General features: G+C 38.0%; 16 protein-coding genes and 1 pseudogene across 22 annotated transcripts in view; 5 read left to right on the top strand and 12 right to left on the bottom strand.

The window, feature by feature from the left end:
* The first annotated feature begins 28238 nt into the window (after positions 1 to 28238).
* On the top strand, positions 28239 to 34824 carry LOC137729478 (wall-associated receptor kinase 2-like). The gene is made up of 3 exons (XM_068468439.1): positions 28239 to 29432; positions 32513 to 32686; positions 33108 to 34824. Exons 1-3 carry the CDS (start codon positions 28523 to 28525, stop codon positions 34331 to 34333), a joined length of 2310 nt encoding a protein of 769 aa, XP_068324540.1. The 5' UTR covers positions 28239 to 28522; the 3' UTR covers positions 34334 to 34824.
* A 1127-nt stretch (positions 34825 to 35951) lies between these two features.
* On the bottom strand, positions 35952 to 41721 carry LOC137727645 (coatomer subunit alpha-1-like). Its single transcript, XM_068466469.1, has 4 exons — positions 41423 to 41721; positions 41004 to 41234; positions 40092 to 40586; positions 35952 to 39247 (listed from the first exon to the last, which is right to left on the bottom strand). Exons 2-4 carry the CDS (start codon positions 41209 to 41211, stop codon positions 36297 to 36299), a joined length of 3654 nt encoding a protein of 1217 aa, XP_068322570.1. The 5' UTR covers positions 41212 to 41234; positions 41423 to 41721; the 3' UTR covers positions 35952 to 36296.
* Positions 41722 to 42444: 723 nt separating this feature from the next.
* LOC137729001 (histidinol dehydrogenase, chloroplastic-like) lies at positions 42445 to 47544 on the bottom strand. 2 transcript variants are annotated; one of them, XM_068467817.1, is made up of 15 exons: positions 47418 to 47544; positions 47127 to 47232; positions 46466 to 46587; positions 46281 to 46333; positions 46069 to 46141; positions 45890 to 45991; positions 45721 to 45822; positions 45525 to 45596; positions 45391 to 45453; positions 45275 to 45316; positions 44963 to 45022; positions 44727 to 44837; positions 44215 to 44385; positions 43370 to 43460; positions 42445 to 43100 (listed from the first exon to the last, which is right to left on the bottom strand). In XM_068467817.1, exons 1-15 carry the CDS (start codon positions 47502 to 47504, stop codon positions 42823 to 42825), a joined length of 1533 nt encoding a protein of 510 aa, XP_068323918.1. In that variant the 5' UTR covers positions 47505 to 47544; the 3' UTR covers positions 42445 to 42822. The 2 variants fall into 2 exon arrangements, with proteins under 2 accessions (XP_068323918.1, XP_068323919.1); XM_068467818.1 differs by having other exon boundaries at positions 47127 to 47266; positions 47418 to 47531.
* Positions 47545 to 48552: 1008 nt separating this feature from the next.
* Positions 48553 to 52435, bottom strand: LOC137730242 (uncharacterized). The gene is made up of 5 exons (XM_068469306.1): positions 51908 to 52435; positions 51263 to 51475; positions 50575 to 50723; positions 50418 to 50486; positions 48553 to 50327 (listed from the first exon to the last, which is right to left on the bottom strand). The coding sequence occupies exons 1-5, from the start codon at positions 52106 to 52108 to the stop codon at positions 48692 to 48694; spliced, it is 2268 nt and encodes a 755-aa protein (XP_068325407.1). The 5' UTR covers positions 52109 to 52435; the 3' UTR covers positions 48553 to 48691.
* Positions 52436 to 54004: 1569 nt separating this feature from the next.
* Positions 54005 to 54508, bottom strand: LOC137728491 (putative germin-like protein 2-1). The gene has a single exon (XM_068467266.1). The coding sequence runs from the start codon at positions 54506 to 54508 to the stop codon at positions 54005 to 54007; it is 504 nt and encodes a 167-aa protein (XP_068323367.1).
* Positions 54509 to 59291: 4783 nt separating this feature from the next.
* On the bottom strand, positions 59292 to 60446 carry LOC137730124 (putative germin-like protein 2-3). Its single transcript, XM_068469188.1, has 2 exons — positions 60004 to 60446; positions 59292 to 59916 (listed from the first exon to the last, which is right to left on the bottom strand). Exons 1-2 carry the CDS (start codon positions 60116 to 60118, stop codon positions 59378 to 59380), a joined length of 654 nt encoding a protein of 217 aa, XP_068325289.1. The 5' UTR covers positions 60119 to 60446; the 3' UTR covers positions 59292 to 59377.
* A 126-nt stretch (positions 60447 to 60572) lies between these two features.
* On the bottom strand, positions 60573 to 64696 carry LOC137728492 (small RNA 2'-O-methyltransferase-like; annotated as a pseudogene).
* Positions 64697 to 65563: 867 nt separating this feature from the next.
* LOC137729047 (LRR receptor-like serine/threonine-protein kinase GHR1) lies at positions 65564 to 69778 on the bottom strand. The gene is made up of 3 exons (XM_068467870.1): positions 68119 to 69778; positions 66475 to 67998; positions 65564 to 66301 (listed from the first exon to the last, which is right to left on the bottom strand). The coding sequence occupies exons 1-3, from the start codon at positions 69176 to 69178 to the stop codon at positions 65718 to 65720; spliced, it is 3168 nt and encodes a 1055-aa protein (XP_068323971.1). The 5' UTR covers positions 69179 to 69778; the 3' UTR covers positions 65564 to 65717.
* A 3032-nt stretch (positions 69779 to 72810) lies between these two features.
* On the bottom strand, positions 72811 to 78478 carry LOC137727953 (obg-like ATPase 1). Its single transcript, XM_068466815.1, has 12 exons — positions 78249 to 78478; positions 77753 to 77920; positions 77482 to 77605; positions 77067 to 77158; positions 76791 to 76889; positions 76243 to 76356; positions 75575 to 75639; positions 75057 to 75173; positions 74577 to 74652; positions 74345 to 74437; positions 73454 to 73504; positions 72811 to 73164 (listed from the first exon to the last, which is right to left on the bottom strand). The coding sequence occupies exons 1-12, from the start codon at positions 78333 to 78335 to the stop codon at positions 73066 to 73068; spliced, it is 1185 nt and encodes a 394-aa protein (XP_068322916.1). The 5' UTR covers positions 78336 to 78478; the 3' UTR covers positions 72811 to 73065.
* Positions 78479 to 79927: 1449 nt separating this feature from the next.
* On the top strand, positions 79928 to 82552 carry LOC137729337 (GDP-L-galactose phosphorylase 2-like). Of its 2 annotated transcripts, none has more exons than XM_068468262.1 (7): positions 79928 to 80392; positions 80609 to 80751; positions 80838 to 80897; positions 80989 to 81219; positions 81521 to 81697; positions 81800 to 82048; positions 82208 to 82552. In XM_068468262.1, exons 1-7 carry the CDS (start codon positions 80326 to 80328, stop codon positions 82403 to 82405), a joined length of 1125 nt encoding a protein of 374 aa, XP_068324363.1. In that variant the 5' UTR covers positions 79928 to 80325; the 3' UTR covers positions 82406 to 82552. The 2 variants fall into 2 exon arrangements, with proteins under 2 accessions (XP_068324363.1, XP_068324364.1); XM_068468263.1 differs by having other exon boundaries at positions 79929 to 80392; positions 80514 to 80751.
* A 700-nt stretch (positions 82553 to 83252) lies between these two features.
* LOC137728785 (probable receptor-like protein kinase At1g30570) lies at positions 83253 to 86701 on the bottom strand. The gene has a single exon (XM_068467550.1). It carries the CDS (start codon positions 85934 to 85936, stop codon positions 83372 to 83374), a length of 2565 nt encoding a protein of 854 aa, XP_068323651.1. The 5' UTR covers positions 85937 to 86701; the 3' UTR covers positions 83253 to 83371.
* A 5706-nt stretch (positions 86702 to 92407) lies between these two features.
* Positions 92408 to 97431, top strand: LOC137729184 (WPP domain-associated protein). Its single transcript, XM_068468038.1, has 6 exons — positions 92408 to 92614; positions 93142 to 95712; positions 95895 to 96021; positions 96377 to 96478; positions 96859 to 96936; positions 97085 to 97431. The coding sequence occupies exons 2-5, from the start codon at positions 93284 to 93286 to the stop codon at positions 96916 to 96918; spliced, it is 2718 nt and encodes a 905-aa protein (XP_068324139.1). The 5' UTR covers positions 92408 to 92614; positions 93142 to 93283; the 3' UTR covers positions 96919 to 96936; positions 97085 to 97431.
* An 18-nt stretch (positions 97432 to 97449) lies between these two features.
* LOC137729185 (2-succinylbenzoate--CoA ligase, chloroplastic/peroxisomal) lies at positions 97450 to 101165 on the bottom strand. 2 transcript variants are annotated; one of them, XM_068468039.1, is made up of 10 exons: positions 100849 to 101165; positions 100433 to 100505; positions 100164 to 100335; positions 99968 to 100069; positions 99753 to 99850; positions 99416 to 99609; positions 99126 to 99253; positions 98549 to 98937; positions 98216 to 98430; positions 97450 to 98103 (listed from the first exon to the last, which is right to left on the bottom strand). In XM_068468039.1, the coding sequence occupies exons 1-10, from the start codon at positions 101046 to 101048 to the stop codon at positions 97974 to 97976; spliced, it is 1701 nt and encodes a 566-aa protein (XP_068324140.1). In that variant the 5' UTR covers positions 101049 to 101165; the 3' UTR covers positions 97450 to 97973. The 2 variants fall into 2 exon arrangements, with proteins under 2 accessions (XP_068324140.1, XP_068324141.1); XM_068468040.1 differs by having other exon boundaries at positions 100835 to 100968.
* A 1921-nt stretch (positions 101166 to 103086) lies between these two features.
* On the top strand, positions 103087 to 103830 carry LOC137730013 (uncharacterized). Its single transcript, XM_068469075.1, has one exon. The coding sequence runs from the start codon at positions 103260 to 103262 to the stop codon at positions 103695 to 103697; it is 438 nt and encodes a 145-aa protein (XP_068325176.1). The 5' UTR covers positions 103087 to 103259; the 3' UTR covers positions 103698 to 103830.
* Positions 103831 to 105647: 1817 nt separating this feature from the next.
* LOC137729515 (ADP-ribosylation factor GTPase-activating protein AGD12-like) lies at positions 105648 to 109973 on the bottom strand. Of its 3 annotated transcripts, none has more exons than XM_068468480.1 (9): positions 109837 to 109973; positions 109025 to 109135; positions 108662 to 108743; positions 108331 to 108406; positions 107636 to 107799; positions 107390 to 107540; positions 107153 to 107269; positions 106589 to 106684; positions 105648 to 106104 (listed from the first exon to the last, which is right to left on the bottom strand). In XM_068468480.1, exons 2-9 carry the CDS (start codon positions 109062 to 109064, stop codon positions 105823 to 105825), a joined length of 1008 nt encoding a protein of 335 aa, XP_068324581.1. In that variant the 5' UTR covers positions 109065 to 109135; positions 109837 to 109973; the 3' UTR covers positions 105648 to 105822. The 3 variants fall into 3 exon arrangements, with proteins under 3 accessions (XP_068324581.1, XP_068324579.1, XP_068324580.1); XM_068468478.1 differs by having other exon boundaries at positions 107153 to 107272; XM_068468479.1 differs by having other exon boundaries at positions 107153 to 107272; positions 109778 to 109913.
* Positions 109974 to 112086: 2113 nt separating this feature from the next.
* LOC137728733 (ferredoxin--NADP reductase, root isozyme, chloroplastic-like) lies at positions 112087 to 114663 on the bottom strand. The gene is made up of 5 exons (XM_068467483.1): positions 114399 to 114663; positions 114177 to 114239; positions 113549 to 113878; positions 113019 to 113238; positions 112087 to 112886 (listed from the first exon to the last, which is right to left on the bottom strand). Exons 1-5 carry the CDS (start codon positions 114420 to 114422, stop codon positions 112387 to 112389), a joined length of 1137 nt encoding a protein of 378 aa, XP_068323584.1. The 5' UTR covers positions 114423 to 114663; the 3' UTR covers positions 112087 to 112386.
* A 21189-nt stretch (positions 114664 to 135852) lies between these two features.
* LOC137729177 (nuclear transcription factor Y subunit A-7-like) overlaps positions 135853 to 139799 on the top strand; it is a 4376-nt gene continuing 429 nt past the window's right edge. The window contains exons 1-6 of one of the 2 annotated variants that reach the window (XM_068468027.1): positions 135853 to 136009; positions 137213 to 137279; positions 137927 to 138072; positions 139041 to 139142; positions 139265 to 139429; positions 139525 to 139799. The exon at positions 139525 to 139799 is cut by the window's right edge and continues 429 nt beyond it. In XM_068468027.1, the coding sequence (XP_068324128.1) occupies positions 137252 to 137279; positions 137927 to 138072; positions 139041 to 139142; positions 139265 to 139429; positions 139525 to 139710 (627 nt within the window). In that variant the 5' untranslated portion in view covers positions 135853 to 136009; positions 137213 to 137251 and the 3' untranslated portion in view covers positions 139711 to 139799. The remainder of the gene's footprint in view (positions 136010 to 137212; positions 137280 to 137926; positions 138073 to 139040; positions 139143 to 139264; positions 139430 to 139524) is intronic. The other variant, XM_068468028.1, reaches the window with a different exon arrangement.

The raw sequence follows: 139799 nt of genomic DNA on the forward strand, positions 1-139799 counted from the left end.
AAGAAGGTTATGGAACACGATAATCCATCTGTAAGTTTACCAACTGATAAAAGGTCCACTCGGAAATTAGGGACACATAAAACATCTTTCAAAGTAACTGAGGAATTTAAAGGAAGAGTGCCGGTAAAAGTAATGGGAGCGGAAACACCACTAGGCAAAGAAACAGGCGGCAAATGTGAAGGAGAACGATTAACCAAACATGAAGCGGAAGAAGTAATATGATCCGTAGCACCACTGTCAAGAATCCATTGACCATGACGAGAGGTGACAGGTAACAAACCTTGGGCAAAATCAGTAGTGAGCACGGCATTGGCCTGAGGAGGGGTGGTGGTGTCACGTAGAGCAGCTAGAACACGGGAGTGCTGCTCGGCAGAGAGGTCAGGCATGGCAAGCTGTAAGTCATGCAAAGTGGGCTGGGTCCCGTGCACTTGGTGGGTCGCTGGAGTAGAAGAGGAGGCGGGGGCCTGGGTGCCTTGCACGTGATGGGCCTGGGTGAAATTATGGGGCCGGGAAGCAGAAAACCGTGGCTGCCGGGGAGGACTGGAAGGTGCATGGCTGCGGGAAGAACTGGAAGCAGTGGCACGGCGCGGTGGTGTTGGAAATGTGCCCTAAAACCAATCATATGATGATACTTTATGGACATTTCACATGTTAAACTAATCTAGTTTAATATTAAGGGCAAACATTATTGTTTGAGCCGTCTCATATAAATGTTATATGCTTAAACGATAAGTCCAAGGAATATGTGATTGGGAGAATACGATCTAAAGAAGTTAGATTCATGAGACCATTCTTTCGTAGACACATCCTAAACGTTCCTGATCATAGGATTGTCAATTGGGCATTGACAGTCCGTTAAGATCAGTACGTGCTGTGTCTTCTCTCAGGGAGAGTGACTAGTCTCGAGTCATTGGTGTGAGTGACACCAAGACAAGCACGTAGGTGCTCAATAGAGAATGAGTTCACTGAACACGATCAACGAAGAGTTCTCATATTCATGTCACATGAGAACTCATGGTTGGGATAATGCAAATTAGTCTTTTGACCTGAGGCATCACAGTTGTCTTGTGGTTAGGTCCTTAATCTTTGATTATGTCAAAGTCACTCCATCAGGAGGGTGTCCACGGCATCGTTGGGGTTAAGCCACTTAGCCATGGAGGCAAGTGAATGCGCAACAAGGGATCTCTAACCTTCAAACTGTTTGAGGGAGAATACTCTATGATATGATTAAGAATCTTTGGCCAAAGTATGAATGAGATTTAGGAATGTGTTCCAAATCACATTCAAGGTAATCATATAAGCACAAGACTCACATTGGATAGTAGACATGAATAAACTATCAAACCAAACAATGTGGTCAAGAGTATTGTATTAGAGAAAGACCGTATTGCATTTGTAATCCTAAAACTGAATAGGTTCTCCACCTCTTCTGATTAGCTTGGGTAACCATGACATGCTGCTAGGCGTCAACCATGGTTTGTGGAAGCCCTAAAAGTGTATTATCACTAACGGGAGAATTGAAAGTAAGTTCCAATTCACAATCAATTTGAAAGAGTTTGAATCGCCCACTGCCTCGCTAAAAGGAACCTAATGGATCGTACACCGTGTAAGGTAAAGATTGAAGATTCAACGGAGATGAGTAAGAATAATTAAATGGTTTAATTATTTATGGCAAGGATTAATTAATATGTTAATTAATCAAACGAATAAGTTCGTTAAAGACCTCGGGATAGTTTTGGACCTTAAGGCCCAATGGGCTTCGAACGTCAAGTCCATTGACTTAAGTTGTGTGAATAATGATTCACAAAGGCCCAAATAGCCCAATGAATACCCTAAGGCCGGCCATTTAGAGAAAGAGTGGGTTTTGGACTTATTTACAAGTTTGTCACTCAAATGAATTAAGGTATAAGTGTGACTTAATAGCCAAAATTCATTTAGGGTTTTTTTTGGGGAAATTGGAGAAACACAAACTCTCCTTTCTCTCTAGAAATGGCCGGCAACCCTTGAGGAAAACATCTAGCAATCTTACTTCCTCAAGGTCACTCATTTCTTCTCCAATCTTACCTTGGTGTGGAGACTTAGAGGTTCTCAATTTTAGGAACTTGGAGAAACATTTTCATCCATCCAAATCCATGGATCTAAGATGCAAGGAATGAAGGCCCTCTCTTTGGGTGATTAGCCTTTGCTTATGCAAAGAGGAATCTACAAAGGTATTGATTTCTCAACTCACTTTGTTTTGAGTTGAGTCTTGGTTCACCTATCTACTAGGCTTTGAAGTTCATGGGTTAAATTTTGTTTTTGAGTGCATATAAACATGATTCCGCCTTTTAATTGTTAATTGCATGTTGTTGATGTTGCTCAAATGAACTTGTTTTTCACAAATCTTCCTTCAAGTGGTATCAGAGCCTAAGTCTAGTAGTTGGTGAATCCTTTTGGGTTTTGTAGTTCATAGTTTGTGATTTGAATGTTGTAATTGTTACAAGCTTTATTCTTGCTTCTTTGAATGTAAATTTTGTTAGAAAATTTGCCATCTCAAATGTTGTAGATGTAGTTCATATGAGCATGAATTTTGGAGCTAAATTTTGGTGCCATGTTTTTGGGGAAATTCGGCCAAATCCAAATGGTGGATTTTTGGGTTCTTGTTTGACTTGTTAAAAGTGTTTTAAAGTGACTTTTGGAACCCCTATGTACCCTAGTATGATTGTATGTTATTTCCCTTAAGTTTGAGTGGTTTTGGTATGTTTTTGGGTGAAGAATGTTCATGGAGCTCTTATGGGTTTTCATGGATGTTCTTCATTGTTCTTGATATGTTCTTGCCAAGAACAAAAGGTTTGGTGTTTTGATTCAAAGTTTTGATTTATTTCATAAAATTTTTGTTTTGAAATATTTCTTATGTTTAAATATATTAGATATTTATTTTGAAAAATATAAAGAAATTTTAGTGGGTAGGTGTGTAATGATTTATTCCATTTCACACACCCCACTTACAAAAACTTTGAAATTTTTTATATACTTTGCTTCAATGGCCGACCACCCTACTCAATTAGGGTCCTTGTGGGGCTTTTATGCAATTACATAAAGTTTTGATACTTTTGTGTATTTGTAGTTTGACCCAAAAGTTTACGTTTTTACGTAAAGGTCCAAAATCACTAAAAGGACAAATTGTTTTGCTCCTTTAATGAAGTTTTAGCTTTTGTGGAAATTTTTGGGTTCTAGTTGTAATTACATGAAGTAGTGGACTTTTGTGTTTTTACAAAGTGACCCCAAAAGTTTAAGTTTTGCAAAATGGCCCAAAAGTTGAGGTCATAGCATTTTGGCCCAAATTAGGTAGAGAACAAAATTGTTTTGTCTCTTTAAATGAGAATTGGATTTTCATTTCATTTAGCTCCATTTAAATAAATTCTATGGATACAAAAACCAAATGAAAATGTTGCATTCAAGTTTAATTAGTTAAAGCGTTAATTAATTAAAGAAAGGGTGATTATGAACCTAAGCCTACTATAATTGAGCTATGTGAAAGGCCGTTTCAAATTTGTTTGAACCATGGGAATGTGTAGATTAAATTTTGGTTGTAATTTGATATGATCAATTGTTGTAAAAGAGCATAAGCTCTTCTTTACTTTAAAGTAATTTGATTTGATCAATTGTTGTAAAAGAGCATAAGCTCTTATTTACTTTGAAGTACTCCTTTCTTGTTTTATTCGATATGCATGAAATTGGAGTAGTTGGGTCCAACGCCCAATATGACAACACGCCTTAATGTGATTAAACGCGTAACTAAAATCAATCACCATCCTTAGACCGAGATTCAACACTAGGCTCGTGTTGAATCGAATCAAAGGTTCATAGTCATCCTAAGGCCCTAAGGCAACTATATAGTCCATCAATGAATGCAAACCTTATGTTAGTAGTATCATATACTCTTGCTTTAAAAAAACCGTTTTAAAAGCTTAGTGGGAGTATTATATACAACTAAATCAATCAAATGGACCAATAGTTGTAATAGGACCAAAATTGTTTTAATTAGATTAAAATGAATATGTATGTGATGAGACCTAAAACCCTCAACCAAACCAATATTAAGTTGATAAGCGAGAGATGCTTTGAATATCTCTTTGAGTTGAGTCTTGGTTCACCTATCTACTAGGCTTTGAAGTTCATGGGTTAAGTTTTGTTTTTGAGTGCATATAAACATGATTCCGCCTTTTAATTGCTAATTGCATGTTGTTGATGTTGCTCAAATGAACTTGTTTTTCACAAATCTTCCTTCAGGTGGTCGCCACGGTTGGCCATGGAGGGGATGGGCAACGGGATAGCCATGAAGTTTATGGCAGGTGTCTCGGGTATGATAATCAAAATTGCAGTAGGTGCAGTGGAGGGGAGGACGAGCAGAGGAGGGACGGGACGGGCCACGAACAGCCATGGGAACGGCAGAGAAAGCTGCCGAAAAAAAAAAATTAGGGCTAGGGTTATAAACCTGCTCTGTATACCATGTAGAAAAAGGTATGTAGGCTAAAAAATATATTTGTTATTGATACGTGAATGTGGAAAAATGGAAGAGAATGCTTATGGAAGAGAATGCAAATGGAAGAGAATGCTTAATTTTTTCATTATATTTCTCTACAAGATTACAAGGATATATATACATGATACAAATGTGTAGGTAGGACAAGGTAGCCGTCCTAGTGTGTAGGTAGGACAAGGTAGGACGGCTGTAGGACGGCTTGACGGCTGTAGGACGGCTTATTCTTCCAATAATAATATTATATACAATTACACAAGGATTCCAACCATATTCCTTATTTGTCTAACAGATTCGGCTTAGCTCCTGACGGTGCGGGTGAGGTTGGTCATGTTGCCAAACTCCACCGCCTTGCTCACCGCCGATCTCAGTCATGACATTTTCTCCTACTTTTTAACAGAATAGCAAAAAAAAAAACACACATCAAATATCCCAAATCGCAAATTCTGATGCAATCTCCTACCTACCTATTCAATTAAAACCCTAATAAAAAAATTAATCTCCAAATCCCCGATTTGTAAATCATATTCGAAACCTAATTCAAAAGCCTGTGATCCCAATTTAATTGGAATTTTGAAAGATTTTAATTTTTTTAATGAATCTAGAGTCTTTAATTAAGATTTGAAGTTATTAAATTCAAGTTATATACAATTAGATTTTAAGACAATTTATTAAAATCGTTAAAAATCTGAGTGTATTCAATTGGAATTTTAAAGAAGTTTATAACATTTGTGTATTTAATTAGAAATTGATTTTAAAGAATTTGATAAAGTTAAGGAATTAGAGGGAAATTGAGAAATTTCGTAGTGTATTTTAAATATCTATAAATCTCACCCTCCCCATGAGATTTCAAAAAAATTAAATCAAAATTTTATATGAAATCTATACCAATTAATTAAATTTCATAAAAATTCATGTATTTATAAATACATTAAAGATCTCTCAAATTCTCACACTCTGGAGATAAAACAGAGCGGATTGTGGTCGACGGCACGGTACACGGTGCGCCGGCATTTGTACAGAAATAGCTCGCTGGAATTGGAAGAACCAGACCCAGACCTTAACATTTTTACGGTACAAATATACTCAGATGCAAAGACAGAGCACCACCATTGAAGAGGAATCCTCCTGGAGCATCAGTTGCCGCATATTCAAATCTAAAACGTTTTTACTCTTCAGAAAGTCACTGAACATATATACTGTAAAATATTAGCAAAAGAATCTTTAGAAAAAAAATACATACTATCGGATCGGGGAAGACATAACCCAGCTTCCGGACCGAGTTCTGGTGGAAGCCTGCAAACAACCCGCCCTCTCTCTCCCCAAACCCTAGAACGCAGCCCCTCACTTTCTCGAAACCCACTCTCAAACCTTAGAACGCAGCACTCTCACTCTCTCAAAACCCACTCTGAATAACACGGATGCAACAACCCGCCCTCTCTCCCGCCGTCAGCTTCGGTTCGAAGCCGCTTTGTTTTCACCTAAACTCCAAATCGCGCTCTCCCTCTCTCTCCCCAAAGAGAGCATCATCGCTCAATCCCCTCTCTTTCTCTCCCTCGAACCGTACAGCCCCCTGTGATTCTGTCTACATGCAAACCCTCTCCTCAACCACTCGGAATGACACCAACACCAGCCACCCACCGCCCAAGCGCAATCGCAGAAATCCTCCCATAACGGACACCCTTGCCCCATCTCTCTCTGCAAATCCCTGAATCTCGTAGCCATCGAAATCCCGCCATATCTCTCTCTCTTCGGGTTTCAGTAAGAAATGAGGGTTTGAGAAGGAAATGGAAAAGGCCGGCTTTTCCATCCCTTCTTCCCCTTCCACGATTATCAACACGTGTGCATCAAGAGCAGCGGTAGAGAGAGTCCAAAACGCTGTCCATTCGCACAGTGCAATTTCATCCCCTTCCCTCTCTCTCAGCCAGCAGGGCCGCTGTCCATTCGCACAGTGCAATTTCATCCCCTACTCTCTCTCTCTCTCTCTCAGCAAGCAGGGCCGCTGTCCATTCGCAGCTCTCGTCTCTCTCCAATGTGTCAGTCCTTCTGTCCCCCTTCCCCAACAACAACAGGCCTACCGAAGCCGAAGCCGAAAGCCCAGATGCAGCCCAAACGTCGTCTCTCTCCAATCTGTCAGTGCTTCTATCCCCCTTCCCCAACAACAACAGGCCTACTGAAGCCGAAGCCGAAGCAAAAGCAACAGCCGAAAGCCGAAAGCCAAAAGCCCAGATGCAGCCCAAAAGCTCAAAATCGTTTTTAAGGTGATGGCAAAACCGTAAATGTAACGAAATTTACCCAACGGTATACACGTAAATATATCAAAAAGAACGGGCGGTGGCAATTTTGTAAATAAAGTGAAATCCGGCCAAATTCACTGTTCAGTTGAACAGTGCAATTGGATTTCTTACTTTAGACTTGAGTAATGATTTATTAAACTTCTTACTGCGAGGGGAAAATTTTCATTATCACGAGAACACGAGAGGTACATCAAGTGTTTTTATGCAAGTGGTGAAATTTTTTATTTTTTTAGTTATTAACTTTTTAATACACATATCATACCATTAGTATAGTTACAAGTGATGTATCATTCTGTGTTCCGATCACACTAAAACATCTCTATGAAGGCGGTGTAAGTATGTGTTTTAAGATTAAAAACAAGAAGGAAAAGTTAGATCGTAGTACAAAGACCTTATCAACCTTCTATACATTTCTAGAAACCAAGAAAACAATATCCACAATTTCATTTTTTCATAAACCAATAAAACTTTGATAAGTTCTTATCTTTTCTTTCTTGTTTTTACTCAAAATATAAAGACTATGTAGCCCTCACAAAAGTATTTCAAATAGGGAAATTTTATTTGAACTCATATTTTGTATTTTAACACCCAGCTTATTTTTTATGCTTACATTGTATTTGATTTATCTATCATTATCTCTTTACACCCAATGTTATTTTCGAAACCGCCCTTACTTATCAAAACTCAACTCAATCAAACTTCTTTTTACACCCAATTCAATCTACTTCAAAATAAAAAATAAAACCCTAACCAATCCATCATCTCCATGGAGCAAAGCCCCTTCTCTATCTTTAAAAAATCCTTCCATCTCCCATAGTTGTCATTCTGCACCCCCGTCTACTCCTCCGTGGTCGTCTAAACCTCTTCCTCTTCCTTTTCTTCATCATTTGACATCTCTAAATTTCTAGAGCACTAATTAGCTTAATAATTGGTATGTGTTCAATCGATTGGTTCAATTTTTACGTATTGATTCCTTTTTCTTTTCAATTAAATGAGCTTTTGGTTAAAGTGTTTAATGAGTTTGGTATATTTCAATTAAATGACGGTGTGGGTTCTTACACAATGGTGTAGGTTCGAATTCTATTGGTGACTAATCGAACATCTAACTTACTAATGCTATTGCTCGACTAAAAAAGAAATTTCGAAATGTATGTAGTGGATAAACACAATCTCAAAATTTAATTAAAATCACATAAGAATGATAAATAAGGGCATTATCACAACTTAGGGGTGGTGAGCAATCCCATTAAAATAGAACTTAATATATACATATTAAAAACAAAAACAAATTGATGCAAAATCTCCCGACGACTAATATTATTCCAAGTCATGCATGAAACATACACATTTGTCCCTTCTTGCCACTTGGTTATAATCAAACATCATGCATTTACTAATATTATTCCAAATCATGCATGAAACCAACACATTTGTCCCTTTATGCCACTTGGTTATACGCAAACATAATGCATTTACTAATAAGCAAACATCATGCATTTACTAATATTATTCCAAGTCATGCATGAAACCTATACATTTGTCCCTTCATCCCTTCATGCCACTTGGTTATACGCAAACATAATGCATTGACTAATACTATTCTAAGTCATGCATGGAACCTATACATTTGTCCCTTCATGCCATTTGGTTATAAGCAATCATCATGCACAAGTTGTTTACTAATTAGTATTACTACTATTTAGCTTGTATCATGACCGTTTTCTTTCTGTTGTTCATACACCAAGACATTGTAAGAAATAATATTGATTATTCAAAACGAATCAACAACTAGTTGCACAATGTCACAGTCAATGATACTTCCAACTTGATAAAGAAAAAAAAAAGAAAAAAAAGAAAAAAGGAAGTCGACTTCCAAACTAAAATAAAATGTATATAAATATAGAAAATTGTTATTAGCACTCCAAAAATCTCATTTGTCACTCCAAACTTTTTATAATTAGAAAGAAAAATACATTTGTGCGGAGTGTAAAATGAGATTTTTAGAGTGTTAATAATAGTTCCCTAAATATGTCTTAACAAATATTGTATGTGGCATCGACTCAGACTTTCACAAATAGACTTATAATTTCTGGTATCTAATAAATATTCAGATTGAAAATATTCATCGATCTACAAAATTTTCTCATGGAAGTACCCATTTTTTTGCTACAGATACCAATGTAGAGGCTAAAAGATGATACAATATTAAATTCATATGTGGTCGGGATATTTATGACTTTAATCATTAAAATGCATAAGCTCAATTATACATTCAAGTTAGATCAATTCTTGAAGTTTTGGTCAACAATAAAACTGCTTACCTATGAGTTCACCTATAAAATGTGCAAAGGCGATATACTTTTTAACCACAGTTCTATGTATTGCGAATTTTTGTCTGCAACTTTTCTAAAAGATACTACGATATTAAATCCATATATGGTTGAAATATTTATCAATTTAATTATTAAAATGCATAAACTCAATTACACATCCATGTTAGATCAATTCCCGAAGTTTTGCTCCACAATAAAAACTGCTTAGCTATTAGTTTGCCTATAAAATGTGCAAAGACAATATACTTTTTAGCCACAGTTCAATGGAAAGTGAATTGTCATCGGCAACTTTTGTATCTAATAAATATCCACGATTAAAAATATTCATTGATATACCAAAAGTTATCATGGACGTACCCATTTTTCTACCACAGATAGGAATATAGAGGCTAGAAGATTCTCATTTAATAAAAACACACCAAACTCATTAAACACTCTAACCAAAAGCTCATACCAATTATTAAGCTAATTAGTGCTCTAGAAATTTAGAGATGTCAAATGATGAAGAAAAGGAAGAGGAAGATGAAGAGGTTTGGATGACTACGAAGAGTAGATGGGGGTGCAAAATGACAACCATGGGAGATGGAAGGATTTTTTTAAAGAGAGAGAGAAGGGGATTTGCTCCATGGAGATGATGGACTGGTTAAGGTTTTATTTTTAAGTAGATTGAGTTGGGCGTAAAAAGAAGTTTGATTGAGTTGAGTTTTGATAAGTAAGGGCGGTTTCGGAAATAATGTTGAGATACAAAATATGTGTTAAAATAAAATTTCCTTTTCAACAACTAGTTTCTTAAAAAAAGAACAGTAATGCTTTTCTTACCATGTTTTTATACCACATTTATATGTCACCTTATGTGGCATTTAATGTAGACAACCACATCATTTAAATTAATCAAAATTTAATTTAAATTAATAATCAATAATTAAAATAAAAGCTGGAATTAAATGGTGATTGTGGCCTATAAGGAGTCTTCTTCTTCTTTCCCCATTCAATCATGTTTCTTCTCCCATGCCAGTTCTTTTATGCCATATTTTTTTCGCTCCCTTATCTGGATTATTAGTATGCATCTATCTTTCTTTTTTTCAATGAATTTAATTTTTTTTAGTCTGTTTATTTCTTCTTCTTTCTCTCAATCTCCATTGTGTAGCAAGATAAATTCTTCTTCGGGTCTTGATCAGAGTTGACGTTAATGGTGTTGTGGTGAGAGATGAAGGTTTCCTGACGATACGCGCTTGAGATTCCTTTAATTTGATTATAAGTAGGAACAAGATGGAGTCCTTAATGACTCATAGTGTTAAATCTTCAACCCCCAATGTCATTTTTCTATGAACAAAAAGGTTTAGGTAAATAGTCCAATGGAGATCGAAAGAAAGAAGAAGAATAAACAGACTAAAAAAATATAAATTCATTGAAAAATAATGGTAAATGCTTACCAATAATCCAAACAGGGGAGCGTCGATGAACCTTTGCTGTATGAGAATTAGTTGAGATTGTGGTAGTCCACACTAACGTGAAAAAAACTGGAGTGAAAAAATATGGCGTGAAAGAACTGGCGGAAGAAGAAACGGGAGAAGAAGCATGATTGAATGGGGAAGGAAGGAGAAGACTCCTCGTATGCCACAATTACCATTTAATTCCAGCTTTTATTTTAATTATTGATTTATTAAATGGTTTTTAATTTAAATTGAATTATGATTAATTTAAATGATGTGACTATCCATATCAAATGTCACATAAGGTGATATATAAATGTGGTATAAAAACTTGGTAAGAATAGCATAACTGAAAAAAGATAGAAAATAATCAATAAATTCACCTCAGGTGTAAATACATAGATTCACATCGCTTTATTTATTTATTTATTTGTATATTCCAAGTTGATTAAGGTAATTAAGTAATCTATCTTGACTTAGCTTTAAATAATTAAATAAACTTGGCTTGACTTTGCACACCCCCGTCGCTTATTGACTAATGACTCGGTACTAAGTCTTTTTTTTTTTAATTTGGTCAAAACTCTATCTCTTGGGGGATTGATCCAGATAATTGGTTACCGCGGAGTTAAAGTTTTTGTAGGCTGCTCAAGTTGCCAAACGACGAGGGAACGGTTCCGTTGAGCTGATTGTTGGTGAGCTCTAGAGACACAATACATTTCAACCTTCCAATCTCTTCAGGAATAGTGCCGGAAAGTTTATTATCGTAGAGGGAGAGATAAACAAGGTTTGTCAAATTGCAAAAAGAAGTTGGGATAGAACTAGAAAGGGTATTGTTGTACAACATCATTGTGGTTAGATTTTTCAAGTTTCCGAAACTCAGAGGGATTGGGCCTGATAAATAGTTGTCAAACAAGTAAACTTCAACCAACTTCGAAAGGTTTCCTATTTCGGGAGGGATAGGACCCGAAAGTTGGTTTCCGAAGAGAATCAAAGAAGTCAATTGGCTCAAATTACCGACAGAAGCTAGAATTGAACCCTCTGAATTGTTTAAGTTTAGAGCTAGCTCATAGAGAAATTTAAGTTGGCCTGTTTCTTGAGGAATTGAGCCGTTAAACTTATTTGCATTTAGGTGAAGAACCTAAAGATTTGTTAAGAGACCGATTTCGGGTGGGATTTTTCCAGACATTTGATTGTAGGATATATCGAAATAGATGAGTTTGGTGAGGGAACTGATCTCAGGTGGGATTTGATCAAAAAGTTCATTCAAGCTGAGGTCAACATATGCAAGATTAGGCAAGGACATGAATGGAAATTCGAGTAGAGTACCATGTATACCAGAATTGGTGAGGTTTAGACCTGGTTTGGTACTGAGGTGATTCTGAAAAAAACTGCTATAAAAAAAAGTTGGGAGCTGTTTTTGTGTTTGGTAAACACTCAGCTTCAGCTTTTTTTCACAGTTTTGGGTGAAAAAAAACCAAAAACAAGAAGCTGCAAAACCCAACTTTGAAAAACCGGTTTTTTTTCACATCTGTTTTACATAAAAGTTTACCAAATACTCTAATACTGCTTTTTTTTTTTTCAAAAGCACTTTTACAAAAAAGTTTACCAAACACTCTGCTGCTTTATTTCACAGCTGCTTATTCTCACAGCACAGCAAAAACAGCTTTTTTTCAAAGCACAGCAATACCAAACCAGTCCTTAATCTGTTGACACTTCCAGCAGAGTTGCATGAAACACCAACCCAAGTATTGCATGGGGCTTCATATGCATTAATCCATGAGGTCAGGTTGTTTTGGGTTTGGTTTTGAAAGCTAGCTTTCCATTTGAGGAGTGCTTCTGCTTCAGTGGAATTGGCAGAAGCAAAAGCACTTTTTGGTGATGAAGCTAGCTGAAGATACAAGATAAGGCAAGCTAGAAAGCATACTTTTTCACAATAAGTTGAAAATCTCACCATGGTTTTTGTGTGTACTTTTTTTAAGCAACTCAGGACTTTATTTATAGTGAGATGCATTATTAATTTGCATATCTTCTATTTGTTTTTGTTATCCCTCCTAAACTTGCTCTGATTTTGTGGGTAGACCGTCTCTTGTTTAGATGCTACTTGTGCCTCAGTAGACGGTGGATTCTAAACAACTAGCATTGGATTTTTGACCTATTTAAGTTTTTGCTATTAAACTTAAAGAAAATGGGAGAAACCTAGTGAATTTTAAATATTCTTTCTTAATTAATATATGTTGGAAATTATATATTATATATTGTAATATATAATTTTAATAATTGAATGAAAAATATTGTTAACCAATTTCTTAGAAAGGTTATGTTGTTTAGTTGTATTCCTTGATAAGTGATGTATACTTATAGATGAAAAGTTACATCTCTTTTGATAAGTAGAAATTGGATTCTATTTAAACCCATGAAACCATTGGTATTATAGATAGAAAATTAGAGTTAATTTTACTCTTGAGAAATAGGGTTTCCCCACTTTGTTTCTCTCATGTTTTGTGAGTCAAATTCCGAGTCGTGTCTTGAGAGTACGGAATATATAAAGTTCGTCAGAGTTCGAAGATTGAAGTGCTTTGACTTCGGATTATAGATTGTTGAATCCTGGGAGATGGACGCCTACCGAACTACAAGCACAAGAGTAGGGGCGAAATTCTATCTTTAGGACATTGCATTTATGCAAGCCTCAATCTCCAAGTTTGTCAGTTATTCTAACTTTTTCTCTAGTTGTTTATATTAATCTCATATATAATTGATGTCGTGAATTTCTTTATGATTATTATCATTGGAATTATATTGTTATTTTTCATATTTTCTAATATTGCTCCAACAATCTAAAGATAGAATTTTTTTCTCTTGCATTGTTAGAGAATATGACTCTAATTAATAGAAGTTAAAATGAATAAGATTGAATGTAGCTCTAAACACTAAGAAGAACAAACTCTGATCTTTCTTTGAAAGATTTGTGGGGCGGAGTTTTATATGCATATTGATATATATTAGTAGAATTATATCTGTATGTTGTCATACTAGTGTTAGTTGCATCATACGTTTTTGAACTTCTAATTTATATATACTAGAAGATGTCTTTCACTTTTCATGACAGTTATTTGTGTGTTTTCATTGTTTGCATATGTATGTTATGGCATACATGAGTATATGTATATCTCTTGGTCCTGGTTATTGTCAATATAAAATGAATATGCCATGCGTATGAGATTAATAACTAAAATAAAAAATAAAAAATAAAAAATATATCTGCATTTGATAGTGAAAGGGTATGATGTTTTTGACTAGTTCCCACCACATTAAAATTTGAATTTCTCATATGGAATGATGGCCAGAGTGTTCTTTACGGAGAAATTAACAAAAGAATGAGTATTTGTTGATGAGTCTGGCATCATATCATAATGCACGCTGCTTGTTGTATATTCAGTATACAAAATAGAGAAAGATCAAGTGCCAATGAAGGGACTGGTGGTGAATTGAAGAAACATTGGAATTGATACAATGATCAGTATGCAAACTAGTGGTGCTGTTTGGGGTAAAATGAAGTTCCAAATTTTTGGAAAACTATTTTTCCTTGTGTCGGTTATATGCTTGTTGTGTTTTGTCGTCTGCCGTATCTCTAGAGATGGCATCCTTTCATACCCAAAATGAATAAAGGGAAAGGGATACCCTCTTTGCTAAACGTTGGAAGGACATCATGACTTCCACCACCGTAGTTAAATTAAGAATGTTATGAGGCAATTTGGATATAGGTTTTCTTTCAGATTTTGCAATCTGAAAGTTACAACTCTATATGAAGGGGTGTAAATCATGATAAGTGTCAATGGAAATCAATTACATGGTATTTGTTCCAACCAATTGGTTAAGACTGACGATAGCATGAACGATGATTTTTCCCAAATATATTCATGAAACAAATGCAGAGCAATTCGATGTTTGGTTATGTATTTCCTAAAGAAATATTAGTGGATTAAAATGATATGCCTTGTGAACGTTAGCGTTGGATTTGAATGCAACCATGTTTTAAGGATTTCCTTTTATTACTACCAAAAGATGTATATCCTCTTTTACCGAATTGCGTCTTTGGGGTAGTTGAAACGATGCACCGCTTGGCATCATTTGATGAAAAGGCATTGGAATTTGGTTTAGAAGATAGATATACAAAAAGGCCATGATTCAGAGAAGATTAAGTCTTGAAATTATTTAAACGAGGAACAACATCAGTGTTTGGATAGTCAACGTGTGGACCTCAATAAAAGTGGACATACTTTCATGCTGCTCTAAAGAAGTGTGCATTTCCGAGAAGAGGGAAATGTCATGGCAACCAATCAGTTAAAGTGTGGGGGTCTTTCGTAAAAGGAATGATGAGACATTGAAAAAGAGGCTTATTGAGTAAGCATGCACAATTGAATTAGACAAGGTCATGCTTATTAAGTAAGCATATGAAATTGAATGTACATAGCCATTGGGTTCCGTTATTCATAGCTCAGAGCATCCACATGTACTAGATGAATTCAATGATGCTAACTAATTGAATTTTTTACAATATGAAGTCAAAGTACATAAATGGAAATATATGCGGTTACATAAGGAAATCAATCCTCAATTAGAGGTGTACTGGATACGAAGCATATTGACTTCATATATTGTGATGGTTTGTCGAATAGTATAAAGTAGAATGTCTAAATTGAAAAGAGTAATTTTAGATAAAAGAGATAATAAGCAATATATTTTATGATAAACAATTTTTAAGGTATGAAGAGGTTAGAGACCTTCTTACAAATACCTTAAATGTGGGGGAGTATGCCCAAGTGATAGCAAATTACTTACTTAAGTCCCAACATGTACAGTTGAGGACTTGACATAGTAAACAAACTATTCTCATATGAAATATAATTTCATAAGATGGATTGTGCACGCCATTAATGATAGTCAACCTAGTGGTGGATCCAATCATTAAAGGTTAGACTAGAGAGTAAGTTGTTCATCGAGGGGAATAAGGCTAAAGCCAACATAACTAATGAATTAGCCGAGCGGAAACCTAACTTAGTTGATTGGAGATTCCATGGTCTAAGTTCAATAGGCAAACTGGTTGGGCATGATTCAAAGAAGTTAACACACTATATGCCTCATTCCTATGGTGGAAGAAGTGTGTTGTCTGCAGAAGTTTTAGGATGTATATTTGTACTTAATGACAGTGATATCTTATAAATAAGAGGAATAAAGCAGATTATTCTTAATCAGTGGTCACCTATGTGAGAGTAGAAGTGGGTCGCTTCTATGAGTATGAGATTGCTAAATTCTCTAAAGCTCTCATGAATCCGGGATTTGTTCAGGACCAAAATGAACACAACCGTATGAACCATAATATATTAGGATTAGTGATGTGTGTTGCTTATTGTTTCGGTTTACTACTGCGGTGAACAGTTCAAGATTATATATTCACTGCGTCACCAAGTAAATCCGATAAGTATTCACTAGGGTAGGTTCAAGTCCAAAAGACACCTCTCCCGATGCATCTCTTGTCCGTCTGTACTCTCAAATTCTTCCTAATTTTTCATTCATGTGGGGGATTGTTGGAAATTATATATTATATATTATAGTATATAATTTTAATAATTGAATGAAAAATATTGTTAACCAATTTCTTAGAAAGGTTATGTTGTTTAGTTGTATTCCTTGATAAGTGATGTATACTTATAGATGAAAAGTTACATCTCTTTTGATAAGTAGAAATTGGATTCTATTTAAACCCATGAAACCATTGGTATTATAGATAGAAAATTAGAGTTAATTTTACTCTTGAGAAATAGGGTTTCCCCACTTTGTTTCTCTCATGTTTTGTGAGTCAAATTCCGAGTCGTGTCTTGAGAGTACGGAATATATAAAGTTCGTCAGAGTTCGAAGATTGAAGTGCTTTGACTTCGGATTATAGATTGTTGAATCCTGGGAGATGGACGCCTACCGAACTACAAGCACAAGAGTAGGGGCGAAATTCTATCTTTAGGACATTGCATTTATGCAAGCCTCAATCTCCAAGTTTGTCAGTTATTCTAACTTTTTCTCTAGTTGTTTATATTAATCTCATATATAATTGATGTCGTGAATTTCTTTATGATTATTATCATTGGAATTATATTGTTATTTTTCATATTTTCTAATATTGCTCCAACAATATATGAGATGCTATTTGTCTGAGAGGACTTTGAATTTTCTTACACTTTGTGTTGAAGTCTTTATCTCTTATCTTTAAAATAGAAGATTGGAAAGTTTTCAGTGTGAACATATATTCATATTGTCAACAAATTTGAACTTTAGCTAGGTATTGAAAGCAATCCGTAAGGTATATTGACAATTTCCCAAATCGATAACGGAGTATTTGGTATCAATGGTATATTTAATCAAGTTAGTTAGGTATTGAAAGCCATCGATAAGGTATATTGATAATTTCCTAGATTGATAATGGAGTATTTGGTGTCAATGGTATATTTAAAGAAAAACTAATGAAAATGGCTTGAAAACTTTGAGTTTTAACGATAAGGACAAAATAAAAGGTAAATTGAATAGTACTAGAATTGACTTTTAGTGTTAAAATATGATTTTTCGTTAAAGTGAACAGTACTGTGGACTTTTAAACTCCCTATATTTACTCACGCTAAATATAAAAAAATAACTTCAATAATTAATTCAATAAAGACTGGTATGCAAACTCAGTTTTAAAATGCACAATTTTGAAAATACAGTCGAGTTAACAACTTGATTCTTTCTCTCTAAGATAATTTATGCTCCATCATGGTGTTCATTGTTGATAAACGCTTGTTTCACATGATACAAAATTCACGTCTTTACTTATGAAAGGACTTCAAATCATAAGTAGCAATCATGATTGAGTTGAACTCTTTCAAAATGACTCACTGAATCTCTATATGAAAAGACTCACATGAAACTGTATGATTGGATTCAATTGAAGGAAAAAATTACTCTCTACGCTCATATTATTTTTAATTAAAGAATTACTATCTATTTAAACTCAAAATTACTACCTAAACTATCTTTCCAAACCCAATTCAAATTGTAAATTTATTTTTATACTTATTTAAGAAATAAATTTCAAATTGAATAATTTGGTGAAGTATCTACTTGTTTTATGAATCTTCCACATACCTAACTCTTCAATTTTTTTTGTTTTTTTTTTATATCGATGTCCCTGTGATTTAATTTGCATGTAGGAATGAATAGTTTTATTGAGCAGCAGAAGATACTTCAAAGGTTCTGTTTTCAAAGAACCTCAAGCTGCATAAGAGAAATAGGGAGGAGGAATTTCTCCCCTCCTAATTTCTCCTTCCTTCTCCTCCTATTTAAATGATTACAATTAAGTCACGTCAACATCTTGTATTGATTTTATTAGGGAGAGAGACAAAAAAAAAAAAGAAAAAAAAAATTTATAAGAGGAGGGGAGGGAATGGTATGAGAATAGGATGGGAGAAAATTTTACTCCAAGAAATAAAGATCTTCTCAATCCTTTGTCTCCCCTCCCACCCTGAGATCTTTACCTCCTTAATCAGAAGGACCTACCTCTCTCTTTCTCTCTCTTTCTCTCTCCTCTCTTTTTCTTCACCCCCACTATATATAATCCACTTCAAGTTCGATTATCGCCAAAGATGAATTTAAACCATATTATTGCTAACACATTGTGAGGCAAAGCGCACCCCTCCCTCTTAGTGTAAATAGTATCTCTTGTTCAAAAAAACAAAAATACGTATGTAATTGTGAAAACGAAAACAAACCTTTAGACCTCCCAAGTCATACTTTTTTTTGGAATATGAAATCTCGTCGTGGACAAATTTAATCTTTGTCGTTTGTAATGTTATTTGTCCCATGATTATGAATAAAAAAAATTAATAGTTTATCATTCAACTTTTAGCATTGTATTCGATCAAATATTTTAGGACTTTATATTAAGACCACCGGATGTTAAAATTCGAATCTTTCACTGGTCAAGAGGGTGCTTCATAAAGCTTATTTTTTAAAAGCATGCAAAGCAACAACGGATGGTATAGTAAATCTTTCCAAATTGCCATTAGCACTCTCATTTATCTCTCAAAATATATGACAGACTTTATTCTCGAGACTCACAGACACATCAAAATGAAAGAAATTTGAGGTTTCACTATCAAATATGGGGAGAAGTTCACATACTAATAAGCACACGTTCGTTCTTTCTTTCATTGATATAGGATTCATGCTCTCAACACGCTTATTGGGATTGACACTCTCAACACATTCTTTCGCGTGTAGCAAATTTTCAAGCCTAACATGATGTTGGATTCATACTCACAATACTCCCCCTAATGTATGGCAGATTTTTAAGCTTAACATGCGAACACACAAATCGGGTAAAGTGGCACATTGACTGTTGAGCTTCATAAATGAAACAATCTGCTTTGATACCATAAAAAAGTTGACCTTTCTTGCTAAAGTTAGAGAAAAGATTTTTTAAAAATCAATTAACAATAATCACGTACAAAGTCTCTATTAAAAACAATTAACAATAAGCATTAACAATAACCTGTGATTAGGTTGCCTACTTAGGAGGCAAGTTGGTCTGAAACGATGGGCTCATGGCCATCCCTTAATTATCACTTTCACATACATTCCCTTTAGGGGTGGAAGTTAGAATGGTATTTTCAATTCCATTAGTAAAGTTTTCAAATTTGAATCCGAGCTCAAAAATTCTGATCCAAAAATTGAAATGAAAACATAATGCAATTGGGAATTCTGATCCGTCCAAAAATCACCCCTAATCCCACTATTGCCAATTGCTTTTAAGATTTTTTTTTTTCATACCATATATAAATAAATTTTCACATATATCTATTATTTAAGAGAATTTTCTTGGTCAAAACTTTAGCAACCGAGAGAACTCTTTTTGTTAATCCAATTGTTAATTTTTTTTTCTTCAAAAGATTTAAATATTAATTATTACGTTATTTATCAATCAAGTTGGTTTAAAGAATTAAATGATTATGAATATAAAATTTGTTCGGAAAAGGTATATTATTTTTAAGTGAAGGGATGCGCTCATTCCCTTAAAAAGGAGCTGCAAGTATTATAGTTATGTAAAATGTTTAATCATCTATTGGTTTATTATCGTGGTTAATTTAGTAATTAACTTCGCTACCCACTATCATATTTGCTGTCTCCACCGCGTCATTTTATCCTTCTAATTTCAGATGTGTGATCCCTTCTACTATTTCAGATCGATATAAGCAATCCGCCTTCCCATAACTTCAACATTAATGTCCTTAGATAAAAACGTAGTTACTTGGTAGAATCATAAAACTTAGTTGCTGCTGTCCAAAAAGAGTTAAAAATACTTGAAGCACAAAAAGTTGAAAACATCTGAAATTTAACAAAATAATAAGTATTTATGAGCAAGGCTTTGGAGGTCTCTTCCTTGCCAGAACCATCTCCATTTGCAGATGCAACCTACTGATGACCATCTTCCCTGCATGCTCTGCAATAACCAGAAGAAACTTTCATTATTATAGATGACTAGCTAGATGTTAAGGGTCATTCAACAACCATTTCAATTTTTATTTTTCGTTTTTAGAAACTTGCTTGGTAAGTGTTTAATAAAAATTGAAAAGCAAAATCAAAGTGTATACTGAAAACACACGCACAAAAAAAATAGCTTTTAGCTTTTTGTTTTCATTTTGCATTTTTTGAAATTAAAAACAAAGTAGTTATCAAACAGCTTCTAAACAATAATTTAACATGCATGAGAGAGAGAGAGAGAGAGAGAGAGAGAGAGAGAGAGAGAGAGAGAGAGAGAGAGAGAGAGAGAGAGAGAGAGAGAGAGAGAGAGAGAGAGAGAGAGAGAGAGAGAGAGAGGGTAACTATGTATTGCATTTTCTGAAACGTTGGCAAAGACTAATTATGATGATATCAATAGCAATACAAGGAAGGGAACCCTTTTCATTAGTAGAGATATAAAGTTTGGCTCCTTCATTTCCCTAGCTAAGCTAAGCTATTCACACATCCTAAATTACTTCTTTCACACGCTTTTAATTTTTTTAATATTTTTTGAAACACCACTAACACTTGATAGAAAATATTAAAAAATAAAAAAGATGTAAAAAAAGTAATTTGGGATGTGTGAATATAAATATAAAAGCGGTCTAGGTTGCCAAATGTTATTGCTAGGTCAAGGTTTCTGTATACCCATTAAGTCATCCACAAAACTTCCACATAATTTCGAGATAATAAAATAAAACTTGTCAAAATCAAGTGTTGATGAAATTATGCAAAACGAAATTTCTTCTTGTTATTATTTATGAGGTTTTCAATGTCGAAAGTGATCGATATGTCAATGTCTGATATATTATGCAATTAAGCATGGAAGAAAATAAAAGCAAAGTCTGATTAGAGTAGAAAACATGAGTACGTCACTACTAGAAATACTATTTGCTCTACAAATTTATGCTCCATGAATCGAAATTTGTCAGGTAACAATCACGTTTATTAGAAGTGTGAAATTGGTAACAAACGGAATATCCTGTATATAAAAATTATAATCTGCTAAACTGACTAGTCAAGCCCACTAGTTAACTAAAATAGATTTGTTAGTCGATAAATCAAAGATTCAATAACCAATATCAAAAACTATTCTAGTTAGCAAGGTCTCAGTTCGTTCCAAGTTATTAATGTGTCAAGTGAGCATGATTGTGTCACATCCCGGCCCGGGGCGGATCACTTCCCGGGCCCGCTCCACCACCGTAGCACGATATTGTCCTCTTTGGGCTTACCATTCCCTCACGGTTTTGTTTTTGGGAACTCACGAGCAACTTCTCAGTGGGTCACCCATCATGGGATTGCTCTAGCCCACTTCTCGCTTAACTTCGGAGTTCCTACGGAACCCGAAGCCAGTGAGCTCCCAAAAGGCCTCGTGCTAGGTAGGGATGGGAATATACATTTAAGGATCACTCCCCTGGGCGATGTGGGATGTCACAATCCACCCCCCTTAGGGGCCCGACGTCCTCGTCGGCACATACGCGACCAGGGTTAGGCTCTGATACCAATTGTCACATCCCGGCCCGGGGCGGATCACTTCCCGGGCCCGCTCCACCACCGTAGCACGATATTGTCCGCTTTGGGCTTACCATTCCCTCACGGTTTTGTTTTTGGGAACTCACGAGCAACTTCCCAGTGGGTCACCCATCATGGGATTGCTCTAGCCCCCTTCTCGCTTAACTTCGGAGTTCCTACGGAACCCGAAGCCAGTGAGCTCCCAAAAGGCCTCGTGCTAGGTAGGGATGGGAATATACATTTAAGGATCACTCCCCTGGGCGATGTGGGATGTCACAATTGTGTGCACATTATAATTAAATATTCAAGTGATACATGTAGCATGTATATATATGTGAGATATGTGACACAATATAAATAACTTTGAACACAAGATGTTTTTGGTCGGAAAAACCCACATCTAGGTTAACAAAATCGAGGACTCTCCACTGAGTCCAATCCACTAGTATAATCAAGGTTCTTACAAAGTACCACGCAAAGCTCAATTCTTAGACCTAGTCTATAATAGCAATACAAGGGGCCATTTTCATTAGTAGAGATAAAAAGTTTGGCTCCTTCATTCCCCTAGCTAAGCTAAGCTACCCACATATACATATTTAAACGCGGATTAGGTAGCCAAATGTTATTGCTAGGTCAAGGTTTCTGCATACCCATTAAGTCATCCACAAAACTTCCACATAATTTCGAGATAATACAATAATACTTGTCAAAATCACGTGTTGATGAAATTATGCAAAACGAAATCTCTTCTTGTTATTATTTATGAGCTTTTCAATGTCGAAAGTGATCATTATGTCAATGGCTGATATATTATGCAATTAAGCATGGAAGAAAATAAAAAGCAAAGTCTGATTAGAACAGAAAATAGGAGTCTGTCACACTACCAGAAATTACTATTTGCTCTATAAATTTATGCTCCACAAATCAAAATTTGTCGGATAATGTAATTTTACCCGACGCAAATTTCAGTTGGTTGGGCAAAAATGGTCAACGATTAGGGTTTTGTCGGAGGCTATGCGCAAAAAAGTCATTTAGTTGGGCAAGTCAATTTTCGTTAGGCAAACATTTGGCGTCAAGGAAAAAATGGTGCGTAGGATGTGAAATCTTGTCCAACGAACCTCAAAATGTTTCATCACCTAAAGGCTTAGGTTTTATGATTTTGTTTCGTTGTGTGCGTATATTATCCTTTGTTGACATACTCTTTGATTATAACTAAACCTTATTCCAATATATGTGTCACAGATGTATTATAGAGTTATTAACAAATGTGTCAATTTTGTGTGTCCAAATAACATCACCAAATTATGAAGTCTTATATCAACACTATTGTTTGAGAAACTTATATGAGAAATCTAGACACATACACAAACGGGGACTCATTCATAGTGTCATCTGTTTCTTTCACACGCAATAGTTTTTTATACTATTGTTAGTCGTGATGAAGATAAAAATATCAGAGTCGCGAATTTATGAAATTAAGTAATCACTTTCTCAATGACTCATGCCCAGCTTGTAGCGGGGGATACATGCCTGATATGTATCATTCAGCATTGAAGACAAAGTTAGATTGGACCAGAAAATAGGAGTCTGTCTTACTTTGAATCTTCCAAACCCAACTGACTAATGCGTGCATGCTCCATGAGGATCTGAAGAATACAGTACAACTGGAATTTTACGATTTTGCATGTCAAATTCCATCTACTATATATTATTAATTAATTTTATGATGAAATCAATTTTTTTTTAGAGTGTCAGAGCAAATTAGTCAACATATTAAGTCATTTTCATCATGGTTGTATTCTTTTGTTGTGTGGGGCATTCCTCACATCCTCAGGCGTGGTCACTTTTTATGAAAATGACTTGTATACATAGAGAGATATAGTTGTTAATTACCATTGCATACATTGAATAAAAGAAATTTACTAACACATATTTTTTTTTTTTATTAAAGGGAAGAGAGAGAGTTTGAAATTATTACAATAATTTTAAAGATGGGGAGTTCCGAAATCGAACACATGTGTGGAAATCCAAAACCCTATTTACTATGATTTTAGACCACTTACAAGTTTCAGTCACACATGAAAACTTGAAGAGGAAAAAAAAAAGATATCGATCGAACATATTTTAGCCACCAATGGATACCTTATGGGTATTTGTATTCATGTTCCTCGTGTTGCTTTCGTCATCTTTGCGTACGTCTAACTACAAGTTGCTTTTTCTTCTTTATTTTTTCGTTTTTATATCAATGTAGTGCTAATACTCCGACGGTTATAAGGTTTGTAATTGTCTGTTTTTTCTTTCTAAAATATAGATTTTTTTATTTGGTAAAATTTGTTTCATTTCTAATTTAATTAAGAATGTAACTGTGTAAATCATAAGTAAATATTATGTAGAAATCTTATGAGATATAGAAGATTATGTAGAAATCTTATGAGATCTAAAAGAAGATTATGTAGAAATCTCATGAAATCTAAAATATCTTTCTTATTAATGTTTGATCTTTCCTCATGTAAATTCCTCAATGTCGTATCTCTCTTTTTACTCTATGACCACTCTCCCTTCACTCCCTGTAAATTTATACTACAGTTGAGTTTAAAGTGTTTTTCTTTATTCTGTGAACTTACTAAACATTTGTACGTGAAAAGCCGCATGAAATTTAGCTACAGCATGCCTAACATCACTGTTATAAAAATCTCCACTAGGAGGTCACCGTCCTGATTAATTTCTAGGAGTTTGAAAATTAAGAATGAGCCCCTAGATTTGACTAGCCCCCCCTAAACAAAAAATAGATAACTTTCATTTTATATTTTAATTTTTTAATAAATTATAAAAAATTTGTTGAATACTTAGATGAACACTCATTATATGCTTGTTCCCCATGTTTTCAAATACTTTTTGATCTATATGTCATTCTATTTTTTTCATTTATATATCCCATCACAATTATGTATTTTTTTAAGTATAAGTAAATATGTAACATAAAATTAAAACTATAAAATCGCCTAGGTGCTAGGTCACTCCCCGCCACTCGACTAGCGCCTAGTGCTTTTTAAAATCATGCCTAACATTGGTAACGAGAACAACATTTTTGCTTAACTTTTTTTAGCACCCCTTTTTCCCACAAAGATTATAGTAGGTAACAACTCTTATTTTGGATTTAACTTTTTCTTCCATTCATATTCGTTTTTCAACTTTTGAACTAGCATTAAGGATTTGTTTGAGGAACTATGATTCTCTTTCTTCCTCTTTCCATCCATTTCCATTCACTCCTCTCACATTTTTTATTTTGTCTTTACATTTTTATAAAAAAAAATATATATAAGATGTTGACGTGACTTAAACGTAACCATTCAAATAGGAGGGGAGAACATGAGAGGAAAAAAAGAGAGGAGAGAATGCAACAGCGACACATTATTATAGCTATTATCCCGATCCCGGTGGTTTAGAACCTATTGGTACTTCTATTGCACCTTTCCTGCCAAAATCATCTCCATTGCAGATGTGACCTACTGATGATCATCTTCCTTGCTGCATCCTCTGCAATAACAAAGAAGAAACTTTTCATCATTACAGATGACTAGATGTTTGTTAAGGGCTCGTTCAACAACCATTTAAATTTTAAATTTTTAGTTTTTCAATTTTATTTTTGTGAAACTTGTTTGGTAAGTGTTAAAAAAAAATTGAAAATTGAAACCGAAATCAAAGCATATATTAATAACGCCAAAAATTAAAAAAAAAAAAAAAACTTTCAGTATTTTGTTCTTTTAAAATTAAAAACAAAATAAGTATCAAACAGCCAAAACAATAATTTAATGTACATGAGAGATAAGAGAGAGGGAGGGTAACTATGTATTGGATCTTCTGAAACATCGGCAACAATTAATTTTGATGATAACAATAGCAATACAAGGAAGGGAACCATTTTCATTAGTAGAGATAAAGTTTGGCTCCTGCATTCCCCTAGCCAAGCTAGTAAGCTACCCATGTGTGTATATATAGAGGGTTTAAATAAAAAAAAATTACATGAGTTTAAATAAAATTTCACATATATAAATGCAACCTACACCAAAAACGTTTTATCTAACCAAATGTTATGGCTGTGGATTTGCTGTCCCGTAATGCATGCCCCGTTTGTGCCTCTTTGTCTATTTTTTTTTTACACATGTCTTTACACTTAACAAACCATTAGCACTGTTAATTCTTATTAAAAAAACAATAAAAAATCTGTCTCGTCTTCTGACCTAGTTGGCCGACGCCGCCGCCTTCTTCATACCACCAAAAAACAGAGTCTGGAAAGACGACTTCATGAATCTAAATGATATCGTCAAACATTAGATTCGATTTGAAATTGCAATTGATCATATTGCATAATCTGGGTTTGTGCGGTTTTGAATTGAATTTTTGTTGAAAAGATTAAAATTTTAGAAAGAAAGGCACTGCTTACGTCGGTTTTGTGCGTCTGTAGGGAAGATCTTTGCTGTAAAGTCTTCTATGATTCTGATATGCCATCTTTAGCGGTTGCTGTGTCGAAGAAAATGCTTGTTCCTGATAGCTAGAGTGACGGCTCTTCGTCTTTGACGGAGCAGTTATGTTCTATGGTATCAATTAAAATATTATGCTTTCAATTCAGGGAAGAGTGGATTTCTACTTGGAGCACCAAGAGGCCATGGCAGCAAACCAGCTTAACAGAATTAAAACGGAGAAGATTGCGATGAACTGGGACTAAGACGAGATTTTTTAATTTTTTATTATGTTTTAATAAAACTTAACAGTGTCAGTGTTTTTAAAATGTAAGGACAGATGTTAAAAAATTAGACAAGGAGACACACACGGAACATGCATTCCGGGACAGCAGACCCACAGCCAAATGTTATTGCCAGGTCAAGGTTTGCATCTGCATGCCCATTAAGTCATCCAAATTTATGTTCAAGTAAAATTCTTAACATTTTATAGATTTTTTGCCACCTCACGTAAATTTCTATTTTAACATTATAAATCATTGTTCCAAAAATATAAAGTGTAAAAAAAAGTCATAGAAATTCTCTTTTGAAAGAGTTTTTTTTTTTAGCATTTCTCTTATGTCCAAATGACTTGCAATTATGGCAAAACGAAATTTCTTGTTATTATGTTGGAGGTTTTCAATACCTAAAGTTTTCAATGTCAAATGTCAGTGCCTGATTTTTTTGTTAAGCATGGAAGAAAATAAAATAAAGGATTGGACCAGAATTAAGGAGCCTGTCAATGTCATAGTTTGAATCTTCCAAACCCCTGACTAACTCATGCTAATGCATGCTCCTCACTCTATATATGAGGATGTGAGGATTTCCTACTTATTTTCAAAGTATGGAGTATTTAAGCACTATTTTACATATCATATTATAAGTTGGAGAAAATTAACATATTTTTTTGTCTTTCTACTTATTTTATAATACGTGGAGTATCCGTTTGAACATGGAAAACTAGAAAAAAATTCTCCCTACCTAGAAGGTTCAAAGATTAATGTCATATACTAATTCGGAGTCGCACATCTCTCTTATAAGTAATACACTTGCAAGTGTTGTAGGTTAATTAGCAAGAAGTGATATTCGCATTCACTTTTTTCTCCCACATACGTAACTTCACAACGATATTGCAAAAATCTCTTTTTCCTAACGTCAAATATTCAGCGGCTGTCTTTGCTTCTCTCTCGCATGTCTGTTTGGTCATGTAAAGGTACAATCTATATTAGAAAGGAGAAGGAAAAAAAAGAAAGAAAAAAGAACTATGTGGTACGCAAATGAAACCGCATTATTTTACAATAATTCCTGATGAAAAGTTGTTTAGTTTCGTTGATCATTAAACTTGTAACAAACATAACTCAGACAAATTCTAATTAATCAGATGTCCCACCTAAAGTGCAGAGTCAAACAAATGCAGGCAGATATGGAAGCTCTCATGGCAACCAACAAAAAGACCAGAGAACCGTTTGAGACCAAAATTTTCGCTGCTCGGCAAGACTATGTTGGAGTTTTGAATGGAAAAAACCATGAGTTTATTTTAATCTGCACTCGTGGATTAGTTTTTTGCAGATTTCAAATTATAAGTCTTACACAAGTAGACTCAGCGTATTGAATTAAGTATAGATTAAAAGAGTTTGGTATGGATTAGGATGCAGTCCATGATTAGAGCAATTAAGACAAGGGCTCGGAGACCTTGGGATCTCAGAATTAATCCAATCCTTATGTGTGTGTGTGTGTGTGTGTGTGTGTGTGTGTATTTTCAGATAACAATGAGTTTGTATTCAAATCAAACGACACAACTGTAAAAGGCAGTTGTTTATTCTCGTCCAAAAGGCGTGAACAAGTCTATAAATTTAGTACCAAGTCAGATCGATATTTTCTTGTGCTCGTCCAGGAAATAAACCGGACAAAGCCTAATGGTGGACTAAAACAATAACAGACAAATTAATCAGCCAAGATGAGGAACACAAAATATACCACCATGCGTTTTAATCCCTTACATTTATATTAATTCCTACAGAAGGCCAACCATGCTCAAGGCAACGCGTATCGACTAATGACTAATACTAAGTCAGATGGATGTTTTCTTGTGCATTTCCTTGAAATAAATGGGACAAAGCCTAATTGTGGACTAAAACAATAACAGACAATTAAGAGTAGGGACACATTTTCCCCCAACCCAAAATATTCCACCACGCGTTTTAATCCCTTCCATATAAATATATTCCTACAGAAGGCCAACCTTCTTCATTAGCAGTTCCTTAATTTCTTGGATCCATCACCTGCTTGGATTTTCTCTGCTATTGCTAGGATCTGCTCGACCCTTTTTAGTTAATACTATATGGCGTTACATAGGAGGATGCATATTTTGCATCTCTCTTTAGTAATGGTGGTGGTAGTTACAATTTTACTAGGAACTCCAACTCCAACAACAGCTCGATCTCTCCTTCCGACTCAGCTGGCACGGCCTGACTGCCCTGACCATTGTGGTAATCTCACAATTCCATACCCATTTGGCATAGGCGATGGTTGCTACCTCGACCGCCCGTTTGAAATCACTTGTAACATTTCCACCCAACCGCCAACAGCATTTTTGATGCGGGGCAATGTCGAAATTACCAGCATATCTCTTTATGACGGTGAGGTCCAATTACGACAGTTCGCAGCCAGTGATTGTTATGATGCTGATGGCAACTCGGCCGGAACGAACAGTGAGCTCTCGGTGCCTCCTCCTTACACCATCTCCGAAACCAAAAACGTGTTCGTTGCAGTTGGATGCGACACGTATGCGTTTTTTAAAGGTTATCGGGGTGAAGAAAAGTACACAACTGGGTGTATGTCCATATGTGACAATCTTGGCAACGCTATCGATCAGCGGGATACTTGCTCTGGCGCTGGATGTTGCCAAACTAAAATCCCCGGTGGGCTGAGAAATCATACTGTGACCTTGGGAAGCTTTAACAATTATACACATGTGCGGGACTCCCACCGATGCAGCTACGCGTTCCTTGTGCAAGAAGGCGAGTTCAACTTTAACAGCACGAGTTTTCGAGAACTAGACGATACAACCGAGCTTCCGGCAATTATTGATTGGGTAATTGGGGATGAGTCATGTGATATTGCAGCTAAAAAAGAGAGCACTTTTGCATGCAAGGCAAATAGCTACTGCCATAATCGGTCTTCAGGGGGCTACATATGCCGGTGCCGGTCAGGTTACGAAGGGAACCCATACCTCCCGGATGGTTGCCAAGGTAAATAAATCTAGAGACCATTTGACCATTTGAATATTATTATTATAAACAATTTTGCGTATATCAAAACATATTATATGTATGTATGTATGCATGCACGTGTGTATGTGTGTATGCGTGTACATGTGTATGTGTGTATGCGTGTACGTGTGTGTGTACGTGTGTGTACATGTGTGTCTGTGTACGTGTGTATGTGTGTGTGTACGTGTGTACGTGTGTATGTATGTAGGTAGGTCTACTTATTTGATTATGGTTTAAACAAATAAATTTTCAATTTGCTTGACTTTCTTGCATATATGATTGTATTGTTAGGATTTGGACCCCATCTAGATTCAAATTGTGGGAATTCTATGAATTCTCATATCTTAACCATTTATTGTGCATCGTGCGGTCAGAAATAAATCTAGACACCATTTGACCATTGGATTATTATCAAAACAATTTTGCGTTTATCAAAACATCTTGTATGTATTTATGTATGTATGTATGTATGCATGCATGCATGGATGCATGTATGTATATATGTACATGTGTACGTATGTATGGATGTATGGATGTACGTACGTACGTAATGTATGTATGTATGTATGTATTTACGTATTGTATGTATGTCTACTTATTTTATTATGGTTAGACAACTACATTATCAATTTGCTTGACTTTCTTGCATATATGATTGTATTGTTAAGGTCGGTTGAGGGATTGAACACACTTTTGATCCTTTTATATCTTACTAGCATCTTGCCACACCCTCGTGTTGTGGCAATTTGCTCTTTTACACTTTTTATTATTTATTAATTTGAAAATTTTATTTTTGTTTAGTTTGAATTTTTTTTAAATTAAATTGTTTTATTTTAGAATCCTGATTAGGAAAGGATATTCTGAGAATATTAAAAGCTTCACCATTTTGGTCCACTCACTTTATATATAATAGGGTAAATATCAGTTTACTACCCTCATGTTTCGTGGTTTTCAACATTTAGTACATTAAGTTTTTTTCGTCCCAGAGTCATACGTAAAGTGTAAATTTTGGGACAGTCTCATACATTTATTAGTCTAGCTGTTAAGTCTTCCGTTAACTGGTGACGTGGCACCTACGTGGACAATGACTGGGCGCCACGTGTCAATAAGGGTCCCACGTGGATATTAAAAATTAAAAAATTACAAAAATTACAAAATTACAAAAAAAAAAAGTTGTTCTTCTCCTTTGAATATCTTCTTCTTCTCCCTTCCTTCTTTAACCCTCCTCTATCTCCTCCTATGCACACCTTCTCCGCACACCATCTCCACTTTCTCTCTCTCCTCCTCTGCATACCATCTCCACTTCACAGCTTCTGGGCCACTCTGCTTTGCCAAAGAGTTACTAAGTCGGAACCCTAAACTCGCCGCCGAGCTGGACTCCCGCGGCTCTTTGCCTCTTCATCTGGTGGAGTCAAAAGGGTGGATGGAAATAGTGAAAATCTGGTGCAGGTCAACCCAGATCTGGGTTTGGGGTTGGATCATGATGGGTTCACTCCCCTGCATCTGGTTGTGATCAAGGGGCAAGCTGGCCGAGTTGGCCCCAGTCAGATCGACGGCGAGAATGTGCGGAGGAGGGTGTTCGGATGAGAGAAGGGAAGGAGAGGGTCGAGGGTTGAGTAGGGTGACTAGAAACTTTTTTTTATTTTTTTTTTATTTTTATTTTTTTTAATTTTAAATTGAGTGGGTTGGGGGTTGAGGGGAGAGGGTTGGATTTGCACATATGGGTGGAGGCCGAGAAGGGAGGGATGGTCAGGGTTGAGGAAGAATTTTTTTTTTTTTTTTTTGTAATTTTGTATTTTTTTTTAATATCCATGTGGGACCCTTATTGACACGTGTTGCCCAGTCATTGTTCACGTGAACGCCACGTCATCAGTTAATGGAAGACTTAACAGTTTGACTAACGGATGTATGAGACTATCCCAAAATCTACACTTTAGGTATGACTTTGGGACGAAAAAAACTTAATGTACTAAATGTTGAAAACCAAGAAACATGAAGATAGTAAACTAATATTTACCCTATATACCCTATAATATATATATATATATATATACATACATACATACTAGCCTCTTCTCATATGCTTACGGGTGTGACAATTGGCTATTTATTATTGTTATTATTTTTTTTTAAGTTTACTTATTGTAAATATTATTTTTTATTAGTATATATTTTGAAAAATAATGAACTTACTAACAACTCTACACCATTTTTTTTTAAATCCTAATGGAGAAGGGCAATTTGGGTATTATGAAAACTTCACCATTTTTGCTTTCTCTCTTTATATGTAGGTAAATTATATTGCAAAGTACTAGTAGTAAAAAACAGCATTATTCGGCAAATAATTGCCACTTTTGTTGGGATGACTATAATATTAGTACAGAAAAGTTGCATAACGGTGTGGGTTCGAGCCTCATCAGTGGCAAATCTAATTTCTAACTTAATGACAATATTGCTCAACTCCAAAAAAAAAAAGAAAAAAAAAGTTCATGGTAATAGAAAATTAAAGTACGCACTACGGCACTAGCAGTAATCAGCTAAAAGAACATTTTCTGTTACAGTGGTTTTAAAACATTAAAACTAAAATAAATTAGATTCTCGTTCCTTATTTTTCTTTCTCATTAATTGATTTTTTTTTTTATCAAGGTGGGCTAGCAATAATGTAGTTCAAATTCGCTTTTGCATAGATGCAAAAGTTAAATCCCTTAAATGAGCTAGGAACCTCAATCAAAATATTCAAATAAATAAGGTTTCAATCTAATAATTAGGTTGACTAGACTAGAATCAAAATGATCCTTAAAATAATATGTAAGTTTAGCTGACCATGCCAAAGTAGCCACCAATTAGCCACAAGTGCTGTTGTTCAGTGAAGATAGCGCCCACAATCTAATAGTAATGGTGCTCAATTACTAAATTTGCCGTGGATTGTCAAATCTGTGGGTTCATGAACTGTTTCCTTTGGGCATTTTTTCGTAGCGAGTTGTTAACAAAAAGTCTCAAAATAGGGATTTAATTTTTACCTATTGTTCATGGATTTAATTCATTCTTTTTCTGTTCAGATATTGATGAATGCAGGGCTTCACACTCATGCAGTATTGGAACGTGCGTAAATACAGAGGGAAATTATTCTTGTAAATGTCCGAAAGGGTACAAAAATAACGATCTGGATAAAAAAAATTGCATCAAGGACAATGGTCGAGCAAAGCTCATTCTCCTGCTTATTATTTCACTAGGTATGCATATGTTAGTTTTATTGTATCGCCTTTGGGTTAAAAGATGAAAGCTCTTAACAAACTCAGCTGCAAATTTCTTACTTTAGGTTGTTAGTTTATTATTTACATGTCATATCATTAGTCCTAGTCTAAAATTCTAAACTTGCTATTTATCTTTGAGCAATTGCACTCAAATTTTATTTACTTTACCCACTTTTAGATCCAAAACTTTCACACGTACTTATATCAGAAGTGTTCTTTGGAAGACAGGTTTTTAATCAATATTGTCAATAATGTGCCAATCAAAATCGATATGTACACTTTGTTTTTGACATGATATCAAAATTAACATCGACACCATGTCAATAACATACGGAGAGTCTGTCTTACCCAAAGAATACTTACATATGTGTCAATAACACATGGAGAGTCATCTTTGCAGGTGCCAGTGTAGGCTTCTTGCTTTTACTAGGTGGATCTTCATGGATATATTGGGGAATGCAGAGAATAAAGTACCTCAAACTCAAAAAAAAGTACTTTAAAGAAAATGGTGGCTTATTGTTACAACAACAAATCGATAGTCAACGAGGCCCCGTGGAGACAACAAAAATTTTCACGGTAGAAGAACTTGAGAAGGCAACAAACAATTACCATGAAAGTACAATCCTTGGTCAAGGCGGCTATGGAATTGTTTACAAAGGAATATTAGCAGCAGATAACAATAAAGAGGTTGCTATAAAAAAGTCTAAAATTGGTGTCCCAACCCAAAAGGAGCAGTTTGTCAATGAGTTGATTGTTCTCTCTCAAATCAACCATAGAAATGTGGTGAGGTTATTGGGTTGTTGTTTGGAGTCAGAAGTTCCTCTACTAGTTTACGAGTTTGTCCCTCACGGCACTCTCTTTGAGCACATTCATGACAAAAAGAGGAAAGGATCATCATTTTCATTGGAATTACGACTCAAGATAGCAGCTGAAACTGCTGGAGCACTAGCATACTTACACTCCTCAGCTCTGATGCAAATCATACATCGAGATGTGAAAACGGCAAATATACTGTTAGATGAAAATTACACTGCAAAAGTGTCAGACTTTGGAGCTTCACGATTGAATCCTCTTGATCAAGCCCAACTTGCAACTTTAGTGCAGGGAACATTCGGATACTTAGACCCTGAATACTTCCTCATGAATCAACTAACGGATAAGAGTGACGTCTTTAGCTTTGGAGTAGTCCTTATGGAGCTACTAACAAGCAAACGGGCACTTGCTTTTGACAGGCCTGAGGCAGAGAGAAACCTAGCCAGCTTCTTTGTTTGTTTAATGAAGGAGGATCGCCTGAATGAAATTCTCGATGATGACATACTCAACGAGAGAAACATCGAGACACTAAAAACAGTGGCCAATCTGGCAAAAAGATGTGTAAGGTTAAAAGGGGAGGACAGACCAACAATGAAAGAAGTTGCCATGGAGCTGGAAGGGATGAGAATTACAGAAAAGCATGCATGGGGAAAAGCTGAAATTTTTTCAGAAGAGACTGAGTGCTTACTTGGGCCAGTTTACTCAGATGCTTATCCTGTGGATGTTAGAGCTGATTGTGGTCCTAGTACTGGTACAGCTATTGGGTATGGCAGCATGCAGATCCAGTTTACTCCATATGATGATGGACGATAATTCGTTGCTTCAAATAATCAACTCAACAATGTTTATCATTCTAGCCATAGTGAAGGATGTACAAACATCAAGCAGAAGCCGTTGCCAGTTGGAAATGACTCAACATCTACATAAAACTTTGTACAGTTTAAGTATGTTTCATCATAGTCGTCAGTGTGGCCACATTGGACAGAGCGGATGTGCTTTCTCTGTACACTTGAGTTTGAATTTTTCTTTTGCTGTAGTTTAAATTTAGTTGAAAGTAAAGTATCGCTTGTATAAAATAAAATCTCTTTTTCATCATTTTGAAAAAGTTTTTATTTAGGGTATGTATCAGAGCATTTGGTGGTAAAGATAGCAACCTTGCACTTAAGAAGTGGCCCAACACCAAAAATTATAGCTAATTTCTTCTTCAAAATAAGTAGAGTTTGGAAGATCCTGAGTTATATGTGCATTGGCATCCCGTACTCAATAAGTGTGTATGGTAATTAATTGTTAATATGTTAGTGAGAAATATTTCATAAATAAAGTTGTAGAAAGAAAAAAAAGATCCCCTTATATCAACTACTAAAGTCAGTAAAATAATAGGTAAGTGCAATAACAGTTGGGTGCAAAAGTGGTTTTTTTTTTTTCGTTTGAACAGCTTTTTAAGTTTTTTTTAATTATCTGATACCAAAGTATTTCAAGGGAAATGGTGGCTGCTTGTTAAAACGACTCGCTAGACAACAACAATCTTTACAGCAGAAGGACTTGAGGGGCCAGACACAACTACCATGAGAGCAGCAGAATTTAATGCAGTGGTTGCCATAGAAAAGTCGAAAATCGAAGCTTCAACCCAAATGTGGTGAAGCTATTGGGTTGCTGTTTAGAGACACCGGTGCCAGTACTAGTTTATGAGTTCATCACCAGGGGATCTGTTTGATCATCTTCATAGCATAAAGAGCAAAGAATCATCGCTTTCAAGGGAGTTACGACCAAAGGTCGCAGCAGACACTGCCGAAGCACTGGCGTACTTGCGCTCCTCCACCTCCATGCCAATCATACACCAAGATGTGAATGTAATACATTTATCTGTGTCATAATGTAAAATATATGACCACATCTATCATGCTGTTGCTGCTCACCGCAATACTCAGGTTTGATGTATATAAAGAATTGATGTTGGCGGGGCATTAGGGTCAAGCAAATTTGGTTACACTTTGAAGGCTCTAAGCTGTAAACTACATATGAAATTGTCAAGTATTTCTGATAATCATGTATCTAAATACATTGTTTGAAGTGTCATACAAATTTTAAAACTTTGGCTTCGCGTTGTAAGTTGTAAGGGGTGCTGAACCAATTTTGAATATGTATTAGAGTAGATAATTGCAACATGCACTATGCTTGATGTCTGTTGCACTAATTCAAAATTATGCTCTTGTTATGTTGCAGTGCATGAGTTGCTTGGGTTGAAAGGATCAAACTTCCAGAGATGATCAAACTTCCAGAAATGATTCTTTGCTCTTTATGCTTGATATCGGATGATTCTTTGCTCTTTATGTTATGAAGATGATCACAGAAAGTTACTCAGGCGCACAAGAAATGAAATACATTCCAAACACAACATATTCAAAATTCAGGCAGATTGACATTTCTCGGATGGAATTCAAAAACAAGTTTTAACACGAAAATGGTGTCTACAATATATGAGATTTCAAAGTCACAAATCTCTGGAAAGGCAAGTAATCTACCAACTCAATCTAATTTGTTTATTTTCAAAAGTCACAAGAATCGCCTAGACCAAAATGCTCAACCTGTTCATTACAGCGAAATCACGATCACGTACCTTGACATAAAATTTGAAATAGAAATACAAGAGAAGCACACAACCTAATCAAATTGCGTTCTTTAACATAGAAACCCTGCTCAAGGAGATGAGAAAACTAACATAACCGTTGTCGGATTTGAAGGTTGGAAAATTTGCTCCCACTTGAGCAGCAGGAGATCATCTTATCTGGGTAGGAGAACAGAGCAAACCAGATGCATCTGATCCAACCACTGAAAGATCACAAACAGTACAGAGCTTCCCTTCCTGGTCCGGAACAAACCGAGAACTGCAGTATGGGCATGACACATCCTTCTGTCCACGGTAAATAGGCACATATGTTGCCCCGCAAACCACAAATGGGTTTCTGAAATCATAGTTTAGCTGGGTTGCATCAGTCATGTTCTTTTCGGCAGCTTGCAGGATTTGTCTTGCAGTCTTTGCATGGTTTTCAATGGTGGGGTTGGTTTCCAAAAGTCGCCTGGCAAAGTTAGCTGCCGTGTTGAGATTACCAGCCTTGTAGCAAACACTCATGGCATTTAGTAATGCAAGTCTCAAGTGAGGCATCTGAAGGTTGCAGTGGGTGAAGTAAGCCGCTAGCTCCTGTTGGCGAACCGGATCGCCTTTAAGTTCCTTCCTCTTAATCTCCATCTTCAAACCCAGAACATACTCCTTTACAATGATAATTAATTCTTTTACTTCATCAACCTCTCTCCTTGAATCAACAACGATCAGAGGAATAGTATGCAGAATACCAAGGAGAAGACGTAAAGCATCAGCAAATTTCCCTTGGGTTGTGGCCTTGTAACCCGCCTTAAGCTTCTCTTCTAGCTCTGAGAATTTAAATACAAGAGCAGGAGGACCCCTAACATTAGGTGTAGCTGATTCACTCCATCCCCTCTCAATGGCCACAGTGAGCACAGGAGCTGCCGAGAAGGCACGTAGATACGTATGACTGCCCATGTGTAAATCGAGAAATAATTGTCTCAAGGGATCAAAGTTCTGTACACCCAGCTGCCTGCTCAACAAACGCATTGCAATATCGAAATTCCCAGCGGAAACATGTTCAGCAGCAAGAGATGATTTCTGGGACCAGATTTGGCTTACAGGCATACCCGGAGTTGGGGCAACAAACACAGAAGAACGGGCATTGCTGGCAGTTTTTGGAGTATCAATCTCAGGTGGAAGTTCAAGATCTTCAAGATCCCATCCTCCCTCCTCATTTTCCTCGCGTGCTTCCTCATCATCCAGCACTGCACTGATGTCTCCATTTGGAATATTGTCCACGTCAACAAGATCCAACTCCTCTCCCCAATCAGCATCTGCAGCCTCTTCATAATCTTCCTCAACATTCTTGCCCACATTATCAAGACCACCCTCAAATATTCCTCTCGTGACCCTCAACAAGGGCCAATCTCCTCCGCAGATGATTGGCGTTGGTGGTAACAAAAGAGACGGAGATTTCACCTTGGGTAAAACAGGAACATTATCTCCCAGTTCAGCCGCCAAACGTTCAGCAATATCATGGAGCCCATGAATTACAGCTGTGCTATAAGCAAGAGGTAAATGACCTGCATTCTCCAAGATCTTAACACGCTCTCTGATGTCACCTAAATATAAAGCATTGTGGAACTGGCCCATCACATCATTCTTGACTTCAGCAATTTTCAACATTTTGGACAATTTATCCAAGTTTCCAGTCACAAGATATAAGAATGATAGCCTCTCAAAATTCTTTGTCCTCTGATATGCGTATTCTACAATGCCTGCATTACCCTGACGAAGGGCCTCCACTCCCAATCGATACCAGTGATCTTTCTCATCAATTTCCTTGGCAGAAGCAACAGCAATCTGGATGTTCCCGCTCCCTAGTGCCAAGTTGAAGCGAGTCCTCTCATCCTTCACAAAATGAAGGGCAACCTCAGGGAAACCTTTCTGCTGTAGATATGCAATCATGGCCTGGCCACAGAGCTCAGAACTCCTTATCATGCTCATAACCTGGTCATACCTCTTCTTCAGTAAGGATAACTTGAAAACATATTCTGTTGCATCAACAACAATGGCACAGTTCTTCCCATCTCGATCCAAGCAATGTATGGTGTTTCCATACACTTTTGTTATATATACAGGAACGTCGAGGGTCCTGATGATTCCACTATCCCCATTAGGAAGGCAGTATTTGATGTGGTTCAAGGTTGTATATATGAAGACGCCATTGTCATCCCAAGCTCCACTCTTTACACGAATTGTCTCATGGAGAGTGCACTGATGCACTAGCTTCTTATTTGCTATGACAATTGAGTGTTTGCTCAGTAAGGCAATGCTCTCCATGTCATTTGACCAAACAATATACCTTACAAAAGGAGTTTGAAGCTCCCCAACAATAACTCTCTGCTGCAGGTCAAAAATAATGACTCTGTCCTCTGCCCTGCACAGCAAGTTTCCAGTTCCAGCATAAAATATTGCATCAGCAACAATAGGTAGGGCACTCTTCTTGACAATCTCATTTTTCAGATTTTTAACTATAACTTGGTTGGAGCTCTTTTCAAGCACTGCAAACCTATTTCGAGCCACGAACACAGCTGGGCCTCCAATTCCTCTTTTTGCCTCCTGCGCAGTATCACCCCGACCAAAGCTATCTTTGGGTATAACGTATAGTTCATAAGACCCCCCATCCACATCTGAACATATCAAAACAGCATTTTCTGTAGGGCTGTACGATAGTGTCTTTGCCCCTTGATTCAAGTTGGAAGAACCAGGCCTTCGAATAGGCATAACCTGAGTGTCTCTCTGGGTAGAGAACTCATAGAAGCGGAGAAAACGATCTTTAACATAGTATATTGAATCACCGCTAACATAAAAGGCAGGACGCTCCCTCTCCAATTTGAAGACAATCATGCCACTATCATGGCCAGCGGCCAAGAGGTTCATTTCAGGATGTGCTGAAAGAATCCAGAATCTGTCATGCTCCCTACGAAATGTCTGAAGACCAGTCCGTTTTGTTGCATCCCAGACTCGGATACTTCTATCCTCTGAATTGGACACAATAATATCCTGCCTTGAATGGAATAGAACACAGGATACATTGTTCATGTGCCCCCTTAGAGTGTCCACTTCCCAAGCCTTTGTATCTGAAATCAGAAAGATTAACAGGTTACCAATTGGTAGTTCAACCAAACATGATTATCTGAATCTATACATGCATACTATTTCACAAGAAATACATAGTACATCTAATTATCTGAATCTATACATGCATACTATTTCACAAGAAATACATAGTACATCTAGTGGGATAAGGCTTTGTTGTTGTTGTATCTCCAAAAGCAATTGTGTGGCTTTTTCAGTGGTAATGATATTATTTGTGAAACTGGCCATGAATTAATTTTACAAAAGTTAGCATACCTAATTTCTAGAAGCTAATGAGGTGAAACTAAACCCTATAAAAATTTCAGTTCTTCCTTTTTTTTCTTTTGGGTGCTGAGAAGGGGGAATGATATGTATAGATGTCTGGTATTTGACAGAATAATAATAGAAAAAATTTAAATGACAATTCGGTTGCTATATCATGTGCTTGGTTGCTACAGAAAGGCAGATACTAAGTATGACGATTAAAGACTAAAAGATCAGTCTTTAGGTATATATTTTCCCAACACATGTTGCGTTTGACATAACGACAACTGAATCTATTATCTAAAAAGGATATAATTAAATAATTAATTCGATTTAAATATTCCCAACTATTTAAATTTAAAGAAATTTTTTTTATAACAAACTGTCTTTCAATTATTCTCGTTTCTTCTTAAAAAAAATAAAAAATAAAAAATAAAAAAAAGAAGAGATTTTGGTACATGAAAGCAAGAAGCAGATGCAGAAATATTTTTTCGTTTCTTGTTAAAAACCAATCTAAGAGAGGTGCACAGTTAAAAATTGTTTATTTCACATGAAAACTGAAATAGAAGAAAAAAGACATACCATTCATCCGCCAAAGTTTCACTTGTCGATCGTCTGCTCCAGAGACGATTAGAGGGAGTGTAGGATGAAATGATGCCCAATTCACACCCCTATCATGACCTTCCAAAACATACTTCACAACAGCATCAACTCCACCAAAGAAATCTGCATTCATCTGACTCAAGCGTAGGATGTCATCTGCTGGGGCAACTGTCTTTTTCCTGAGGGCACCAATATCCCAAACACGAACTGTTTGATCCAACGATGCTGAGACAACAAGATCCTCCTTTGGATGGAATAAGGCACACATAACATAATGGTTGTGTCCAGTGAGCACAGAAATACAAGTTCGGGACTGCCAATTCCATATTCTGATTGTCTGGTCATCACTTGCACTGACAATCCAAGGGTACTCATGATGGAATTGAACAGTTCGGATGTAATCAAGGTGTCCAAGAAGTGTAAAAAAACATCTATGCAACTTGTAATTCCACACCTTGATCTTGTAATCATCCCCTGCCATTTAAGCATAAACAATCAATTACTTCTCTCTAGACTCTCTTCCAAATCGGCAGTGCCATCATAATAACTTAACACTTCACAAACAAGTAAATGCTTCTCAGGTTGATAGAGTAAGGAAAAACAGAGGTACTGATTTTCAGATTAATAATATAAGAGTAAATAGTTCAGATCTGATTGATTCTACATGGCATCAAGAAGAACCTAATGAACTACACTACCATTCTAATGGATGCATCGGGCGAGGTTCAGCAAGATGACCATACATTACACAATGTGACAAAATAACAAGGCAGTATAAACTACATTACTCCCATTTCATATCGAATCTATAACATCAAGTGCCTGAAATTTGCAGATTTCTACACATAGCAAACGAACAGACAAAAATAAGATTGAATTGTGACGTTATACCTCCAGAGACGAAAAGCGGCTGAGAGGAGTGGAAATGGACGCCACGCACAGGGCCATCATGCTCGTCAAAACGGTCGATGAGAGTGCCCATTCGGTAATCCCAGAGCTGGATCACACCGCTGTGGAGACTGGCCAAGATCCATGGCCGCTTGGGGTGAAAGCTCAGCCCTTTCACCCGATTACTCTTGGTCTCGAATTTCGTCAGCATCTCGAATCCCGATCGAAACGCCCCTAATTGAAATCAAAGATCAAACAAACAAGCACAATCTAATTGATTTAAACTCAATTCAAGAATACAAATCACCCCACAGATTTCCCCAATTTATAATGCTTTCGATCCAACTATCCATTTTTTTCCTAATCAATTTTCTCAGTAGCCAATCAGCATGTGAAAGTACAGAGAGAGAAAGCGAACATACCTCAGATCTGGGAATACGGATTCTTGATTAGCAAAGCAGAGATACGATACGGTGGATTGGATTAGCAAATCGCCTATGATCCAGACAAATCTTCTCGCGGCTTTTCTCGGAAACCAATCAGCAGGCGAAAGAAATTCGGGAAGAGAGAGAGAGAGAGAGAGAGAGATTCAGATCTGGGAATTCAGATGTGAAATTATTCAAAGGCTGGTGACATCGAAACGCAATGCATAGATAGATAGGTAGAGAGAGAGAGAGAGGAGGTCACTAGCAGCAGTGAATGACCTTGCCGCAGATCTGTTTTCGTTTTGGAATTCAAGCAAAAGCCTTTTTACTTTTTCTTTTTTTTTTTGGACAAGGTGACCAGTGGTCACGTTTAATTCCTTTTGATACTGATTTTTGGGGGTTTATTATTTCATTTTATGGGGGGCAAATGATGCACAAAAATTGGAATCTCTCTCAAAAGAAACTACTTTGAATTGAATCTTCTTTCAACTGTTAGAGCAAAGTTCGAGCAAATTAAGGAACTTGTAATTCAATCGATTCAAGGTGTTCAGTCATGCATAAGAAGTGTTTAAATTTCTCCTATCGAGACGGTCAAAGCAAGGCATAATATTGTGTTGTCTCAATTGTTTTTTTCACCAAAAGTCTTGCTAGAGTTACAAAGAAACCAACATGATTAAGTGGAAATGACATGTGAAACATTTTGTTCCCAATTTGTTGATATATGGAGTTTTACAAAATGTTACGTGTTTCTTTCAAATTAAAACTGTGCTTGCTAATTTAGAAGCTGTTTGATAACCATTTTATTTTCAACTTTGTTTTCACGTTTTCAAAAATTAAAAACTGAAATTTTGTTTCGTAGCTACTTTCAATTTTCAAAAACGAAGACTAAAACAAACAGGTAAAAAGGCCAAATTTGAAAACTAAAAACTGATAACGAAATAGTTATTCAAACAGCCCATTAACGATCGACAAAGAATCTAGACCATGACTAATTAGTTAAGGGTTCGATTTCTTCCAACTAACGAAAAAGAAAAGCGTTATAAACATTGAACAGCTTGCATCACGTCAACAGCAACAAGCCTTGTAAAACATTATTCCATCTATCAAAAGTCTTAATACCATTTATTGCAAATTTGGAACAAAAGAAAAGGGAATGGCTTCAAAAGGAAGAAAAGATAATTCAATTGTTTACATTACCAACCTACAACAAAGTTCGATGTTATATCCCTATTTTTTTGTCCCCCTCATTCCACCCACCAGTTTTCCTCTGTATGGTACAACAATCAAAATTCCACCATTGTAGAGTTTCGAATACTAGCTGGTACGTGTTTCCGAAAAAGGGCAATTTACCTGAAGGCGAGAACAAATTTGGTGAATGGTCTTCTGCGGAAATTGCCTTACGTTAGGACCTGCCTGGCTTCGATATCCTTAAGTCTAAGGGTTACGGCTCTCTTGTGCGCCTCTAGTCCCTCAACTTCGGCCATGGTTGCCACGTATGGGCCGAGCTTTAGCAAACCTTCCTCTGTCAAAGACTGCACTGTCATGTACTTGAGAAATGAGTCCAAAGACACACCACCATACATCCTCGCATAACCATATGTTGGAAGGACGTGGTTCGTCCCACTCGCATAATCTCCCACACTCTCCGGTGTCCACTGCCCTAAAAATACAGAACCTGCACGCGAAAGATATCAAAGTTCAGATATCTACTTATTTTATATTGGCCAGAAACAAAATCGAAATTTTGTAGTGGCGAGGGAAAAAAGGCTGAAGCTAGTGAGTTTCATCTGTACAACTACAAGTACAAATGAGTGATCAGTAATCACTCACGTAGACCAACGTTTGGAACCATCGGGAAAATGGCAGCAAAGATCAGCATTGTGATACACAATTGAAAGACAAAAAGGAGGACAACTGTCAAGTAACAGGCTAAGAGAACTATACCTGCATTTTCAATGAAACTCTCCCACTCTTCTGCATCCTGGACATTGATGATCAGATGCTCGGGTGCATACAAGTTTGAAAACGAGACTGCCTGAGACAGCCATCATCATGTCTAATTTCAGGATCACGCAGAACGTCTCAAACAACATGCAGGTAAACAAAAATGTTGCTTTGTAGACATGCAGATACAAAAATAGTTGTCATTTTTGTTTTACAAGAAGCGATAGCGAACAAAATAGTTGTCATAAAAATACTAAAAAGAAACACTTTTAATCAAATGCACCAATTGAGATAATAAAATATGGACAAAAATAATGAGGACCTTTAATGTTGAGAGCCGAATAAACTGAACCAATAGACAGCAACAAAGCAATTCTAATTTTCCATGGAAAGGGAATCCTGAAACAAACATTGCACTTTTGGACACCATTTCATAAATCACATAAAATTCAGCTCCAGTGACTAATATAAAGAGGCAACTTAAGGACTTAACCCTAGGCTGTTATTTCTCCTTTCACGTCCAAGATTAAAGTGTGAGTGTTCTAATCCTAGATCTAACGACCCAAAATTACCTTCTTAAGTTGCCACGTTACCAACTCCTTACTAGAGCAAGACTGTATCTAATTAGAAAGCAAGACTATCCATACTATGATATTTTCGTTGAGTTCTGTAGACTCTACAACCTCTCCAAGGTAATTTAACATTTGATGAGATGAATTGCATGCTACAAATACCGTGACACTAGTCACTATCCTCTACCGATTTCCACATGTGATTCCAGTGATGTACGTAAAGACTTCCTAAATTTGGTGATAGGGATATCATGTCAGGATGCAAGGACAAACCTCAACCATATCCCGAGCGAACACTGTGAAACTGTGGCTCAGTGCTTTTGAAGCAAACTCTGCCCTTGGTAGGCTGTGGCACTGTTTGCTGATTTCCTCTTCTATAGCTTTAACATCCACACCATCCCCAGCAACTACAAGAACAACTTGACTATCAGGACCATGCTCAGCCTGAAATTGCCTTAGTTAGTTATGCATCCCGTTGGCCACAAACATTCCAAAATACTATATCAAGCATCCATATTTCATATAATGCACTAAAAGTTCTGTAACAAATAACAATGTGCCTCGTTATACATCTTACAACATCCAGCTTGAAGTCACTTCAGTAGACTAAAGTTGAATCAAAGCCTAAATCTTTAAATCTGTAAGTGGCTAAATTGTATTCAGTTAAAATACCCAGTATGATTATGTAGCAAGTTGAAACTAAATACCTAGTTCTCCTACCAAATGTTAAATTATGAAAGCGATCAATCATAAACTAAGAGAGGCATTGCAGAAAAAGGAAGCACCTGAGAAAGCAAATCAGCAGCTATATGGACAGGACTGGCATGTTTGTCAGCAATGACCAAAACTTCCGAAGGGCCCGCAGGCATGTCAATTGAAACCATGGCTTCGCTGTTCTGTTAACAAAATCAGAAAGGGAAGTGGGGCAGTCAAATCAAGATGGTAAATGCAATGAATCTCCCTTAACTCCCATGTTTCAGCTTCTCTAGAAGTTATGCAAAGAACTTAGAAGTATTTGTACCTGGAGAATCATTTTTGCAGCGGTGACATATTGATTTCCAGGGCCAAATATTTTTTCAACCTGAAATTATTTGAAAACAAAAATTAAATAAAGAAGAGCAGAATATTACGACTTACAATTTTGAGAAAATTGAGAAGATAAGTGAAATTTCTAAGAAACATAACAACATAATAGCTAAGTTAACTTCAGTCCTCTGCTTTATAAATCATGCTCAGAATATATGAGCTAATAATTTGGTAACAAATATAAGGCACAGCACAAATATCTGGAGATGTTATGAACAACACAACAAGATAAAAGGGAAACTAACACCTTTGGGCAAGATTGCGTACCCCAAGCCATAGCAGATATCGCCTGTAAATCACAAGAATTATCAGATTACTGTATGTGATGAAATACATATAAGTAGGTTTTCGGTGTTTACAGACCTGAGCACCACCAGCTTTAAGGATGTGAGTCACACCAGCCTTCTTAGCACAATATAGTACTTCCTGGGGGGCAAAACATAAATGATCAGCTCTCGTTTTGGAATCCTTTCATTATGCATTCTGTAAAGAATCACCTTGCATATGGTGCCATCCTGACTTGGGGGAGTTGCGAGAACAACAGTTTTACACCCAGCAATCTGTGCAGGCTGATATGCATGATAAAGCATATGTCCATCAAATCCTTATGACTTGATAATAAAGAACCATGATAAAGATTAAAGGACGATACACGACCAAAAGCAACTTTTGCAACGAAAATGATAAACTTACAACAGAAAGCATCAGAGCTGTTGAAGGTAAAACTGCAGTTCCTCCTGGAACATAAACACCCACAGAACCGATGCTTCTTGCCACACGTTTACATTTGACACCCTGAATGGTTAAGGATGCTTAGAGACTCTGGGTATATAGAAAAAAGCAAGCTGCAATAAGGACTTACCTTCATGTTCTCGACACTTTTCTCAGCTGATTTCTGAGCAAAATGAAATGCATATATATTGTCATATGCCACATCAAATGCTTCTTTAATAACTGCATCAAGCTGCATAAGAAAAATATCAGAATTCAATACATAAAATGAATATCTTGTATCCAGAAAATATGTCTACACAGAGATACCTCAGGATCTGGAAGCTCGGATACTTCTACAACTATGTTATCCAGTACAACTTTGTCAAACTTTGCAGTATACCTGTGTGAGAGAAAAATAAATAAAGCATATTAAAACAACAAAAAAATCATTAGTCAAGTTGCTGAGTAGAAAGGCATGTTAATAAATATATAGTCATAATAAATCATAAAATAATAAAAAGGATTAATGAAGTACATACTCCTTAACTGCAGCATCGCCTCTTTTACGAACCTCATCAACTATAGGGTTGACCTGACCAAGAATAGCTACTACATTTTTTGAGTTCATGTACAAAGATAACCGGGAAAAAAAAAAAAAAAAAGATAAAAAATTTGTCAGGTTCTTAAACAACAGTCAGGATTTGGGAACAAAAGAAAGGCTCACCGTGCTGAAAATTGAAGAAAAATCTATTCGAGGACGAGCTTTCAGGCTTTCAACCTCAGGTGGGGATAGTTCAGATAACCTGTAAGACTTCATTGAGCAAGTTATCCCCTGACAAGCAAACCCTGAGCAAACAGTAAACTTTAGTAAATCAAGAAACGAAGTAGTAATTCCTCTTAAGTCTTACGTTTCGCAAATTTTATTTGCACTTATGCACATAAACAAATTTAAACTTTTTAGTTTTTAAACCACTGAATAGCTTTTAGTACGATTCGTATTTTCAATCCAGCTTTCAAAAATTCTCTAAAATCGTGCACAGCAGTTTTACCAAATTTCGAGTCAACTTGATATCAACAAGCACTATACTAACTCAAATACAATACAGATAGAAAAGTTACAGAAATCGAATCCACTCGATCAAGAAGGGTCAATCTCTACTACAAAAATGTATAAGAAAAAAAACCAACTTTGATACAATACAGACAGAACTCTCAGAGATATCGAATTGACTCGAAATTTGACATACATGGTGAAAATAACTACATAATCACATTCAATGTGAGTAAAAATGTCAATCTTTCAACTGACCATTATAATTTGACACCAAAATCAAAGGAACGAACCGCAATTCAGCGAAAGAAACCGAGCAATGATGGATTCATACCTTGTCGGAGAAAAAGATTTCGGGTTTTCGGGGCGGCAATGAGCGGATGAAATTGTCGTTTGATGAAACAGCTGCTGCTGCTGATGCTGATGCTGCGATTAAAACACTGAATCCGACTGTCCATCATAACCGCCTTCAAGCTAAATTAATACACAAATGTAAAAGCGAAAAGAAAATTCTCTCTTATTTTCTGTTTGGGTGGCGAGAAAATGCGAAGAAACGAAAAGAAAATTGACAGTTTTGAAATTATGCACGTGGTGGCAGAGGGAGAAGGAGAAGCTGAAGATTTACCTGCAAAATGGAAAGTAAGCGCGCGCGACGGCGGTGGGTGACTGACTGAGCGTACGGGCAGCCACTGGTTCTAGTAGCCAAGAGCATCCAATGGAGATGCCAAAATAGCTATGAAATGACAGTAAACTCCAGCTTTCAATTTCCTAGTGGCGCTGAGTCAATTAATGGTAAATTCTTTTACTGTCAAATTTGAAAGCAAATGTTAAATTTATTATATAGTTTTTTAATAAATTAATATAATATATAATAAATGTTGTTGTGTTTTTCAAGTTTTTGATTGATTGCGTTAATCATTGAACCTCACAAAAAATTAAAAAATTTAATAAATAACATTATTATTTGACATATCGGGTGGAATAAAATATTACATAAAATATCAAATTGTCATATAAGCTATTAAATATCATTTTGATGTTTAAAATTTGACACATCTTTTGAAGATGCTCTAATAATGCGGAGTTGGAGTGGGCTAGAACAAAACCGGGTTTTAGTTTTAATGGGCCACATGCCCAAACTTCCCTCACCAGAGACTGCGTTAAGAGTTCAGCCTATAACCAACCGGAACCAGACCGAAATTAAAGAAAACGGTTGTGTTATATTATTGGACCGTCAATTTAATTCAAGGGGGCTCAGATTAATGTCCGGACAAAATGACGGGAGAGCATCGCTGTTGGAATAATTGGGTTCAAACATAAAGGTATGTTTGATAACCATTTTTATTTTAGTTTTTCTGTTAGAGATAAATGGAAAGTATTGAGAAAATGAGGGATGACAAGAGTAGAGAAAGGGAAAAGAGAGAGATGGATGCGAATGTATAATGCAAAAACTTAAAAGTTTATTTTCAATTTTTGTATTTTCAATTTTCATTTTGTGTATATATATATATATATATTTTTTTTTTTTTAATTTTTTTTTTTTGTCAAATGATAAATTTTGTATATTATGCTATATGAATTTCTACTACTTTAACTCCAGTGTAGTTTTAAGAAGAAAAAAAAAAAAAACTAAAAACTAAAAACGAAATAATTATTAGCTGACTCAAAACAAATAATGAATGCAGTAAATCCATATCAAAATTTATAACCTCAAAGTAATTGAAGAAGCAACAAGTTATTGATACCTTCCTTCCTTTATACTTTGTATCATAAAAAAACCCTTTTACATATACAAATCTTGAAGCAAAAATATCACACTGAGATGGAAACAACAAGAAGAGACTGAAAAATTTTCCAAAAATCCTCCAAGTACTGCTATATAAGACTGGTTCTGATTCCTCATGGACTATCCTGAAATTCAGTTATGTCCTGGAAACTCTGCAACCTTCTTCTCCTGCCCGCCTTGGGAACTGGGGATGATAAACTGATGTAATCTACTGATTCTCGATCCTGCTGCTGATCAAATCGCAAAGAACGGCGCACTGCAGAATTCCTTGGTGAACCAGCATTTCCGGATATAACATTTTTGTCTTTAAGATCAACTGACTCAAGCTTTGAGCCCAGACTTTTCACTTGTGTTTGCAGACAAGGACTTTCAGAGGGTATGTTACAGTTGAGGTTTTCGTTGTTAAAGTCAAAGTATTCGGTGCTTCCGTTAAACAACTCTTGTTCTTCTTCTTCAGCCATATCTGCCCAACTTTTCTTACCACAACTGTACATTAAAAGATCAGGACCCTGCTTTTGATTTTCTGCTACGGGTTGCTGGACCTCATCTATTTCACCAGAACTGTTCTCTCGGAAGCAGCCTTCCACAACAATCGGTTCCATGCTGCCTAAAACAGTTGTATCAGAGCTCTGATTCTGACCTTCATCAATGACAATATCCAGTGCTTTTGCATTTTCACCTGCCATTTGTGGTTCTGCAGATTTCTTCATACCACCGTTTTCCCAGCTGCCCCTTCTCCAGTCTCCGTTCACAGTATTCTGGGAAGAACTGACCACAGTTGTTTTATCTTTCAGTTGGAAACAGCCATCACTCACCCAAGAGGTACCCTTCCAATTTCCACTTGACATAGGTTGCAGAACAGATCGTGCCGCTACACCTATTTGTGGTTCTGCAGATTTCTTGATACCGCCGTTTTCCCAGCTGCCCTTTCTCCAGTCTCCGTTCACAGTATTCTGGGCAGAACTGACCACAGTTTCTTTATCTTTCAGTTGGAAACAGCAATCACTCGCCCGAGAGGTACCCTTCCAATTTCCGCTTGACATAGGTTGCAGAACAGATCGTGCTGCTACACCTCCTTGGGGCCTCCTCAAATCTCTGCTAATTGGTGAAGACAACCTAGACACCGAGTTGTGAACTGCGACTTCTGACTTTCCAACAGTTGAAGCTGGCAAATCTTCATTGAGACTTTGAACAGCATGTGCTCGCACGTTTTCTGTTTTTAGACATCCGTCGAATGAGAGTTCCCTCCTCGGATGTCCACCATTAAATCCCCAAGGAGATCTTCTTGGTTGTGAAAATTGAACTTCTGGATCCCATATAGCAGGAGCTGGAGAAAAATATGTCTTAGCATTTGGAGTTGTTTCTGCTCCCACTGTACCACCCTGATTATCCTTCATTCTGCTGGAAAAACTAGACCTGCTCTCACACAGGTTTTTGAAATAACGATCTTTCTTCCATTGATCAACAGATAGATTCTCTTCTTCGCGTCCATCTGCCCGCCTTCTGGAGAACATGTAAGATCTTCCATCCTGTTGAATTGGTCTTAAAACTGATTGTGCCTCTAGTTCGGTCAGCATTTGATAAGCACGCTCAAAAGACTTGGCATAAGATTCATCCATTGGTTTATTTCCAGATGAATCTCTTACAACTTGAAGCAGATGTTTTGCTTCTGTAAACCTGTTCATGTGCATCAAGCAGATTGCTAAATTGCATTGCTTGTTCTTATCCGGTTCCAATGACAGAGCTTTCCTGAGATTTTTTACGGAACAGATCATATACATATATAAAAATACATCGTTTCACACGTAGGAATATAAAGCAGGATGTGCAGAAACTTACAAGTAATACTCTTCAGCAGTTTTGTAATCACCTTTCTGCAAGTAAGCCCAGGCCAAGTTCCCTAGTATTCTGCATTGATAGAGAACCGAAGTCATCTAATTATGCAGAACTTTGGGGACCAATTAGTAAGAAGAATGAGAAAAGCAGCGTATTTCACCTTGCTCTCTCTTGTTCAACAGTAATTTGAACCTTCCTCCCCTGAGCTCTTGCAGTCTTTGTCCTCCTTCCACAAAAAGCTATACCTTCGTCAATGTGTTTCAATTTGGCCTCGAGCAATTCAATCTCTTCTTCAATCCTTCCTGACCTCTGCAAAACCGATAAATGATAAACATACACAGACACGCACAAAGAGAAGCATATGCAATTGCGATAACCTTATTGCAACAGGTTGATATACCTCGAAATTATGATAGAATATTCAGCAGTACGATGTAGAAATAGATGCTAAGGCATTCTAGAAATAAATACATTGTTGATAAACTACCATACATATATTCTACCGATATAAAACAGGAGAGAAAAGTGAAAGGGAGCAAATAAAAGGGCCACGAGAGAGGAATTTCCGATGTTTAATTTACACTGCAAGTCTGCCTAGAAAAGTTACAAGAAGGCCTACTTTTAGCCTCTTAGTTGCCTCAACATATCACAAGAAAAATTGTAACCTAGTTCTAGACTTCTAAAGTTCCTACTATCAACTCACATTTGAGCACTAATCTTTCTTAAAGTCTTGCATATCATGTGTAAAATACGTTTGCATCTCCTACCATGATTGAGTTGCAACTGCGTATTCAAACAAGGAGATAACAAAATATAAGTAATTTGTCGTAGAAATGGAGGTGCTTTACCTTGTACAGTTCAACTAACACATTGTTAAGAGATTCCTGAGAATCATACGGGCAGAGATGACGAAAAGATTTGATAGCTTCAATAGCCTCCTCCGCTCGATCCAATTGTTTCATCACAACTGCCATGTCTTTCAAGGCACTATCAACTCGATCCCCGGCATTTATAGCTGCCCAGAAGAGGGATATGGCTTTGCCTGGATCCTTGTCTATCAACTGCATTCGAAGAAATGCAAGTCAATCAAATACATATAACAGTGAGGAAAAATAAAAGAACCTTGATCATGCAATTTATATCAACCAGAAAAAATCAAAACGGCTACCTTCTACTTTGTATACCCAAAACCTAGTAACTTTTGTCTGCAACTCTAAGGTAATCGCAGTAAGAAAACAACCAATTTCACAAGAACAAAAAACTTAATTATTCACTTCTTTTTTTTATCTTAACAAATTGCAAGAAAGATATTCCAATATAATTTCCACCAATTTAAGGAACAAAATTGGCATCTAAATTCTTACTTTCCAGGAAAAAAAATCATCAGGGGTAACCAATGAACAAGAAAGAAGAACAGTAGCTAATTTTGAAAAATAAAACCCATAAGAAAATTTATACCAAATTACCCATAATAAAAGTTCAAACTTTCTTACCTGAACTTGTTTGGCTCTGACGTAGGGAGAATCGCCGGCAGGTACTTTATGCACAACGCGAAAAAGATCATCTTTGTCCGAAGGCGACATTCTCTTCCTCTCTGACATCGGCAACGCCGGAGGGGTTGGCGGCGCCGTCTTCCATGTCGCAGGCGGCGTCGAGAAGCCTCTTGTGCCAAAGTTCTTGTCTCTGGTCCACATTGTCCTATTACAGTATTACTACGAAACAAAATCTATGAAATCACCCAGAAAAATATCACTTTCTCGGGAAAATCCTGAGACCCTTTTTGTGAATATCTCCAAGAAAGGGTTTTTTGGTAGCCGGAAGGACGCGTCACTTTCTTGGGAAAATTTTCAGACGCGTTTCTTGATAGAGCGAGAAATCGGTTTTGGAGAGAGAGAGAGAGGTGAGGAAAACCAGTTAGTTTGCCTTGCGGTGAACTGTTTATATTGTTATTGGTTACCTGGGGATCGATGGGAAAGTGAGAGAAAATCACAGAGAAAGTGGAAGAAAAAAGCAGAAAGGGAAGAAAAAAGCAGAAAGGTGAGAGAAGGTGGATTGAGAATTGAGAGAAAGAAAATTGGCCGTTTATTCGTTTTCAAAAAGAAAATAAAAAGGAAAATTAGCCGTTTAATTATAATTACTAGCCGTTGGGATTAGGGACGGTTCACACGTGTGTTTGGCGCACATATGAAAGTTGAGTAATGCCACCCTCAGTGGGTACAGTACGTACAGTACGGTTCGATGCGATTCCACATTTAAACTGGAATCGGAAACAGAAAATACTATCTGTTCGGTTTGATGCGGTTTCGCTTAAATTTATTATTAGAATTGTACGGTTCGATCTATAACGGTTCAGATTTGGTTCTTGTCAGTTTACGGTTTCGAGTACTAAATTATTGAACACCAACTCATCATGCATTCACATACGTCTTCTAAAACGATTATATAAAGTTGCATACAACACAAATCCTTTTTAATGCAAATGTCTTTGGCAGTGGCACCAAGTTAACAAAAAGAGACAATTAAAAGAAATATGCATTGGTTGGTCAGCAAACAAAAAAAAAATCAAGAACTTAAAGAGACAATTAAAAGAAATATGCATTGGTTGGTCAGCAAACAAAAAAAAAATCAAGAACTTAAGCATCCTTAGTCTCCTGATATTGGCAGTAGCAACAGCAACAACAGCAAGCAAAAACATTTGAGGGTGGGTGAGCTCTAATTATGATGGATTCACTGCTTTGTAACTTGGTGAAACTAATTTTTCAACCTACACACACGTAATTAATTAATTTATTATTAATGAAAGGTTTCCATTTGGTTTCGATCGGTTCTTGTTCCTTGGAAACCGAAACCAGAATCGGTCATGTTCGATTTTTGACTTAAAGTTGACTTTTCCATTCAACGCGGTACTTTTCGGTTTTTTTTTTCATATGGTTCGATGTGGTTTTGTGGTTTTTATGCCCACCCCTAACCCTCAATCTCTTACCACACACGTGCGTAGTATCATTTATATCATGTCTCTAATAATAAGAAATTTTACCCCGAAATATACATTTTGTGGAATATGACGATGATAATTTGATGCTATGGTAATAAAATAGAAATAAAACAAAAATCCAAAAAAAAGATTAAAGAAATGGAGGATTGGTGTTATGGCATCAATTTTTTCAGATAAGGATCGGTAATATGTACTCGAGTTACGAGTGAAAATTGATAGTGTCCCACCGATCCTCTCCTGATCCTTATTGTCAGTGGATTTTTATCTTCACACAACACTAAATTATCACCTTTCTATTCTACAAAATGTACTTTATCGTGCAAAATTTCTTATAACTCAATTTTAAACACAAAAGTAATGATACTAAACCTAAAATTAGAGAAATTAAATCTAAACAAATGATTTTTGTTCTGTTTTATTTTCTTGCTACGTTGTTTTGAGTTTATTTGGTTTTCGATTTTCTCTTGCAATTTGAATCACCTGCCTTCTCGATGCACTTTTACAAGGGTCACTAAACATGAATCAAAATATGAAAAAATTTCATATAAAACAATTCAATTTCACGGTGTCTGTAGTGCACATTTTCTTCTACAAATCACAAGATGCAAACACAAGGTACAAACTGAGGGATGATCGTTATTAGGGATTTGTCGACCTGAAAAGATTTGGCAAGAACATCCTCAGAAATGGCAGGTTTGGATCCAAACACAGCATGATGTTTAGGGTTTTGGCTGCTCAAATAAGATAGAGCAATGGCAGTTCCAGAACCCAGGTTTTGCTGATAGTGAACTAGCCCAGCAGGGAAAAACAACACATCACCCTTCTTAAGGACCTTCGAGATGAGCTTGTTCTCGGGGCTTGAGGTCACAAGGCCAACGTTGAGCTTGCCTTTTAAGACTGTCAAAATCTCGGTGGCACGAGGATGAGTGTGGGGTTGGATAACACCGATTGGTGCGTAGAGCGAGTGAGATGCCGAGGACAAACCTAGGCTAGTAGCGTTAGCAATGCAGAAATCCTGCAACGGGCTAGGCTCAAAAGCAACAACCAGAGAACATGTTATGGCTAGGAGAGTAGTCAATAGCAGTATTTGGCTTGCCATCTTAGTAATTCAACTTCTTGTATGAGATTATATTTACTTCTATATGAAGTTACTGCAAATGAGAGATTGAAAGGATTGGAAGAGAGGTGAGGGAATTGAACGTTTCCCTTTGGTTTCCAAAATACTAATCAACATGCATATATATAGTACGTGTTATATCAAGCCAAAGCTTTATGCTAAATTATCCGAGTCCTATCTGATTGACTTGGCTCCAAAGTAACATACGTTCCATGCTAAATATACATACTAAAGTTACAATTATATCAAATGGGAGGCGTCTCTGTCTAGGGTTTACAGACCATACGAGGCTGAGGCTGAAATGGTTAGATAGATTATCAGGTATATATATCGCCTTTTTTCTTTCTCCGTTTGCAAACACCGGCCAGATTTCCCTAAGTCAGTAAAAAGAAGGATATGGAAATTAATATACATTATTGTAGCATAGACGTGAGAAAAATATGTACTAACCAGTATAAGTTCGACACTCTGCCTGCAGTTTAAATTAATTTAACATAAAATATCGCTTGTTTCAAAACAAATATTTCATTAGTTAAACAAATCCTGATAATCATGATTCATTAACCATTTACAAATATATAACCCACATACAAAAAGAAAGACGAATAATAGTTAATGACTAACCCAAGATAGTGATCCATAATGCTAATATCAATCCATGATCCTAACAAAATCCTTGTCAGTCCATAGGATTTCCGGTCGGGTCTTAAAACCCTTCCATTTCGCTACTCTATGGGATTGTTGATATCTTGTTTCTGAATATTTTGCATCGGGTAATACTAAGGAAACTAAATTTGAAGATAAAATTTGCAAACTAAATGATGTATTACTAATAGGAATGAGCACGTTTATCAAGATTAAGTAATAAATCAATCATCAACTTCCATGTCATTTAATTTCTAAAATTTTGTCTACAAATTTAGTCTCTCTAGTACTACCCTTCTACATCAATCTACCAATAGCACAAAAATTGATATACACGATATGTTTACAATTTTACACTAAAAAATCGAGGAATACAACTAAACAAATTAACAATTTTTTATTATAACTGATACATTTACATTTAGGGTTGTCTTGTTACATTCAGTGGCGTATCCAAGGGGGTCCTCTGGGTCTCGAGACCCTACAAAAGTCAAGAAACATAGAGAGAAGGTCACCGGACTCTAACTATGTGGTATGGGACCTGAGAATACCCACAAACTTACATTATTGTGCAGAGGGAAATTTTATTTAAACTCATCCAACATATTTCTACACCCAACTTGTTCTTTGCACCCATTTGATTTTTAACTAAACTATTAATATATCTTTAAACCCAAATTTAATACCTAATATACCCCCATAAACCCAATTCAATATGTGGATTTATTTTTTTACACCCATTTCTTCAACAATTGCTTCATAAGTTAATATCTAAATAGGCTTGATCCTAATGATGGGCGTTCAGTGGTCCCATCATTCATGTGACTCAGTGGCTCCGAGACAACCTGAAGAGCAAGAAGGACCATGTTGAGATTCTTAATCCTAAACTTCAAGGTTACCCAGACACACAGGAACAATAAATGCTCCAAGCTCTTGGAATCTCACTCCTCTGCACCAGCAACCGGGCGGAGGACCGTCCCACGATGAAGGACGTGGCTGCATTGTTGAGAGAAATTCGACACGATCAGGTCCCGGTGGGAAGCGAGGTGCATAAGCCGGCTACCAATGCCTTGAAGAATTCATCGTCTTCTGTGAAGTCCAGAAATATGTAAAAAAAATTTACCCCAAATTTGGACAGAACTTAATTAACACTAAACTTTATTAATTACAGTAAATCATATTAGAGTCAAACTGCATTATAATTAAAGTGTGAAATCGTACATACTAGTTTAGTACATGAAATTTTAAGAGAATGTAGGAAGAGAGAACAATATTGCTGTTATGAACAGAACATCGAAAGGATAAAATCAAAACTGGAAAGATGCACGAGATCAAACTGCGAAGTATTGTGACTATCTTGTTGGCAAATCAGGATCACTGCAGTTTACAAGCCCGGTACTACCACACTGATATCCCCTCGAGCATTCGACAAAAGTAATTGGGCATCAACCGACATACATATTTACACTATTAAGACTAACTTAAATAAGGTCTGAGTTTCGTGCATGATACACAAATTGAGGTTCATGGGTGTCGAGAAATGCTTCGATGTTTTAATCATCTTCAAGATCCAGAATATCATTAGTGGCTACATTCTCTAACCCTCGAAATTGCTTAAATTGATCCACACGCCCTTGGTATTTTGAGTACAAGTTTTTCACTTTAATATCACTGCTTGTTTGACTCTTTTTGTGCCACATGGTAGAAAATGGTGGCATAGTGTGACCTCCACACAAATGTACCTACAATACAAAGTCATGAATCAATTTAGAGTTATCAAATAAGATAAAATCACAATCTTATCTTCACCTCCTAAATCAGACCTTTTAATAACAATTACCATATTATTCAGCTTTCCCTATTCACGAACCCATCTAATCAACGCAGATCCTTTGAATATCTGCACGTAACACATATTTTATTTAGAAGTAAAATTCTAAAATTAACTAACATGTCAACGACACTATAAATATATGATTAACTCATAAGTTGTAAATTGGTCAATATAATCCACTACACATTCTTGTCCAACCTCGTTGCCTCGATCAGAGTCATCATTGAATTCTTGTTGCTAAAAAAATAAATAACAAAAATATGATTACGGTAACGAGGAAACATGAATTCGCTTGAGTCTAGATAATGTTCAATATGTATATAGATGCAGAATTTGTGTTTGTGCAGAATTTGTGTTTGTTCAATATCTAACGAGGAAACATGATTACGGTAACAAGGAAACACGACACTATAAACATGAATTCGCTTGAGTCTAGATAAAGTAACTGGTCTATATTCAATATGTATATAGATGCAGAATTTGTGTTTGTGCTGGAGTCTAGATAATCTGTATTTTTTGCCTTGATTAGACTGGGCGTTAGCCGAGCAAGATATGCAAAAGAATCATGGTTTTCGCTTCAAGATGCTTTCGTTCTATTTGTTGAAAAAATTACAGTAAAGTAACTTTTACCCTCTAAAAATCAAAATCAAAGAACAAAAAATTCATAAATTGAGTCATACCTTGGTTGGAGGATTCAAAACTTCAAAGTCACCATCCATTAATAAAAAAACTTATTTTTCTCTATGAGAGTTATTAGGGTTTTAGCCAGAATAAACGTAGGATAAACAAAGATTGATCGTAGGGTTTAATTATAGTGTTTGGGTTTATTGATAAATTTGAGTTTTATTATTAATTTCATTTTGTACTTAATAGTAATTATGCAATAGGGTAAAATAGATAATTAACATTTAAAATTTAAATTAGGTGTAAAAAGTGGTTAAATAGGTTTAAATAAAATTTCTCTTGTGCAAATAATGAGAAAGCATGCATGTAGCGTGCATGATATTGATATGCCATGTCATTTTTATGGTAAGAGATATCATGTTTTTTATATGGTCAAAGAGATTGAATGTCTATTTCACTCCTAATTTTCATAAAGAAGATAGATTTCGAACAAGGAGCCGATCGAAGGAAAAAATTTCAATTATCTTAATTTCATATTTGATTGATCAAAATCATGTGGGAATGCTTAACCAAAATGAAATATTTTTTGAGGAATGCATGCTTCTATATTTGCGAATTGGATTCATATAAGATGTTGGAGCAATACCAAAGGTTACAGTTTTCTTATTAGATCTGCATCCTTAAATTTCAGTAGACAATTTTTAGTTTCTAAGATTCTTGATTTCCCTTGAAAGAAATTGCAAACTGATTCAAAAAATCAAATATTATTACAAGCAAATTTTTTCATTAGAAAAATGAATCAAAGTTGCAGAAATCACATGATCTATAGAAAAACGCTAGCATTTTTTACGATTGATACTATGATAATAATACCAAGAATCATGAGAGGATAGAGAAGTTTAGAGAATTGTTTGGAGAAAAGAACAACCGGAGCCACTTTTGAGGTTGCAGTGCAGGGTTTTGTTAACAGAGAGAATGTGGTATTGAGAAAATAACAGCACCAACTATCAAAAAAAAAAAAAAAAAATTATTCTCAACCACAATGTCACATGCTAAACCAAATAGTTCTAAATAATTTTAAGCATATGATTTATTATATTAAATCTTTACATAAACAAATGAGATTTTTGAAAGTTCATCCAAAATGTATGTTTAACTTTTTGTTACTGTTTCACTCCAACACATTCTTTGTCCATCTCAAACTAACATGCATATCAGCATTTTACAGTCTTATCATTCTGACAAAGTTTTTTTCTCCTGCTGGATAGCTGCCCCTTTCGCTTTTTACAGTATCGTAGATGGATGGAAGAAGGGAAGTTACAGATACCCCTTCCTCTCTTCACAGCCTCGTAAACAGATGGAAGAAGGAAGTTACAGAATGAGACAAGAAGTGGATAGCGAGCTGTTATTAAAATATTATGAACATGATAATTATCATAAAAATTTTCATGTTAATTACATACAAATCAGTACTATAGCACTGAAGATGAAATATAGAGTCGAAAACATTCATTTTCTTGCCATGTATATTGAAAAACCTCAGAAATATCACAATAAAGTAAACAATACTGATAAAAATTGAACAAAGCATAAGGAGCAATTGGATATAAATCAAGATTGATGTCAAAGAATTTCATACAAGACCACTCGATTTCATGGAGACTTTAGTATACACTTCTACAAATAAGTATAAACTGAGGAATGATATGAAATATCATAAGCCAATTTAATTCCACATGGAAAAACATCTAAAATTTTGCTTGAAGATCCCTAATTACGGATTGTTCCACTTGGAAAGACTTGGCCAAAACATCCTCGGAAATAGCAGGATTGGACCCAAAAACAACATTGGCAATGGTGTTGACTCCAGGGTTTTGGCTGCTCAAGGAAGATAGAGAAATGGCAGTTCCCGAACCCAGGTTTTGCTGATAGTGAACTAGTCCAACAGGGAAAACAAACACATCACCCTTCTTAAGGACCTTGGAGATGAGCTTGTTCTCGGGGTTCGAGGTCACAAACCCAACATTGAGCTTGCCTTTCAAGACCGTCAGAATCTCGGTGGCGCGAGGATGGGTGTGGGGAGGGATAGCACCCATTGGTGCGTAGTCAATGCGAGCGAGTGAGATGCCGAGGGTGTTGAGTCCTGGAATCTGAGCCACATTGACAGGGGTGACTTTTCCACCAACAGGGTTTGAGGTGTTGCCTGGGATGTGGAGTCCGCTGAAGAAGAAATGCTCAGCTGTTGCTAGCTTGGAGTCCAAGCAAGGTAACCCATTAACTCTCGTTACTGTTACAATTTACAAACCAACACAAAAAGTTAAGCCATTGTGAAATTAAAGCTTATCTTAACATAATTAAACATTTCGACATGAACCTGAGCTAGTAGAGTCAGCAACACAGAAATCCTGCAATGGACTAGGCTCAAAAGCAATGACCAGAGAACATGTCATGGCCAGGAAGGTAGTTAACAGCAAGATTTGGTTTGCCATCTTAATTTTTCAGCTTCTTGTACGAGACTGTAATTCCAGTTCTTGCAAATATGGAAAATGGAAAGGATTCAGAGAGATGTGAAGCAATTGTTGGATGGACTTGGTTATTTATAGACAAGGTAAAATTAGTGATGGCCTTCAATGAAGAACAACCATACAAAGAAAACACGGCCGGCCGCCCGGCCGGCCTTGCATTCTAGACACCGGAAGACTGAGGAGCTTTGAGTTAAAGCAAAATGTAAACATGTACATCCACTAAATCCAAATTTGTTCATACATAATCCTTTGTTCATTTTCTACTCCTTGTTAATGTGATGTGCGTTTAGAAAACTTCTCTGAAGCGACACGAATAGGCTCATCAAGAAGAAACGGCGCCGCAGCTGTTCCAAAACTCCTGAGAGGCTGTGAAAATTCCGCATTGTTTCATGGATATGTTAAACATATCAAGCCAACATCTGGGTCTAATTTATACCATATTTTAAGAAACCGTGTAAAGAATCTGTAATTTAAAAAAAAAAAAAATTAAAAAAAAAAAATTCAATAACTAAACCATGAAAGTTAAGTTGAAGCAGCAGCTTATAGAAAATCTTAAACTCAAATTACAACTAATTAAAGGCGCTGCCGCGTTTTTGTTCCAGCATCCTGCTCCGGCTGGAGCTGATATGGTCAGATTATCAGTCATATATTTGCCGACTTGCAACTTCTGGTCAGTTTATTTCTAAGACTGTCTTTGTGGGAGAAGGAAGAATGTAAATTATGTTGTCATTTTTCTTTCCGTTGGCGCAATCGGGTAGTTGGTTGTCCGACGGAGTAGGGCAAACATAAAGGTGGGAAGGGGATCGGAGTTGTACGGGAAATTACTTAAAAGAATTTGAGATGAGAATAAGTAATGCATTGTGCACCTGAATAGCCACAAATTTTTTAAGATGTTCTAAATCTGCAATATAGGAAGATCATCTCCAGGAGGTAGGGATCCCCGCCTTCAAAACCAGGTTCTCATTCAGCAGATCCACCGAATCCGGTTCCATGTCAAAATAAACCACCATTTCATTGGTTCGGAAATGCTGCATAAATATCTCAGTTCGTCAAATAGCAGACCTTGGCCTATCTCTGCTGTTCCATTCCCATATAACTTGGTAAGGTTGTTCCAAACCTGAAACCTCTAGAAAAGCAACTTCTTTAGTTGGGAGTTCATGTCTAAAGACAGCAATCTGGGAAGCAAAACCTGGTTCTGTATCACCGGAACCCCCAACTCCACTGAACTCAACACTGTAATTGTGCCTCGCAGCCAATTCAGTTGCCCAGCAATTGAACTGCTCTCTTGTCCACTCGAACTTGTGGCCATGGTTACGAAATTTACGTTGTGCTTGACTTTTGTCCTCTTGGTCATCTTCTTGGCTTGACAAATTGGATTTCTGGAGTATCACTTTGTATTCGTAGTTTGGAGTGGAGACAATAAGAACCCTTGGACGAAATAAACTTAGTACCACGTTTCCAAACTCAGATGCTTGATCTTCCTCCATATGCTCTATTACCTATGATTTCCAATCAGAGTAAGCAACATCATAAACCAATTACAGTACAACGAGGGCACTTCATTTCTGTGCAAACAGGAATATTTACAGGTTTTATGTGGCAGAACTTTCTAAAGACGGGTTTAAAACAAAAATATGTTAGAAATTACCTCTAAGCAAGTGCCAATATCAAATCCACTCAACCGGGAATCAAAATTTGTAATCGAACCATCATAAAGAATTGCAGATTTCATGGCTGACGTACTGGCATCTGAATTTGAGTTTAACTTGGAATGACGTATATCTGCAATATTAGCAGAAAATTAAGATTCATGGCCAAGGCAAGTGTTTAACTAAACAAACTTTATGGGAACAACTTCTCAATCAGCACACTTACACACAAGGAAGAAACAGTTCTATTTCGTTTCTTGTACCCACCATGACCAAGCAATCAAGCATACACACGGATAAGGTTCATCCAAACAAAGGATTTTTTAAAATTAGATAAAACCACTATTAATGCTCGCAACCATAAATTAGAACAAACTCTGTCTTAACAAAGTGTATCACATGTCTACTGGCAAGGCAAGATGTCACCCACTGAGTTTTCTGGTGGCAAAATCACCAGCTACTAATTATATGTGTAGGATCCGGAATATCTATCACATCATTTCTTCCTGTAAATGTTTTAATTAAAAGATAATAGCAGGAAAAAAAATCAGATATATACACAAAATGAAAAAATCAGTAGTTGAATTATGATACAGACCTTTGCCGCACGGGCAAGACTCTTTTGTGAAATATAACACCAGCAATTTTTTCCAGAGAAGTTGGATAGTTTAGTAAAGAATCCAACAAACTACCAGAGCCACATCCAAAGTCAACCTGCACCAATTACAAAGGACGTGAAACTTAATGTCATATAAAAAGGGGTAAACTTTTTCTGCTTGATAAACTGTGTAAAGCCAGAAGATGATAAAAACTCATTTACCAAAGTAGTTGCACAAGATTTTTTGATGCTTTGCACTGCATATTCCACACGCTGTTTTGAAAGTGGAGGGCTGAAAAAAGCCTGCTCCATTGTATCCTCCAGTGGTTCGGTTACTTCCAACAAAGTTATACTGTACTCCAAATAGCAGGTTTCTGAAGACAATAACGAAAGCATTCTAGCAGAATTGCCAGCTGCAGCAAAAACCAACTCTTGAGGTGGCAAATCCATACTGAAGAAAGCCGATTGACCAACAGTCATTTGTGTGATAACTGACTCGAGATGTGGAATCACTGCTCCAGATGCTATCTCAAACTCAAAGTCATCACTACTTTCCAAAAGTTCTTTCATATGTTTTCCTTCAGTCACCAAAGAAACAGAATAACTCGCACATGCTAAGGACCCAATAGATGGAAAAACACCAGAATCCGGTCCTTCTATACTTAAAGAACGAAGTTCAATTCCAGGGAGAACAAATGACGCATTCACAGAGTTGGAATACGCTAATTTGCCATCTTCGGTCTCTTTATGCCCAACATTATGAATATGTTGGCACAGCATAAATGTTTTAATAAAGGTTTGGGAATCGAATCTAATGTTATGGCCATCAGCAGAAGCATTTAGTCTCTCTAAAGGCACAGTTGGAACCCCAAAATATGCATTTAACCATAACAGAACTTTCAAAGAAGCATTCTGGATAGCATCACTCTGCTTCTTAAAAGTCTCTTTTGGTGAGCACTCTAAAATAATATCCTCAAACTTGGAAATTATTTTTACTTCACATCTAAAGCTACCTCCGGATTCAACTATCTCATTTACGCCAGCATCAACAACACAGCCATTTGCACATTGTGTCTCTTTCCCAGCCAAGTCTGTCACCTTTAACTTCTTGTGTGATATTGGTGACTCGGATGATTCTTCTAGAGTGCTTCGAGGAGTGAACATGGTACATTTATGGCTTCTTGAATGATATTGTGTGATAAGGATTACTTTTTCAACCCTCTTTTCTAAAGAACATGGTACATTTATGGCTTCAATTGAAAAGTTTTCTCTGGAGTCTGATTGCTCCACAGATGATGACTCTATTATTTCAGGAGTGTATGGATTTTTCCTCCTAATCCAGAGCTCTTCCTCACAAGTAGCAAGCAGTCCAGATAATCTAGCAGCAGCCCTCATAACATATGATATAACCAAGAAACGATTTGACTCCACCTCAGGATCAATGGATTTACACATATTACAAAGTCCTTCATCAAAGATGGTAATGACAGAAGCAGGAATCTGACCAGAAAGGTCACCTTCTCTCTGCAAAGCTGCTCTGAAGTGACCACTCAGAGGATGAAGAGATGGAAGAAACTACAACAGTGAAACATAAGAGGAAATGTGAAAATAAACTCAAATCGGCTTGAAGAATATCTCAGAAACTTATTTCCTAAAGCAATCCAGGTCAAGATAAAACACATCAAGACAATTCCTTCCATCTCGACAAAGTCGAAGCAAATTGAGTCCTTGAAAAAAAAATAACAAGTAAAGAAGAAAGTGAAAGATAGAGAGAGGTTAGAGAGTAATTTACTGAATAAGCAAAAGAATTTAAGCATGAGTTACTACAGATAGATTTAGGAACAAAGTTTCAACGTACATATATGTTAATGCATACAGTTGGAGCATGACTGATATAAATAAGCAGAAGGGGCTTCCAAAGCTCTCAAATTCAAAGAGATAACAGGGATGCTAGGTCCAAGAAAAAGTTTACACTCTTGTCCAATTAAGAAAGGTAACCATCATATGCTTTTTGCAAAATTAAATGTACACACTTATATGTTGCAGAACATGTATCAACTGTTTACCAACCTCGTCTTCCAAGTGATAACCTCTCTTGTGGTCGGCTCTCTAGTGGTCAACTCTCTAGTAATCGATTCTAGTGGTTAGCTCTTCAGAAGACCATCTTCGAGCGGTTAGCACCACGAATGAGCACCTTGGAAGACCACTTGGTATTGGTATGGTATCACCATTTACTCCAATTGGCAAGCACTCCGAAAAGATCACCTCTCTCAAGTGCTCTAAGGACGACGGCATCCCTGCGCGCTTTTTATAGACTACCATTAAATGAAGACCCTTTAACTATTTGACTAAGACTAGATATTTGTTAGTCTCTAGTGTTTGTTGAGCTTTATATATTTATTAAGTGTTTATTAAGTGGTTTACATGAGGCCACGTCATCTTGTAAATGTGGGTAGCCCCTTGCCACATACATGACCTTTTGGTGAAAGGTCTCTCTCCTTTCATATTCTCATCCACGTACCTCCCTTCCTTTCACATTTTATTTTTTGTCTTATCGTATTTACAAAAAAATCAATATAAAATGTTGACATGATTTAACCGTAACCGTTCAAGCATGAGGAGAGAGAAATTAGGAGATGAGAGAATCATCCCCCATATAAAAGGGCTATCAAGTAGAAGAAGGGGTCGCACCCTTCTACCTCACCAAGACTCCTAAGCCTAGTTTACTACAGCGGACCACCCCCATTTATGGATGAACTTCTGTACATCCTCGTGTTTACTCTAGCATCCCGTAAAGTTAACTCCCAGTTTTGAGCGTTAAAAACGTGGGTGGCAAGTCCTGATAGATTCGGTTTGGAAGCGAGTCTGGCTACGTGGCCAAGTCACAGTTCTTTACACGTGGTGATACCCGATTGGTTGAAATTGACGTCCCGTCACACCTGGCTTTCGGAACAAGTGTCGTTAGACTCGTCACGCCGTCAGCATATGCCTCCCACCGAATATCAACCTCAGATCATATGGTGCGTGCGATCGAGAATTCCTCTTCAATTTGATTCGAGTCGTTTAGAATATCGTATTAAACTACATATAAACGACATGGGGCAATGTATGTTAACTTGAAACGGCCAGTGGTGGTGGATCGTCGTGGAAGCGATACAGAGCTAAACAGAAATTTGCATCCCTTGAAATATAATCCATTTCCAATTTTCCAGTGGTTAGTTCAATTAGCTGATCACACTAGAAAAACCAAACGACATACAAAAAGGGAGGCCAATGAGATATTAAACTTCCCTCCCATAAATAAGCTAACTTCAAACTATATGGAGGAGAGATCCTCATAGATGTTCTTAATACCTGGCCTCTCCCCAACACTTCTTAAACATCGTAACGATATTCCAAGGACCTCCTTCATTCCCTTCTCTGCTGCTGGCATTCCCATTTCCGGCACCAATGCAGCGTCAAAACATTCAGAGCCACGCCCTTCTGATACCCTCAGCCGGACCCAGTCTGTCAAATCAACCCCACTTCCTTCACCTGAAATCACATCGCCCGCACACCTTCCAGTTAAGAGTTCCAGCATTACCACTCCAAAGGCGTAAATGTCTGACTTGAAGGAGGGAAGCGGCTTCTTGGAAGCAGCCAACTCTGGTGCACGGTAACCCAAGACACCAGCATCGAGAATCTGTTCAATGGTGCCAGCTTGTGTCATGAGGCGGTGGAGGCAGTAATCAGCAACACGGGCATTCAGGTCTGGCCCGTCCAACAAAATATTTGATGCTTTGAGGTTACCGTGTGGAACAGCACGGTCAAAATGGAGATAGTTCAGACCACGTGCAACGTCAACTGCAATTTTGAGCCTTTGGGCCCAGGTCAGTGGTTGACCCTTTCTTCCTGGTCGATCTGAAAATAGTTTAGGCTCATTAGAAATGCAAAGGGAAGTTACCTAAATACAAACACGCGCACAGATAGATAGGTGGGATAAAGATCATAATACACGTCTGCATTCTTTAAGAGGAATGTATTTGATCAGTGCAAGATAAATAGGCCAAAGAGACTAATAGAAAACAGCTTACCATAAAGAAAGCTTGCAAGACTTCCAGGTGAGATATAATCGGAAAGAATGAGCTTCTCATGCTGTGTGGGGCCCCAATAGTACCCCTTCAAACCTACAACATTTGGATGCCTCATGTTCGCAAACTTTTTAGCCTCCTTAGCAAACTCCTTTTTCTGTTTCACCACCCCTTCTCTCAACCACTTCACTGTCAAGAGCAACCCGTTATCAAGTGTTGCCCTGTAAGAAGTCCCATGGCTACTTCTTCCCAGAACTTCAGCAGGAGCCCTTGACAGCTCCTCGGGGGTCAATGCGATTGTGTCATCAAGAAAATGCAACTCACCGACCAATTTATCCGGCGACCTCACATCCAGTCTTGCAAGGTTTTCTGTAGTGACCGACTCTCCAGACTCTGGTGACCAAGAGAAATGGCTGTGCTTTGAAGGAGAAAAACCAGCTACAGCTGCAACTTTTTTGTCGGGGCTGACAATTTCAGATGATGATCCTTTTTGTGAAGCCATGAGATCCTCAGCTGAAGTTCCACGAACACCAGATTGAGTTGGTTGAGCGTGCCTGTGGATGTCTTTGCTTGTGGTATGCTCTGAAGGGATTCTTCTTGACATGCGGATGTAGTGTACGAAGATAGCAAGCAGAAGAAGAATGAAGACGGCAACCACACATGAAACTATAATGATTACTTTGACCATTGTGCTGATTGGTCTCCTCTTTGAACTTTCATTTTCAGTACCATTGGATCCCGGAGGACCATTTGGAAATTGTAAACGTGCATTCCCTGGGAAGAAGGAAGATCTTGGAAACTTTCTCAGATTTTCCGGGACATCTCCAGAAAGATCATTGTATGAAGCATTAAAACTTTCAAGACTAGTAGGCAAGTTGTTCGGCAAAGGACCTGTAAAATGATTCTGTGATATGTCGAATGAACTTAATGTGCTGATGTTGGTGATTGAAGTTGGAAGGGAGCCAGAAAAATTATTTCTAGCAACATTGAATACTTTAAGTCCCTTCAATGAACCAAAATGATCAGGAAAATAGCCACTAAGCTGGTTCTGAGAAAGATCAAGAACCTGAAGATTAGACTCACTTGACACAGGAGATGAGATATTAATAGACCCGGTGAGAAGATTATCACGAAGGTGAAGTTCTTGTAAAGTGGGCATTGCTAGCAATTCGGCTAGAATTGTTCCATCGAGATGATTGGAACTGAGATCAAGCACACTAATCTTTGGATACTGTGTTATAACACTTGCTATAGAACTACGAAGGGTGTTATGGGAGAGGTTGAGATAATTTAAACGCAAGAACTGTGGGGTAACATCAGGGATGGGTCCTGTCAAACGATTTTGACTCAGATCAAGATATTCGATGTTCCCCCATTTCACCATCCTGGTTAAGTTTCCTTCAAATTTGTTATTCGATAGATCAAGCACAGCACAACTTCCGGTCAGCAAGGGTAACTCACCAGTTAGCCCATTTGAGGAGAGATTGAGGAAACGCAAATTTGTTGACGTAATCATATTTATTGGCCCTGAGAGATGAACTTAGATGTGAGAGGCATACTAAAACACACTAAACACACATGACTAAAGTAGAGGCCACAAAAACATATTTGTAACAAACGCAAAACGTAGTATGTAGATAGAAGTACCTGAGAGATTGTTGCCGCTCAAATCTAGTTCACTAACAACCAGAGAATCACCTTTTAAAAGACCATTAGGAATATCTCCAGTAAATCTGTTGTTGCTCAGCTTGAGGACTTCGAGGTCATACACGAAATTAAATCCAGGCAATTCCCCTGACAACTGGTTATAGCTGAGATCCAACACCTTCAAGTTTTCAAACATCTGTAGCTCACCGCTGCTTACCAGGGACCCATTGAGCTGATTGTGGCTAAGATTCAAGTACTTTATAGTCTCCGAAAGGCGAGGCAGAAATTTCTGCTGTTGTGAACTGGAACTAACAAACATATTGCTACTCAAATCAACATGAGTGACGTCAGATAGCATCAAAAATTCCAGATCCATATTACCATCGAGCATGTTGCCATGCAAGTCAAGCACGTCAAGACTTGAAATTAGCTCAAACCCCTTTGGTATTTGCCTGGTAAATCCGTTCAATGACAGATTTAGAGACACCAGTTTAGGCAGCTTTGTCAATGCTGCTGGCAGTGGCCCGGACAAGGAGTTGCGACTTAAGTCCAATGACTGAACTGAGGAAAGGCCTGAAATTGAATCTGGAATAGAGCCTGAGAAGTTGTTACCAGCTAATGAGAGGTTCCTTAAGCTCCCTAACCTACCAATCCCAGGTGGTAAAGGTGAAGAAAATAAATTGTTGGACAGGTCAAGAAACTCAAGGCTTTTGAAGTCAGCTATGTTGCCGGGAAACTTCCCCATTATCGAATTGTTGGCCATGGAAAGTCTCACAAGCTTCGTCAGATTCACAAACACGCTCAAGTCCACATCCGCGGAGAGACTCAAATTATCAAGGACAACTCCGGCAACATTTCCGCCATTACACACGACTCCATTCCAAGAAGATGGGCAGCCATCAAAGTCAATGGACTCGTCATTCCAAGAATTGAGAACATAGCCAGTGGGATCATGCTTGATACCCTTCTTGAACTCCAGCAGCGCCAAAATATCCTGCGAAGGGAGCTGCCCCATGGCAGAAATAAACAGAAGGGACACCACAAAAAGCCAACGGAGCATACTTGGCCTATATCAATGGCTTAACCCAGTTGAAATGAAAGCTCAATGTTAGAACAAGAAGTAAACTTTAAGCCTCTACAACCAACAAATTCAAGCAGGAAAACCAAACCAATATTCCAACACCAACTAAAGCACAACGCAGAACCCTTGCTTTCGATTTCGAATATAACGAGAAATAGCTATCAATTTTGTGAACACGACAGTTGGAATCAAACATGCAATCAGAACCCCAAATGCTCATCAAAATAACACCTTTTTCCTAAGAAAAAGGCCAAACCTTCGAACTTTGAAGAGCTTCAAAGAACCCAGATTCTCCTTCTCAAAGAGCAACAAAAATGATTTCAACAACACAGCACAGCATCAACTTACACAGACTGAAAGCAGTAAATCCCAGAAACAAGCAGCAAAAACTGAGTCACTTTTAGAAATCCAGAAACATTTTCCTGCTAAAAGATCCCGAACTTAGCAACAATGTAGCACTGTAAAAACTATTTTTCTACAAAGATTCAAGCTTTGAAGCAAAACCCAGAATCTGAAACTGCTAAAAAATTAGAGATGGGATGTAAAGGCCTTACCTTTTCCACATTGCTTCTTCACAGACCTAACAGTTCAACCAGCTACAGAAAACAAAAACTAGAAGTGGGTCTTTAAAATTATAAGCCAAACTGCAATAAATCAAGGGACCCAGAAGAAATATGCCCACAAAAACCCTGTTAAAAAAAAGTACTTTTGGACTTTTCTTAACTGTCCAAAAACTTTGCTCTTTTTTTAATGAAAGCAAAGAAAGGCAGTACCAAGAGATGCATGTGGAGACGCTAAAGAAAAAAACCAAAGGGGTTCTGTGGCATCGGGGGATTAAACAAAAACCCTAAAAAAACCCTAGCCTTTGTGCCCTTTGGGGTTTAACTTCTTTTAATAGTAGCAATTGGAAAGTAAGCGGGAAAATATGAGGGCTTTTTTTATAAGAAAACTAATGAAAAATGTTTAAAAATATCGAGTTTTAACGATAAAGATAAAATTAATTTTTTTAATATAAAAATGTAATTTTTTATTAAAATAAGTAATACTGAAAATTTTTCATTAAAATTCATTTTTTTATAAAGATAATACTAGGGGATTACCCGCCAAAACAGGGGACGGAATCTCTCCCTTTCCTAGTGGACGTCAAAAGAATTTATGAAATCCAGTTTAAGATTTAGGTTTCACTTTTTGGGGGACTTAAAAATGTCTGAAAAATTAATGGCACGGAGGATCGTGAGGCCAGTGCCAGGTAGGACTGAGTGTGGGCTCCGCCACTGCCCCTTTGACGAGGGTTCTTCACTCCTTTCAAGTTCCCATAAGACCAGAGAGGTGGAGTAGGTGGATGCATAATGATATGTTGTGGCAGTGGGACCCTGAAGCAAACCAGCAGGACCATTGTGGTAATGACACGTGGGAAAGATATGTAGGGAAGCTAGACACACGTGACCTGCCTGATAGACTTCGATTACATTTGCGGGGGTGATTGGAGAGGATACCATTAATTAGGGATGAGTTTGGTTTCGTTAAGTTTGGTTTTTTGTCAAAATCGAAATCAAACAAAAACTAAGGTTCGGTTCAATCCAATTTTTTTTTAGTTCCTTTTTTTATCCAATTTGATTTTGTTCGGTTCGGTTTTGGTTTTTTATTTTATTTTATAAAACTTAACCTTTATTTAATGAAAATTTTAATGAAAAACTTTCGGCACTGTTCACTTTACTCTTTAGTTTGTTAAAACTCAAAGTTTTTAAACATTTTTCATTAATTATCCTTTATTTAATATTGTAATTTGGAAAGAGGCTTGCATTGGTAGACTAAGAAAACAAGGAAAGTGAAATGTGGGAAGGTAGTTGTATATATACAAGATCGTATAAATCAATCATATTCTATCAACAACCTCAATTGCAAAGAAAAATGATCACCGTATCCACCTCAAAAACAAACAAATAGATAAGCTCTTTCAGGTTTCAGTCTTCCAAAACTTTTCTTTATAACCAATGAAACATCCTCCCTAATTGAACAAGTATACTCCTCGAAAAAAACCCTCGGTTAGTTTCAAACTTGGCAACAAAGTTTCACAAAAGAAACATCATGGGCATACATTCATGAAGTGTAAAGGGATTCGGTTTGATTCGGTTTGGTCCGGTTTTTTAACCTCCAAAATTGAAATCAAACCAATAAGGTTCGGTTCGGTTCGTTTCAGTTTTTTCTTTTTCGATTCAGTTTTTTTTTTTTTTTTTAGTGTTCGGTCTGGTTTTTTTTTTTCGGTTTTCAATTTTTTGAACCCACCCCTACCATTAACTACCCTGGCTCTTGGGCCTTTTGGTCATGACTCATGCTGTTGGAGTCATTGTTTTAAAAATTATTGCATAGACCTATTTAGCCATCCACTTAGCCGCCTTGATTTGCTGAAGTATCTGCCTAAGTCGCAACTTTTCACATATATAGAAAATAGATAACTTTTATTTTATTTAATAAATTGTAAGAGATTTGTTGAATATTTGAATGAACACTCATTATATGCTTAGTATCCTACCCGCCACCCGATTTGCGCCTAACGACTTGTATAATCTTGGTATTTTATATTTTATGTAACCTTCTATTTTGTATTTTACATTTTCCAAATTTCCTATACAAGTATACATTTTTTAATAGGCACTTATTTATGTGATATATAATAAATTTAAGTCAAATCCGTCTAGTCCATCTAGGGGCCTAGGCGCTAACTTCCAGTAGCATTTTTTAGAACATTGGTTGGAGCATAATTGTCTTTTAAAGGATTAGTTATCTTGCAAGAATGCTAGTATTTGTTGTTTGGGGGGGGGGGGGGGGGGGGGAAGAAGAGATTTGATCCTATGACCAAAAATTATTGTAGCTTTCAAAGGTTTTCATTAACTTATCTGCTTTTGATTCTTTTGATTGTAGGATCAAATTTTAAAGACCATGATTATTTGATCCCTAAACTCTGAATGTATAGATCTGGAGAGCATCTCTTCCCGTATGAGGGGATCACCAAACATAGGTGATAAGGGCAATCCAATTTCACTACTAATCCTAACCATCAAACGAGAACTTAGATTAACACGTACGGAAATAATAAAAAGGGATGAGGAGGAAAAGAAGCTCAACTCCCTAAAAGGAATTGGGAAACCTCAGTGCTCGGCCAAAAAGCACACCCTTTATGCTGCTAGTGGGAACGGGTTGGTAACCAACACCTTTATATGATATCAACTTTCACATTTTGTCATGCACTATCCTCCTGCAGTTGTTTGTCTCTTGATTTCTCGTTAATTTAAATCATGCGGATACAAACAAGATTGAGGGGCCGAAGAGGACCAGAAAATACTTCCTTGCCACAACTTTACCATCCCCTCTTCATTCTTATCAAGAAAGAGGGGCAATGGAACCGGGACACGGAAGTTTCTCCTCTAGGTCGCGGGTGTGTGGTACCACTCTTCAACAAAGGTTTTACCCTCCCCAATCCCAATTCTACGAGCTTGGCAGTCGGCAGCAACTCAATGTCCTCGTGGAGGGGTGTAACTTGGATAATTGGATTGTTGCAATTGAGGTAAAAGATAAGGGGGAGTAAAAGGAAATCAAATTTAGAATCTGGATGGACAGGAAATTTCAGATATATCATGTATTTATATATTTGCTCTCCACAGTCTACATTCAACTTCCAACAAATATCAGAGTGGCAACTGAACTAGCCGAACAAATATTTAGCCGCGAAGCGAAGATACAAAACACAACACGCTACCGCTTGTTTCGCCATTTTCACGATGCAAGTGTACAATCGTATGAATGACATCGAAATGCACTCTCAGAATTAGCAAATTAAGATTTATATGTTGTGCTGGCGATGATGCTCACTTCTTCCCACCCCCAGAAACATTAAACTTGAAGAAGATGACGTCTGCGTCTTGGACCACGTATGTCTTCCCCTCCTGTCTGTACTTACCAGCAGCCTAAGCAGAGAAATTACATGAAATTAATTAGCAAAGTTAAATCCATGACAATTCCTCACCTGGTAGAGCAAATAGCTGTGCCGAAACAGCAGAAACTAATTCCTTATATAATGCAAAGCCATGGGTGCTAAAAGCCATTGGGTGAGCAACGACTTGACAACAGCTTTGGGCTATCTAGGGATTATGAATCATAGGAATACGATCCTACGATTTGCATGTCATGAAAGCAATGATATGATGAGAATTATATTTAAAGCCTACAAGACATTGTTCAGAACGTAGCCCATACCTTAACAGCTGGCTCACTTCCGAGTTCCTTCAGATCATCAAATTTCATCACCTGCCAATCAAGAAAGAATCCCAGTCAATGAACTTGAGGGATCTGGTACATCCTCTATTCCGAACAGGTAGGAGCACTTTAGTAATGATAACAGAGAAGCAGTAATATAATGGCGACAGCAATCACAGCATACAGGAATGGTGTGGTCCTCTTACAGCAACATGATAACGGTTATAGAATAATAAATAGTTATTTTCATGATTATTCCAATTGAAAATAGTTGTAGACACGTTAATATGATTCTTGTAATAAATTTGTTACGGTGCCAGACTACTAGTATCACCTTTATTAACCACAGTTACCATACAATAAAAAACTCGACTCATCAAGGCCACACCAAACAGGCACTAACGATGCTCCAAGCCTTCAACATAGGTCCACATATATATATATAGCACTATATGAGGTTGCTATTATACGACCAAAAGAATTATAACAGTTGCTATCGCCTGTTGGAAATTATTCTCTCTCAAGGAATAATGTTTGTTGATACATACTGATATTTCAGAAAAGAAATGAAATAGATGACAAAGGGAAGGTGATAGCTCTTTAAAAGCAAGAAAGAAAAGAATGGAAAATGTAAAGTAAATACTACATTCACGCTAAATATAATATTTTTTATCCATATGACAACCTTCTAAATTTTTCTCTCTTCAATTTCTTTTTCATGCATAGTTTTGAACAGAAAAATCATTCACCAATGCCATTTTTCTTTTAATTTTGACTGCACGTGTAGAGAGCCAAGCCATCTCTTGTATTTGTATATCATAGATTAGAGCTAAAAAATATTAATAAAGAAGAATTATTGCCAGACAAGATTTAATATGAGCAAGAAATAACCTCAGCACAAATGAACCCTCTCTCGAAATCAGTGTGGATGGCCCCTGCAGCTTGAGGAGCTTTTGTCTGCCGCCTAATTTGCCAGCACTTAACCTGCCAAATGCGAGAGTAGTTGATAGACTCAGATCAAGTACATGTAAAAACAGCTAATCAAAAAGAGTAACCCTAGACAAGTGGCATCAAGTTTAACTTCAAAAGAATAGTAATGAGAACGAATATTAGAAAATTTTACCTCATCTGGACCAGCCGTGAAAAAGTATATGAGATTAATCGCTGAAAATCCAGTCTTTATGATCTTTGTAAGGGCACTGTAGAAGATTTGAACCAGTCAGCATACAAATTACATACTACATATCCACTCTGTTCCTACGCTACAAGATCCTAAGGACTTATTGCCGATGCAGAAAGACATTAAGGGACTCTTAACGACAAATAATCAAACTGAATCTGACAATTACTCAGGAGAATCAGAGTAAAAGTAGCCAATAAAAGATTGGCAACGTCCCCCTAACATGGACAGTTTAACATAAACTTGCAGATAAAAAAGTAGCAGTGTGTGCCAGTGTTTCTCTGAATTGAAATAAATATAATTTTCTTCCAAGAAATAAAACACATTAGCTACTAGTCCTTACTAAAATAATGAAAGATTTAAACCATATGCTAGCATTCATTCACTCATCCATTGACACAACACATTAAAGGTTGAACTAACCTTTGCACGTTGTTCTGCTCGCAATACTTTGCTGCTTCTTCAGGTGGCAAATCAGTGAGATTCCTTTCTAACGCACAGCTGAATGGAATAATTGGTTCAGCTCCATGTTCCTGCACCCTATGAAATGAAAAGGGCAATGTTACCTTCACCACATGATTGGTTTCAAGATGTAACATATTTAGGAAAATTAGAAGGAAAATGGTAAAATAAAGCCTAAGAAAGCTAATGTAATGCATACACTTTAAATCAATCTATGAAGCATCTATCTGTTTTAAGCTTTTCATAGCAAAATGCCTAACCAACAGTATGAATCCCGTAGTAAACTGTGTGAAAATTGAAAAGGATGTGAACTGTAAACACACAAAAAAGTTGCACTTTCATGTATGAACATAACTACCTCCTGTGCACACACAGATAGACATGCACAAGGATGGAAACACACTGACAATGCATGCAGAAGCACGCAAATGCACAGAGCAAGAGAGAGTGGATGGAGAAAACAAATATCAGAAGGTTACCACGCATGGATCTTTGGCAAGAACTTGTTCTTTTTCCTCTGGTAATCTTTCTCATTCATGTTAACCTGTGGAAATATAGTTACAGATATCAAAAATCATCATCCACACCTAAAATAGCTAAAAGTGAGATCCAGAGCTTGAAATCCAGCTAAAAAAACATAAGCGCACAAAAAGGCTGGTAGCAAAACAATTTCTACAATCTGACAATCTAATTTTAGAATCAAAATGTACGCAACTAGAATGGTGCTTTGCACATTTATACATGTTTCAGAAATTTTCTTTCGAGGAGTACATTACTATAATTATTAATTATTGTCTATTCAAATTTCTGAAAACAAGATAAAAATAACAAAAACTCTTTCTTCTAAATATTTTGTTAAATGTCCCACCACAGATTCTTCACTTGATTAATTCTAATATATTTTAAAAGAAAGCGTGATACGCTCATGGAAGAACAAGACATTAACGATTCCCACTGATTTTTCGAGGAGGTCAACATGCAGAAGATATACCAACGCTTCATTTTGTTTACAAGAAAAAAGAAATTATCGTTTACGTATGCTGATTTTAGAAAAACTGTGAAGTAGAAAATACTGAACATGGATGATAGATATAAACTGCAACATGCACAGAAAAATTACAAAGCCACCATGGTAAGGAGAATTTACCAAGTAAACAACAGGCTTGGCTGTCAGCAATTGAAAGGTATTCAGGATCTCAACTTCAGCAGCTTTCCAGTCCCCAAGACGGACATCTTTTCCATCCTCAAGCCATGCCTTGATCTTTAGATCCACGGTCATTGTTCAATATTAGTGAGTAATTGTAAATAAATATAAAACAATAATAAAATGCATGCTAGACCATTTTAGAGATGAAAGCATCACGAAAAGACAAAAAAATACTGATGATCCCTTTTACCCCACCTTGCTATGAAATAAAGTTAGTGTGGAAACATTCCAGTTGTGAAATGTAAGAAAGGAAACAACCTCATTTTTTTACATGATTTGTTTCTCATCTCCCTTCTACATTGTTATGACTAACTTTTCTAAATATATTATGTCATCCCAGCCATCATACCCATGCAAAACAAATGGGTAGAAACTAGAAGACGTATATTGTTCACAATACCTCAGAGAAACTTAATTGATTGTCTCAGTTAAAGGAACCAAAATCATATGATTGTAATATTAGACAAGATTATCTCATACACCCAAACCTTTTGGCACAACTCATGTTCAATCTTTAATGCCTTCTCATTGCTTCTCTTCATGCTCTTTTCTAGATCTTCTATCCTCCTCTCAATGAATTCAATATCCTGCAAAACATAAGATGTAACTCTCTTAAAATTCAATATGGACAAATAAGTTAACTGCAAAGATAGACAACAACCAAGATGAGATCATAAGCAAATCAAATGATAGTTTTGAATATAGATCACATGCAACAATCAAGAATCAATCATAGTTAGAGAATTATTGACTATAACGCTCACCTTTAGGCGTAATTCTGCGCTGATAATCTCCAAATCCCTCACAGGATCCACGGTATCATCAACATGGATGATATCCGGATCTTCAAATGCACCTAGAAAAAATGGTAAAAGAGAACAGTGAATTTCATAGTAGCATTACACTCATATAATATCACAAAAAGAAGAAAATTCCCGAAGAAAAAAAGCGACAGAGACCTCTCCAGATAATTCCCAATAAGATTGCAACACTAAAGAACGTAAATCAGAGTTTACGAATTGGCTGTAAGATAGAGGGAAATTTCTTGTTTCTAAAAACTAAAAGCGAAGATGGGCAACGTCTGGGCAAAATAAGTGATTTTGGAAGTCACAGAAGTGCTATAACTACTAATATAACAGTATTCAAGCATGAAGTACATCAAAGTTATAAACATCTTACGTAGAACATGAAAAATGCCATCAACTGCACGGATATGGGATAAGAAACTGTTGCCCAACCCTTGTCCTTCATGGGCACCTCGAACAAGTCCAGCAATATCATGGATTTCCAAAAAAGCTGAGACCTGCATGCCAAGAAAAGTTCAAAAAAAAACATAAGAATTCTAGATGCATGAATAATAAGCTCATACCAAATCAGAAAGCCAATGGCCTTGCGGAAAAAAAAAATCACAATTCATATTTACGACAGTAGATCAAGTGAGCGGACAAACCTCGCTTTTCGGCTTGTATAACTGGCAAAGCCAGTCAAATCGCTCATCGGGAACATGGACTCGGGCTTCATTGGGTTCAATTGTGCAGAAAGGGAAGTTCTCGGCAGGTATCGACAACTTTGTGAGAGTGTTAAACAGAGTGGATTTTCCAACATTCGGCAATCCAACCTAACCAGAAACAAAAGCTTAGATACAATCATTCCATGCACGATACTTCACTTTAAAAACAAATAAATTAATAATTTTTTGTTAATTTCAAGCTTTAAACTTCCATAGAAGGCATATTAACTACAACTAAACCCAAAAATTAGTATACGGATACGGAAATGACCCAATCAAATACGAAATTCCTTATAAATGAATCGAATTTACTAATAACCGCAGAGCACATGGATTCACCCCGATTCAGTACAATATTTCTCCAGCTCAGTTCCTAATTTTCTCGGGAAATAAACAGAAAATAACAAACGGGGAGAATCAGAGATTGTGAGCTTACGATGCCAATCTTGAGGTGAGAAGAGAACCGGCCGAGGATGGGTCGCTCGGCTGGTGCTTCCTTGGATTTTGCAGATTTCGGTGGCATTTTTGGATTCCGAGAGCAAGACGCAGACGACGGAGTGAGGGTTCTGAGAGTTTCTAGGGTTTTTGTACTGAGCGAGTAATGTGGTGGTTCAAGAAGGAGGAGAGTGAGAAATGTTTCAGCTATCAGTGCCGGGCTTTCTTACACCCAACGGTTCGAACCCTAGTCCGAGCAGTTGACACGCACTCGCGTTACCCCAACGCACCAACTAAATGTACTTTTGAGAAAATTATTTTTAAAATTAATCACTAGTAAAAATATAAATAAATTATTTAAAATGCTTTTTATGATAAATATATAACTAATTCTTTTTGCCCGGATCATTTTAAATACTTTTAGAATTTAAAAATATTTTTTTAAAAAATATTTTCAGTTATTTTAAAAATATTTTTAAATGAGCAAAAAAATTATTTTTTGTTCAAAAGCATTTTAAATTGCAAATTTTTTAAAATATATGTGTTTTCTTAATCAATATTTTTTCTTAATGCTAATTATTGTCAACAAAAATTTTGATGGTTTGAAGCTTTTAGTTATTTGAAAAATACATTCAGATAGACTCTTAACTTATTGGTAAATTGAATAAATAAATTGTAACAAAAAAACTAGGCTTAATTTTGCAATGGTCCTAAACTTGATTCCGAATTTAATTTTTGGTTTAAAGTCCAGTATTAGTTTTTTCTGTACTTTGATTTAACCATGTATTATATCATTGGTTCTTTTTACTAACTTTATCTATTTTTCTGTTCAATCTCACTCACGTACATGAGTTTCTCACATTTTATGAACAATATTAGCCCATAAATTGACGAACAAATAAAGTAATTATTGTATTAAATACATGTAGTATGATAACAATTATATAAATCAATGTTACGGTCTGAGTCCGGGCTACATACAGATCTACAGTAGAGGCATTCACATCATAGAGTAAGTTGATTATACGGTTCAGTTGGCCTTCAAGTTCAAAGTAATGATTTATAAGGACAGTCAAGGGTAATTGAATTTCAATTAGAGGTGAAATTCTTGAATTTATAAAAGACAAACAATTACAAAAATGTTTGCTAATGATATTTTCATTAATTAAGAACGAAAATTGGAGACTCAAAGGCAATTACATACCATCGAATTTCACCTAAAGGCTACACCAACCCAATGGGCTTTGTGATGTCATTTATGTTTCAGGCCGATGCTCTTCTCGAAGGAGGATCCTCTCAGAATCCTCTTTGCGAGAATTCTCAAATCGTGTTCATTTAACTTACATCAGCCAATTTTAGTCAATTATTCTTCATGTTTAATTTTAAATAAAAATATTTAAAATGATTTTTGACCGAACAATGAACGATGAAAGAATACGATATAAGAATATCCTAAATTCTCATAGAAAATATCCGAAGAGGATCCTCATTCGCCCCCTCTATACCCAAAAAACCAATAAATAGATCCGACCGAATATCCAAAATCCAAAAACAGTTACGTAATATCTTTACACATGAACGGTTGGGATCGGTCAAAAGACGGAAAACCAGAACACGTGTCCGTCTCCCATTCGTCCCGGTAGCAAACCGTAGATTCAGAACTCTGTATCGCGAATTCAAAAGACGTCACGAGATAGAAGAAGAACAGAAAGAGAAACAGAGATAGACATTTGATACAGATTTTCCGATCGCACAATCATCGACATTCTCGACCAATTTGAAGACTCGGAATCGCTGGTCCGGCGAGGGCTGGCTTCGTAGATGCAATCACGGCTCTAATCAAAGCAATCACCAGTATTAAGATTTCGAGAGGCAGCAGAGAATGCATGAGAGCCTTCACTAATTCGCTGCTTGCATGCCCTTCGTTTCACGGCGGTCGCGGTGCCCTGCCATCCGCCGGTGGGCATCCATCCGATCTCACCTACCTTGCCGGCGGCGGTTGCTTCTGAAAACGACGACCGCCTGTGTTTCCCCTTCTGGGTTTTGAGTGTACTTCGTTTTTTATTAAGAAGTAATCAATGGTTACGGTTAAGCAGCTTCAAGATGGTAACTTTACGTCGCAATTCCCTCCATTTTCTCTGCAAGGTTTGTGATTTTTCTTGCTTTTGATTTGATGGGTTTGAATATTTCTGATTGAATTTGATTGGGTTTTATCTGCATTTTATTTATTTTTCTTACATTTGTATTGTTCATGCTGTTTTTCAAGGATCAATCGGTTTATATATTCAGAAGGACGTCAAATTTTGTTGCTTTTATCTTTCCCATGGATTTTTTCGAGTGTTGATGAAAGAATTTTCACAGGTATAAAAATCCCCTTGTATCGTTTTAGTAGCAATTCGATACTGGATAATGGTTGTGTTGGAGGCATTTCGTGTGTGGTCGAAGAAGAAGGAGGAGAAGAAGGAGAAGAACAGAGTGTATTGGATTCTATTCTTCTTGCGCAGGTACGGTTCATTACAAACTATAAGTTATAACCTTGACAGTTTTAGACTTTTGTCCTTGATTTATGTGTTTTTTCCCAATTTGGCAGTGGGAAGATCGAATGTGGAAAGGTCTGTTCAGATACGATGTGACAACATCTGAAATCAAGGTCTTTGTTACCCTATAGCCTGGTGATTCTTGTAACGTTGATGATTTAAGTAAAGGCACTTATAGTTGGAGATGGTCCATGGCTTGTGCAGGTCATCGGTGGCAGGAAGAAGTTTATTGCTCAGTTTAACGAAGGATGGAGTAGGGATTTTATTCCAAGGATGGGCAAGAACAAGAATTTCTGCCAAGAAGATGCGTTCAAGTTTAGTTGGATGGAACGGCAGGAGGAGCTACTCTTTTGTGTTTCAAGCGGTGAAAAGTCGAACCCTGAGCTTGTTCTTTCAGCTGCTGTGCCTGATTGTGCCTTATTGATTGCTATCAATGTAAGGCACTGTTTATCTATTTTTGTCACCTGGAATGATCATAAGTTGATAATCATCTATTTGAAATGTCACCTCAGATGGTGCAAACCGGTGATTGTTCAGTAGCTATACCAAATGATCTTAACCATGCAAAGTGTAGATGTTTATTTGTCTTTTGATTTTATATCTTCTTGACATGTAGACGCAGAGGCATTAGAGGCTCTTAGTATGTGATGAATTGTTTTGAGGACAGAAAGTTTTGTGGATATCCTGAAAACATGTATCGAGGTAAGAACTAATCAATCCTTTGCTTATTTTTCAGGCATCCCCCGCGGAATATGGTCATGTCTTGTTGGTACCACATGGCTCTAAAATTATTCACCAGTACCTCGATAAAAGGTCATTGGAACTTGTCCTGCGCATTGCTGTTGAAATAAATAATTGCTCTTTTCGCCTATTCTATGACTATTCACCTAGTGCTTCTCCTTTATATTTCCAGGTACAGAATGGCTTATACTGGTTCCTTTTCTTCTTCTTTTTACAATTCAGATCAAAACTTAATTTTTCTCCTTGCAATAATTAAAAATACAATTGCGTGCAGGCTTGCTACCTTCAAATCCCTTTGCCTGTTGAGTTCATGCATTTTGATACAATATTTGGTGCTGGGAAAGAGGGGATGCGCATCTCTTGTGTTGCAGATTACCCCATTAAGACGCTCGTATTGGAGAGCAACCACTTTAATACTATGATGGAGGTTCTTGCTGAGATATGTTCGTGTTTACAGCAAAAGCTCATTCCATACAATCTGCTAATATCTGATCATGGCAAAAGGATATTCTTATTTTTCCAGGTAAATGGCTAATGGTTTTATTTCAGCTGAAAACCTCATCCATGTAATTTATTGTGCGTGTTCACTCTTCACTGTGACAGTGATACAACGAATATCTTGCTTTTGTCTATAAAATACATCCACAGTTGATTTGCGTACTAACGAATTTGTTTTATGCAGCTACATACATTAAAAGACTCTTGTACCCTTTCTGCTTGGGAGTGTGGGGGGTATTTCTTGTTTAAATCGAGGTCTGAATTTGATCAAGCTACTGAGCAGGCTCTGCTAAAACAGCTAAGTACCGTCTCCCTTGACGACAAAGGTTTCCAAGCAGTGAAGTTGCTCTGTTGCAGCATTGCGGGTAAGTTTGTATGTTGAATTTGGGAGCTGGATTATTACCCGTGTTGCTAAATAACGAAAAACAGAGTCGATGAAATTCTGTATTCCGATGAAAGTGTACAACTCTGTAATCTGGGATGAAATGAAGTGTATATTTTTCTTATTAATGTAAAATCTATTGATGTATGATATAATTCCGAAAAATCATTTATTCGCTATGGAACCTCTACTTTCCCTAAACCCTTGACATGTCCAAGATGGGTCACAGATTGATGGATTTGGATCCTCTCGTGGGCCAATGGAGAGGATCCTCCTGACCAAGCATTGTGGACTGTTGGATTTTTAATGCTTGGTCAGGAGGATCCTTTCCATTGGCTCAGAAGAGGATCCAAATCCCAGATTGACATCTAGTTATCGTTACCTCGGACTATTGCAACATGGAACCTCTACTTTCCCTATATGTCCGAGATGGGTCACATATTGACATCTAGTTATCGTTACGTCGGACTAATGCAACGGTTGGTGGTGTCCAGTTCAGGGAAGTCATCATAGACCGGCACTTTACCTTCTTCTCTTGTACTGCTGAGAAGAGTTTGTGGAACTTAAATCTGGCTTCTAACATGTTACAGATTGCAAGGTTTTTCAACCTCTCATATTAATATGTGCACATGATTGACAATAGCAGTCGAGATAGCGTATGTGCTCAAAAAGTCCCTTTCTTTTCCTTTGGTATTGGGTTAGGTCAGTTAGTCATGATAGTATGCCCGCTTCAATGCACCCCAATTCGAAATTCCAGTTAGTCATTTTTCTAAACAATTTTTTGGCTCCTTGTGATATGGTAACGAGGCAAATTTCAAAATTGCCCCAAAACCTCAAAGCAATTACATGAAGTCTTAAGAAGAATCTCAATATATATATAACATAACTTCAAAATAATATACAGCTACATAAAACAATTATGAAAGAATTATAGTGGAATAATATAGTGAATACAATTTCACTTCCTCAATTTTCATGCCTCGCACCTCCGTCTGCAGATTCATCGGATTCTCTTGTGGTAGACTTTCCGCTGCAACCGGCCTCTTCATCAAAACTCGGAGCTCCTTCCTTCTCTTCTGCTTCTCCCCCGAAAACCTGACTACTTGTAAAAGAATTGTCTCCAGCATTGGTACGCATCCACGGTTCGTGGAGTTGCAAGGCATACTCCAAGTGCCACAGAACTTCCCCCATTGTTGGCCGGCTCTTCCCCTCATCAGCGAGACATTTCTCCGCTATCTCCCCAAACTTCTTCAGTGCCTCGGGACAATAATTTCCTTCAAGACGACGGTCAATGATGGTCTCAAGGGACCTCTTTCGTTGCCACATCATTGCCCACTCTGCAAGATTGATCTGATCTTTTGGCAAGGTTGGGTTTATAACAGGCCTAGCACAAACAGCTTCAAAGAGCACTACACCAAACGAGTAGACATCAGATTTCTCTGTCAACTGCTGTCGTCGATAATATTCAGGGTCAAGATATCCGAAGCTTCCTTTAACTGCAGTACTAACATGGGTGTGGTCCAAAGCCGGACCTGTTTTAGACAATCCAAAGTCGGACATTTTTGCGACAAAATTTTCATCTAGCAGTATGTTGGTTGTCTTAACATCCCTGTGAATTATTCCCCTATCTGCTCCAGTATGAAGGTAATGGAGTCCTCGTGCAGCACCAATGCACGCTTCTAGTCGTTGCTTAAAAGTCAGCGGTGGGAGATCACTCCCAAAGAGATGGCTTCTAAGGGTCCCATTTGCCATGTACTCGTAAACCAAGATCATCTCATTTTGTTCTTCACAGAATCCAATCAATGACACCAAATGCCTATGCCTGAGCTTCGAAAGCATCTCAATCTCCGTCTCAAATTCTGCCAGTCCTTGCTGAGATTGGGGGTTGGCTCGCTTGATCGCTACGAGAGTGCCATCATCAGTCTCCCCTTTGTACACCTTACCAAAGCCTCCAAGTCCAATCACTAAACTGTCATCAAAATTATTCGTTGCTGCACGAATCTCTGGTAACATGAACCGCTTGCCAGCTCTGATAGAGGCCACACAACCAGAAGGATTCTGGCTTCCTGCTCCCTTGGCATTGACATTGCTGTTTAAAATGGAGCCATTAAGGAATAACGGCCTCCACCGAGCGGGGGTGTTTTTCGTGTCACTTGATTTTCCTCTCAGTCTATTGCAGAAACAGTAAATGACAATGGCAAGAATGGCAACAGAAGCGATACCTGCTCCAACTCCCACCCAAAGCATTTGATTTTTTGAACTCCGTGGTGAAGTAACACCTGAATCATACTTCTCAACATACGCGAGATTCCCATTTCTACTGAGCTTGAAAATCTCCAAGCCATTCAAGAGAGCATCAGTTCCTGCAGCCCCAGCTGCTGTGTCAGGACCCAATTGAATCCATAGTGTGTCAACTTTTGGAGACACCACATCAAAAAAGTCCTGATGATACGCTTTGTTCTTGCCCCCCGCACGGACAAAAACATTGAAATTATCTGCTGCAGTCCTGTTGTTTATGTAAATTCTGAAGATCCTTTCGTTTGCCTTGTCAAAAATCAGCTCACAGAAATGCAGTCGAACTAAATAATCGAAATCAGGATGAACTTCAAACTTCCACGACATGTTGAACCTTTTCTCCAATACTTCAGTGTTGACCATAGTTCTTGCAGTTTCATATACAAGAAGAGGTGCCACCGAGGAATCATTTGCGGACGAAAAGGTAATCTTTGAACTGTTATTGATTTTCAACCCGGCATTTTCTGTGATCATGTAGCTAGAATCCACTTCCCATGTTCTCCAAAGATCTGCATCCTGACCGGGATCAATTTCCGAACCCCCAACATTCAACCTATACATAGTCTCAATCCCTCGCCAACTTATGCTCTGATTTGCACCATTTCCACCCACTTTACTAACTGATCCTGCAAAGAGTGTATCCACCGCCGGAACAATTTCAATCGCATTTACGAATCCAAATGACCCCTTAACCGGGATGAACTCCAAAACAAGTACATCCTCTTTGATGGCCAAATTGTACTCCTTAACCAAGAAAGAAGTTAAATTGCTCCCTGAACTCAACAAGTAAGCATTTTTTCGCGATATCTCACCCGAAACACTGAATTCAGACACCAACTTCAGACCATTTGCAACAACTCCAAATCTAGATTCATTCACATTGTAATGATCAAATGGAAAAGGACAGAAATGGAGCCTAACAAAATAGCTCCCCCGAGTACCTGGGAACGAGTAGTTCAAGCCACCATCGAAAATTCGCGCCGTAACGTACAGCGGCTCGTAAGTTGTTGAATCAACACTTGAGGGAGTTGTGGATGCAGCATTCGCAGGGGAGCTGAGGGTGATGTTGTTGTTGGGGTCTAAGTCACCAACCCATTTCCTACCACTCACAGTGATGCTGGAATTTGTGCCACAATTTATCAGAAAAGATTTTGATTGAGCTTCTGCAATCCTTGCAAATGCAGAGAAAATCACCAGAAAAAGCAGCCCAAAAATCTCCCTGACCGGAAGCGCCATCACCAAATTTCTAAAAGTGGTATCCTTCAGTGAAAAGAGAGGTCCCAATGGAAAAACAAGAACAACCCAGTTTCCAGAAGAGCTCAAATTATACTAAAACCATGAAAAACCCCAACTTTTAATTTCTCAAATTTTAACAAAAATTTTTAACAAAAATTTGAGAAACCCCATCAAAGTTTCACCTTCATCACTCATGTTTTTGCATTTGAATTTCCTTGTTTAGAAACATGCCTGCCATGAAGAAAGACTGGTTTTTCTGCAAATTTATATTGCACTCTTGTAGATCTGAAGCAAGAAAATATGGAGGGCAAAAAGCAAAGAACTGTCACAAAAGGTGGCAAAATTTACAAATTTCTTCATCAGTGAGACTAACCAAAGAGAAAAACAGGAGAAAAGATCGTGAAAAAAAGGATTACAGCAAAGAAGATTGCAACAAAAGGTGGCAAAGGTGACAGATTTCTCCACCAATGCAACCGAAAATTCAACAGAACAAGAAAAAAAAACGCTTGAAGAAAAAAACAGTTTTTGCTTCAGCAATGGTGGGTTCTATCAGAATAAAGAAAACAAAAGAAGAAAGGGGAACATGGATTGCTGATGAACAGATTGGAAAAGTTTAATTCATCTTTTGCTTTGTCCTGTATATTTCCCCAAAAGGAACCAGGAATCTGACAAGTGACAGCATTAAATTTCTGCACTTTATCACAACATTTAAACTCTTTAAAATTTTAAATTGTAACTGCTGCAACAGGTGGTGTTTGTTAATGCAATTTTCATTTTCTGGTCAAGTTTTGTTTTTTAATTTAAATTTGTTCAAAGTATTTATTATTATTTTTGTTAATTTAGTGAGTGAGAGTTTGTAGCCGTTGGCAACCTGAGATGGGGTTCCATTATTTATGAAGTGGGTCACATGCTCATGTCTGGAAGATGACAAACATTTGGAATAATATACTTTGTATTTATTCAATTATTGTTCTTCTAAATAATTTCAATGTGTCAGAAATATTTCGACACATTAAGTATAATAATATAATTTGTTAGACTCTTGAAAAAAAAAAAATTCAACAAATTGTATTATGATATTTAGTGTGCAGAGTTGTATTTCCAACACACTTAAAATTTTCTCATTCTTATGGCATATTTCTATTCTACCTCTTGTTCTCGAGAAACTTAAGTCATGAGACATTATTTATTTATGTACTATAATATAAGTTGAAATTAGCGTATATAGTTAATATTAATAATAGATAGATCTTTGAGTTATAAACTTAAACGTGAGGAAAATTCATTCCTACCGAAAAATATTTGAAGAAATTGTTAATATCCCATGACATCGTGAAATTCAAACCGAAAACTTCTCTTTGTTTTATACTTATCAAAAGCGTGGTGTTATTTGCACATTTATTTTTATTGTTTATATAATTTTGTCGATTTTCGACGATCAGATTAAAAGAACTAAAAATGATTAATGGATAAAAATTAACAAACATGCGTAAGAGTTAAAAGAATGGCATGTAAATGACCCTGCTCTATAAAAAATGAATAAAATAAAATAAAAAAACTGTGATTTTGTAGTTTGTACTGCCCCGTACTAGAGTGTACTTGGAAATCTGTGAATTTTGGTCAGGAAAAAAATAGAAAACAAGAAAATTAATTGTGTTTGCCATTAATTCAGGTGAGCCATGTTTCAGTGTTTTGCTATGTCTCTGGCTCTTTGTTTTTGGTTCCATGAACCTTTCCATGTTACATTTGTTACGTTAATCTGAACAAACCTTGGCTTTGTCTGATATTTCAATTTTTGAAAGGGGACAGGATGACAAGTTTTGGAAAGCAATGTTTCACTAGTAAGATCGATAGTATGAATCTTCTAACGTTACTCTGCTCGATAAGCAAAGTCTTTGACTACCTCATCTTTTGAAAAATTTGTATATGAATCTACTAGTAAAAACTAAAAACCCATGTTTTTTTTTTCTTTTTTTTTGTTTGGCATGGCTAGGAAGTTCTCAAACAATTTAATTAACAGCTAATCAGTGACTAAATAAAGTTACCAAAACAGTGATGGATAGAGAGGTTGGAAAGGGATCCCTTTCGAATCCCTTCCACTAAGTTCATCAATCTGGACCATTGAAATTTGATCTAACGGCTACAAACAAGGGTATCTATTAAAAGTTATAGTAACATTAGTCGTTTGATCAAATTTTAATGGTCCGGATGGATGAACTTAGTGAACTTGATGGAAAGGATCCGGAGACGATCCCTTTCCAAAGAGGTTATGACTTATGACCCTTTGTAAGGACATGGACTAATAGGTATAAGTTGCCATCCAACTTTAATATTCTTTGAAATTTTTATCCAAGATGGGTAGATTCTTATTAGGTAAGATTTTACTTGTTTTGCTTCTCAACACCCTTTCAAAAACACTTATAATACTTTATGTATACTTTTTAAACAAGTTTTCTCCACTTTAGGAGGGGAAGAACTAGATAAAAAAAATTAAAAAAAAAATACAAAATTCAAACTCCACATAAGAAAACGAGCACGTTACACTTAATTAATTGATTTAACAACTGTCTGCAATTCACAATAATGTCTACAAACATTAGAACTTAAGTTAATGCAAGCCCCACCGACTTCATCATTTCGCTCCAACAGAACTTTAGCACGTGCGGATTCGTAAATCTACCATGCGACGCATAACAAAAAAAAGTTAGAAATGGATAGCAGCTGAAGGGAAATTTCCTCAAAACACTGTTAATGAACAGTATTTTTCAGCTGGCTTTTGGTATAAAGAAATATGGAGTCTATTAACTTGAAGAGAACAAATTTTGGTAAAATAATCTAAATCTAATCCAATGGATGAAGTGACTTGCAGAAGAGACCCACAAAAAGTTCATAATTTAAGATTTGACACGCCAACAACCTTGATTATGTTTATCTTAATTTAATTGCATGGTGATCTTATGAATCTTTTTGGTCTTTCAATTGTTGCAAGCAATTGTTGATGATGGGTTTGTCAGTTTTTGTCGTATATTATTGCAGGTGGTTGGCATATCTAACCCATATGGATTCCAGTTTTGATTTACTGTTGATTTTGGTCCAAATTCGCAAATTTTTTTGCATGTTATCTAAAATATTTTAACGGTTATCATGTTGGGTCTCTGTCTATACGTTTTTTAAATTATTGTAATAGTTTCGAATCTTCTTACTCTACTTAATAATAATATTTTTTTTTAAATATATTTTTTTTGTAGATGATAATTATTGAGTTAACCCTAAAAATTGGTACAAAAGGGCAGAGGCATAAAGGAACACAATTTGGCTGTTCTTTCCGGCATAAAGAAATACAAATCTTTAAAACAATAAAACCTACTAACTAAACTAACAAACAAGAAATCAATCAATTCATACCAAAAAAATGCAGAAAGAAATGAAACACAATCCTACGAAATTGCATTAGTGCCAAACCTAGATCAGCAGAACAACCAAACCATGAGCAATAATCAAAAGGACAACCACCCCACCAGAAATATTAATAATTTGTTGGCCAAATTGTTGTTTGGATTATGATTTCCCACATTATTATTTTTTTCTCTTTTTAAACATTTTTGTTTATTTTTTATTCTTTGATTTTGTCGTAATTTGCTGAATTCAGAGATAAATGTGTGCATGTGGAGAAAATTGGAGTACATAAAGCGAAGTTCCAGTAGTTTTTATTTCGCGATTTAAAATGTGAAGTTTACTAATTGTTGCAATTCAGAACCAATAACTTAAATTTATCAATTTTGAGGCAAAATTAACATATCAAGAACACATGTGATGGTAAATTAAACTTCCTACAACAATTACCAAAATCATAATTTTCATAAACCTTGCAATGCGCATATTAAGAGAAAGCGAACGTTCTAGAAATGACTAATTCATATGGACTGATTCCTTAACCGTTAAATCCTTAATCAAGTATGAAACAATTATAAGTTCTAATTTATGTTATAAGTTGGTAGATACTGGAGACCCAAAAAGAGCTAACTTCACACTCAAATGCTCCCAAGTCCAACTCATGTTCCACCAAAAAAAGCCCAATCACGCCAGCGAGAGTTTGACTTAATTGGTAAGGTTCATGTCTTGTGTGTCACCTAATCAAGGTTCGAGTCACGCTGCTAACAGTTCTCGTTTGTGCTGATTTATAAATTCCTACGTCAAGCTATACCGGTGGCACCTGGCAATTAATGTCACGCATAAGTCTTTCTGACTCGAAATTGTGAGTATTGCATGACGCTAGTGGTGAGAGTAACTAATCTCCCCTAAACTTTTTTTTTTTTACCAGAAAAAAAACCCCAATCACCACAAAACTCCCAAGTCCAACTTATAACATAAGAAAACACTAGTAAGAGAATCATAACGTGCATCCCAGATCTCATGTTCAATTTCTCATTTTCCTGCTTAGCATTGAATCGAGAGTCAAAAGAGATGATGTAACTTTTGGTGCCAATGGAATACTATGTGTAGGGGAACATGATTGTATGGGTCATCCGGAATTGGAATGCTAGAAAGAGGGGCAGAAGCTGAAGAGAAGATGCCCACAAGAGCCTATACTTTAGTGACAAAAATTCAAAAGTAATAGGACCCATCACAGCTTATAATTTGCTGGAGCCTGGAATTATCAATCATAGATAATGATACAACTAACAAGCAGGCCTGTCTCAAAACATATTAGGTACAGAAAATTAGATGAAGTTCATTTGATTAGGTAAACCTTAGGCCATTTTTAATGGGATTAATGATACTTCGTCTGTCAGGTGTACTAGATTTTGAGTTGAGATCCGCCGGACCTCTGTTTTCGGAGTCGAGGGACTCGGAAATCCGAACTGTTCAAAAAAGGGAGAGATTCAGATCGTTCAAAAACTTGGTTTTGTGTGAAGTGAGCCAGTAAGATTAACTAATGAGGTCCCAACATTTAAATTGAGGGGGTCCGGTTTTTTGAGTCCAGGGGTTATAGTCAAAAAAATCCGAAGAGGATCTCAATTACATGACAAAATAAAACAAGTTAAAGATTTAAACTAAAGTTAAGTAGGAGGAATGATTATCATATTAAATAAAAAGAAGAAAGAGACAGCACTTGTGATGATACAAACATGATTGCTTAGATTAACTAAAACACTTGTAAAGATTCTTGACTTAAATCTTGGTCTTACACCAGCGGTAGGATGCGCCTCAACTAAATTAATCATCTAATAGAAAACTTAATTACATATGACCACCTCCATTCTTTTTAAATTACCTAAATTAAATTTGAGCACCATTCATTGACTTCCCATTGGTCCTTAAATTACCTAAAGTCTTTTTTTTTTTAACAAACAATATTATTCTACACTAAGAGGGAGGATGTGGGCTCAGCCTCACAATGGATTAGCAATAATTTAGTTCAAACTCGTCTTTGGTGAGACTTGAACCTAAGATTTATCATTTACAAGTTAAAATGAATACCACTGGATGATAGTACTAAGTGGCAAAGTCACATTTTTTTAAAACAAACTATTATCTACGCTAAAAGAAAGAGGGTGAGTTTAGCTTCACAATAGACTAGCAAAAAAGGTGATTCAAATTCATTTTTGACAATAATCAAACTTAAAGTCACGTTCAACTCCACAAATGTTTAATTTTTGGATATGCTAACTCCTTTCTTTTTTCACAAACTACAAAATAAAGTTACCTCATAACAAATATCAAAGTCATTACAAATATATGTTGTTCTCTTGCCCATGTAAGTCAAACACAACGTCAAGTGAAGAAAACTATCGTTACTTCGAAAGCTAGTCGATACAAGCTAACTCTTAATGTGCTGCTGATATATATTCTTTTCCATATTTTGAAAAGGTGGCAACGTTGAATCCACCATCAGCCTTAACAAAAACAAATGTTTATATTTACGAAAATTCTAGAATAAATCGACCCATGTAATTGTTCTAAAGTCTTGACCCCTAAATCCTTAACTGAAAATCCAACGGCTAAAAATCATAACTTCTGGCCTGGTCATTATATAGTTCTCAAATCAAGAAGTACGAGATCTCAACCAAAAATTGAAAATAAATATGAACTGATCAGAAAAAAGAGAAAATAATATAGTTGGAGGCTGTCCAATAACAGTACAATAAAAACGGAAAGATATCATTTTCGGATATCTTCCACTAAGATTATCAGATCAAATGATCAGGATCTTGAAATTTCATATAACAGCAGAAATTTATTATAACTTTTAATGGATCAAAATAGATGGGTTGTTGGATGAAATTTCAAAAACCTGGATCACTTGATCCTATGATCTTGATGGAAGAAATTCGGAGCAGATCTCTTTCCAATAAGAACAAATTAACTATACGCTTACGTCACGTCGCAAATTTAGGCACCAATTCTAAAGCTGGGTCAACCCTCGTAATTATGGAGAACAACGGGGTCAAACACATAGCCTCCCTCTCCCGCTCCCCAAATCCACCCCAAAGCCCAGAACTTTTCTCTTTGTCCATGAACCCTAAAAAATCAGACCCCAGAATTAGAAAAGTTTCCGTTCAGACGAAAACAAGCAGCTTTGCCCAAAATTCACAGTCGTCTCGGGATTTCCAAACTCTCCTTGGCCGTTGATTTTTACCAGTTGAAGTATCATCGGTGGATTCAGCTTCTTCGTTGGTAAGTAGCTTTTTTTTTGTGCTTCCATTTTTAGGAATTTTGGATTTTTAATTATTTTTATTTTTTTTGGTATCCTGGAATTGGTTTCGTGGAAGCTCTGTTTGGCTGGTGAGAAAATAGTCTAAAAGCTGAATTTTGTAGTTCGTTTTGTTCTTTGAGCTTGTTTTAGCTCTGTTTGGTTGGTGAGAAAGTGTAAGAAAGTGAAAGTATTAAGATAATTTGAATTGCGTACTGCATTTTTTGCTGGCTTAACTTGTATGTTACTAGAAATGAAAAAAATTTCAAAGACTGTAGACTTAGAGAGATATATGTGTGTGTGTGTGGGTGTATATTTGTTTTTGAATTTTTTTAAATGACTTGTTACAATTTTATCTTATGTTTTCTTCCATTTTTATTAGCACTTAAGCAGGTTCCTTTGTGATTTGATTCACATTTTCATGAAATTTAGTTGAGTCGACAAGATTATAGTTATTGGGACTTTTTTAATTGTGATTTTTCATAATTTTTTTTTTTTTAAACTTTTGCAGTTCAACGGGTCTGCGCAGTGTATTGGTAATTGTTGAGGACGAAGTGATTAACCTTTTTGGGGATTGTATATTGGTAGTGGTTATTCTCTGCAATGTCGTGGTGGTGATGTTCGTTTTATATGTGTGAAGAACCGAAGAAGTTATGGAGAGTTTAGAAGTCATGAGTAACGGTGTTGAATCATGCAATGGAGATTCTGTTCAGCTTAGCAATGATGTGAAAGAAAATGATAATCGGGATCTTGACCTTCTCCAGGATTTGGATTCTTATTGGGAAGAAATCAGTGACCGGTTGACCATATCGAGGATGGTGAGTGACTCAGTCATCAAGGGGATTGTTAATGCAGTAACCAACGACGCAGCAGAGAAAATTGCTCAAAAAGAACTAGAGGTGACTAAGCTGAAGGAAATGTTACATGTTTACCATGTGGGTGGTGATGACAACGAATTCTCACCCATGCAGCGAGAGTCAAAAGGAACTGAAGACAGACCTATTAAAAAAGGTGCCAAAGGTGGCATGCATCCTAGCTTTCTTGAAGCTGTTGTACAGCATGATGGCATAGAAAAAACTTTGGGCATCTTAAGAGGAACAACTGAAGAGCACTTCAGGAAGCTCAAGAATGAAATTGATGGGATTAGAGGGTGTAGTTCAATCAAGAGGATTGGTTCTGGTTCTCAGTTGTTGGGTTTCGGTGACATACTGCAAGATAATGTATCTGACAGATGGATTGCTGTGGATAGATTGCTCGATAGCCTAAAAGGTACAATAGAAGCTGTCTTTCAACGGGTGGAAGGAATGGTTAGCTCAGCAAAGGCATCAGTCTGTGAATGGCAGCAGGAGCAGGATTTTAAAGCAGAAATAGAAGCACTGGTGATGAGGAATTGTATCTGGAGTGTTGAAGAAAAAAATTTGGACCGGTTTCATGGCGATAAGAATTTGCACTGGCTTGGAAGGATGGAAGAGATATCAAGTTTACGTGAGGAATTAGATTCCATTTCAAAATCACTATCTATTTCTGACATTGGGCACCTATCTTCTCACGGGTCCTTGGAAGGTGATGAAGAGAGTAATAATTATAAGAAGGGTGACCGTTTGCATCGCAAAGTTTCATCGTCATTGCTATCATCATCAACAGTAACTTCAACTTCAACACCAACATCAACATCATCATCATCATCATCTCTTTGGGAAGAAAATGGAAAACATGATGAGTCAGAAATAATGCAAGAACATTTGAATGCCACCCGGCTTAGGCATATGTCAATAGATGAGTTGACAAACTATTACAATAATGAGATGATTAAATTGAAGAGAAGTCATGAATCTGAAGTGCTAAATTTGACTGAGCAACTATTCAGCCTCAGAAGAGAATTTTTCAGGGAAAGGGGATCCTCTTTGCCATCAAAGAAGAGTAAGGAGTTTGAGTTGTTGAGGAGGCGAATCTCTGAGGTTATTACTAAATTAGATGAAGTGCTTGTCGAAAAGGCGGGCGTGGCTACATTTGGTATTTATGAAGAAAGTCTTAGCAGTTTGAAAGACAGACTGGAGTTACTCATTTCAGAAAATAAGCACCTCAGATATTTGCTTGCAGATAAGAAAAGGGAAGTTAAGTGTCTTTCACTTCAAGTTTCTGAGGCTGCTAGGAAAATGTCAGAACATTCCATGGCTGAGGCAAAGTTGTTAAAAACAACTGCTAATCTTAAATCAGCTGCTAAAGATGCGGATATTGAAGCTTTAATTGTTGAAGATACATATGCTTGTATTCTCAGGGGAATGATGGATCAAATTAATTGTATCGCTGAAGAGTCACATATGGAAAATATTTATATGCAAGAAATCTACAAAAGTATACTTAAAGAAGCTGCCCATAGTGCTCAACCTGCTAGCCAATGTGAAATTGAAGATTTGAGTATGGAGTACACTATCAAGCAAGAAATATGTGTACTTGTATTCAAAGAAGTCATGAAAGATGCTGAGAAAAATCTCAACAACCTGAACTTGAAATATATAGAAGAAAATGAACTCCGGGTTTTGATTGAGATAGAAAAACTAGAAAAAGAGAAACAATGTGAAGTGGAGGTTGCAAACACAGTGAGATTAAAGCAAGAAATATTATCTCTGTCCGAAGAAAAGGAGCAGTTGGCGCAGGATGCAACAGCTGCATTGGAAAACGAAAAGGAGCGATATGAATTAGCTGCTCAGGAGCTACATAATTTAAGGGACGAGACATGTCGGCAACAGAAATTGATTTCTGACAGCATTGAAGAGTCAAATGCTACAAAGCAGAACTTAACTGATGCATTGGAGCAAATTGAAAGACATAAGGCTGACATGTGCATGTTAGATCAGAAGCTTGAACTAGCAATGAAAGAGTTAAGCGAAGTTAATGAGGAGAGGAGAATGCTTCTTGATGCGAACCAAGAGAAGCAGAATGCTTTATCTTTGTTGGAAGCAAAAGAAAGGGAACACAAGCAGCAATTGGAATCAATGGCCGTGTATATCCGTGAATTATTGAAAGGGGTTGCTGAATTTGAATGTAGAGTAACACAAGATATTTCAAGGAAATGTTCAAGGTACTTGCTCAGTTATTTTTATCTCTTATTGCTTCGTGTAAATTCTTTTGTGCTCTAGTTCTGTCAGTAGATTTGCTTCCACATTCTTATATGATTCCTGGATGGGGTGATGTTTTGTTAATCTAATGGGATGTGTTTCTACATTCGGAACCCTCATAATGTACCTGTGGCTTTGTTTCCAGGTTGAAGAGTTTGAGTTCTCAATTCCGTTTTCTTAAACAAAAAGCTAATGTCATTGTAAGAAGAGGTTTGCTGTACCGGCAGAGACTTGAAAAGAAATGTTCTGACCTTGAAAAGGCAGAAGCTGAGGTATGTGAATTCGAATCAGATAAGTATTATGCATTCATATGTTCCAACTTGATATTTTGGCGTCATATTATATTTCGTGCTATAAAACCCATGGAATTGAATTGATGCTTGCATATACATGTGGAAGAAGCTGTTTGAGATGCCCTGCTGGATGATGGAACAGTGTAAATATGATTGGAAGTTATCTTCCATTACTGACCCTGAAATGACTTCTGTTTCACAGTGTTATGTTGTAATTTTGTAATGCAAGAAAAGGATTTACATCTTTAAGTATATTGTTAGATGAACTTCTGATTACGAATCAAAGATAGCTTTTGAAGTTTGTTATAATTGAGTTTTTGTCATTGAATTTCAGGTTGATCTTTTGGGGGATGAGGTGGGGACTCTGTTGAGCCTTGTTGAGAAAATATACATTGCTCTTGATCATTATTCACCAGTATTGAAGCATTATCCTGGAGTAAGATGCTTTCTTCTATTCATTGGTTGATCATGTTAGCTCTATATAGCTTCTAGATTTCAGGGGAACCGGTGTACAGTATGAATGTATTGATGTCTGCGGAAGTATCGGATGCCCGTGTTTGAAAAAAGATTGATGTCGGTGTAAATATGAATTAAAATTGGCGGAAATGACAGAAATTTATCCCAAGCACGAAAGTTAATAAAAACTTATAATTGATTCTGAATTATAATAAAAATGTTGTGCTTCTAACAAAAGCGCTTCTGCAAATAGGCCCTTGTGTATTTTGTAAGAATTAGTGCGAATATAGTGTGGTGAATGCTTTGATGAACGAAAATAACATCTGTATATTGATCGCGTATTCTCTCTTGCGTTTGCAGATAACTGAAATCTTGAAGCTGATAAGAAGAGAATTAACTGGAGAAATTAAAGCAGCTTGATACACCCTTTTAGCCTTGGTAAGGTTTCCAATTTAATGGTTTCGTCTTTCGACAACAGCTCACCATGTCACATAACTCCTATAAATGTGTATAAATTTTACTTATTTGAGACTGTTGGGTCGAATACTCTTAATGATCTCGCCCTTGCATCTTTCGTGTGACGCAGTGTCAGCAGAGTAGTTGTAGGCAATTCATCGCCTTTGTCAAAACAACCATCCAAGAAAAAGTTGAGGAGCCTGGAGATATAAATCCCGTATGAGAGACATGTTGCAGAAGCAAAATTTGACGAAGGAACGAGATGTGAAATGGTTTGCAACCAACAGGGGCAGTGCGAAAATTGAAATTAGTGAGCTTGGTTTTTGAAGTGTAGTTTTTATTCGATTCTTTTTGTCTAGGTGCCGAGCTAAAACCTCGTCTGGAATTGACCACTTGTTCCTCCTTCCATGGTTGGAAGAAGTTTTAGAGTCCACTTTGATAGCAATACTACACATGTCTGTTTTTTTTTTTGGGGGGGGGGGGGGGGGGGGGGGGGGGGGGGGAATACTACATGCTTGTTTCAGCGCTGCTTTATGTTGTAAAGTTAAAACTCTCTTTCATAAAATAAATAAATTAATTAAGACAGCGGATCCGTAACACTACTTTTTTTTACACAAACATTTGACACGTTTTTGTGGAGCTTATTCTGTAATATATTTTAATGATCCGAACCGTCTATCTTTTAGAACATCATTCACATATTATCTTTGCAAAAAGTTGAACAAATTCAAAACTACAAAGGCATTCATTTGTAATAAAGAAAATGAACGAATACGGTTCTACAAAGAAATCATAACCTTTAATTCAATGGTCATATAGGTTAGATTTAGATTTTTAATAAACATGATCTTTGAGGAAGATGTAAATGATAAATGATTTGAATCGTTAAAATATATAACGGAATAAGTCCTACAAAAATAGTGTAAAAAAATAGTTGTGCCACAGATCCTTCCTATTGATAATTAAAATGACAACGAATCGAAAATTCCAACTTTTCTTTTTCCTGTTGAAAAATAGAATCATAGATTGCTATTCAAATGTTGCAGATGAAATACAGCTTCTCCCCGGACTTGGTCTCTTCTGATCTTTCCGGTCGTAGTCGCCGGAAACGGCTTCTTCCATAAAATGAATATTTTTGGTATCTTAAACCTGCAAAGATCATAAGATTAATGTCAACCATTATATTGTAATTGCATACGTGCACAAAATTTTCCGCATGAAGCTAGAACGAGAAATTCGAGAACACTGCTTGGCTCCTTACCCCGTCAAATTCTTTTGTTTACAATATTGACAAAGAATCTCACTGGAGATGTGTGGCATTTGTTTTGAGACTGAGTGTTTGATGGTTGTATTCATCCACTGCCAATCTTCTCTTATTTGAACACACGCAACAACCATCTCGGTGAGACGAGAATCCGGAATTCCGACGACAACAACGCCGGTTACCCCTGGATGTTGTAATAAGGTTCTCTCCACCTACGGATCGGAGATAAGTAATGAAATAAGTAAATATACTTTTTCTAAATTGGTGAATCCGCGACAAAAAAATTTAGACTGTATGCGCCGGTTATATGTAACTTCGAGGCTCACGTACCTCTTCAGGGTAAATGTTCTCCCCTCCGCTCTTGATCCGACCGTTTGCTCGTCCGATTAGCCACACATTGCCAGAGTCATCAACGGATCCAACGTCGCCGGTGTCAAACCATACTTCATTGCCGGAAACTGACTCATTTGGTGGACTTCCGTGCCAATATCTGAGCATCACATGTTGACCTCTAGTTAAGATCCTTCCCACATGAGAGGAGCCATCGACCGAGATCTTTAGTTCCACATGAGGAGCCGGCTTCCCAACACAAACACCCCTTTCTTCATGAGCTGAATGCAGTTTTCGTTCATCATTCAACCGGGGAGGGCCGCCGGAGTTGTCAACGCTTGGATCATATAGAGTCATGAAGGTTAATGACGAGCATGTCTCCGTCATTCCTTAAGTTATCGGAAGGTAAGGAGAAACAAAATCGTAAGATTTTCGAATCAAATTTTCAAGGACTAATGGCTCGTCTGGTGTCTAGGACTAAATTGTATTGGATAACTCATAAAACCAATCAAATCCAACCCTAGACACCAGACGATCTCTAAATAACGAGGGAACCTGCTGGATGAAGAGAACTTACCATAAGCTGAGAGAAGCTTAGCTTGTGGGAACAATTTAATGGCAGCTTTGGTCAGCTCAATTGACAAGCCTCCACCTCCATTCAATATCTTCTTCACACTATCCCTCCCTTTCCATGTTTCCTTCCCCCTGACAGATTCCACAAAAATGAACACCGAAAAACTATGGCCGCAAGGCACAATACAAATCGAAACTACAACACTAAGCGATGCAAAGTACAAGGCTTTGGAAGTCGATCTTCTTTGGACTCGTGCGTGCATTACTTAGAAAGAAAAAACGGTCATCATTTACCTGAATTTAGAAACCAAATCAGCCATCATTGCAGGAACGGTGATCAGAGAAGTCACGCTATGTCGCTCAATGGCTTCGAGGGCGGATTTAGCCACAAACTTGGGCATCAGGACATGGCGTGCTCCGATCATTAGCATTGCCAGGGCTGATGACAACCCACCAATGTGGCACAATGGAGCAGTATGCAAGTAAACCTGCAGATATCCACACAATTCAACGTTAAGAAGTCGTTCAATTTCGCGGGCTGAATCTTGTTCAAACCCCGCTTTTGTGCAAAAACCTAGTCCGAGCATTCTCTACTACCTAACTGCAAACTACGAAAAGAACACTTGCGTACATCATCCTCACCGTAGCCAGCAACAGCGATTTTTGCTAGGGACTGTATGATAAAAGCCGAGTGGCTTAGGGTAACTCCCTTTGGCCTTCCAGAGGTTCCTATATATTTAACAAGAACAAATCGATAACTAAAACAAATTAGTGACCGGATTATCTTACAACTAATATCTGAAAAATCTTTTGAGAACAAATAAACACAGTAGAGAGAGCTCGTGCCAGAAGTGAAGCATATGATCACAGCACCGTCAGGTGCCCAGGAGTAGTTCAATGGCAGCGCAGCTCCTACGGAATGCTTTTTAATCAACTCGGTAGTTAACGCTGGCCAAATGAAGAATGAAGATGAACACATTAACCCAATTGGTTTTCATTACAATTTTCTAAATGTGAAATACATGTCTTAGAAACTACATACGATTATTCGAAGCCCTTAAGACATCTGAGGAAGGTGAATCCACCGAAACATGCCACCTCAGAGAAGGTATATCGCGAAGTTGAAGCTTTGAGTACCAAGGGATGCAGCTATCATCAGTCACTAACATTGCTGGCCTCACTACTTCCATTGCCAAAAGTGCTTCTTCATAGCTCTGCAGGGGTGAAAACACAAATTAAACAGATGTTGGGTCAGATTTTGTTACAGAAAAGTAATTGACAAAATTATGGTTTCAAAGTTTACTTACTTACCCATCGGTAATTAAGAGGAGCAGCTATGGCACCAACATATGCAATGGCTAGTAACCACTCCAAATACAACTCACTGAGCATAACGAAACCAAATATTAGTACTTTAGCCATGTTTTGGAAAGGCTAGAAGTGCTTTCAGATTACCAAAAGCGCTTCTAACGTAATTAAAAGAGATAACTAAATGTGTTTATGGACGATAAAAGCACTTTTTCAGCTTTCTCTAGAAGTTTTAAGAGATTTTTTGTGTGCTTCTAATAACGTTATGAGCAAAAGTGCTTTTTAAAGAAACGTTTGAATTTTAGTAAAAAGTTTGTTTCGCTTCTGGTAAAATTACGAGTAGAAGTGCTTCCTAAAATCCTGAACGAGTCCTTAGGATTGACTATCTTTGAAAAAGCATCTTACAAGCGAAGCAGCACCTGTTGAAGGCAGCAATCGAAACGACGTCACCAGAACATATGCCGAGCGGAAGCAGGCCTCGGGCCAGTTCCATGGCACCCTCCACGAACTCCTTGCCCGTCTTTTGGCGGTTGCCGGTGACCATGACCACTGAATTGCGCCGGAGAGTAGATAGGAGGCTCATGCACTGGCAAATGTGGGCCTGTGAGTAATTACCCATTTCTCTAGTGTGCAAACTAGTAATCTACTAAAATTGCTGTTCTTTTGTGAAGCTCTGAGAATTCCGTTTGAAAGAAGGAGCGGGGAGAGAAAGAGAGGTCAGAGCAGAGTGCCATTGGAAGACTGGATTTCAAGTTATCTTATCTTATGGTACATAATAGCTAAGTTATGAAGAAACTCCCAGCAGCTATGTTTACCGATAATATTTTAAGTCAATCAATTATTATTGTGGGTTATTTTTGTTATTCAAATGTTTTAACTTTCTTACATAACAGTACGTGGTTGATTTAAAAATTGCGTTAAAAAAAAAATCATGTGAATAAAAGTTTTACTGTAAAAGTTTGATTTTTCTCCTTTTTCTTAGAATTTAAAGGAGGAAAAAGAAAAGAAGGTGTGCATAGCTATTATTACTACACAAAAACAATGAAGGAGAAGTAACTTGAGTCCGGATTCTCACCGGAACCTCTTTGTGAGGATCCTGAGAATCTGTGAATCGTATCTTTTTATCGTACATCGTACGGTTACAAATTATTTTAAATATTTTTATTTAAAAATAAACGTAAACAGTACTTGACAAAAACTGACCGCACAATATACAATGAACAGACACAAATCTTCAGGATCCTCATCAAAATGATCCGTAGAGGATCATGTTGGGAGTAACTTAGCATCAAAGTTAAGCCCATAGTAATAACTTACCCAAAAAAAAAGCCCATATTAATAAAATAAAATAAAAATGTTAAGCCTCCAAATACTACGCATGGATAAGGATTTGGATCCTCTGGTCATGATCCTCTTAATCAGTGTTAGTAGACCGTTGGATTTTTATCTAATAATTATAATTATTATAATTTTTAGAGGGCTTTCATGTTTGTAACCGTTGGATAAAAATCTAACGATCTACTAAAATTGATCAGGAGAATTCCGACCAGTTACCTCGGAAGGATCCAAATCCCATGGATAAAGCTAAAGTCATCTCCCATCACATATAATATTAATAACACCATAAAGCAAACCGTGACAATCTACTTTTGGCATCACGAATGAAATATGACTATTTCTTACCAAGCTCTACAAAAAGAGAGAATACCATTCTTTGAATCTAAAACCAGAATCCAAACTTTACAATAATACAAAGCAAATGCTTCACCGTCACAACAGATAAAAGTTGCTATACCTAAATTAACAGCCACACCCATCTTTTCATGTCATGCATCGTGCTTATGTTTAGTGTCTCGGATTATTAGATTGAATTTCGAATCTCATAAAATTTAAATATGTTAAATCGGTCGAAGGCCAACTTTTAAAATTATTCAAGTCATCATCCGAGACTAGTCCATTCTCTAATTCAACTAGACAAACTCAGTACTTGACTTCTATTTCTTCCTTTGGCATATTGTGAGCTAAGTACTGGTTTGGTACTGTGATGCTTTTATAAAAAGTGGGTATCAAAAAAAGCTGAGCTCAAAAAGATATTTGGTAAACACTTAAAAACAGCTTATTTTCACAGTTTTGGATGAAAAAAAAAACTGAAAACGTGAAGCAGCAAAAATGAGATTATTCTTACAACACAACAAAAACAGTTTTTTTTCAAAGCATAACAATACCAAACCAATGCTGAGTTAAAATATCAGTACAGCTGATTGATAAGGATATCGCATATCTCAAATGAGGTCGTATGGAATTAAATGAGACTAAATTGTAAGCAACCCACATAATTGTAAGACTATTGATGACAATCTAATCAAGTTTTTTTTTTTCAATTCTAGTGAGCTATCAAATCCAATACTAATCACAGAACGTGATTAAGAATAAGACTTCCCATTTGTCCTCGATGAAATTATGCCCTTTTTCTTCTTTTATTATTTACGGGGTGTAAAAAGTAAAATCCAAAAAAAAGTAGAAAAAGTGCATGTGATTTAGGTTGGCGTGCGAGCCTGTGAATGGTTAATAGCAGAGTACAGCAAATCATACGACGACGTTTGGAGGAACTGAAGCCAATATATATTGACTTCTGAGTTCTGCCAATTCGAGAGAGAGAGAGAGAGAGAGAGAGAGAGAGAGCGCGACCGCCGCTCACTCCCCACTCGTCTCCGACGAACGACAACAAACTTTAGACTTATCGCTTATCGGTGCTCATACTCTTATAAAACGACTGCGTCGCTGGACCTGAGCCCTCTCGAGACGGAGGAAGAGGAAGAGAGGGAGAGAAATGGCGTTTCTCATCGAAATTGGTGTAGCAGCGATCGCGGTGTTTCTGATTGCGGTGGCGATGGAATCGGACGGCCGAGAGCTGCGGCCGTCCGACCACGGCCTCGTGTACCAGGACCAGGCGCCGGCGACCGCGAAGTCGCCGACGGAAGAAAAGTCGTTCTTCGTCGGGGGAGGAGGAGGAGGAGAGAATTCGCCGGCGGCGGGCGACGCGGCACAGCCGAAGCCGAAGGCGATGAACTCGAGCGACGAGTCGTGGTGGAAGGGCGTGGTGGCACGTGACGGTGGGAGGGGTAGGGATCTCGTGAGGGACGTGCTGCTGGTGGCGAGCTTGCTTTGTGGGATTGCCGGCGTGGCTCTGTTTGTGGCCTCTGCTTTCGTTTACGTCTTGAGGTACCGAAAGCATAAATCTTTACCGTCAGAAGCTCCGTCATCGTGAGGTAATAATTATATTAAGAAATAACTAATGTTCTTTGGATTTTTTCCCTTCAATTTTTTTTCCACTTTTTTTCATGTAAATAAAATTAAGAGGTGAATCATATGTGATAGAGGATATTCCAAATTTTTATTTACATTAAACTTTGATAAATAAAGCGGAATTCAAACTTTAGTGCAAAGAGAAATATAAGGCCTAACCAAGACTAAACCGAAATCTACTGCACATTTTTTAGTATTAATCAACTTTTATTACATTGATACTTTTTATCACTAAGTTAGTAGAACATATTCCAAGTTTACATTTCCTTACCTCCAAATGGATAAAAGTTTTAATTAGTGAAGTTCATATCACTGGCTTGCAAGGATTTGTAGCCTTGATGATCAAAATTGTTTCCTCAAACAATATGAGGAGATGACCTTTAATCTTTTGTAACGATACGTCATAGCAATGATCTAATTATTGCAAGATCTCTAAATTTTATATGGAAAATTTAAATCGTTGATTTTTCGAATCACTATGTGGTAAATACCATGAAAACAGTTGTTGAATTTATGTTACATACTTTTTTTAAGATTTAAATTATAGTTACACTAGGTTGGTAATGTATCGATGTATAGCTTTTATGTGGCATTAAATTGTTAGAGAATGCGAACTATGCATCCTCGTGGTATGTTCCGATATATACGATGAGAAATGCTAAGGAGACTCTTCATAGATTTTTTATCACCTCACAATTTATTGTTAATTTCGTGTCAATATCATAAATATTAAGCTAAAAACGTAAAAGTAACATAGAGTCTATAAAGAATTTTATTTTTAAGAGAGTCTCCTTAATATTTCTTTTATATATAATGAATGAAAATATTTTCATGTTTGAAATGGAGGGGGCATTGTTGGCTGGAATGAGGATCCTCTCCGGATCCTCTTTGTGAGGATTTTGGAAATTCTTAAATCATGTCCGTTTATTGTACATCGTGTCAGAAATCATTTTAAATATTTTTATTTAAAATTAAATATGAATAATATCTAACAAAAATTGACCACACGATTTATAATGAACGAACACAATTTGAGGATCCTACACGATTTATGTTGGCTGGTGAGGTTATAATCCAGGTCACATGACATGGTTGACTTTGGGTTAGCTTGTGGTCCACGTCACAAAGAATCAAAGACGATAATGAACTTAAGAACGCCTGCCTTCAATTCAATCTCCATCACCATTCATTTCATGGGGTCCTTGGCATACAAATCAGATAATGATAAACAACCAAAGAACATGGTTATTTGCGTCGGATCTTTTCCAAAGAATCGGATTCGGTTTAGTGATCCCTTTCTTCCCATTAATTAGTTCTTAGTTTAGCGGTGTAATTTTACTTCAATGTAAAATATCTCAAGTTTGAATTCCCGTCCAGAAACTTAGCTTGGTCCATTACTTTCAAATCAAAGATTTGGTTTAACTTGTGGCACAATAGCCGTATTTTCTTTTCTTTTTTGTCCCATGGACGGAATGGGGTAGCAAAACCTCTCTACGTTTACTAAAGCATGAGTATTGAAATTATCCTATTTCTTGACTCCTCTGCGTTTACTAACACATAGAATCATAAAAGTGTGGGATTTACATTCAAGTCCCATAATGAAATACTTAAAATTTAAAAATCAAGAATTAGATCGACTAGGTGGTACTAGTTGATCCCGAACCATGACTTTCCCGGTTCCAAGTAAACATGTTGTCAAGTCGTGGAAACAGTCTCTTTGCAAAAAAAAAGAATTATGATATGATTTTTCTCAATCAAACAGCTATCCATTTGTGACCAAAAGGCTACGGATTTGAGTCGTGTAAACAGTCTGTATGCAAAAAGAAGAAGAAAAAAAAAAAGGATAAAACTGCATATGATAGAGGTTTTCCCCCGCAAACTCTCGCAAAGTGAGAAACTTTGTTGGTTTGGGGTCGCCCTTTTAAAGGGCAATCCATTAACCAGAGAGACAATTGAATTTCTATAAACAAGTGCAAAAGAATGGAGACGAGTGTATGGTGCCGTTCCGTACAAAAATATATATAACTCAACCAAAAATTACAGGTTTTTATTAAATAAGATGGACAAAAAATAATTAAATCGTTTACCTATTGCTCAAGGGGCATCCACTCTAGTTCTAAATCTATTTCTCCACACTCAACATTCTGGAGCTTCAAAGACACCTCCTGTTTTACCTTCCCATCGACAATGTTAACAGTGCTATCGTCTATGAGTGCATTGTCGTGCGACTTCAGCCATTTCCCGATTTGCATGTTCCCAAACATTCCTGCATCCCCGAATGCCATCGCAGATGTTATCAATGGCTGAAGATCAACCTCTGCTTCTCCCATTATGTCATCAGCCGAGAACGTGTCGTGATCAAACACCTGCTGCAATGTGACAAGCAGGAGGATTTCCGTAAAATACTTCCCATCATAAAGGGTTCTGTTTAGACCAGAGGCAGAGGCTAATCTGCGATCCGTGTATACCACAATTTACAAGTGAAAAAAGGATAAAAGGAAAACCTTTCGGAAGCAATCAGATTGCATCAAAGTTTTCCTTGTCATCAACACAAATTTTGTTATGACATTTAACGTAGGAATAGCGGGAGGCTGACGTGACTGCTTCCGGTGAGTATGGAAGAATGAGAACAAGAATGGCTATTCTACCATGAACGGCTAAGCAAGTTGTAGAAACATGTAGCAACCTAGGTTTAATTTGTGTGTGTATGTGTGTGTAGAGATAGAGAGAGAGAGAGAGAGAGAGAGAGAGAGAGATCCACGTACGAGTACAAAGAGATGGCAGAGTAAAACATCACATCAAAAACAAAATGTTTGCAAAGATGAAGAGGAAAAAAGGCATAGATATGCGTACCAACTGTAAAGCTCCAAATCGCTCAGGTACAGACAGCATGAGTTCCTCATTCCAGACGGGATTCAAGTTACTCTTTATTACAGTCGTCCGAAGAGTCTACATTATCACCAACATTGTCATCATCAAATAAAGAAATGTCGGTCTCAAGTGAATAGAAATTCAAATTCTCTTATAACATATGGGTTCGCAATCTATAAATAGGCTAATACGCTTAATCAAATCTAGCCGTTCGCATGTGTCAACAACCTTGTTCTTACCCCGATGTTCCTTGTTATATGCAAAAAAAAAAAAAAAAAAAAAAAAAATTAAAGATGAACTCTCTCTCTCTCTCTCTCGCTCTCCCCCGATCCCCTCTTTTCGTCCCTCCTCCAAACCCTGTTTTTCTCTCTCAAATATCTCTCCTGGGGATATTTTGGATGTTCACTTTGACATGAAGCTCAAATAAAAGAAGGTAACCAGGAGGCTAGGAAGTAAAGGGATCTCATAAATTCTACATGCTTCTGCATATCAAGCAGATTCTGTAGTTTCAATACCAAGGGAAAAGAAAATTGAAGAATTATTAACCTGCTTCCCAAGAGTCAGGATTACATAAGGATCACTTGTCATCATATCTCGAATGGCTAAATTTGTGCCTCTAATCACCTTAACCTTCAATAAACCAATAAATTCTACCATGCCTTCCTGCTGCATATTTCAAGAATGGAACAAAGTTATATTCCACTCTCACAACGTATATGAACGTTTACTTTAATACTCAAACTACATAATTGAAAGGCAGACATAAGGCGTGACAATATTTACCGATTTCTGTGAAGAATTTGAACGGAAACTATCAATAATCTTTCGAGAAAAACTATTTGATTGGAGAGTGCTCTGGAGAGAGTTCTTTCTAGAAGGACCTGAGTTAATCCGCAAGCTAGGTTTCAGAAACTCTTGAAGCTCATACTTTGACCTACATGAATACGTGACTACTTTAAACATCTGAAAAATAACCCAACAATTGAATCTGCTCCATGGTAGATTCTAGAATTCTATATCATAACTAACCGGATGAATTTTGAACGTTCCTCATGACCGGCATCTGGTCCAGGCTTTGAAAGTCCCTCCGGAATAAAAGCCTCGTAAATTGAATTAGCAGAAGAGTTTCCTCCAACTTCTATCATTGCATCAATTTCATCATCAGACCATTCATCCAGGGTCACTGACAAAACCTGAACATTTCAAATTCATGTTGTTTAAGACAAATATATAATTGTAATAATGCACACGACTGGAGACATCACATCAGCATATAGAAAACATAAAATAATAATGAATATTTGATCAATTAAGCAACATTTGACAGATCACCGAGCAAGCCTGAAATAGTTCTACCATGCCTGTCATCCTAGAAACGAAAGAAGGAAAGCCAAAGAGAGATTTTTTTGGTAAAAGGACTGAAATAAACTTTCCCAGTTTCCTAGCATTGCAACTCAAACAACCAAGGATGAACAATCAAATGAACTTCCTTGATGAAAGCAGATTGGGATCAATCAGTTATTTCGTTCACCGAGTTACAAGTTCCCTTTTGGTCAGTGGATTTTGTATCGTTAATTTTGTTTGTTTAAATTTAGTTATATAACAATCCTGCAAACAAAACTCCAAAGTATGAGTGTCCCTAGCTAGTTTCATGTTTTCAACTGGCAAATTGTTTCCATTATAAAAATTTAAATTGGATGCATCCAGCAATCAGGAGCGCTTACCTTTGATATATGAGTACCAAGACTCCTGTGCACACCACAACATTTTAAGCATATAAAAACTCCAATGTTTGCTGACCTGCAAATGCAGTTACGAACAGGATACCTTCCAAGTCAGAAGGATATAGGATGGAAAGTAAACTGTCCTAAGAATATACATTTATTTTCAAATGTCCTGAAACAAGTGTATCCGAATTTGGGATGTCAACTAATAGCTTTACACAACACTCTCATCATTAAGCTCTCAAGCTTACGTACGAAACAAGCATGTCTCAAATTGACTTGGTACCATACAAAAACCGATGCAAAGTTGTATCAATGGGAAAAAACTTACGCCCATTTAGGATCAGGAGCACCACAATCAGCACAATTGCGATTATCTTTTTGCACCAATAAATCTTTTAATCTTCTTTTACCTGCATTGAGACTTGCATGTCATTCAGCTTCTAGATTAAAGTAAAAAGCAAAAAGACACTCTCTTTTTTTATGCCAAACATGTACAGATTTAGGTCAATAAACCACAGTAAGAAAAGTTGTACAGTCCAGTGACTAGTACACAAACAACGGAAAGTCCCTTCCTTAACCCGAATATTATATGTAATTATGGTGCATAATTCATAATACCTAAAAAATCACAGTTTATAAGACCCTATTCATAATATATTTCTCTTGTTTGAATCAAGTTTTACAAGCATACCTGAGGCAGGCCTCCCAAGATCCATTGGACGGTGATTCATTGCTCCGTTAGTAAATTACGATCATGCACTGGGTGAAGCCTGTTCTTTTCAAGTAATCAGGACACAGTGACCTGAAAAAGAAAAGTAAAACAATCAACCTGAGCAAAAGCGTTCCAGAAACGAAACAACACCACCCAATTGAATGCTTCAAAGTTTGTTCTTCTTTAGCATAAAGTACCCAAACAAGCTAATCTTGTAGAGCTCAAATTAAGCAAATTCCCCCGCATATATGAGCAAAAATTAGTTTGAAACCAATGAAATTCCCAGTGCCACTGAGAATCTGCAATAATCGTTGACGGGTTTTTACCATCATTCAAAGTTGAAGGCAGTCCAGTAATCGAAACATCCACATCAAATTCATAGTAAATTAATGAACAACATACTATTTCGCTTGGCTACAAAAACTTCATAAATGGATGGAATACGTCAAATTATTTATTTTTTGTTGATTTTTTCAGGTTCCAAACGGTGAAAGCTCCAATCAAATGCAACAAAATGAAAAAAATGATTACAAGAAACAAAACCCAAATCAACAACGAATTGGTAATTAATTAATAATTATAAATGATGGGTTCATTCAAAACTGTTAGAGCATGCAATTAAAGGCGGAAACTTGGTCCAAATCAAAGGTTCCAAATCCATCTAAATCATTCACATATAACCAGAAAAAAGAAAATGACAGAAACCAATCATCCAAAAAATAAAAAACTAACCTGACAAATAAAAATATGGAGATTGAGTGAAAGATTGAGGAGAAAGATAGCAAATTTACCAGTGGATTGAAGAAATGGGAAATGCCCTTTTTAGAATGATTGATTCTTCAGAGAGAGGGAGAAAGGGAGGGAGAAAGGGAGGAGGAGGATTGTTGAAACAAGTACAACTGTGTTTTTGTTTTTATTTTTATTTTATTGTATTTTATTTTGTTTTTCTATTTGTTGAATATATTATATTAATTATTTTTAAATTGTAAGGTGAGAGGACAAGGAATGAATAATGAAATAAGAATACTCTCCAGATTCTTTTTGTGAAGATTCTAAAAATTCTTCGATCACATCTGTGCAATAAATCAATAATGTCCGAAGGAGGGATGTGAGCAGTATAAATAATTGGCTTCCCTAAAATAACCAGCACACTTCTGCTCTCTGCTGCTTCCAACTTCCAACTTGGCAGTTGGCTGGCAGTTGGGCAGATATTCATTTATTAATGTATGTTTTTGTAGAGTTATAACGTTTGTATCTTAAATAATTAATTGTTAAGGGGGAGGAACATTAGTGGGGGATTGAACCTGTGTCATGGTGGATAGATATATTTTTTCTTAATTAATAGAAAAAATATATATCTCTAATTATAATTTGTCAGCCTTTTTTTTTAAGAACAATATTTATTTTGTCATTAGAATTATGATTCAGTAGTATTATTCTCCATCTAGGGGGGGTTTGAGCTACATGTAAATTGAAGGTAGTCATGACCCTTCAGCTCTGCCACTGCTTATAGTGGTAGGTTTCACTTTCAACTCCCGTGAATAATGAATTTAAAATCCAACAAGTGAAAAATAAACCAAAGACAAATTAATTATGTTGGCGACAAAAACAATTCACTACTTGCACGCATCGATAGTATTTAGACAATTACTTCTGCAATTGGTAAGTAGTAATAAAAACGAAGTTTGTTACTTTGGTCCCAAAATAATTCAATTTCATTTTGATTCTAGGAATATTCCCCCAATGTCAATATCTAGGTTTGAATATCTAATATATTTCACTTGGTCGGTCATCCAGATTTTCAAAATTTTTTTTTTTTTTGAACTATTTTTTTTTTATTTTTTTATTTTAAGTATATAGGTTTGAGTCATTGCCTTTCTAGAAATAGTTGTAAATGATTGACATTCTTCTAATTTAAATTTCATGAGTCATAACCAGTAATTTTCTTCTTTTTTTCTTTTTTTTTTCCTCCCTTTATTTAAGCAAATAAAATGTCAATGTTTAAATATTAAACCTGATTTAATCATGAATTAACATTGAAAAAACAGCAGTGTGGAGTGTGGACACAATGCCAGTTGTACATGAATTCCAACCTGACAGTTGTCTCTGTTGACAAAGTTTATAGTACTTGATGTTTGCATGACATCATGACAATTATTATTATTATTATTTTTTTTTTTACAGTCAATATTACTAAGGAAAAAAGGTTAGCTTAGCTTTATAATAGGCTAGCAATAATATGGTTTAAATTCATCTTTGACGAGAATCGAATTTAAGATCTCTTAATTACAAGTGAAGAAGAATATCACTATACCATAGTACTAAGTGTCATCATGACAATTGACACAACAAAATGTAAAGCCATGAATAAGAATCATGCCAAACGTCAATCAATGGAGTTGACTAACAACTTACATAACACGAGTACACCATTAACGTAATATATCATGCCAATGATATAAAGACATATATGTTTTCATCCAGATAACACTGTATCATCAATGCAAAACGTCACGATAGCAGTGTCCCTGTATCATGTAAGATATTATCATCATCTTGAGACAACTGAAATTTTGACAGGATAAAAAGACAACCACAAAATTTGTGAGAGATTCTTTGTGTTCCAGCGTTATATAGGGCAACAGGCACATGGGGTGAGACCGGATGAGCGAGCGGTGAGAACAAACACAGGGAGTAGGGCATTTTGCGAGCAGCCGGGCGGCCACATGGCCTGGACGTAAGGTTAAAGATGAACCGCCACTCACTCGCCCAAAGAAAAGAGATGATGAAATATCAGTCAACAATTAAAGCGTTTCTCTGTTTCTGTAGCTAAACAGAAAATCTCAATGGCTAATGCAATCAAAGGCTGAGGTACAACGGAAGCATTTATGCGACCGCAATGCTTGGCCACTTTCAATTCAAGAGTGTCATTTAACAAGTAAACGACGTTAGAATCACCTAACCTCAAACGTGATTCAGGAATCGAATAAATCATCCAGAGAACGTTGACAGGACAATTGGACAGCTACAGATCATACGAGAGTAGACAACCTTTCTGATTGTTACATTTATAAATGCTTAAAATACTAAACAGCAGCAGAAGATAAAACATCAATCGACAACAAAAAGGGTTTCTCAAAATGGTTCAGCCAAAATGATAGCTTGCCTTGTCTAAAGAGTAAAGATACAGATGAATGCTATTGTTGCTCAAGTTCCTTAGCTAAAGCTGATAAATGGGCAACTTACAAAGGAAAAAGAAACCGAAAATTTTACCTAGCATAAGATACTTGAGAGCATTTCCTCGAGAAAGAGACACGAATCAGTTCTGAAACAATGCATCATCAGTAGACTTCCACATGCCATTGCTTGTTCTTTTTCAGCTGTGAAAGCTTCTCCTCCCAGCTCTCCCCTCTTTCAACCGCAACCCTCTTCAAGGTTTCTTGAATCCCGGGCATCATTCCCTTGAGCCCGCAGAAGTATATGTGGGCCCCGTTGTCCAATAGCTTAAAGATCTCGTCACTGTACTCCTCGATTTTATCCTGAACATACATCTTCCCTCCTCTCTGGTTCTTCTGTTCTCTGCTAAGTGCTATGTCGTACCGGAAATTATCGGGGTAGTCCTTGAGATACTTGGTGAATTCTTCATCATATAGGAGACTATCAGTGTTGGCCACACCAAGGAATAGCCATGCAAGGCCGCCAAACTTGAATTTGGGAACAGATTCCATGAACATGCGACGGAGGTAACCTCTGTACGGGGCAATACCAGTGCCAGTGGCAATCATAATGTGGGTGGCATTTGGGTTGTCTTCAGGCAAAAGCATGATCTTGCCAGCAGGCCCTGCCATGTTATAAGTTGAATTAAGTACAAGATAAGGAGTGCATCTTAACTACCAGCAAGTGCCAAATCCATAAAATGAAAAGGATGGACCAATAAAAATGTCCGACAGTTCTTTAAAAATTAGGCTCTTACCTGTGATCTTAATTTTATCACCAGGCTTGGAGTTGCATAAAAAGTTGCTGCATACACCATTCTTGGAAGGATCCTCCTTTCCTGTCTCAGGGTCGTAATAGACAGCACGACGAACACACAAACTAGTTGTCTTGCCATCAAAATAGTCTCCATACCTTGTCGATGCAATTGAGTAAAGGCGAACATTGTGCGGAGCCCCAGGTTTCTTTGGGTTTTCCCCCTGTCATGCAAGTAAATAAATAAGGTACTGCAAATGAGGCGTTTGGAGTGCAGATGGATTTAATAGCATGACAGAAACATGATTTAAAACTATGCGGTTTAAGTGAAGAGATAGAACCAACGTCAAATGGGGATGAAAACAATTATAACATAATCCTCTTAATTTAAAAATCATAGATGCACCAAAAATAATCTCTTGATCACGATTAGTTCAAAAAGACAACCTGAGTGAACTTTCTCAACGAATTTTCTAGGCCAAAAATCATACAGTTATTGATGAAAACATAAATACTATGCAACGAGTTACTTACCGGAGGGATGACACCATAACTTTGCCCTTCCCAGTAAGGCACATTACCACCATGATCAATCACAATATGGCAAGTCTCTCCAGGAGCATTTGGGCCGACAATCCTCTCAACAGAAAGAATGGTTGCAGTATAAGGTTCCTTAGGCTTGTATGTATTTAATGGGGGCTCATTAGCATCCTCAAGTTGTAGAGGAGCTACATTAACTTTAGGCGCACTTGCTTGTTGCACTGACATGCATAGAATGCGCTGATTTCTCAGCCGTCCCTTTTTCGTTTTGAAGTCCAAAGGTATAGGAGCCCATGATTTATCATTAAAGTTAACACTTCGTGCCTGCAGCGAAATTATAAACAGTTTCAGTGAAAAATCGACAACTATAAACGACCATTGCAGAACATCAACATCACATTTGAACTCAATAACTACAGCTGGTTTGTTTGTACTTTTGAAACTAAATTGTTTACAATGCACACTAAGATTATAACACTCCTCAAAAGAAGGGGAATTAGAAAAACGAAACAGTAATCTTTTTCCTATCAGCTTCATCCCTGAAAAGTGCTCCTAAGGTCGGGCGGAGAACCCAATAAATGCTATAAACCAAAGCTAACACCACCAAAAACAAAAATCACACCTTGAACACAGATCTTCGGAGGGAGAAATCACTTCCAAGCGGAACAGTCACAGTCAGTGAACCCTGCAAACAAAACAATCAAAACCCAATTACAAACACAGCATATCTAATCAAATATCTGCTATTTATCCAATTGGGTAATCACAAAACGACCAAAGACTCAATTTTTCTTGCATTTTCTTGGGAAACAAACAGGAATCAGAAAAGGAGCCCGGGGATTACCTGAGAGAGAGCCAAATGAGACATGATTGGTTGATCGAGGGTGGTATGAATGAATTGAGAGGGCTTCTGGTGGTGTGATGGCCGAGGAGTTAATATAGGTGATGGGGGAGTTGGATCATGCAGGAGAATCACAAGCAGAAGAGTCGTTGAGAAAAAACGGGGAGAAAGGTGATCCTTCCGAGAGTCCCAAAGGTCGGGTTTTTGCTTTGCCTTTGGCTCCTCGGGCTCTCTCTCTCTCTCGCCGCGATGCTTCACTCGACCTGACGACTCGAAATAATTTATTACGATGATCCGTGGCAAGTTCGCATTGGCATATGGTCCACTTTTGTTTTATTACCAACTATGCAAACTGCTAACTTTTTTTTTTTTGGAAAATTAGAATTCCTGCATTTTTCAAATACTCTTTAGATTAAATATTAGTTCTATTTTGAAATTTGATTAGGACGCCTAAACAATAGTCATGTCATCATTTTTATATTTATTTAGATTACATGTAATTATTGTGTTTTTTAATTTAAAATGTTAATTATTAAATTCCATATATATATATATAGGTTGATAAATTTCTGTAAATAGCCTTTTTTTTAGGAAGCCAATTTCTTCTCCCACGTTTGAGCCGTATGGTTTCTTCTCCCACGTTAGAATTCTATGATCCTAATTTTTGAATTTTGAATGGACTTCTCCATTTCAATTAGTGGTTGTTTTCACTATTTTATATTGATATCATGTGAGGTAATTAGACGTATTCTCTATTTTCAAAGGTTTGAGGCTAGTACGTTCAAATAATATATTTAATGACACGCCCCGACCGAGATCGGAGCGTGCTGGCCGTCACACAAAGGTGACGTAGCCATGTGCACGTGCGGAAGCTAGTAAGTAGTAATATAAAAGTATGAATAATTAAAAACTAGCGTACAAGTACTAGAATAAGTGCTAGTCAGTGCGATACCAATTCAGAGCAGGTCTATAGCAGTCCAAATAAAATAACAACAGTAGTACGCCCGAAGGCGACCCTACAATGGGGAGTGTCTGTCAGAACGCCGAAAAGCTCTCAAGGGAAACCACCGCAACGGCTAAGCAACTAGAACCTGGAGGGGCGCAAAACAAAAGCGTGAGTGGGCAAAAATAAAGTTCTTTGAAAACTCTTTAGCAAGATACATTCTAACCCCTCGCCGTAAAACCTGTATACTTCCCAGAAAATGAACATATATACGTATGTATAGATATGCCAATCATGCTCAAGATATGCCATGTCAAAACCTCGTAATGAAATGTATGTGCTCAGGTATGTATTATATCAATAATATAACATCTGGCAGCCGGAGTCACCTAACGTGACCTGTACGGCTGCATATAGAGCTCAATCTTAAACTCAACAACTGAACCTGCCCACGAGTCGGAACCACTCTAGGTGGTCTGTACGACAGGCCTGGGTGTAATACATATATACGCTCTAGTGCTACGATCACGTGAAGGCTGTGCGAATAATCGCGGGTCACCTACGAGTCGGAACCACCTAATGTGGTCTGTACGACAGGCCTATGCACCTAGCTTGGACCCAAGCTGAGCGTATGGTGCGGGAGGTGAACAACACGTGAAGGACTGTGCCCTACTCTGGGCGGGAGCACTAACACCGGGGGTGCAGGTTATGAGCTCTCTAAGCATCTCTAACCACTATTTAATGCAATCGTTAACTAACGCTTACCTGGCACTTACCTATGCCTCCACAGCACCCACATATAAATATATGACATATGCATGTGTATATGTATGCCACAAATAATGCATGCAATGATGCATAAACGATAATAATAAAGTGCATGACATAATGTAAATAACCCTTTTTACTCAAATTCTGGGAATATAAATGTATATAGGTATATACGGAAAACAAAAGCCCACTCACTGGTATGTAGAAGGGTCGTAGCCCCCCTGTCTCGCGTGTGCACGCTCGTCCTCTGGGTACGTGTCACCTAAATGCGAAACAACTATAAAAACGTTAACTTTAAAGCACATAACCTGTTTCTCGTAATAACTTCTCATACATTGCTCAAAATGGACAAATGAATATACCCACGTGCTCTACACAACCTCAGGGTCACAACCATATTTTTAGAAAAATTTTTGGACCCCGCACGCGCCCCCACGCGCCAGCACAGGCACGGACCTACGCGCCCCCCACGCGCGGCCACGTGCCAGGCACACTGACGGTGTCAACAGACGCCGTCAGGAATATTCCGTTAAACTGACGGAATATTCCGTCAAATCTAACCGGATACCGTCACTGCCGTTAGGAATATTCCGTCAAACTTGACGGAATATTCCCCTTTCTTCTCCGGCCTACCCTCGCCGGACTCCGGTCGCCGGAAACTGGGAAAAACTTTAAACTAACTATTCTCCTTCGTTTCTCAACCGTTTTCTATGATTCTTGGACCAAAAGAAAGCCCTAAACTAGTAGAATCACGTTGGACCACTTTTAAAGGCTAAAAGTTACGCGATCATACCTGTCTCAAAACTCAAAAACCGGCCAACTTCGAACTAGGCCTTCCCGACGTCCAAATTCGTCCAACGAGCTACTCCGACGCTCCTTAGGACCTCACCAACACACCTACAAGCTTCAAATGTCCAAAAACTAAGTAAATTAATGTTGCATGAACAGTGCTCAAAACGGACCTCGCGATATCGACGTGAAAACGTCGAAGTTCTTACCTGAAAATGGTATGGTCGTGCTCCCCTTGACCTCACGAGTTGAATGGTGTCCTTGGTTTCCTCGATCCGTGATGGTTTGGGTGGTTTTGGTGTTTGTCCGTACGTATGGTGATAACGGGAAGGAAGAGAGAGGCACGGGGGAGAGAGACAGAGGGAGGGTGAAGAGAGACAGTGTATGTGCAGGTGTGTGTGTGTGGCCCAAAGCTTGCCAACACCATACAAGGTAACCAAAAACAATAATACGAAAACCAACTAGGGGTAAAAAGGTCATTTCCTCAGCACGTTTCCGACATTTTCGGGACGGGATGTCACAACCTTCCCACCTTAAAAGAATTTCGTCCCGAAATTCAAAACAACAACGCAGCAACCCCCTAGTAGTCAAAGAACAATCGAGGGTACAAATCCATCATCCGATTCTCTGTCTCCCACGTAGCTTCTTCGACTGAATGGTTCCTCCACAAAACCTTCACCAATTTCACTGTCTTGTTCCTCAAAACCTTCTCTTTCCAATCAATGATCGTCACCGGTTCCTCATCATACGTCAGATCTGGGTTAATCTCAAGCGGTTGAGGAGGTATCACGTGAGATGGATCAGCAACATAGTGTCGGAGCATAGACACATGAAAAACATTATGCACTCTAGCCAACTCCGGAGGCAACTCCAACCTGTAAGCTACCTCACCAACTCGTTCTGTGACCACGTATGGTCCGATGTACCTGGGACTCAACTTCCCTTTCTTTCCGAACCGCACAACACCCCTCCACGGTGAAAGCTTCAGAAATACCCAATCTCCGACCTCATATGTTCTGTCCGTAGCACGCCGATCCGCTAGACTCTTCTGCCTGTCCTGAGCTGCTTTCAGGTTAGACTTAATCACCTGAACATTCTGAGTAGTCTCCTCGACAATCTCTGGACCCACTAAAACTCTTTCGCCAACCTCTGACCAACACAACGGTGTGCGACAAGCTCTGCCATACAAGGCCTCAAATGGCGCCATGCCAATGCTCGAATGAAAACTGTTGTTGTAAGCAAATTCCATCAAATCCAACCGCTGGTGCCAAGCGTCACCAAACTGCAACACCGAAGCTCGCAGCATATCCTCCAAAGTCTGAATAGTTCTCTCTGACTGCCCGTCGGTCTGTGGATGATATGCCGTACTATAAAGTAATCTCGTGCTTAAAGCTTCCTGGAAAGCTACCCAAAACTTCGATGTGAATCGTGGATCACGATCCGAGACAATACTCACTGGGACACCGTGGTACTTTACAACCTTCGAAATGAACAACTCCGCTAAACGGCTCAGAGAATACTTCTCTCTCACAGGAATAAAATGAGCCGACTTAGTGAGTCGATCGACAATCACCCAAATGCCGTCAAAGCCATTATGTGTACGCGGGAGCTTGTACACAAAATCCATAGTGATATTTTCCCATTTCCACTCTGGAACGGGAAGCGGCTGCAACAACCCAAACGGCTTCTTCCTTTCTGCTTTAACTTGCTGACAAACAGCACATCTGCTCACATACTCGGCTATCTCCCTCTTCATACCCGGCCAATAATAAAACGGTCGAATGGTATGATACATTTTAGTAGCTCCTGGGTGCATGGCATAAGCCGAGATATGTGCTTCATCGAGAATTTCTTTCTTCAACTCCACACTCTTAGGCACGAACATTCTACCTTCTAGCATCAACATGCCATCCGAATCACGAACTCTGAAGTCTCGCCTCCTTCCTTGCTCTCGAGCTTGAATAAGTTCTTGAGTCTCCTGATCAGTTACTTGGGCTTCAAGCACCCGATCAACAAGTATCGGCCTAACTTGGAAATTAGCAAGTAATGCCACATCTCGATCTTCGGCTTCTAGCCTTACCCCCGTAGTACGCAAGTCCACCAAAAGAGGAGCACGACTAGCGTACAACGCATTAATACGGCCCTGTGACTTCCTGCTAAGTGCATCAGCCACTACGTTCGCACGACCAGGATGATAATCAATCGTGCAATCGTAATCGCCGAGCAACTCCAACCACCTCCGCTGACGAAGATTGAGTTCCTTCTGAGTAAAGAGATACTGGAGACTCTTGTGATCCGTAAAGATCCTGCACTTTTCTCCGTAAAGATAGTGCCTCCACAACTTTAACGCAAAAATGATAGCGGCCAACTCCAAATCATGTGTAGGGTAATTCCTCTCATGGGGTTTCAACTGCCGCGAAGCATAAGCAATCACCCTACCATGCTGCATCAATACACATCCCAAACCATTCAAGGAAGCATCGCTGTAAACCTCGAAATCACCACTATCGTCTGGGAGTGCCAAAACAGGTGCATGAGTGAGACAATGCTTCAACCGTTGGAAACTCTGCTCACACTTATCATCCCACTCAAATTTTACATCCTTCCTCGTTAACCTCGTCAACGGCAAGGCAATCACCGAAAAATCCTTAACGAACCTCCGATAATACCCTGCCAAACCAAGGAAACTTCTCACTTCGGTGACGGTTCGCGGTTGCTCCCAACTCTCTACCGCTGCAACCTTCTGAGGGTCAACCAAAATACCCTGAGCAGAAATGACGTGCCCCAAGAACGCAACTTGGTCTAACCAGAACTGGCACTTGCTAAACTTAGCATATAACTGGTGTTCCCTCAACCTTTTCAACACCAAAGTAAGATGTCGAACATGCTCCGCTTTCGACTTAGAATACACCAGAATATCGTCAATGAAGACAATGACGAATCTATCCAAGTAAGGCTGGAATACTCGGTTCATCAAATCCATAAAGGCGGCTGGTGCATTCGTCAATCCAAATGGCATAACCAGAAACTCGTAATGACCGTAACGAGTCCTGAACGCCGTCTTAGGGACATCATCCCTACTGATCTTCAGCTGATAGTAACCAGACCTCAAGTCTATCTTAGAGAACACGCAAGCACCTCTCAGCTGATCAAACAAATCATCGATACGAGGCAAGGGATAACGGTTTTTAATCGTCACCCGATTGAGTTGCCTGTAGTCGATGCACAACCTCAAAATTCCATCATTCTTCCTCACAAACAACACTGGAGCACCCCAAGGCGAAGTACTAGGCTGGATAAATCCTTTATCTACTAACTCTTGCAGCTGAACTTTCAATTCCCTTAACTCCGCAGGAGCCATACGATAAGGAGTTAAAGAAATAGGATTGGTACCTGGAATCAACTCAATGGTGAACTCTACGTCTCGATCTGGGGGTAACCCAGGCAAATCCTCAGGAAATACATCAGGGAAGTGTCTGACCACTCTCACATCCTCTATTCTGCTAGTAACAACCTCACCCAGCACCACATGAGCCAGATACCCCTGACAACCCTTAGTTAACAACTTTTTCGCTCGTAGCGCCGAAATAACGCCATATCTCACCCCACTCTGCTCACCCACGAAGGTAACCACAGGTAGTCCAGGTCGGTGAAACGTAACCACTTTCCCATAACAGTCAATGTTGGCACGATAGAAGTGCAACCAATCCGTGCCCAGAATCACATCAAAGTCCACAATATCTAACGGGATAAGATCGGCTGACAAAGCAACACCCTCTACGATCACTGGACACCCCGGGTACACACAATCTACAACGCAACTCTCTCCCCTAGGCATAACAAACTCTAAATCATACCCTAGGGGTGTGGGGCGAGGTTGCGTCGCTTGAGCAAATGTATGAGAAATTACGGAATGTGTAGCTCCACAATCAATTAAGACTCTAGCAAAACAACCAAGAATGTTCAACGTACCCATAATCAAGTCTGGGTTGTTCTGAGCGTCCTGCAGAGAAATATTGTGAAGACGCCCCTGTCCCTGCTGACGCCCACCGCGGCCTCGGCTCGCCTGAACACCGCGTCCCTGAGCACCACGCCCCTGACTGGGCTGGCCTGACTGTCTCGAAGATCCTGCACTGCTAGTGGCAATCTCCCCCTGCTGATATTGTCCTCCCTGATACCACTGTGAACCACCCGCTGGGGCTGGAGGATACGGCATATAGCCGCCCGAATACTGGGGATAGCCACCCTGGGAATAGGGATCCTGAGGGTACTGATACTGCCCCGGAGCATAAGGGACAGCATCACCCTGATAGTGGTAAGCACCACCTCGACCCGTCTGGCCGTAACTACTAGGACCCTGGATCTGCTGGAGTGGTGCAGGCGGTGGCATAAAGGTCTGCTGCGGTTTCTGCTGCTGCTGACCCTGGGGACAATTTGCCGCTCTATGTCCCACATGTCCACATGTGAAACAACCGTTGCTACCACGTCTACACTCACCGAAATGTCGGTTGTTACACCTGCGGCAAATAGGGGCTCTGCCTCGCCCACCATCGCCCTGCCTCTGGCCTCTAGCGCCACCAGAAAATCTACCTCCACGACCCTGCCCAGTGGCACTGAAGCCACCACTCGAAGAACTAGAACTAGCTCCACCTCTCTTGAAGTTCTGAGTCTGTCGGGCCCCGAGCGATGCCTGACCTTTGCCTTTGTCATCTTTCTTCTGGTTGCCGTCCTTCTCTTCCTCCGTATCACTCGACATATTCTCGGAATCCTCGATCCTCAACAGTATCTCATAGAAGTCCCGATAAGTCTCGCTGTGGACCGTAGACGCCATAGAACGCCACTTCTTCCTGGTGCCCAGACGGAAAAGACGGAGCATCTCCGCCGGATTACCAGCGACATCAGGGTGATAACGGGACAAGTCCGTAAACTTACGGTAGTACTCATTCGCTGACATCTTCCGCTGTTTCAGTTCGGAAAACTCCTGCTTCTTGCGGTCAATGTACTCAGGGGGTACATATCTTCTCCTAAACAACCCCGTAAACACGTTCCAATCAATCCTCTGATCCGGAGTCAACCTACGAAGCTCCTGCTCCCACCAAGCTGCCGACTCCGTATCCAGAAACCAAGCGGTCGTCTCGACCCACCTCTCCATAGGCAAGTTCCCCTGATTATGTAGCACCCGGAAAGTCTTCTCTATGTGTTCTAGCCAGCGCTCTGCGCTCTCGGGTCCCTCACTGCCCTTAAACTTATCCAGCTTCAAGTTGTACATAGTCTCCAGAGGAGTCCTCTGGGGAGGGCGCATCACTGCCTGAAGGGCTGTAGCAAAAGCTTCCCCCAACTGAGTAATATCGGGGAACATAGGCTCAGAAGAGCGACGGGGTTCCCGACGAGGCGGCATAGTTCTGACAGAAGACACCAAAATTATTAGAATACTCACAAGGACACAGGACTGCCAAACCTAGGCTCTGATACCAAACTGACACGCCCCGACCGAGATCGGAGCGTGCTGGCCGTCACACAAAGGTGACGTAGCCATGTGCACGTGCGGAAGCTAGTAAGTAGTAATATAAAAGTATGAATAATTAAAAACTAGCGTACAAGTACTAGAATAAGTGCTAGTCAGTGCGATACCAATTCAGAGCAGGTCTATAGCAGTCCAAATAAAATAACAACAGTAGTACGCCCGAAGGCGACCCTACAATGGGGAGTGTCTGTCAGAACGCCGAAAAGCTCTCAAGGGAAACCACCGCAACGGCTAAGCAACTAGAACCTGGAGGGGCGCAAAACAAAAGCGTGAGTGGGCAAAAATAAAGTTCTTTGAAAACTCTTTAGCAAGATACATTCTAACCCCTCGCCGTAAAACCTGTATACTTCCCAGAAAATGAACATATATACGTATGTATAGATATGCCAATCATGCTCAAGATATGCCATGTCAAAACCTCGTAATGAAATGTATGTGCTCAGGTATGTATTATATCAATAATATAACATCTGGCAGCCGGAGTCACCTAACGTGACCTGTACGGCTGCATATAGAGCTCAATCTTAAACTCAACAACTGAACCTGCCCACGAGTCGGAACCACTCTAGGTGGTCTGTACGACAGGCCTGGGTGTAATACATATATACGCTCTAGTGCTACGATCACGTGAAGGCTGTGCGAATAATCGCGGGTCACCTACGAGTCGGAACCACCTAATGTGGTCTGTACGACAGGCCTATGCACCTAGCTTGGACCCAAGCTGAGCGTATGGTGCGGGAGGTGAACAACACGTGAAGGACTGTGCCCTACTCTGGGCGGGAGCACTAACACCGGGGGTGCAGGTTATGAGCTCTCTAAGCATCTCTAACCACTATTTAATGCAATCGTTAACTAACGCTTACCTGGCACTTACCTATGCCTCCACAGCACCCACATATAAATATATGACATATGCATGTGTATATGTATGCCACAAATAATGCATGCAATGATGCATAAACGATAATAATAAAGTGCATGACATAATGTAAATAACCCTTTTTACTCAAATTCTGGGAATATAAATGTATATAGGTATATACGGAAAACAAAAGCCCACTCACTGGTATGTAGAAGGGTCGTAGCCCCCCTGTCTCGCGTGTGCACGCTCGTCCTCTGGGTACGTGTCACCTAAATGCGAAACAACTATAAAAACGTTAACTTTAAAGCACATAACCTGTTTCTCGTAATAACTTCTCATACATTGCTCAAAATGGACAAATGAATATACCCACGTGCTCTACACAACCTCAGGGTCACAACCATATTTTTAGAAAAATTTTTGGACCCCGCACGCGCCCCCACGCGCCAGCACAGGCACGGACCTACGCGCCCCCCACGCGCGGCCACGTGCCAGGCACACTGACGGTGTCAACAGACGCCGTCAGGAATATTCCGTTAAACTGACGGAATATTCCGTCAAATCTAACCGGATACCGTCACTGCCGTTAGGAATATTCCGTCAAACTTGACGGAATATTCCCCTTTCTTCTCCGGCCTACCCTCGCCGGACTCCGGTCGCCGGAAACTGGGAAAAACTTTAAACTAACTATTCTCCTTCGTTTCTCAACCGTTTTCTATGATTCTTGGACCAAAAGAAAGCCCTAAACTAGTAGAATCACGTTGGACCACTTTTAAAGGCTAAAAGTTACGCGATCATACCTGTCTCAAAACTCAAAAACCGGCCAACTTCGAACTAGGCCTTCCCGACGTCCAAATTCGTCCAACGAGCTACTCCGACGCTCCTTAGGACCTCACCAACACACCTACAAGCTTCAAATGTCCAAAAACTAAGTAAATTAATGTTGCATGAACAGTGCTCAAAACGGACCTCGCGATATCGACGTGAAAACGTCGAAGTTCTTACCTGAAAATGGTATGGTCGTGCTCCCCTTGACCTCACGAGTTGAATGGTGTCCTTGGTTTCCTCGATCCGTGATGGTTTGGGTGGTTTTGGTGTTTGTCCGTACGTATGGTGATAACGGGAAGGAAGAGAGAGGCACGGGGGAGAGAGACAGAGGGAGGGTGAAGAGAGACAGTGTATGTGCAGGTGTGTGTGTGTGGCCCAAAGCTTGCCAACACCATACAAGGTAACCAAAAACAATAATACGAAAACCAACTAGGGGTAAAAAGGTCATTTCCTCAGCACGTTTCCGACATTTTCGGGACGGGATGTCACAACCTTCCCACCTTAAAAGAATTTCGTCCCGAAATTCAAAACAACAACGCAGCAACCCCCTAGTAGTCAAAGAACAATCGAGGGTACAAATCCCTCATCCGATTCTCTGTCTCCCACGTAGCTTCTTCGACTGAATGGTTCCTCCACAAAACCTTCACCAATTTCACTGTCTTGTTCCTCAAAACCTTCTCTTTCCAATCAATGATCGTCACCGGTTCCTCATCATACGTCAGATCTGGGTTAATCTCAAGCGGTTGAGGAGGTATCACGTGAGATGGATCAGCAACATAGTGTCGGAGCATAGACACATGAAAAACATTATGCACTCTAGCCAACTCCGGAGGCAACTCCAACCTGTAAGCTACCTCACCAACTCGTTCTGTGACCACGTATGGTCCGATGTACCTGGGACTCAACTTCCCTTTCTTTCCGAACCGCACAACACCCCTCCACGGTGAAAGCTTCAGAAATACCCAATCTCCGACCTCATATGTTCTGTCCGTAGCACGCCGATCCGCTAGACTCTTCTGCCTGTCCTGAGCTGCTTTCAGGTTAGACTTAATCACCTGAACATTCTGAGTAGTCTCCTCGACAATCTCTGGACCCACTAAAACTCTTTCGCCAACCTCTGACCAACACAACGGTGTGCGACAAGCTCTGCCATACAAGGCCTCAAATGGCGCCATGCCAATGCTCGAATGAAAACTGTTGTTGTAAGCAAATTCCATCAAATCCAACCGCTGGTGCCAAGCGTCACCAAACTGCAACACCGAAGCTCGCAGCATATCCTCCAAAGTCTGAATAGTTCTCTCTGACTGCCCGTCGGTCTGTGGATGATATGCCGTACTATAAAGTAATCTCGTGCTTAAAGCTTCCTGGAAAGCTACCCAAAACTTCGATGTGAATCGTGGATCACGATCCGAGACAATACTCACTGGGACACCGTGGTACTTTACAACCTTCGAAATGAACAACTCCGCTAAACGGCTCAGAGAATACTTCTCTCTCACAGGAATAAAATGAGCCGACTTAGTGAGTCGATCGACAATCACCCAAATGCCGTCAAAGCCATTATGTGTACGCGGGAGCTTGTACACAAAATCCATAGTGATATTTTCCCATTTCCACTCTGGAACGGGAAGCGGCTGCAACAACCCAAACGGCTTCTTCCTTTCTGCTTTAACTTGCTGACAAACAGCACATCTGCTCACATACTCGGCTATCTCCCTCTTCATACCCGGCCAATAATAAAACGGTCGAATGGTATGATACATTTTAGTAGCTCCTGGGTGCATGGCATAAGCCGAGATATGTGCTTCATCGAGAATTTCTTTCTTCAACTCCACACTCTTAGGCACGAACATTCTACCTTCTAGCATCAACATGCCATCCGAATCACGAACTCTGAAGTCTCGCCTCCTTCCTTGCTCTCGAGCTTGAATAAGTTCTTGAGTCTCCTGATCAGTTACTTGGGCTTCAAGCACCCGATCAACAAGTATCGGCCTAACTTGGAAATTAGCAAGTAATGCCACATCTCGATCTTCGGCTTCTAGCCTTACCCCCGTAGTACGCAAGTCCACCAAAAGAGGAGCACGACTAGCGTACAACGCATTAATACGGCCCTGTGACTTCCTGCTAAGTGCATCAGCCACTACGTTCGCACGACCAGGATGATAATCAATCGTGCAATCGTAATCGCCGAGCAACTCCAACCACCTCCGCTGACGAAGATTGAGTTCCTTCTGAGTAAAGAGATACTGGAGACTCTTGTGATCCGTAAAGATCCTGCACTTTTCTCCGTAAAGATAGTGCCTCCACAACTTTAACGCAAAAATGATAGCGGCCAACTCCAAATCATGTGTAGGGTAATTCCTCTCATGGGGTTTCAACTGCCGCGAAGCATAAGCAATCACCCTACCATGCTGCATCAATACACATCCCAAACCATTCAAGGAAGCATCGCTGTAAACCTCGAAATCACCACTATCGTCTGGGAGTGCCAAAACAGGTGCATGAGTGAGACAATGCTTCAACCGTTGGAAACTCTGCTCACACTTATCATCCCACTCAAATTTTACATCCTTCCTCGTTAACCTCGTCAACGGCAAGGCAATCACCGAAAAATCCTTAACGAACCTCCGATAATACCCTGCCAAACCAAGGAAACTTCTCACTTCGGTGACGGTTCGCGGTTGCTCCCAACTCTCTACCGCTGCAACCTTCTGAGGGTCAACCAAAATACCCTGAGCAGAAATGACGTGCCCCAAGAACGCAACTTGGTCTAACCAGAACTGGCACTTGCTAAACTTAGCATATAACTGGTGTTCCCTCAACCTTTTCAACACCAAAGTAAGATGTCGAACATGCTCCGCTTTCGACTTAGAATACACCAGAATATCGTCAATGAAGACAATGACGAATCTATCCAAGTAAGGCTGGAATACTCGGTTCATCAAATCCATAAAGGCGGCTGGTGCATTCGTCAATCCAAATGGCATAACCAGAAACTCGTAATGACCGTAACGAGTCCTGAACGCCGTCTTAGGGACATCATCCCTACTGATCTTCAGCTGATAGTAACCAGACCTCAAGTCTATCTTAGAGAACACGCAAGCACCTCTCAGCTGATCAAACAAATCATCGATACGAGGCAAGGGATAACGGTTTTTAATCGTCACCCGATTGAGTTGCCTGTAGTCGATGCACAACCTCAAAATTCCATCCTTCTTCCTCACAAACAACACTGGAGCACCCCAAGGCGAAGTACTAGGCTGGATAAATCCTTTATCTACTAACTCTTGCAGCTGAACTTTCAATTCCCTTAACTCCGCAGGAGCCATACGATAAGGAGTTAAAGAAATAGGATTGGTACCTGGAATCAACTCAATGGTGAACTCTACGTCTCGATCTGGGGGTAACCCAGGCAAATCCTCAGGAAATACATCAGGGAAGTGTCTGACCACTCTCACATCCTCTATTCTGCTAGTAACAACCTCACCCAGCACCACATGAGCCAGATACCCCTGACAACCCTTAGTTAACAACTTTTTCGCTCGTAGCGCCGAAATAACGCCATATCTCACCCCACTCTGCTCACCCACGAAGGTAACCACAGGTAGTCCAGGTCGGTGAAACGTAACCACTTTCCCATAACAGTCAATGTTGGCACGATAGAAGTGCAACCAATCCGTGCCCAGAATCACATCAAAGTCCACAATATCTAACGGGATAAGATCGGCTGACAAAGCAACACCCTCTACGATCACTGGACACCCCGGGTACACACAATCTACAACGCAACTCTCTCCCCTAGGCATAACAAACTCTAAATCATACCCTAGGGGTGTGGGGCGAGGTTGCGTCGCTTGAGCAAATGTATGAGAAATTACGGAATGTGTAGCTCCACAATCAATTAAGACTCTAGCAAAACAACCAAGAATGTTCAACGTACCCATAATCAAGTCTGGGTTGTTCTGAGCGTCCTGCAGAGAAATATTGTGAAGACGCCCCTGTCCCTGCTGACGCCCACCGCGGCCTCGGCTCGCCTGAACACCGCGTCCCTGAGCACCACGCCCCTGACTGGGCTGGCCTGACTGTCTCGAAGATCCTGCACTGCTAGTGGCAATCTCCCCCTGCTGATATTGTCCTCCCTGATACCACTGTGAACCACCCGCTGGGGCTGGAGGATACGGCATATAGCCGCCCGAATACTGGGGATAGCCACCCTGGGAATAGGGATCCTGAGGGTACTGATACTGCCCCGGAGCATAAGGGACAGCATCACCCTGATAGTGGTAAGCACCACCTCGACCCGTCTGGCCGTAACTACTAGGACCCTGGATCTGCTGGAGTGGTGCAGGCGGTGGCATAAAGGTCTGCTGCGGTTTCTGCTGCTGCTGACCCTGGGGACAATTTGCCGCTCTATGTCCCACCTGTCCACATGTGAAACAACCGTTGCTACCACGTCTACACTCACCGAAATGTCGGTCGTTACACCTGCGGCAAATAGGGGCTCTGCCTCGCCCACCATCGCCCTGCCTCTGGCCTCTAGCGCCACCAGAAAATCTACCTCCACGACCCTGCCCAGTGGCACTGAAGCCACCACTCGAAGAACTAGAACTAGCTCCACCTCTCTTGAAGTTCTGAGTCTGTCGGGCCCCGAGCGATGCCTGACCTTTGCCTTTGTCATCTTTCTTCTGGTTGCCGTCCTTCTCTTCCTCCGTATCACTCGACATATTCTCGGAATCCTCGATCCTCAACAGTATCTCATAGAAGTCCCGATAAGTCTCGATGTGGACCGTAGACGCCATAGAACGCCACTTCTTCCTGGTGCCCAGACGGAAAAGACGGAGCATCTCCGCCGGATTACCAGCGACATCAGGGTGATAACGGGACAAGTCCGTAAACTTACGGTAGTACTCATTCGCTGACATCTTCCGCTGTTTCAGTTCGGAAAACTCCTGCTTCTTGCGGTCAATGTACTCAGGGGGTACATATCTTCTCCTAAACAACCCCGTAAACACGTTCCAATCAATCCTCTGATCCGGAGTCAACCTACGAAGCTCCTGCTCCCACCAATATGCCGACTCCGTATCCAGAAACCAAGCGGTCGTCTCGACTCACCTCTCCATAGGCAAGTTCCCCTGATTATGTAGCACCCGGAAAGTCTTCTCTATGTGTTCTAGCCAGCGCTCTGCGCTCTCGGGTCCCTCACTGCCCTTAAACTTATCCAGCTTCAAGTTGTACATAGTCTCCAGAGGAGTCCTCTGGGGAGGGCGCATCACTGCCTGAAGGGCTGTAGCAAAAGCTTCCCCCAACTGAGTAATATCGGGGAACATAGGCTCAGAAGAGCGACGGGGTTCCCGACGAGGCGGCATAGTTCTGACAGAAGACACCAAAATTATTAGAATACTCACAAGGACACAGGACTGCCAAACCTAGGCTCTGATACCAAACTGACACGCCCCGACCGAGATCGGAGCGTGCTGGCCGTCACACAAAGGTGACGTAGCCATGTGCACGTGCGGAAGCTAGTAAGTAGTAATATAAAAGTATGAATAATTAAAAACTAGCGTACAAGTACTAGAATAAGTGCTAGTCAGTGCGATACCAATTCAGAGCAGGTCTATAGCAGTCCAAATAAAATAACAACAGTAGTACGCCCGAAGGCGACCCTACAATGGGGAGTGTCTGTCAGAACGCCGAAAAGCTCTCAAGGGAAACCACCGCAACGGCTAAGCAACTAGAACCTGGAGGGGCGCAAAACAAAAGCGTGAGTGGGCAAAAATAAAGTTCTTTGAAAACTCTTTAGCAAGATACATTCTAACCCCTCGCCGTAAAACCTGTATACTTCCCAGAAAATGAACATATATACGTATGTATAGATATGCCAATCATGCTCAAGATATGCCATGTCAAAACCTCGTAATGAAATGTATGTGCTCAGGTATGTATTATATCAATAATATAACATCTGGCAGCCGGAGTCACCTAACGTGACCTGTACGGCTGCATATAGAGCTCAATCTTAAACTCAACAACTGAACCTGCCCACGAGTCGGAACCACTCTAGGTGGTCTGTACGACAGGCCTGGGTGTAATACATATATACGCTCTAGTGCTACGATCACGTGAAGGCTGTGCGAATAATCGCGGGTCACCTACGAGTCGGAACCACCTAATGTGGTCTGTACGACAGGCCTATGCACCTAGCTTGGACCCAAGCTGAGCGTATGGTGCGGGAGGTGAACAACACGTGAAGGACTGTGCCCTACTCTGGGCGGGAGCACTAACACCGGGGGTGCAGGTTATGAGCTCTCTAAGCATCTCTAACCACTATTTAATGCAATCGTTAACTAACGCTTACCTGGCACTTACCTATGCCTCCACAGCACCCACATATAAATATATGACATATGCATGTGTATATGTATGCCACAAATAATGCATGCAATGATGCATAAACGATAATAATAAAGTGCATGACATAATGTAAATAACCCTTTTTACTCAAATTCTGGGAATATAAATGTATATAGGTATATACGGAAAACAAAAGCCCACTCACTGGTATGTAGAAGGGTCGTAGCCCCCCTGTCTCGCGTGTGCACGCTCGTCCTCTGGGTACGTGTCACCTAAATGCGAAACAACTATAAAAACGTTAACTTTAAAGCACATAACCCGTTTCTCGTAATAACTTCTCATACATTGCTCAAAATGGACAAATGAATATACCCACGTGCTCTACACAACCTCAGGGTCACAACCATATTTTTAGAAAAATTTTTGGACCCCGCACGCGCCCCCACGCGCCAGCACAGGCACGGACCTACGCGCCCCCCACGCGCGGCCACGTGCCAGGCACACTGACGGTGTCAACAGACGCCGTCAGGAATATTCCGTTAAACTGACGGAATATTCCGTCAAATCTAACCGGATACCGTCACTGCCGTTAGGAATATTCCGTCAAACTTGACGGAATATTCCCCTTTCTTCTCCGGCCTACCCTCGCCGGACTCCGGTCGCCGGAAACTGGGAAAAACTTTAAACTAACTATTCTCCTTCGTTTCTCAACCGTTTTCTATGATTCTTGGACCAAAAGAAAGCCCTAAACTAGTAGAATTACGTTGGACCACTTTTAAAGGCTAAAAGTTACGCGATCATACCTGTCTCAAAACTCAAAAACCGGCCAACTTCGAACTAGGCCTTCCCGACGTCCAAATTCGTCCAACGAGCTACTCCGACGCTCCTTAGGACCTCACCAACACACCTACAAGCTTCAAATGTCCAAAAACTAAGTAAATTAATGTTGCATGAACAGTGCTCAAAACGGACCTCGCGATATCGACGTGAAAACGTCGAAGTTCTTACCTGAAAATGGTATGGTCGTGCTCCCCTTGACCTCACGAGTTGAATGGTGTCCTTGGTTTCCTCGATCCGTGATGGTTTGGGTGGTTTTGGTGTTTGTCCGTACGTATGGTGATAACGGGAAGGAAGAGAGAGGCACGGGGGAGAGAGACAGAGGGAGGGTGAAGAGAGACAGTGTATGTGCAGGTGTGTGTGTGTGGCCCAAAGCTTGCCAACACCATACAAGGTAACCAAAAACAATAATACGAAAACCAACTAGGGGTAAAAAGGTCATTTCCTCAGCACGTTTCCGACATTTTCGGGACGGGATGTCACATTTAAACGTACCAAATACGTACCAAGAAGATATATAAAGTAACGTACCAAATATGTGCCAAGGAGAAATATACGTTTAATCAAGAGGAAATGTATGTACCAAATATGGTTTTTTCTAAAATAAATATAAACGTACCAAATATATATAAAAAAGAAAACAAACATATAAAATATGTACCAATAAGATATATTAAGTAACGTATCAAATATGTATCAAGAAGAAATTCATGTGTAATTTGAAAGACTTTTTATTAAAATTGAATACTACAATATTTATCTACGAGATCTAAGGAGTTTTGAGATATTATCTAAGAAATTAAAAGGTATATTAAATATAATGGCAAGTCGCATTTATGTGTATTTTGAAAGACTTTTTATTGAAATTAAATTCTACAATATTTATCAACAAGATTTTAGGAGTTTTGATGTATTATCTAGGAATTAAAAGGTATATTTTATATAATGGCAAGTTGGGTAATTTAAATTATAAAAAAGGCTACTTCTAATCCATTTGGCACCTAAATTGTAGGAAGATGTTTAATCAAAATTCTAAAAGGCATAAATGTTTAATCTCAAAATTTTAAAACCTATGCGTCTGTATCAACCCCCCCCCCCCTTTTTTCAAGTGGTGTTAGTAACACACTAACTTTTACTTTTCATATGCCGTTCTCCATTTTTAACTGTTAGATTGAATAAATTAAAAAAGATTAATGTATAAAAATTAATAAGAAAATGTGAGAGATAAAAATGATGTGTGAATAACACTACCCTAAAAAATTTGGTTTAAAAAAAACTAGATCATTTTTATGAGAAAATTAGAGCATCATTCTATGAATATGATCGAATTATAGCTTCTGTTCATAAAGTAGGATAATAAGTTTAAGTTCAGGATTTGAAATTCTTCAATATACTATAACAAAATTCCATCAAATTGGTATACGAATTTTCACAAAATGTGAAGCATTGGTCATTCAAGCCAACTCCTTGAGAATTTCTGGTAATATTTACCGCATGAAATGCACATGAGCCCGAAGGACTAAGTTGGAGGATTACATATATGACCTTTTTAAGTAGAAGTGTGTCTCTAAATCAGTATTAGACTAATTAAGTAGCGCATCGATTGAATCTTTTAAAATTGACATAATGCATTGTGTTTAGTCATTTCAAATACCTCTGTTTAATTTTTTGCAATGCAATGTTGTTTGATATTGATTCTTTAGCTATGCATTTTGATTTTGTTAAGTTCGAGTTCGTTCCACGAGAAGGTAACTTGGCTGCTTTGTTTGCTACTAAGCTTGGTGCCGAGTTCCTTTGGGATGAGATTGTCTGGAATTTTTTATTTAATATTCTCGCAGCTGATGAAACCTTGTCATTTGACTTTAATAAATTTCTATCTATTTGAGAAAATAAAAATTGCAGTATATTCCTAATTAATTTATCTTAATTAAGATGTATATTGGATTTTTTGTTCAAATAAGAATCTAATAGTCATGAAATACTACAATCTAATAATATTTTTTTATTTATAAATATAGAATACCCTCGTAGATAAAGAATTCAATATTAGATTATTATGACAATTTATATTGTGCTTAGCTCAAATTTCCACAAATAATATTGTTATATTAACAGGGAAAAAATCCACACCAAAGTGCAGGCCAAGGCCCATATACCACATACAAAAAGGCTAAGAGAGAAGCAGGAAGCCCATAACTAGGGGACTGGAGTTTGGAGGATTTTGTAGATAGAGTTTTAACGAAACACTATTGGTATTGTTCACTTTTAACGAAAAATCACATTTTTATCTTTTTATGGTACTATTCACTACATATTTATTTTTCATTTTTCATTAAAACTAAAGTTTTTTTAAATTTTTCGTTAGTTTTCTTTTTGTAGAAGACTCCAGATATCCAGCCAAAATTGCATTATATGACCTTCGAATACGACTCGTCAAATCTTTAATACAAGCCTAAGTGAGCAATCTCAATACATTTTGTTTCAGATGAAAAATAGGTGTACAGAAATCATTCAGTTTAATTTTTTTTTAAACTAGTTGATGCAATTTTCTTTTTTATAAGTGATAGCATTATCGAGTTAAATAATTAGTTATTTGGAGGCAGGAGAATCGGTAGAGATTGAATCTACACTAGAGTGCATAGACATGATTGTTTTCCACTACTACAGTAAAACGTCATCCGCAAGTGATACAATTTCTTTCTTGATAACATGAAATATTATTCACAATTAGACATCATTCAGTCCTCAATAAATTTCTATAATTTATAAATGTGAGTTTAAAATTTATTAAAGTTGACTTATATGTGACTTAGCTTAAATTTTTCTGAGAAATACTAAGGGGATTTTGGTATTTTTTATGAAAAAGAGACTCCTTAGCATTTCTCAATCTTTCTTCCACAACTATCATGCTATGAAAAGAGACTCTAAGTACCAAAAAAAGGGATTGAACCGTCCAAGAACAAATATTGATGAACTTCCATAATCCACATATGCAGTCAATTATTATGAGGCTTTTTTAAAACTAAAAATCGAAGGTTTTGGATTTGAAACCCATTGTTGGTATGGAAGTTTGACTTGTGGCCAGAGAAAGGTTAAAATGCCTCTGTAAGTCTTCCTGACCCCCAAAAAAAATAGATATCTGTAGCTTGTCACCAATTATCTCACTTTTTAAAGAAAAAAAAAAAGTAAAGTATGATCTAAAATATTTCAACAAACCAAAGTATAACGACCACACCAAACACTTGTCACTCGATATTGCCACCATAATTTTTAATCCATAAATAAATCACTTACCCTTCCTAATTCCCATACGGACTATTGTTGTTTATTGCCTATTTTATTTTATTTCTACCTTTTCTTCTTGACTCACATTGGAGAGGGGAATATTTTTGCTCATCGTGTGAAGGGATAGTAATTCAGAAGTTATTCTATAGATGTTGTTTTCATGCTTGTTTAAAATACGAATCGTCATATTTAATATTGTTAAATGTGTTTAAATTTTAAAATTTGTAGAGTGAAAAACATAATTATTAAAATTTAAATTAATTCAATAATAATAAGTAGGGTAGCGACTGCCAATCTAGGCGTAGCTAGGCAGCTACTCTCTATCTTCCAGATATTCTTCCGAACTTGGTATTGTGAATGCAAATTTCTGCTGTCTTCTCCTTTGACGAAAATGTACCAGCAAAATAATAACACCTAAAATTAAGATCAAAAGGTCTCACGCGCCCACGATGAATGAGGGGTTTTGGCCGAAGAATCTCCAATGCCAAAGTTAGAATTGGAAAGAGAATGTGTTTGAGAAATTTTGGGTAGAGAATGGTCTAGCCTTTTAGTGGGAAAGTATGACTATTTATAAATGAGTGACCGACCCTATTTGGAGAATAAGGGCCAGCCACATATGGTCAAATTGTGAGTGTAATTGCAAGATATTATTCACATAATATTTTGCAATTAACTTCGCAGTTAATCCTAAATTGAATAGGAAAAATAGGAATCACCTTTTGAGTGAAGATTTGATGAGGAGTGATGAAAGAGTTTTGAATAAATACAATTTTGATTACCCTTGACTCTTTCTTGATTGAGTCGTTATTGTCCGTTGTGTACGTATGGAAATCCCGTATGACTTTAAAGTAATTTTGTCATTTTCACTCAAAAGTTCACATGTCATCTCTATAATTTTTTTGATTATTTTTTGCTTCACATATACCATCACTAGAAAAAGAAACAATAGACTAAAAAAAGTCTTTCGAACCAACAAAAGCAGCCATTGGATCAAAAGTTTTCAATTGAGAGTGATGAACAAAAATGTACAAGAAAGCTAATCAAAGCTCAATGGTCGCTCTCTGATCCCCCAAGCCCACCCGCGTAGTGGGCTCCATGGAATTCATGGTTCAGATTATCTCCCGGGCAGCACATTCCCCCTGCCCGAAGCACACCCCTCCATCCGACGGCCCACATCCCTCCACCCTTCCCGATCCTGCTCGACACTTAACCGATTAAAATAAAATAAAAACCTTCAGAAAAAGGAAAAAAAAAAAGAAAAGGAAAATGATGTATGGTTGAAAATAGGCATGCAGTTGAAAGTAGAAATAATATGGAAAGATAGAAAGAGGAATTCTGTTTCCGTCGGACACCATTTTTGTACCCTGCACTGCAGAAAGAAGCAGAATTTTTACTAAATTAAGAAGCGGCAACCGGCGAGTAAGGTAAATTTCCCAAATTTCAAAACCCTAGCTTTTTTTTGCTCTCTAATTTCTTCTGCCTTGCCATTTATGGGGAATTCTCCAATTGGTGTAATTGGGGGGAAATGCATGGAACTGGGGACTTGTTTGTTCTTCGTGATTGGGTGGATTTTATGATTTTTGAGCTATTTCGTGATGTATTTTCAGAGTTAATTGAGCTGAATTTTCTGGGTTTAATCGTGCGTTTCTTAATTTTCTTTACTTGATTATGGAACTGGGCATGCAGATGAACTTAGTTAGTTGGATTGGAAATTATTGAGATAGGTAGGGTTTGCTTTCGCCCGTTAACACTCTGAGTGAATCTTTTTTCGCCTTTTCGGAGTTTTCAGGGTACCTCCAAGATTGTGTTTTATGAGTTAAATTAGTTGTTTTAAGGCATTCATTGAAGAATTGTTAAGTACAAATCTGCAGCTGTGGCTAGTGGCTACAACTTATTAGTAGAGGGAGGGGATTCTTGTTTAATGATGATCTATTTATCTATTTATTTCGAACCTAGACGCAATGGTAAGATTGCTCCTTGTGATCCGGTGGTCACGCATTCGAAATGGGAAAAAACCTTTCGAAATGGGGGTAAGGATTTTTACATCCATTCCTCCTCAGACTCTCGGTGAAGACTGGAGGGAGACAAAGCCTCCGAACCCCCTTTTTTAAATCTGTTTCTATCCAGTATTTTTATTATGCTTGAAAATGGAAGCTACACTTAGGAAATTAGCAGTTCATACTTGAAGGCAGTTGTATCAATGTCATCGCGTATCTTTGATTGCATCTTGTTCTTTCATTTTGCTGATATGGTTCTGCGATATCAGTTTCCAATTCCCACTCCTAATTGCCCCTACTGTTTTTTGTGGTTCTCAAATATATGTGGTTATACTGCTGTATCAGCGAGCTTTTGGGCTTCTTTGTGGGCATCGATAAGCAGCTGAATTTAAGGGATATTCTTTTCTTCACACTAATTTCGATTCCTTGGTGTTGGTAGATTGGGTCTGCTTGTAATTTTCCGTTTTGGAGATCTTTTCTTAGTGTTATCTAGATGGTGAAACTAATAGAAGATATTAGTTATTGTACAATTCTAATTTCAACCTATAATCTCTTTTTTGATCTAACTGTAGCATACTAGTAGCATGTTATGTTGGTATGACATTGATCTGGGTGATTATTACTTTGCAGCTACATATTGTTTGGGGACTGTTCACATACAACATCCTCATGATTTCTTCTGTGCGCGATCATTCTGGTAATTTTTTTTCCCAAAATTCAAAATACCATATATTCATAATTTCATAGTATCATATGATACCTTTAAGTGATTTAGTCCGTTCAACTTGCTGTAAATGGACACGGACTTATGTTTCTGGCATTTAATTGAGCTGGAGTAGTTAATGTAGAAAGAAATTGAATCACTTCTTGTTTGGATCTTCTGCTTCTTTGATATAAATAATGGTTTCAGTTCCACTCCTTGACTTCCTTGGTTATTCCTGACTTCGGTTTATGACTTACATAATTTATCATCCACTAATAGCCCATTTAACCCTTTAATTTTAGGTGGGCCCTTAGGAAGACTCTACCTTGTGTTGTTTTAGTCACCCTTAAGGCCGTCTGGTTATGCTGTTCTATCACGTTTCAGTTAAATGCTTCATATATTGCTCTTATGCTACATATGATCGAGGTGGTGGTGTAGGATTTACTACTCTTTCCTCATATTTCTGATTTTATAGCATTGAAGCTTGGGCTTCAAAGCTTTCAATTTTTTGTCATTAGTTTTGGTTTTTATTTCCTTGATTGATGCTTGATATCATGGTTTCTATTTCGTCCTCCTTCACTTGTGTAGTACAACCATTTCTCAAATGCAACCTTATATACTTTATGGTATTGGTTTTGCAGATAATAGTGATTCTGATGACCAGCAAAGTCATTCAGAGTCTCAAGTTCATTCATCCTTACCTGCAATTGGAATGTCACATCCTGGAGTTCCAACTCCAAATATGCAGTATGCAGTACCTCCACAGGTTGGAACAGGACATGCAGTGGTAATCCACCTAAATTTTTTTAATATTGACGTGTTTTCATACAAGAGGAAGTCCACTACTTGTTCTACTCTATTTTTGTGCCATCCAGTGTTTGTGTGTGTGTAAGTGTATTGGTGATCCTTTATACCATGTTTGAACGTCAAGACTTAGAATGTGCTGAAGCATACATGTGGTATTAGTTCATCAAATAATATACGGTAATTTTGCTTATTAATGATTTATTAAGTTGTCACTTTATCAAATATGAGATGTTTGCTTATTAAACTTGGGTAACTGGCCCCAAAGAGAATTTGTATAAGTTTGGAAAGAAAGTCTTGTTTACACTTCTTCTCCTCCTTTCCATCCCTTTTACCAAACAAGAGGAAGGAAAAGTCTCCTTCTCTTTAAAACATTCTTATTCTAGAATGTTAAGTATCATGAGTAAGTTTTGCTACTCAAGCTAAGTTTCATGTAAATATTTGTTTGTAATATTGATGTAAATGCTTTAGGTTAGTCTTAAGATATCCGACACATTTGCGTTAATAGTCATAGGAAATCATTTACAAACTCTTATATATAGTTGGTACTTGGCATAGATTTTGAAATAAATGTCCCGTGAGGTATCTTTTGTATGTCTCCTCTTGGCCTAAAGGTTCATCTGATTCTTTTTGCTACCTACTCCATTGTAAGAGTTCTTAGCCCTAGACATTAATGCGTAGTTTTTCCCTTCTCCGTTACCTCTTTAGGTGAGCCTTTCCTGTACTACCCTTGTGTACTTTCACTTTCAGTTTGAAACTATTGACCTTGTTTGAACAAATTGGTTGCTGTAAGTGCTTCTATAACTGAATAAACAGCATATCAATGTTCTGGTTCTGGTTCTGGCCAATTAGATTTACAACTTAGAGAGCTGGAAGAGGAAAAATTTATCATCTGTACCTAATTGAATTTCAAATCTTTTGATACATTATCTTTCGCTTGTCTAATTGAAGGCACAAGGAGGTTACCCCTATCCAGACCCTTACTACAGAAGCATCTTTGCTCCCTATGAAACACAGCCATATCCTCCACAGCCCTATGCAGCGCAACCAACGGTACATCTTCCCCTTTCTTATAGATATCCTTTCTTGATAATAGTACTTGAATATGGCGAGTTGAGACCGGATTTTGCTTATGAGCATAAAATTTTATGGTAATTACTGTGTTTTCATTTCAGGTTCATCTTCAGTTAATGGGAATCCAGCAAGCAGGTGTTCCACTGCCATCAGATGCAGTTGAGGAACCTGTGTTTGTAAATGCAAAACAGTATCATGGTATCTTGCGACGTCGGCAGTCTCGTGCTAAAGCAGAATCTGAAAATAAAGCACTTAAGAATCGAAAGGTAATATTGTGGATTGTAAATCCTTGCATCTTGTGTTCAATGAAATGTTTTGGCAGGCTTCATTTATCCATTGACACTTCAAACTACTCTGGCAGCCATACTTGCATGAATCTCGACACCAGCATGCATTGAGAAGAGCTAGAGGATGCGGGGGTCGCTTTCTTAATGCGAAGAAAAATGGGAACCAACAGGATGAAATGACATCGGGTGACAAATCCCAGTCAAATATCAATTTGAACACCGATAAAAATGAGCTTGCTTCCTCAGATGGAACATCCTAAATACTTAAGAAGCAATTGCAACACTCAAGGGGCCACATGAAGTATTTATTCTTCGACAACCGCCAGGAATGGAGGTCCCAATACCAGCG

Source organism: Pyrus communis, chromosome 3 (genome assembly GCF_963583255.1).
Source record: "Pyrus communis chromosome 3, drPyrComm1.1, whole genome shotgun sequence".
Lineage (NCBI taxonomy): Eukaryota > Viridiplantae > Streptophyta > Magnoliopsida > Rosales > Rosaceae > Pyrus > Pyrus communis.

What these genes read in the sequence shown, in the direction of transcription:
- LOC137729478 (XM_068468439.1), top strand. Translation starts at nt 28,523, where the DNA reads ATGGCGTTACATAGGAGGATGCATATTTTGCATCTCTCTTTAGTAATG. An exon ending in CCTCCCGGATGGTTGCCAAG is followed by an intron (nt 29,433 to 32,512) that starts GTAAATAAATCT and finishes TTTTCTGTTCAG; the next exon opens with ATATTGATGAATGCAGGGCT. An exon ending in CCTGCTTATTATTTCACTAG is followed by an intron (nt 32,687 to 33,107) that starts GTATGCATATGT and finishes TCATCTTTGCAG; the next exon opens with GTGCCAGTGTAGGCTTCTTG.
- LOC137727645 (XM_068466469.1), bottom strand. Translation starts at nt 41,211, where the DNA reads ATGCTGACGAAATTCGAGACCAAGAGTAATCGGGTGAAAGGGCTGAGC. An exon ending in GCCGCTTTTCGTCTCTGGAG is followed by an intron (nt 40,587 to 41,003) that starts GTATAACGTCAC and finishes CTTAAATGGCAG; the next exon opens with GGGATGATTACAAGATCAAG. An exon ending in GAAACTTTGGCGGATGAATG is followed by an intron (nt 39,248 to 40,091) that starts GTATGTCTTTTT and finishes TTCTGATTTCAG; the next exon opens with ATACAAAGGCTTGGGAAGTG.
- LOC137729001 (XM_068467817.1), bottom strand. Translation starts at nt 47,504, where the DNA reads ATGCTCTTGGCTACTAGAACCAGTGGCTGCCCGTACGCTCAGTCAGTC. An exon ending in GGCGATGCTGCAGTTAAGGA is followed by an intron (nt 46,142 to 46,280) that starts GTATGTACTTCA and finishes TCTCTCACACAG; the next exon opens with GTATACTGCAAAGTTTGACA. An exon ending in GAGTTTCATTGAAAATGCAG is followed by an intron (nt 43,101 to 43,369) that starts GTATAGTTCTCT and finishes TTTCGCGTGCAG; the next exon opens with GTTCTGTATTTTTAGGGCAG.
- LOC137730242 (XM_068469306.1), bottom strand. Translation starts at nt 52,108, where the DNA reads ATGTGGACCAGAGACAAGAACTTTGGCACAAGAGGCTTCTCGACGCCG. An exon ending in TGTTAGTTGAACTGTACAAG is followed by an intron (nt 50,724 to 51,262) that starts GTAAAGCACCTC and finishes TCGGTTTTGCAG; the next exon opens with AGGTCAGGAAGGATTGAAGA. An exon ending in ACTGCTGAAGAGTATTACTT is followed by an intron (nt 50,328 to 50,417) that starts GTAAGTTTCTGC and finishes AAAAAATCTCAG; the next exon opens with GAAAGCTCTGTCATTGGAAC.
- LOC137728491 (XM_068467266.1), bottom strand. Translation starts at nt 54,508, where the DNA reads ATGGCAAGCCAAATACTGCTATTGACTACTCTCCTAGCCATAACATGT.
- LOC137730124 (XM_068469188.1), bottom strand. Translation starts at nt 60,118, where the DNA reads ATGGCAAACCAAATCTTGCTGTTAACTACCTTCCTGGCCATGACATGT. An exon ending in TGCTGACTCTACTAGCTCAG is followed by an intron (nt 59,917 to 60,003) that starts GTTCATGTCGAA and finishes AAATTGTAACAG; the next exon opens with TAACGAGAGTTAATGGGTTA.
- LOC137729047 (XM_068467870.1), bottom strand. Translation starts at nt 69,178, where the DNA reads ATGCTCCGTTGGCTTTTTGTGGTGTCCCTTCTGTTTATTTCTGCCATG. An exon ending in GAGCGGCAACAATCTCTCAG is followed by an intron (nt 67,999 to 68,118) that starts GTACTTCTATCT and finishes TTCATCTCTCAG; the next exon opens with GGCCAATAAATATGATTACG. An exon ending in TCTTGCAAGCTTTCTTTATG is followed by an intron (nt 66,302 to 66,474) that starts GTAAGCTGTTTT and finishes AACTATTTTCAG; the next exon opens with ATCGACCAGGAAGAAAGGGT.
- LOC137727953 (XM_068466815.1), bottom strand. Translation starts at nt 78,335, where the DNA reads ATGCCACCGAAATCTGCAAAATCCAAGGAAGCACCAGCCGAGCGACCC. An exon ending in TCACGGCTGGTCCAGATGAG is followed by an intron (nt 74,438 to 74,576) that starts GTAAAATTTTCT and finishes CGCATTTGGCAG; the next exon opens with GTTAAGTGCTGGCAAATTAG. An exon ending in GAGGGTTCATTTGTGCTGAG is followed by an intron (nt 73,505 to 74,344) that starts GTTATTTCTTGC and finishes CTTGATTGGCAG; the next exon opens with GTGATGAAATTTGATGATCT.
- LOC137729337 (XM_068468262.1), top strand. Translation starts at nt 80,326, where the DNA reads ATGGTTACGGTTAAGCAGCTTCAAGATGGTAACTTTACGTCGCAATTC. An exon ending in CCCTCCATTTTCTCTGCAAG is followed by an intron (nt 80,393 to 80,608) that starts GTTTGTGATTTT and finishes GAATTTTCACAG; the next exon opens with GTATAAAAATCCCCTTGTAT. An exon ending in CTTCTCCTTTATATTTCCAG is followed by an intron (nt 81,698 to 81,799) that starts GTACAGAATGGC and finishes AATTGCGTGCAG; the next exon opens with GCTTGCTACCTTCAAATCCC.
- LOC137728785 (XM_068467550.1), bottom strand. Translation starts at nt 85,936, where the DNA reads ATGGCGCTTCCGGTCAGGGAGATTTTTGGGCTGCTTTTTCTGGTGATT.
- LOC137729184 (XM_068468038.1), top strand. Translation starts at nt 93,284, where the DNA reads ATGGAGAGTTTAGAAGTCATGAGTAACGGTGTTGAATCATGCAATGGA. An exon ending in ATTTCAAGGAAATGTTCAAG is followed by an intron (nt 95,713 to 95,894) that starts GTACTTGCTCAG and finishes CTTTGTTTCCAG; the next exon opens with GTTGAAGAGTTTGAGTTCTC. An exon ending in TTGAAAAGGCAGAAGCTGAG is followed by an intron (nt 96,022 to 96,376) that starts GTATGTGAATTC and finishes ATTGAATTTCAG; the next exon opens with GTTGATCTTTTGGGGGATGA.
- LOC137729185 (XM_068468039.1), bottom strand. Translation starts at nt 101,048, where the DNA reads ATGGGTAATTACTCACAGGCCCACATTTGCCAGTGCATGAGCCTCCTA. An exon ending in AGAACATTTACCCTGAAGAG is followed by an intron (nt 98,431 to 98,548) that starts GTACGTGAGCCT and finishes TCCGATCCGTAG; the next exon opens with GTGGAGAGAACCTTATTACA. An exon ending in AAACAAAAGAATTTGACGGG is followed by an intron (nt 98,104 to 98,215) that starts GTAAGGAGCCAA and finishes TGATCTTTGCAG; the next exon opens with GTTTAAGATACCAAAAATAT.
- LOC137730013 (XM_068469075.1), top strand. Translation starts at nt 103,260, where the DNA reads ATGGCGTTTCTCATCGAAATTGGTGTAGCAGCGATCGCGGTGTTTCTG.
- LOC137729515 (XM_068468478.1), bottom strand. Translation starts at nt 109,064, where the DNA reads ATGAATCACCGTCCAATGGATCTTGGGAGGCCTGCCTCAG. An exon ending in TCTTGGGAGGCCTGCCTCAG is followed by an intron (nt 108,744 to 109,024) that starts GTATGCTTGTAA and finishes GTCTCAATGCAG; the next exon opens with GTAAAAGAAGATTAAAAGAT. An exon ending in CAAATTCTTCACAGAAATCG is followed by an intron (nt 107,273 to 107,389) that starts GTAAATATTGTC and finishes TGAAATATGCAG; the next exon opens with CAGGAAGGCATGGTAGAATT.
- LOC137728733 (XM_068467483.1), bottom strand. Translation starts at nt 114,422, where the DNA reads ATGTCTCATTTGGCTCTCTCTCAG. An exon ending in CTCATTTGGCTCTCTCTCAG is followed by an intron (nt 114,240 to 114,398) that starts GTAATCCCCGGG and finishes TTTTGTTTGCAG; the next exon opens with GGTTCACTGACTGTGACTGT. An exon ending in TCCGAAGATCTGTGTTCAAG is followed by an intron (nt 113,879 to 114,176) that starts GTGTGATTTTTG and finishes ATTTCGCTGCAG; the next exon opens with GCACGAAGTGTTAACTTTAA.